The sequence below is a fragment of the Salmo salar genome, chromosome ssa01 (assembly GCF_905237065.1).
Source record: "Salmo salar chromosome ssa01, Ssal_v3.1, whole genome shotgun sequence".
NCBI lineage: Eukaryota > Metazoa > Chordata > Actinopteri > Salmoniformes > Salmonidae > Salmo > Salmo salar.
The window spans coordinates 10,924,768-11,068,946 of NC_059442.1; the positions used below are offsets into that span (position 1 = coordinate 10,924,768).

General features: G+C 42.3%; 3 protein-coding genes and 1 long non-coding RNA gene across 6 annotated transcripts; 2 read left to right on the forward strand and 2 right to left on the reverse strand.

Moving 5' to 3' along the window:
- Positions 1 to 30,595: 30,595 nt before the first annotated feature.
- On the reverse strand, positions 30,596 to 34,422 carry LOC123741482 (uncharacterized). The gene is made up of 2 exons (XR_006769017.1): positions 34,217 to 34,422; positions 30,596 to 31,438 (listed from the first exon to the last, which is right to left on the reverse strand). It is a non-coding gene; the product is annotated as an uncharacterized lncRNA (long non-coding RNA).
- Positions 34,423 to 43,791: 9,369 nt separating this feature from the next.
- On the reverse strand, positions 43,792 to 91,984 carry LOC106613427 (piggyBac transposable element-derived protein 3). 3 transcript variants are annotated; one of them, XM_014215865.2, is made up of 6 exons: positions 91,724 to 91,984; positions 66,379 to 66,438; positions 51,393 to 51,561; positions 51,172 to 51,271; positions 50,335 to 50,492; positions 43,792 to 45,926 (listed from the first exon to the last, which is right to left on the reverse strand). In XM_014215865.2, the coding sequence occupies exon 6, from the start codon at positions 45,226 to 45,228 to the stop codon at positions 44,203 to 44,205; it is 1,026 nt and encodes a 341-aa protein (XP_014071340.1). In that variant the 5' UTR covers positions 45,229 to 45,926; positions 50,335 to 50,492; positions 51,172 to 51,271; positions 51,393 to 51,561; positions 66,379 to 66,438; positions 91,724 to 91,984; the 3' UTR covers positions 43,792 to 44,202. The 3 variants fall into 3 exon arrangements, with proteins under 3 accessions (XP_014071340.1, XP_014071128.1, XP_014071669.1); XM_014215653.2 differs by having other exon boundaries at positions 91,207 to 91,984; XM_014216194.2 differs by lacking the exons at positions 66,379 to 66,438; positions 91,724 to 91,984 and having other exon boundaries at positions 51,393 to 51,815.
- On the forward strand, positions 63,367 to 87,730 carry LOC106613993 (heme-binding protein 1). Its single transcript, XM_014122844.2, has 5 exons — positions 63,367 to 64,015; positions 75,113 to 75,207; positions 83,028 to 83,169; positions 83,287 to 83,470; positions 84,024 to 87,730. The coding sequence occupies exons 1-5, from the start codon at positions 63,766 to 63,768 to the stop codon at positions 84,193 to 84,195; spliced, it is 843 nt and encodes a 280-aa protein (XP_013978319.1). The 5' UTR covers positions 63,367 to 63,765; the 3' UTR covers positions 84,196 to 87,730.
- A 5,638-nt stretch (positions 91,985 to 97,622) lies between the features above and the next one.
- Positions 97,623 to 117,194, forward strand: LOC106613317 (doublecortin domain-containing protein 2). The gene is made up of 14 exons (XM_014215451.2): positions 97,623 to 99,242; positions 101,271 to 101,325; positions 104,686 to 104,756; positions 104,839 to 104,970; positions 107,340 to 107,474; positions 108,778 to 108,817; positions 108,952 to 109,017; positions 109,141 to 109,309; positions 109,852 to 109,958; positions 110,746 to 110,817; positions 112,068 to 112,178; positions 115,653 to 115,760; positions 115,968 to 116,108; positions 116,738 to 117,194. Exons 1-13 carry the CDS (start codon positions 98,962 to 98,964, stop codon positions 116,088 to 116,090), a joined length of 1,470 nt encoding a protein of 489 aa, XP_014070926.2. The 5' UTR covers positions 97,623 to 98,961; the 3' UTR covers positions 116,091 to 116,108; positions 116,738 to 117,194.
- Positions 117,195 to 144,179: the final 26,985 nt, after the last annotated feature.

The following is a 144,179-nucleotide window of genomic DNA, read 5'->3' on the forward strand; positions in this document are numbered from 1 at the left end:
AACAGGTATCACTAAGGTCATACCAGAAAACACCAGACTGATACCTATCAGGATTATTTGTGAGGATAACATCAAGGAGAGTAGCCTTTTCTGGGTGTTTGGAGTCATACCTTGTGGGATTGTTAATACACTGAGAGAGATTTAGGGAGTCCCATTGTTTAAAGACTTGGTCAGGTGGTTTAAGCATGTCCCAGTTAAAGTCACCAAGCAGGACAAATTCAGACTTAGTGTAAGGGGCCAGTAGAGAGTTTAGAGCAGGTAGGGTACCGGCCGGTGCTGATGGAGGACGATAACACCCAGCAACAGTCAACAAAGAGCTATTTGAAATCTTAATGCTTAAAACCAGCTAATCAAATTGTTTGGGGACAGATTTGGTGGAGACAACCGTGCAATGAAGATGTTCCTTTGTAAAGATTGACATTCCACCACATTTGGAAGATCTGTCTTGCTGAAAAAGGGAATAAGCAGAAAGGTTAACATCAATGTTCAAAATACTCTTTCTTAATCACGTCTCAGTAATGACCAACACATTTGGATTGGAGCTGTGAACCCACACTTTCAATTGATCAAGTTTAGGTAATAAGCTTTTAGTTTTAACGTGCAGAAAACCCAGGCTTTTACGAGAGCAGAAATCCGTGAAGCAAATATCAGAGCACAAGTCAGAATTGGGGCTAGCAACAGTAGATGGGCCAGGGTGTACAGTTCCAGATATCATCAGCGGTAGTAGCCACCTCATGATGGGTACAGGGGAAATTAGAGTATCATGTAGTAGCCTAAAACTATCAATGTTACATTGAGCTGGATGAATGGAATATGAATGACAGTCATTCAATATGCTCTAATAGAAATAAGGCCATGCTCATTAAAAAAATAAAAATAATCCTCCCTCATCTTAAACGGCACCGACCGCCACTGGTGTGTATGTGTGTGTGTATGTGTGTTGGGGTATTGGGGTGTCAGTGTAAGTATGTGTGTGCATAGAGTCGAGAGGGTCAGCAGTATTATGTCTTGGGGTAGAAGCTATTCAGAGTCCTGTGTGTTCCAGACTTGGTGCACTGGAATAGCTTTACCATGAGATAGCAGAGAGAACAATCTATGTTGGGCCTTCCTCTGACACCGCCTGGTATAGAGGTCCAGGATAGCAGGGAGCTCGGTCCTAGTGATGTACTGGGCCGTACTCACCACCCTGTGTAGCGCCCTGTGGTCGGGTGCCTTGCAGATGCCGTACCAAGCGGTGACTGCCCCTTGTCTTCTGTTTCTAGGCCCATCCCTCCCCCCGTGTCATCGGCGGCCAGCCAGTGTACACGGTGAGATGCCTCCTGAGTGTTCGACTACGGGGCAGGGGTTTCCAGTACCTGGTTGACTGGGAGGGTTATGGCCCGGAGGAGAGGTGCTGGGTTCCCGCTAAAGACATCGTGGATCCGGCCCTCATCGCCGACTTTCACTCCCGGCAGGGGGGGGGGGGGTACTATCACGCCCTGATCTGTTTTACCTGTCCTTGTGCTTGTCTCCACCCCCCTCCAGGCGTCGCCCATCTTCCCTATTATCCCCTGTGTATTTAAACCTGTGTTCTCTGTCTGTTTGTTGCCAGTTCGTCTTGTTCATTCAAGCTAACCAGCGTTTTCCTGTCAGCTCCTATCATTTCCCAGCCTCTCTTTTCTCGTCCTCCTGGTTTTTGACCTTTGCCTGTCCTGACCCTGTACCCGCCCGCCTGACCTCTCTGCTTGACCCTGAGCCTGCCTGCCGCCCTGTACCTTTGCTCCACCTCTGGATTACTGAACTCTGCCTGTCCCTGACCCCGAGTCCGCCTGCCGTCCAGTACCTTTGCCATACACTGGGTTTTCGACCCATGCCTGCCTTGACCTGTCTTTGCCTGCCCCTGTTGCCACAATAAACATTGTTACTTTGACAGTCTGCATCTGGCTCTCACCTTGATTCCTGATAGTAATGTTTGGGAAAGATTTGGTGATGATTGTGAGGCGCTATAGAAATTCTAGTGTCACAAGACAGGGACTTCAAATAGGCCTATGGCACATCAAAGGAACTGTAGCTCACCGTTCAGATGGATTAAATGGAAACTGAAATCTGGACACTGACTGTAGATCTATAACCTCTCACATAGCCTTAATAATAACTCCTCTAGAATTAAGCATTTCTTGCAGTAAAATGATACACTAAATGTAGGCAACATTTTGACTTGGGAAAAGGAGTGGAGAATAGGCTTGGGCGATATACCGTTTATACCGTATACCGGTGGTATAATTTTCAATACCGTTTAAAAAAAGAAGAAATAAATATTTGTATAGTTTTTGTTGTTGTTTAAATAGCTCCCCTTGTGTGCACATTTGTTTATACTGTATAGCCTTGTATGGTACAGAAATGGTGTGACGGTATGAAAATCTGGATACAGCCCAACCCTAGTTGAAAAATATGATTTATTTCTTTCAGCATCTTGAGAGAATGTGAGGTGCTATATTTATCAGCATCATCACAACTGATAGTATTTCAACCACATAAAATATGCATTGAAGCCGAACTGAAATCTTATCAGAAATATGTTGGGTTGTTTTCACCAGTTTTCAATTTTGCATAGAAAATCTTTCTACTTTTTTTGAATTATTGAATTTTCTCCCCGGTCCCTAAACGCCTTTGCTCTGCAAAAGAAGCAGAGATGACAGAGAAAAGTTTACGATGTCAACTAGATTGAAGCATTCATTCAATAACTTTATGACATTATTCTGCAGTTTATTTCGTCTTCTAGGTCAACATACAGTGCCTTCGGAAAGTATTCAGCCCCTTGACTTTTTCCACATTTTGTTACATTACAGCCTTATTCTAAAATGGATTAAATAAAATAAATTCCTCAGCAATCTACACACAATACCCAATAATGACAAAGTGAAAATGTATTAAAAATAAAAAAGTATTCAGACACTTTGCCATGAGACTCGAAATTGAGCTCAGGTGCATCTTGTTTCCATTGATCATCCTTGAGATGTTGATTAGAGTCCCCATGTGGTAAATTCAATTGATTGGACATGATATGGAAAGACACACCTGTCTATATAAGGTCCCACAGTTGACAGTGCATGTCAGAGCAAAAACCAAGCCATGAGTTGTCCGTAGAGCGCCGTGATAAAAACCTGCTCCAGAGCACTCAGGACCTCAGACTGGGGTGAAAGTTCACCTTCCAACAGGACAATGACCCTAAGCACACAGCCAGGGAAAAGTCTCTGAATGTCCTTGAGTGGCCCATCTAGAGCCCAGACTTGAACCCGATCGAACATCTCTGGAGAGACCTGAAAATAGCTGTGCAGCAACGTTCCCCATCCAACCAGACAGCTTGAGAGGATTTGCAGAGAAGAATGGGAGAAACTCCCCAAATACAGGTGTGCCAAGCTTGTAGCATCATACCCAAGAAGACTCAAGGCTGTAATTGCTCCCAAACATGTTTCAACAAAGTACTGAGTAAAGGATCTGAATACTTATGTGTAATGTGATATATATTTTTTTTCTTTTTATAAATTAGCAAAAATGTCAACATTTTTTTTTTCTTCTTCATTATGGGGTATTGTGTGTAGATTTATGAAGAAAAAAAAAGATTTAACACATTTTAGAATAAGGCTGTAACCTAACAAAATGTGGAAAAAGTCAAGGCACTGTATAGTGAAAGAAGAGAAGTTGCATGTAAGTTGACTAACAAATAGCCTTACAAAATGTTGGAAATTATAAGCAGAAACATATCTAAATCAGGCAAAAAAAAGTCCTGTACCCCGTCAAAAAATCGTTCTGACATCTCGGACTGTAGCGTATAGCTCATTTTCTATATAAGTGGGTTAGGGTCGGTTGCGGGACTCAAATGATCACTTTTATAGTTGGGCGGTTGCGGATGGGTTATTAGCAATTGCAGGTGGGTGCAGGTGAAGAAACAGCTGACCCGCGTACTACTAATGTGGATGAGGAACTTGAAGCTCAATGTGAAAGGAGACATTTCTCGCCCCTCCGTTTCTTTGTGCATCTTTGATCAGCTCCATTGAAAGTGCATCTTAGTCAAGGACAAGTTTAACGTCTGTCCGGGAACCCGGCCCTAAGATTCATAGGAACCACTGAAATCCTGATAAACAACTTTACCTTAGAGAAGACGTCCATGTTGTGGTTTTGCTTGTAGACCGTTTTAAAATTGCCAGCCACAGCATGGCTTCTCACGACTTTAGGTAACCCCCTGCACCTCAGAACCTGTCACACAGGGAGATACAATGAGTGTGTGTGTGTGTGTGTCAGTTATGCCCAAGCCTCTTGATCCAGAAGTTGTCCCCTTTGACCAAATCAAAATGCTTAAGTGCTCGGTCAGGCACACCGAAACAAAACACGTCAACACGTTGTGCAACAGGAAATGAAGCTGAGCTTTCTTATTCAACAAGGTCAGATAGTATCTCCCTGTTCTAGAAATGCTTTTCCTCTGTTACGTGCCCAGTGAACACTATCCTAGTCATGTACTATATGACTACTTCTACAACTACCTGCTGTTGCCCGAACCCTCCGAAAGACAGACAGAGGTCAGAGAGGCTGGAGCAGAGGGTCACCATACTACGGCGTCAACAAACAGAGAAGGTTACCGAGCAGGGTCAGAGGTGTTCTAGAAGGCATCGTTGGACATCATCTGACTGGAACAGAGATTGGGAAGACATCGTCAAAGCCATATTAACTTTATTTTGACGGTCAGAAGAAACAGTGTTCAACAGTCATTGTAATGACTGTTTGATGCTTAGCTTGAACTGAAGTTAGTAAAAGAGAATTGAGGTATTAAAGTTCACACACCTTATTCGGAGGTGAAGAGAACCGCACACATACCATGATGATAGAGGTTACAGCAATTAACTAACAATGCGTGCCACTGCATGCTTTGGCTTCCTGGTAACTTGTTAATCGACATCACTGAGGAGCATTGACTGTGAGAGGAAATATAACTAACAATGAATCAACAGAATCATCATCATCATTTGAATAGATGTTTACCTTCGGTAACACGGGATGATCTCTCAAACTAATAAATACTTTTGCATTTGTATCATTGGTATTCTACATAAGTCTAAATCTTTAGTTAGAAGACCACAAGACCATTTTGAACCCTTAAGCACTTTCCACAAGTTTTCTTTGTCTTGGGCAAGGCCATGTATGCAATTGTGTGATGGATAGTCTTGTTTGTCAAAAATCAAACGCAGCTGGTTCAGACAGGAAACCTGAGTGATGCATCAGTTGATATTGCACCAGTTAGATCATCCCTCTATGTTACTATGGCGGTCTATTTAGTCCGCTAGGCTCTGCACACACTTCTCTGATGTCTGCCGTGAGCAACCTATGCCCTGGTGTTATTGATGACATGCTGTGGCTGTAATGTGTTACTCACAATGTAACCTTTATTTAACTAGGCAAGTCAGTTAAGAACAAATTCTTATTTACAATGACGGCCTACACCGGCCAAATGTGCGCCACCCTATGGGACTCCCAATCACGGCCGGTTGTGATACAGCCTGGATTCGAACCAGGGGGTCTGTAGTGACGCCTCTAGCACTGAGATGCAGTGCCTTTGACCGCTGCACCTCTAGGGAACCATTCATGTCTGTGTTTTCTGCTTTCCCATCAGCCACCTGTTTGGTTCTGTGTTTGGTTCCTACAGGGGGATTGGTATAACATACCTTGCTCTCTGCCTTTAATTATTATTATCTTTATTATTATCTTATCTTATGACGCATGCTCTGGCAGTGAGCTACGCCGAAGGAGCAGAGCCTAACTCCAAGACTAACATATATTGCATGTATTGTAATCTTTTCTAATAAGTGGTTCAACAAACACGTGGCTTTCCTGTCTGACCTGAGGTGTCTCAGAGAAAACAGGTGCTGTCCTAAAAGAGGCCAGTCTGAATGGGAAATGAAAATAAAATCGATATTATACAAGCAGTCTGCGAGCATGTTACCATACCGACAACAGGTAGCTAGGAGACAGACTATGGTTTCAGGCTTATATATGTAGATTATATTACACCTCTCAATATTCTGACTCAGTATGGTATCATTAAGCCACGAGGGGGTGTGTTATATGGCCAATATACCACGGCTATGGGCTGTTCTTAGGCACGACGCAACTGCTTTTTTCAGCTCTTGCCATAGGTTATGGATGTGATTCAGATCTGGACTCTTCACTGGCCACTCCAGAACACTCCAATGTTTCTTCTTGAACCATTCCAGGATGCTTTTGATGTGTTTGGAGTTGTTGTCCAACTAGATGACCCACAACCTTCAAAAGAGACACAGATTTTGGGTTGAACATTGCATTTCAAAACACCTTGATAATCTGTTGATTTCATGATTTCTTGCACACATTCAAGGCCCCAAGTACCAGAGGCAGCAATGCAACCCCACAACATGATTGATCCTCCCCCATAATTGATTGTAGGGAGGGTGTTATTTTCTTTTAACCCTTAATTTGACGATGGTTTGGGGCGATGGTTAAGAAGAGATGCTGGACTGTTCTGGAGTGGCCAGCAGAGTCCAGATCTGAATAACATCCAAAAACCTATGGCGACATCTGAAGACAGCAGTTGGTGGAGGGCACCCCTGAAATCTTGAAAAATTTGAGCAGTTTGCTGCTGAAAAGTGTCAGTACAAAGGTGCAGCAAGCTCATTGATGGCTACAAGAAGCGGTGTATGCAGTTATCTTGGCCAAAGGCTGTGCAACCAAGTACTAGCTCTGGGGTGACAATAATTGTGTCTTTATTTTCTAAATGGGAAACTAAAGTTTAAAAAAATAAAATTGGTTCTGTAATGCTGAAAACAAGGTGTTGTGACCAAAGTGTATCCAATTTCAACTTATTTTAGAAGTAATAGGAAATTATTTAAGAAAAGTGCCAATATATTTTGTCAGTACAAAGGTGTCTCAGCCTCCAGTATTTATGCTGCAGTAGTTTGTGTCGGGGGGCTAGGGTCAGTCTGTTATATCTGGAGTATTTCTCCTGTCTTATCCGGTGTCCTGTGTGAATTTAAGTATGCTCTCTCTAATTCTCTCTCTCGGAGGACCTGAGCCCTAGGACCATGCCTCAGGACTACCTGGCATGATGACTCCTTGTTGTCCTCAGTCCACCTGGCCGTGCTGCTGCTCCAGTTTCAACTGTTCTGCCTGCGGCTATGGAACCCTGACCTGTTCACAGTGATTACTATTATTTGACCATGCTGGTCATTTATGAACATTTGAACATCTTGGCCATGTTCTGTTATAATCTCCACCCGGCACAGCCAGAAGAGGACTGGCTGTGCCCCTCATAGCCTGGTTCCTCTCTAGGTTTCTTCCTAGGTTTTTTCCTTTCTAGGGAGTTTGGTAGTTTAATCTTCCACATAGGTCATTGATTTTATTTTCCAAAGATTGCATGTTTGCTAGCAGAAGGCAGTTGGGGCTTAATTCGATCTATGATTTCTCAGAAGGCAGCCCGCCCTCTGGCCCCTTTTCTCCGCCTTCTCTTCACGCAAATGACAGGGGATCTGGGCTTGTTCCCGGGAAAGCAGTATATCATTCACGTGGGGCTCATTGGACTCGTTAAAGGAAAAAAAAGATTCTGCCAGTCCTTGGTGATTAATCGCAGTTCTGATGTCCAGAAGTTCTTTCTGGTCATAAGAGACGGTAGCAGCAACATAATGTACAAAATAATTTTAAAAACAAGTTACAAACAATGCATAGAAACGAACAAAAAAACAAAATTGGTTAGAAATACGTAAAACGTCAGCCTTGTTCTCCAGCGCCATCTTGCTAGATGGATGGATGGATGCACTCTGTTCACAACGTTGACATCAGCAAACCACTCTACCACACGATGCCATACAAATGGTCTGCGGTTGTGAGGCCAGTTGGACGTACTGCCAAATTCTCTAAAACGGCATTGGAGGTGGCTTTTGGTAGAGTAATTAACATTCAATTCTCTGGCAACAGCTCTGGAGGACATTCCTGCAGTCAGCATGCCAATTGCATGCACCCTCAAAACTTGAAACATCTTTGGCATTGTGTTGTGTGACAAAACTGCACATTGTAGAGTGGCCATTTATTGTCCTCAGCAGGTGCACCTGTCAAATGATCATGCTGTTTAATCAGCTTCTTAATATGCCACCCCTGTCAGGTGGATGGACTATCTTGGAAAAGGAGAGATGCTCACTAACAGGGATGTAAACAAATTTGTGCACAACATTTGAGAGAAATAAGCTTTTTGTGCATATGGAACATTTCTGGGATCTTTTATTTCAGCTCATGAAACATGGGACCAACACTTTACATGTTGCGTTTATATTTTTTTCCAGTGTAGAAGAGATAATGGACCTATATATTTTTTTATAATATCTTTGAGAACTAACAATCACCTAAATAAAAGCTCGAAAATCAGGTAGATTTGAAAATTCCAAAAACAATGAATTTAGTAGCAGTGATTTTGTTATTAGGTTTAAGCAAAAGAACATTGCATATGTCGTGGCAAAATGCATATAATTGCAGGAAATTAGCATTAAAACTTAAGAAAAAAAATTGTCAGCTCCGAGGCAAAATGTGTAGAATTGCAGGAAATTTGCTTTTAAACTGCAAAAATGTCTCTAAGCCTTAGCAGAGTTGCCAACAACCGGATGTTCTGGTCTGCTATTTTTCAACCTGGCTTCCTTTTCAGCTGAAAACCGGATGTGGGAGCTCCGAACAGGTGTTTCTCTTACGCCTGCTACGTTAAATTACTCAGCTCCATGGAGAAATGTGTAGAATTGCAGAAAATGGTCTAAAAAAAAACACCAAGATGGGTGCCATTAAAATTTTCTCTAAAATTCAGCTGCGCCGCCATGCCCATTGCCACTCCCCCTGCCACACCCACCACCTAAGTCCCTTTTTGATCCAGAAAAAAACCCTGTAATGTGATGTTTTTAATCATTCTTATATGGTGATGCCATTCTTGGATGGACAAGAAAGTTTACATTTACATTTACATTTAAGTCATTTAGCAGACGCTCTTATCCAGAGCGACTTACAAATTGGTGCATTCACCTTATGATATCCAGTGGAACAACCACTTTACAATAGTGCATCTAAATCTTTTAAGGGGGGGTTAGAAGGATTACTTTATCCTATCCCAGGTATTCCTTAAAGAGGTGGGGTTTCAGGTGTCTCCGGAAGGTGGTGATTGACTCCGCTGTCCTGGCGTCGTGAGGGAGCTTGTTCCACCATTGGGGTGCCAGAGCAGCGAACAGTTTTGACTGGGCTGAGCGGGAACTGTGCTTCCTCAGAGGTAGGGAGGCGAGCAGGCCAGAGGTGGATGAACGCAGTGCCCTTGTTTGGGTGTAGGGCCTGATCAGAGCCTGAAGGTACGGAGGTGCCGTTCCCCTCACAGCTCCATAGGCAAGCACCATGGTCTTGTAGCGGATGCGAGCTTCGACTGGAAGCCAGTGGAGAGAGCGGAGGAGCGGGGTGACGTGAGAGAACTTGGGAAGGTTGAACACCAGACGGGCTGCGGCGTTCTGGATGAGTTGTAGGGGTTTAATGGCACAAGCAGGGAGCCCAGCAAACAACGTGTTGCAGTAATCCAGACGGGAGATGACAAGTGCCTGGATTAGGACCTGCGCCGCTTCCTGTGTGAGGCAGGGTCGTACTCTGCGAATGTTGTAGAGCATGAACCTACAGGATCGGGTCACCGCCTTGATGTTAGTGGAGAACGACAGGGTGTTGTCCAGGGTCACGCCGAGGCTCTTAGCACTCTGGGAGGAGGACACAAGGGAGTTGTCAACCGTGATGGCGAGATCATGGAACGGGCAGTCCTTCCCCGGGAGGAAGAGCAGCTCCGTCTTGCCGAGGTTCAGCTTGAAGTGGTGATCCGTCATCCACACTGATATGTCTGCCAGACATGCAGAGATGCGATTCGCCACCTGGTTGTCAGAAGGGGGAAAGGAGAAGATGAATTGTGTGTCATCAGCATAGCAATGATATGAGAGACCATGTGAGGATATGACAGAGCCAAGTGACTTGGTGTATAGCGAGAATAGGAGAGGGCCTAGAACAGAGCCCTGGGGGACACCAGTGGTGAGAGCATGTGGTGCGGAGACAGATTCTCGCCACGCCACCTGGTAGGAGCGACCTGTCAGGTAGGACGCAATCCAAGCGTGGGCCGCGCCAGAGATGCCCAGGTCGGAGAGGGTGGAGAGGAGGATCTGATGGTTCACAGTATCAAAGGCAGCAGATAGGTCTAGAAGGATGAGAGCAGAGGAGAGAGAGTTAGCTTTAGCAGTGCGGAGAGCCTCCGTGACACAGAGAAGAGCAGTCTCAGTTGAATGCCCAGTCTTGAAACCTGACTGATTAGGATCAAGAAGGTCATTCTGAGAGAGATAGCAAGAGAGCTGGCCAAGGACGGCACGTTCAAGAGTTTTGGAGAGAAAGGAAAGAAGGGATACTGGTCTGTAGTTGTTGACATCGGAGGGATCGAGTGTAGGTTTTTTCAGAAGGGGTGCAACTCTCGCTCTCTTGAAGACGGAAGGGACGTAGCCAGCGGTCAAGGATGAGTTGATGAGCGAGGTGAGGTAGGGGAGAAGGTCTCCGGAAATGGTCTGGAGAAGAGAGGAGGGGATAGGGTCAAGTGGGCAGGTTGTTGGGCGGCCGGCCGTCACAAGACGCGAGATTTCATCACTAGAGAGAGGGGAGAAAGAGGTCAAAGCACAGGGTAGGGCAGTGTGAGCAGGACCAGCGGTGTCGTTTGACTTAGCAAACGAGGATCGGATGTCGTCAACCTTCTTTTCAAAATGGTTGACGAAGTCATCCGCAGAGAGGGAGGAGGGGGGAGGGGGAGGAGGATTCAGGAGGGAGGAGAAGGTAGCGAAGAGCTTCCCTAGGGTTAGAGGCAGATGCTTGGAGTTTAGAGTGGTAGAAAGTGGCTTTAGCAGCAGAGACAGAAGAGGAAAATGTAGAGAGGAGGGAGTGAAAGGATGCCAGGTCCGCAGGGGAGGCGAGTTTTCCTCCATTTCCGCTCGGCTGCCCGGAGCCCTGTTCTGTGAGCTCGCAGTGAGTCGTCGAGCCACGGAGCAGGAGGGGGGGACCGAGCCGGCCTGGAGGATAGGGGACAGAGGAAATCAAAGGATGCAGAGAGGGAGGAGAGGAGGGTTGAGGAGGCAGAATCAGGAGATAGGTTGGAGAAGGTTTGAGCAGAGGGAAGAGATGATAGGATGGAAGAGGAGAGAGTAGCGGGAGAGAGAGAGCGAAGGTTGGGACGGCGCAATACCATCCGAGTAGGGGCAGAGTGAGAAGTGTTGGATGAGAGCGAGAGGGAAAAGGATACAAGTTAGTGGTCGGAGACTTGGAGGGGAGTTGCAATGAGATTAGTGGAAGAACAGCATCTAGTAAAGATGAGGTCAAGCGTATTGCCTGCCTTGTGAGTAGGGGGGGAAGGTGAGAGGGTGAGGTCAAAAGAGGAGAGGAGTGGAAAGAAGGAGGCAGAGAGGAATGAGTCAAAGGTAGACGTGGGGAGGTTAAAGTCACCCAGAACTGTGAGAGGTGAGCCATCCTCAGGAAAGGAACTTATCAAGGCGTCAAGCTCATTGATGAACTCTCCAAGGGAACCTGGAGGGCGATAAATGATAAGGATGTTAAGCTTGAAAGGGCTGGTAACTGTGACAGCATGGAATTCAAATGAGGAGATAGACAGATGGGTCAGGGGAGAAAGAGAGAATGTCCACTTGGGAGAGATGAGGATTCCAGTGCCACCACCCCGCTGGCTCGATGCTCTAGGGGTATGCGAGAACACGTAGGCAGACGAGGAGAGAGCAGTAGGAGTAGCAGTGTTCTCTGTGGTAATCCATGTTTCCGTCAGCGCCAGGAAGTCTAGGGACTGTAGGGTAGCATAGGCTGAGATGAACTCAGCCTTGTTGGCCGCAGACCGGCAGTTCCAGAGGCTGCCGGAGACCTGGAACTCCACGTGGGTCGTGCGCGCTGGGACCACCAGGTTAGAGTGGCAGCGGCCACGCGGTGTGGAGCGTTTGTATGGCCTGTGCAGAGGGGAGAGAACAGGGATAGACAGACACATAGTAGACAAGCTACAGAAGAGGCTACGCTAATGCAAAGGAGATTGGAATGACAAGTGGACTACACGTCTCGAATGTTCAGAAAGTTAAGCTTACGTTGCAAAAATCTTATTGACTAAAATGACGAAAATGATACAGTACTGCTGGCTGGTGGAGTAGGCTAGCTAGCAGTGGCTGCGTTGTTGACTTTGAACGTGTAGCTGGCTAGGTAACCTCGATAGTTTCAGTACTACCCCTTGTCATGATACAAAGCAACTTTGTAGCTAGCTAGCTAACATAACACTAATCAAGACGTTCCTTGTAATGTATTTAGTTTCTACAATGCTGCTCGTCGGTAATAGTTGGCTGGGTTAGGAAAAATGGCGTCGTGGGGGACGGAAATAGCTGGCTAGCTGACCTCGATGGCTGGCTAGCTAACCTCGGTAATTACTAAACTACACAATTATCAAGCTATGACAAAGACAACTAAGTAGCTAGCTAGCTAACACTGCACTAGTCAAATCGTTCCGTTGCAAAGTATTAGTATCTACAGCGCTGCTAGTCGGTAACGGTTGGCTAGCTAGCAGTGGGTTAATGATGACTAGGTGTGTTGACTAAGTCTGGTGCCGCGTCGCGGCTGGCTAGCTCACCTCGATAATTACTCAAACTACACAATTATCTTAGATACAGAGACAGCAAAGACAACTAAGTAGCTGGCTAACTAACACTAACACCACACTAATCAAGTCGTTACGTTGTAATGTAATAGTTTCTGCAGAGCTGCTAGTCGGTAGAAGTTGGCTAGCTAGCAGTGATGACTAGCTAGCTAGCAGCTAGCAGTGTTGACTTTGATGGAGAAAAATTGAGTAGCCAGCCAACACCGGTCCTTTAATCAACATGTCAACATCCATGTGATGGAGGATGGATAAGACAGCCAGGACAGTATCCCACTGTGGTGCCTCACTAATGGATCAAGAGCATTCACCTGATGCTTGGTAGAGCATAGCAGTAGTGGGAGTGTTGCCTCCCCTTCCACTCTAGTTAAAACAACCCGTATTAGTACAGCACACAGAGAGGGTCTCGAGCAGGGCTCCCCAATAGGCGGCCCACGGGTAATTTTATTTGGCTCCCCAAAGACTGTAAAAGTACAAGGAAATGAGCTCAAAGTAATCTTCATTTCGGGAATACTGCTCAAGTATTCCCACGCATAAATAGACAGGCATACTGTATGTGATCGTATCCCAATATTATCAAGGTTTGAAATTATTCTGTTTTTGTCAAATACTAAATCTGTTTGGGATTCTTTGCAGTGTACAAATTATCTATAACTATGTTCCTGCCCCCAGACCATCTGGTCAAGGAAAAATCTGCCCACTGTTGAATGTAATTGGGGACCCCTGGTATAGATTGAGCTCAATAGGGGAAGTGGCTTAGTTATGAGTCATCGTAGATCACCTCTTGGCAAACACATTTAATGATATAGTCGTGAACTACGCTAAGGGAGACACAAAACGCGGCTGTGGTTAGAGAACACAATATACAGGACATTTTAGTGTTTGTCAACATGAGGCCTTAATAAACTAGCCTTGTAAACCAGCCTGATTGATATGCTCACCATTCTGTTTTAATTGAAGTATGAGGCAACAGGTAGTTCAAACAACAAAGCCAGCACCACGCCACTGTTTTGGTAAACAGCTGAGGGATGGGGCTTGAGAAATGTAACCATTCTACATTTTATAGACAGAGCTATGGATGCAAGGACTGACCATCAATGAGTTTAACATGATAGTTTTAACCATGTTTTAAGGATATTTGGTGTTTACAAACAATGGAGCAAAACAAGCTTATATTTTTGGTTCTGATGGGGTAGGACAGCAGAACTAAGATCATACTATTATTCAATGAGTATACCAAACATCAGAAACACATTCCTAATGTTGAGTTGGATTTAACAAGTGACATCAATAAGGGATCATAGCTTTCACCTGGATTCACCTGGTCAGATGATGTCATGGAACAAGCAGGTGTTCCTAATGTTTCGTATACTCAGTGTATATGATTAATTAAAAATACAAAAAATGTATGTACCAATCCCAGATTGCCCCTTGAAGGACTGATTCAATCATAACAGGTAAATGCTTTGCCAGAATAAGTCATAAAGACCATTATTTTCTGTAAAATAATCATGAAATTCAGCTTAGTTTGTTTCTGTTTCACCCTTCAAATCTTTGTTTTGTTGGGGAAATTAATCATATTGTGCATTCATGCAGCACAATCAGACATTGTGTTTGACTGATTTAATAATATCCTAAGCAATTGCACTGCTTATTTACAGAAGGGGATAAAACAGGGGCAAACAAAGCTAAGCTAATCCACTAAACGGTTTGTTTACAACTGCCTGAAAGGGACATTATACACCAGAATTTCAATTTCTCAGAAATGTTCAAATCTCCAAAGTAGTCTAATGTCAATATGAGTCTATATCCCACTCCATCAATGGTGGAAAAAGTACCCAATTGTCATCCTTGATTAAAAGATAACTTAATAGAAAATGACTCAAATAAAAGTGAGTCACCCAATAAAATAAAACTTGAGTAAAATTCTAAAAGTATTTATTTTAAATATACTTTTAAATATACTTATACTTACTTATATAAGCATCAAAAGTAAATGTAATTGCAAAAATATACTTAAGTATCAAAAGAACAAGTATAAATAATTAAAAATTCCTTATATGAAGCAAACCAGATGGCACAATTTTCTAGTTTTTTAATTTATTTACGGATAGATAGGGGCACACTCCAACACTCATGTTTAGTGAGTCCTCCAGATCAGAGGCAGTAGTGTTGACCAGGGATGTTCTCTATAGTGTGTGAATTTGACCATTTTCCTGTCTTACTAAGTACTTTTGGGTGTTTATTTTATTTTATTTCACCTTTATTTAACCAGGTAGGCTAGTTGAGAACAAGTTCTCATTTGCAACTGCGACCTGGCCAAGATAAAGCATAGCAATTCGACACATACAACAACACAGAGTTACATATGGTATAAACAAAACATGCAGTCAATAATACAGTAGAAAAAAAGAAAACAAAAAAGTCTATATACAGTGAGTGGAAATGAGGCAATAAATAGGCCATGGTGGCGAAGTAATTCCAATATTAACCACTGGAATGGTAGATGTGCAGAAGATGGATGTGCAAGTAGAGATACTGGGGTGCGAAGGAGCAAGATAAATAGATAAATACAGTATGGGGATGACGTAGATAGATGGGCTGTTTACAGATGGGCTATGTACAGGTGCAGTGATCTGTGAGCTGCTCTGACAGCTGGTGCTTAAAGCTGGTGAGAGAGATATGAGTCTCCAGCTTCAGTGAGTTTTGCAGTTCGTTCCAGTCATTGGCAGCAGAGAACTGGAAGGAAAGGCGACCAAAGGAGGAATTGGCTTTGGGGGTGACCAGTGAGATATACCTGCTGGAGCGCGTGCTACGAGTGGGTGCTGCTATGGTGACCAGTGAGCTGAGATAAGGCGGGGCTTAACCTAGCAGAAACTTGTAGATAACCTGTAGCCAGTGGGTTTGGCGACGAGTATGAAGCGAGGGCCAACCAACGAGAGCGTAATGTGTAATGGAACAAGTATGGAATAAAAAGTACATTATTTTATTTAGGAATGTAGTGGAATAAAAGTAAAAGTAGTCAGAAATATAAATAGTAAAATACAGATAACCCCGACTTTAGTACTTTAAAATATTTTTACTTAAGTATTTACACCACTGCACTCAATTGGTCTAATGTCAATATGTGTTCATATCCCACTCCAGTAGTCTAGTGTCAATATGAGTCCATATTCTACCCCATTGGTCTAATGTCAATATGTGTTCATATCCCACTCCAGTAGTCTAGTGTCAATATGAGTCCATATCCCACCCCATTGGTCTAATGTCAATATGTGTTCATATCCCACTCCAGTAGTCTAGTGTCAATATGAGTCCATATTCTACCCCATTGGTCTAATGTCAATATGTGTTCATATCCCACTCCAGTAGTCTAGTGTCAATATGAGTCCATATCCCACCCCATTGGTCTAATGTCAATATGTGTTCATATCCCACTCCAGTAGTCTAGTGTCAATATGAGTCCATATTCTACCCCATTGGTCTAATGTCAATATGTGTTCATATCCCACTCCAGTAGTCTAGTGTCAATATGAGTCCATATTCTACCCCATTGGTCTAATGTCAATATGTGTTCATATCCCACTCCAGTAGTCTAGTGTCAATGTGTCCATATCCCACTCCAGTAGTCTAGTGTCAATATGAGTCCATATCCCACTCCAGTAGTCTAGTGTCAATATGTGTCCATATCCCACTCCAGTAGTCTAGTGTCAATATGAGTCCATATCCCACTCCAGTAGACTAGTGTCAATATGAGTCCATATCCCACTCCAGTAGTCTAGTGTCAATATGAGTCCATATCCCACTCCAGTAGTCTAGTGTCAATATGAGTCCATATCCCACTCTAGTAGTCTAGTGTCAATATGAGTCCATATCCCACTCTAGTAGTCTAGTGTCAATATGAGTCCATATCCCACTCTAGTAGTCTAGTGTCAATATGAGTCCATATCCCACTCTAGTAGTCTAGTGTCAATATGAGTCCATATCCCACTCTAGTAGTCTAGTGTCAATATGAGTCCATATCCCACTCTAGTAGTCTAGTGTCAATATGAGTCCATATCCCACTCTAGTAGTCTAGTGTCAATATGAGTCCATATCCCACTCTAGTAGTCTAGTGTCAATATGAGTCCATATCCCACTCTTTATGCCTTCACCCCAAATTCATGGAAAAGATAAGCACCGCAAATCTGGACATGTCATAGTGCCAATCTTTTCCATTGTTGATTTATCTGAGACGTGGACTCACCTTGACATCAAAATACTTTGAGGTCTGAAAACATCTGACAAAATTATATTTTGGAATTTAATGTCTCTTCAATGTCTTATTCCTATTTACCCCATATTTACTTGCGCAAAAGCTTAGTCAATCTGATTCTTAATTTCCCTTTAAATTCAAGTCCTACCTTGGATCTGCCTAACCTACTCAAATCTATAGGTCAATTAAAATGACAGACAGAAGCAGATGACGTGATAAAACTCGTAGGGGAAACAAAGATCTCTGGTGTTCATCGGTAAGAGGAAACAAAGGTCTCTGGTGTTCATCAGTAAGAGGAAACAAAGATCTCTGGTGTTCATCAGTAAGAGGAAACAAAGATCTCTGGTGTTCATCAGTTAGAGGAAACAAAGGTCTCTGGTGTTTATCAGTAAGAGGAAACAAAGATCTCTGGTGTTCATCGGTAAGAGGAAACAAAGATCTCTGGTGTTCATCGGTAAGAGGAAACAAAGGTCTCTGGTGTTCATCAGTAAGAGGAAACAAAGATCTCTGGTGTTCATCAGTAAGAGGAAACAAAGATCTCTGGTGTTTATCGGTAAGAGGAAACAAAGATCTCTGGTGTTCATCAGTAAGAGGAAACAAAGATCTCTGGTGTTCATCGGTAAGAGGAAACAAAGGTCTCTGGTGTTCATCAGTAAGAGGAAACAAAGGTCTCTGGTGTTCATCAGTAAGAGGAAACAAAGATCTCTGGTGTTCATCAGTAAGAGGAAACAAAGATCTCTGGTGTTCATCGGTAAGAGGAAACAAAGATCTCTGGTGTTCATCAGTAAGAGGAAACAAAGATCTCTGGTGTTCATCAGTAAGAGGAAACAAAGATCTCTGGTGTTCATCGGTAAGAGGAAACAAAGGTCTCTGGTGTTCATCGGTAAGAGGAAACAAAGATCTCTGGTGTTCATCGGTAAGAGGAAACAAAGATCTCTGGTGTTCATCGGTAAGAGGAAACAAAGGTCTCTGGTGTTCATCGGTAAGAGGAAACAAAGGTCTCTGGTGTTTATCGGTAAGAGGAAACAAAGATCTCTGGTGTTCATCAGTAAGAGGAAACAAAGATCTCTGGTGTTCATCGGTAAGAGGAAACAAAGGTCTCTGGTGTTCATCGGTAAGAGGAAACAAAGATCTCTGGTGTTCATCAGTAAGAGGAAACAAAGATCTCTGGTGTTCATCAGAAACAAAGATCTCTGGTGTTCATCAGTAAGAGGAAACAAAGGTCTCTGGTGTTCATCGGTAAGAGGAAACAAAGATCTCTGGTGTTCATCAGTAAGAGGAAACAAAGATCTCTGGTGTTCATCAGTAAGAGGAAACAAAGATCTCTGGTGTTCATCAGTAAGAGGAAACAAAGGTCTCTGGTGTTCATCAGTAAGAGGTAACAAAGATCTCTGGTGTTCATCAGTAAGAGGAAACAAAGATCTCTGGTGTTCATCAGTAAGAGGAAACAAAGATCTCTGGTGTTCATCGGTAAGAGGAAACAAAGGTCTCTGGTGTTCATCAGTAAGAGGAAACAAAGATCTCTGGTGTTTATCGGTAAGAGGAAACAAAGGTCTCTGGTGTTCATCAGTAAGAGGAAACAAAGATCTCTGGTGTTCATCAGTAAGAGGAAACAAAGATCTCTGGTGTTCATCAGTAAGAGGAAACAAAGGTCTCTGGTGTTTATCGGTAAGAGGAAACAAAGATCTCTGGTGTTCATCAGTAAGAGGAAACAAAGATCTCTGGTGTTCATCAGTAAGAGGAAACAAAGATCTCTGGTGTTCATCAGTAAGAGGAAACAAAGGTCTCTGGTGTTCATCAGTAAGAGGTAACAAAGATCTCTGGTGTTCATCAGTAAGAGGAAACAAAGATCTCTGGTGTTCATCGGTAAGAGGAAACAAAGATCTCTGCTGTTCATCGGTAAGAGGAAACAAAGGTCTCTGGTGTTTATCGGTAAGAGGAAACAAAGATCTCTGGTGTTCATCAGTAAGAGGAAACAAAGATCTCTGGTGTTCATCGGTAAGAGGAAACAAAGGTCTCTGGTGTTCATCGGTAAGAGGAAACAAAGATCTCTGCTGTTCATCGGTAAGAGGAAACAAAGATCTCTGGTGTTCATCAGTAAGAGGAAACAAAGGTCTCTGGTGTTCATCGGTAAGAGGAAACAAAGGTCTCTGGTGTTCATCAGTAAGAGGAAACAAAGATCTCTGGTGTTCATCAGTAAGAGGAAACAAAGATCTCTGGTGTTCATCAGTAAGAGGAAACAAAGATCTCTGGTGTTCATCAGTAAGAGGAAACAAAGATCTCTGGTGTTCATCAGTAAGAGGAAACAAAGGTCTCTGGTGTTCATCAGTAAGAGGAAACAAAGATCTCTGGTGTTCATCGGTAAGAGGAAACAAAGGTCTCTGCTGTTCATCAGTAAGAGGAAACAAAGATCTCTGGTGTTCATCGGTAAGAGGTAACAAAGATCTCTGGTGTTCATCAGTAAGAGGAAACAAAGATCTCTGGTGTTCATCAGTAAGAGGAAACAAAGATCTCTGGTGTTCATCAGTAAGAGGAAACAAAGATCTCTGGTGTTTATCGGTAAGAGGAAACAAAGGTCTCTGGTGTTGTCACGGATTCCCCCGGTACTGCCGCCCTTCGGTGTACCAGTTCCGGAGGTCTACGTCACCGGCCTCTAGGCATCACTGAACTGTTTCATTACGCACACCTGATTCCAATTCCCTGATTAGTAATTGTATATATGTGCCATCTGTTCACCATTGTCTTGTCGGTTATTGTTCCCATGTCCGTTGGACTGGTGAGTACCTGTGCTTTGTTGTTTTGGCTTTCTTGCTGCGTGTATTGTGTACTCGCTATTACGGGTCTCGTCCCGTGTAGTATTGTTAGTACGGGTCTCGTCCTGTGCATTAATAAATACACGGGATGAGACCCGTAATAACATTTACATTTTAGTCATTTAGCCGACGCTCTTATCCAGAGCGACTTACAGTAGTGAATGCATAGATTTCATAATTTTTTTTATTTTTTCCCGTACTGGTCCCCCGTGGGAATCGAACCCACAACCCTGGCGTTGCAAACACCATGCTCTACCAACTGAGCCACACAGGACCCATAACAGTGCACGGGACGAGACCCGTAAACAATGCACCGGACGAGACCCGTAGTAACAATTGCACAATACTACACGGGACGAGACCCGTAATAACAGAGGTTCAACCTCGCTCTTTTGTTTGGGTTACATCCCTGTATTTTTTGTATACGTGTTTGTTTTGGGTTTCGTGCCTGTACCTTTTCATGGCATGTTGTATTTTTGGGTGGAGTATTAAAAACCCCTTACTACGTATTCCTGCGCCTGTCTCCAATCATTTATACAACGTGACAGGTGTTCTTTGGCGAGGGGAAACAACGATCTCTGGCGTTCATTGCTAAGGGGAAACAAAGCAAACAGATCTTGTTTGGAGTAGAGGCCCTTCTATGCTCATCACAGATGCAACAGGGTGTCAGGCTCCCATCTCTTCCATTCTACTCTTCTCCTCTCCTCTCTCTAGCTCAGCCTGTTCGTGCATATCTAGGTCACCCAGGCCTAGCCTACTTAGCGCTTCCTAGACTTATGTAATAATTCGGAGAAACGTTACATAAGCGGGGGAGAGACAGCCTGCCTGCCTGCCCTGTGTGTGTGTCTCTCTCTTTCTCCATCATAAAAGAAAAGGGGGGGATGAAAAACGCAGTGTGTTTGTGCACCGAGCCACAGAGAGAGAGGGCTTCAAATGAAAATGGTTACATTGCCTTTGACATGTTGTGTTTTTTTTCTCCTTTCCCTCGTCATCGCATTTAATGGGGATATTCGCCTTGCCCTCGTCATTGGTTTTAAAGGAGAGGTTCACTTTGCCCTCGACATTGGTTTTAAAGGAGAGGTTCACTTTGCCCTCGTCATTGGTTTTAAAGGAGAGGTTCACTTTGCCCTCGACATTGGTTTTAAAGGAGAGGTTCACTTTGCCCTCATCATTGGTTTTAAAGGAGAGGTTCACTTTGCCCTCAACATTGGTTTTAAAGGAGAGGTTCACCTTGCCCTCGTCATTGGTTTTAATGGAGAGGTTCACCTTGCCCTCGTCATTGGTTTTAATGGAGAGGTTCACCTTGCCCTCGTCATTGGTTTAAAGGAGAAGTTCGCCTTGCCCTCGTCACTGGTTTTAAAGGAGAGGTTTGTCTTGCCCTCATCATTGGTTTTAATGGAGAGGTTCACCTTGCCCTCGTCATTGGTTTAAAGGAGAAGTTCGCCTTGCCCTCGTCACTGGTTTTAAAGGAGAGGTTTGTCTTGCCCTCATCATTGGTTTTAATGGAGAGGTTCACCTTGCCCTCGTCATTGGTTTAAAGGAGAAGTTCGCCTTGCCCTCGTCACTGGTTTTAAAGGAGAGGTTTGTCTTGCCCTCATCATTGGTTTTAATGGAGAGGTTCACCTTGCCCTCGTCATTGGTTTAAAGGAGAAGTTCGCCTTGCCCTCGTCACTGGTTTTAAAGGAGTGGTTTGTCTTACCCTCGTCACTGGTTTTAAAGGAGAGGTTCGCCTTGCCCTCATCATTAGTTTTAAAGGGGAGGTTTGCCTTGCCCTCGTCATTGGTATTAAAGGAGAGGTTCGCCCTGCCCTCATCATTGGTTTTAAAAGAGAGGTTCGCCCTGCCCTCGTCATAGTAAAAAAATGTTTTTACCCCTTTTTCTCCCCAATTTTGTGGTATCCAATTGGTAGTTACAGTCTTGTCTCATCGCTGCAACTCCTGAACAGACTGGGGAGAGGCGAAGGTCGAGAGCCAACCAAGCTGCACTGCTTCTTGACACAATACCCACTTAACCCAGAAGCCAGCCGCACCAATGTGTCGGAGGAAACACTGTACACCTGGCGACCATGTCAGCGTGCAATGCGCCCGGCCCGCCACAGGAGTCGCTAGTGCACGATGAGACAAGGACATCCATGCCAGCCAAACCCTCCCCTAACCCGGACGACGCTGGGCCAATTGTTCGCCGCCCCATGGGACTCCCGGGCGAGGCCTGCTGTGACAGAGCCTGGACCCGTACCCAGAATCTCTAGTGGCACAGCTAGACCACAGCCTTAGACCACTGCACCACTCGGGAGGCCCCTCGTCATTGGTTTTAAAGGTGAGGTTCGTCCTGCCCTCGTCATTGGTTTCAAAGGTAACGGCAGGAGGGGAGAAGAGCAGGGCAGGCGAACAAACGAACGCAAAGGCCTTTACGATTTAGGCCATGTAACTAAGCCCTGGATGTCATCGGACCTCTGAATGAGCTGAGAGTCAATCGGCCGAGAGAGAGAGAGAGAGAGAGAGAGAGAGAAAATAGGGCAGTCGAGCTCCTCTTATGAAAGCCCCCCGTTGGAAAAATTATTAAAAGGATAGCGGATTGGTCTAATGAGGGAAATATAAAAGGTGGTGAAAACAAGGTACCCTCCATTGAGATAATTTCCATTTCAAACTGTCAAACTGGCCACCCCTCATAGCCTGGTTCCTCTCTAGGTTTCTTCCTAGGTTTTTGGCCTTTCTAGGGAGTTTTTCCTAGGGAGTTTTTCCTAGCCACCGTGCTTCTTTCACATGCTTTGCTTGCTGTTTGGGGTTTTAGGCTGGGTTTCTGTACAGCACTTTGAGATATCAGCTGATGTACGAAGGGCTATATAAATAAATTTGATTTGAAATTTGATTTGAAAACAGCAGTTCATTGCAGGCTATAAACGCAAAGCCTATTGTGAAGTTGTTTGTGAATAACACTTTGGTGAGATGGATGACCACAAATAGAGCTTCTACACGTCCTTGTCTAAATGTATCTGTTTGTGATGTTGACAATGTGACGGGGAACAAGCCCACAGAACATGGGGGCTTATTTGTTGGGTTCAAATCTCCATGGTGATTCAGTATCAAACAAGAGAACCGTCTGGCACGACGTCCTGTTAACCTGTGGAGGAAAAGTTCTGAAATAGCTGTGACGTTTCGCATTAAATAGATCCCTAGCAACAACGGAAAACAACGTTTTCTACAACAATGTACCAACAATGTACCAACATCTATTTCCCCACCATGCTAAGGATCATTTTTATCATTAGTAAAATATGATAATCAGAGAGATAAGCATATGCTGACATTTACCTTCCATTCAAAGACAATAGCTGATATTCAGCCCTTGAGAGCGCTAGGTTTGTTTCAGCAGGTGGTCTAGTTCTTTCTTTATACAAGTACAGTCATCAGATCATGGCACTCTTATGTGCCGAAAACTGATCCAGTAGCCTAAGCACAGGACTTTACATCTTTCCACACTAATCTTCGACCCAATTCCCTGGATTTGGACAGTGTCAGGGGTGTTGAGCAAGTTAGCAAATGGTACAAATATGTTCCAGTTACCTTTTACTGAAATCAGTATTATAACATACTGCTGTACGGAATCAGATGTTTTGTGCTCTGTGTGAATTGGATCTTGCATTGGTAAACAAACTAGGCATCTCATGGGGACCTTAGTTGTCTCAAAGGGACATGACAAATTAAAACATGCTGGTGCCATTGAGAGTTTAGCACTTGATAATAGAGGAAGCAAGTGTACTAGTACACAGTGGGGCTTTCTAGGACACCAACCATCGCTACAGCTCTCTGTTCCTGCTCCATTCACAGTCTTATTCAATAGAGCACAGCGTAGCACAACATTTTGCAATGGAAAACGAAATTAGTATTTCTTACTGAACAAGTTCAAGTAGTCCCGCACCGAGCTCAAGTCAGTTTTGCTCCTAATGACTAGGCTACGACCCAGGTGTGTGACACACAAGGCTGACCCTCTGTGTACCTTTTGTACCTTCTGTCAATGAGGATCAGATCCCTTGGAAGAAGAGATACCCAATCCTTTTGAGCTGACAGAAAACACATTTCTTTATCACTGCACTGCCGACTAAGCCCACAAAAGCCATTTCTGCTAGGTCAGCAGAAAGATACACTATATCTCCAGCAGTATGTGGATAAGCCTTCAAATGAGTGCATTCAGCTATTTCAGCCACACCCGTTGCTGACAGGTAAATAAAATTGAGCATACAGCCATGCAATCTCCATAGACAGACATTGGCAGTATGAATGGTATGAAGACACGCCTTCAAATGAGTGCATTCAGCTATTTCAGCCACACCCGTTGCTGACAGGTAAATAAAATTGAGCACACAGCCATGCAATCTCCATTACAGACATTGGTAGTAGAATGGTATGTGGACACGCCTTCAAATGAGTGCATTCAGCTATTTCAGCCAGACCCATTGCTGACAGGTGAATAAAATCGAGCACATCTACATAGACAGACATTGGCAGTAGAATGGCCTTACTGAAGAGCTCAGTGACCTTCAGCGTGGCACCCTCATAGGATGCCACCTTTCCAACAAGTAAGTTCGTCAAATTTTTTCCCTGCTAGAGCTGTAAGTTCTGTGTTTGTGAAGTGGAAACGTCTAGGAGCAACAATGGCTCAGCCGCAAAGTGGTAGGCCACACAAGCTCACAAAACGAGATCGCCGAGTGCAGAAGCGCGTAGCGTGTAAAAAGGCTTCACCATCTGGCAGTCCGAATCTGGGTTTGGCGGATCCCAGGAGAACGCTACCTGCCTGAATGCATAGTGCCAACTGTTAAGTTTGGTAGAGGAGAAATAATGATCTGGAGATCACCAAAGGCGACGTTTTACGTGTTCCTAACCAATGATGTTTCTTTGTAACTTTTTTAAAAACGTATTCTGTACATAATGTTGCTGCTACCGTCTCTTATGACCGAAAATAACTTTTGGACATCAGAACTGCGATTACTCACCAACAACTGGCAGAATCCTTTTTTTTCCTTTAACGAGTCCAATGAGCCCCACGTGAATGATATACTGCTTTCCCGGGAACAGGCCCAGACCCCTGTCATGTGCGTGAAGAGAAGGCGGAGAAAAGGGGCCAGAGGGCGGTCTGCCTTCTGAGAATTCGTAGGCGATCGAATAAACCCCAACTGCCTTCCATTCTGCCAGCAAACATGCAATCTTTGGAAAATAAAATCAATGGCCTACGTGGAAAATGAAACTACCAACGAGACATTCAAATCTGTAAGATCTTATGCTTCACAGAGTCGTGGCTGAACGACAACATTATCAACATTCAGCTGGCTGGTTAAATGCTGTATCAGCAGGATAGAACAGCAGCCTCTGGTAAGACAAGGGGCGGCGGACTATGTATTTTTGTAAATAACAGCTGGTGCACGATATCTAAGGAAGACTCAAGGTTTTGCTCACCTGAGGTAGAGTATCTCATGATAAGCTGTAGACCTCTACCTAGAGAGTTTTGTATTTTTTTTTCATAGCTGTCTACATACCACCATAGACTGATGCTGGCACTAAGAACGCACTCAATGAGCTGTATTCCACCATAAGCAAACAGGAAACCGCTCACCCAGAGGCTGCGCTCCTAGTGGCCGGGGACTTTAATGCAGGGAACCTTAAACCCGTCTCACCAGATGCCTATCAGCATGATAACGGTGCAACCAAAGGGAAAAAACTGGACCACTTTCAGTCCACACATAGAGACGCATACAAAGCTCTCCCTCGCCCTCCATTTGGCAAATCTGACCATATTTATTAGGGTTGCACGATATATCAGATGAACATATCGGAATTGTCCGATATTAGCAAAAAATGCCATTATCGGTATCGGCCGATGTCTAGTTTAACGCCGATGTGCAAAACCGATGTCAAAGCTGACGTGCATACCTATATAACGTAGGTAATGACGCCATGTAAAATGTTGCGCTGTACGTGCAACACGGGATTCCTAAACTAGTGTGTGTGGATCGAGCAGTCAACAAGTGGAGCAGTCATTTGAAAGAATAACAACATTTCAACGAGACAACTTAAAGGCGAAATCCATTAAAGCCAAGATAATGGAATTCATTGCCCTTGACAATCAACCGTTCTCTGTCATGGGTGATGTTGGCTTTCGCTGAATGGTTGAGCACCGGTACACACTACCAAGTGCGCTATTTTTCAGATGTTGCCCTACCGGAGTTACACAGTAATAGCGTCACTGCTATTAGCTTCACGACATACATACTATGGAAAGCCGTTTGGGTCTTTGCGTGTCAAAAAATAAAATACAGTGGCACTGTCAAAGCTGTACAAAAAAAGTATGCTAACAAGCAAACACCGGCCATGAACGATGTGTTTACAATACCACATTGGTAATAAAGCATCATTTGTTCGACCGCAACTTCTGGGGTAGCTAGCTTTAGCTTGGTACCTAGCAAGCACCAATACAACCAGCCTGAAAATAATGACCAGTAGAAACCTCTGTCATTTTCATTATTCTTAGAAATGATTTAGGAATCCTTGTGAGTAAGTATTAGCTAGGTTGCCACTTATTGTTTGCCTATTGAAATTGAACTTCAGTTCATGAAAATAAATAACTATCCAGCTACTTAACGCTGTTGCCAAAAGCTAATGTTATAAGCACCCAGCTAGTTTCATCTGGCTAGTGAGGCTCGACCGGACCGGGTTATGTGTTGTGAAACTAGCCACAATAAGGATTAGGCACAATAGTGGAATTTGCGGTTTACCTTCAAAATAAAAGTATGTAATTGACAGTGATGCAAATGAATACAAATAGTAGAATTATACCATACTTATTTTGAAGGCTAACCGCAAAGTCCACTATTGTGGCTAATCCTTATTGTGGCTAACTTCACAGAAATGGGTCCGACTGTCACGAATCCCACCGAAGGTGGCTCCCCTGCCTGCTCGGGCGGCGCTCGGCGGTCGTCGTCACCGGCCTACTAGCCGCCGCTGATCCCTTTTTCCTTTTCGTTTGGTATGTCTTATTGTTTGCACCTGTTCCTCATTTGGGTCTCTTGATTTATGGTTATTTAAGCCTGTTTAGCCCGCCCAGGTTTGTGCGGGATTATTTTGCGTCAGAGTGTGTTTTTGTTATTGGATGTGCTGGCGATCGACAAGTGTTATTTTATATGCATGCTGTGTACCTGTTGTTCTGGGCACTTTGCATTTTTCACACCGGTTGTGTTGGCGTCGACCGTTTGGTGTTTTATGGAATAAACACAAATTTCCTTAACTCTGCTCTCTGCGCCTGACTCCTACCACCACTCCTAGCAGTTACTGACACCGACCATTAATCAAATAAGAACTAATAAACAGCCCGTCTGGTGTTCAACCTTCCCAAGTTCTCTCACGTCACCCCGCTCCTCCGCTCTCTCCACTGGCTTCCAGTTGAAGCTCGCATCCGCTACAAGACCATGGTGATTGCCTACGGAGCTGTGAAGGGAACGGCACCTACATACCTTCAGGCTCTGATCAGGCCCTACACCCAAACAAGGGCACTGCGTTCATCCACCACTGGCCTGCTGGCCCCCCTACCTCTGAGGAAGCACAGTTCCCGCTCAGCCCAGTCAAAACTGTTCGCTGCTCTGGCACCCCAATGGTGGAACAAGCTCCCTCACGACGCCAGGACAGCGGAGTCAATCACCACCTTCCGGAGACACCTGAAACCCCACCTCTTTAAGGAATACCTAGGATAGGATAAAGTAATCCTTCTAAAACCCCCCCCCCCCCTTAAAAGATTTAGATGCACTATTGTAAAGTGGTTGTTCCACTGGATATCATAAGGTGAATGCACCATTTTGTAAGTCGCTCTGGATAAGAGCGTCTGCTAAATGACTTAAATGTAAATGTAAAATGTAAGAACTGTCTTATAAATTAGGGTTATTTTAGATGATGACAGCTAGCTATATAGCTAACTATAGCAACTGAAACAGATATGTCATTTAGCTATGTTTTTGGGGAAGAACATTGTTTGCGTCCATGAGCTAGCTAGCTTTTTTTTTTTATGACCAGCACTGTAGGTGCGCGAGACAACTTTACCAGCATCATAGCATACGTATCGATGAATCGTTGTGAAATATGAAATACGAGGGATAGTGTAATCAATGTGTAATAACTATGCAAAAAATGTATGAACGCGTTAAATTATTATGTGACATGCAGTCATATTCAGGTCCTGATTGGTCAACAAGCTTATTTGACACGTCAAATAGTGTTATTTCAAACGGCGTTCCATAGTTATCCTGGTTGAGAATGAAATGACTGAACAAATGAACAACGAAACAGCACAGCAAGTAAGTGAAAGAAATAGGTTTTGAATATATTTTACTGATAATGGGGACATACGTAAATGCCAGCAAAATAACCTTTTGGTCAGTGTGGTGTGTGTGTGTGTGTGTGTGTAACCTTTATTTAACTAGGCAAGTCAGTTAAGAACAAATTCTTATTTACGGCCTACCCCGGCCAAACCCGGACGATGCTGGACCAATTGTGCGCCGCCCTATGGGACTCCCAATCACGACCGGATGTGATACAGCCTGGGTTCGAACCAGGGACTGTAGTGACGCCTCTTGCACTGAGATACAGTCCCTTAGACTGCTGCGTTTACTAGAATGCTTAAAAAGCCGCTAAAATTTCAAGTATTGGTCATCGGTATCATTTTCATTTGGGAAAAGAAAATATTGGATATCAGTATCAGCCAAAGATGTAATATCGGTGCATCACTAACGAGTATATTCTCCTGATTCCTGCTTACAAGCAACAATTAAAGTAGGAAGCACCAGTGACTCGATCAATAAAAAGTGGTCAGATGAAGCAGATGCTAAGCTACAGGACTGTTTTGCTAGCACAGACTGGAATACATTCTGGGATTCCTCATAAAGCATTGAGGAATACGCCACATCAGTCATTGGCTTCATCAATAAGTGCATCGATGACATCGTCCCAACAGTGACCATACGTACATACCCCAACCAGAAGCCATAGATTACAGGCAACATCCACACTGAGCTAAAGGCTAGAGCTGCCACTTTCAAGAAGAGGGACTCTAACCCGGAAGCTTATAAGAAATCCCGCTATGCCCTCCGACGAACCATCAAACAGGCAAATCCTCAATACAGGACTAAGATCGAACCGTACTACACCAGCTCTGACGCTCGTCGGATGTGGCAAGGCTTGAAAATCATTACAGACTACAAAGGGAAGCACAGCCGAGAGCTGCCCAGCGACACAATGCCCATGATTTTGGAATGAGATGCTCAACGAGCAGGCGTCCACACACTTTTGGTAATGTGGTGTATACAGTGCATTCGGAATGTATTCAGACCCCTTGACTTTTTCCACATTTTGTTACGTTACAGACCTATTCTAAAATGGATTAAAACAAAAAAGTCCAAAGCAATCTACACACAATAACCAATAATGTGAAAGTGAAAACAGGTTAAGAAATGTTTGCTAATTAATAAAACATTTAAAACAGAAATACCTTATTTAAATAAGTAATCAGACCCTATACTATGAGACTCGAAATTGAGCTCAGATGCATCCTGTTTCTATTGATCATCCTTTAGTTGTTTCTACAACTTGATTGGAGTCCACCTGTGGTAAATTCAATTGATTGGACATGATTTGGAAAGGCACACACCTGTCTAGATAAGGTGCCACAGTTGACAGTGCATGTCAGAGCAAAAACCAAGCCATGAGGTCGAAGGAATTGTCCGTCGAGCTCCGAGACAGGATTGTGTCGAGGCACCGATCTGGGGAAGGGTACGAAAACATTTCTGCAGCATTGAAGGTCCCCAAGAACACAGTGGCCTCCATCATTCTTAAATGGAAGAAGTTTGGAACCACCAAGACTCTTCCTAGAGCTGGCCGCTTGGTCAAACTGAGCAATCAGGGGAGAAGGGCCTTGGTCAGTGAGGTGACCAAGAACCTGATGTAAAAGGCACATGACAGCCCGCTTGGAGTTTGCCAAAAGGCACCTAAAGACCCTCAGACCATGAGAAACAAGATTCTATGGTCTGATGAAACCAGGATTCAACTCGTTGGCCTTAATGCCAAGTGTCACATCTGGAGGAAACCTGGCACCATCCCTACTGTGAAGCATGGTGGTGGCAGCATCATGCTGTCAGGTTGTTTTTCAGCGGCGGGGACTGGGAGGTTACTCAGGATTGAGGCAAAGATGAACGGAGCAAAGTACAGGGAGATCCTTGATGAAAATCTGCTCCACAGCGTTCAGGACCTCAGACCGGGGCAACGGTTTACCTTACAACAGGACAACGACCCTAAACACACAGCCAAGACAGCACAGGTGGGGCTTTGGGACAAGTCTCTGAATGTCCTTGAGTGGCCAATCCAGATTCCAGAGCTTGAGAGGGTCTGCAGAGAAGAAATGGAGAAACTACCCAAATACAGGTGTGCCAAACTTGTAGCGTATTACATACCCAAGAAGACTTGAGGCTGTAATTGCTGCCAAAGATGCTTCAACAAAAGTACTGAGTAAAGGGTCTGAGTACTTATGTAAATGTGATATTTCTGTTTTACTCTACCTGTTTTTGCTTTTTTAAATCAAATTTAATCAATTTTAGAATAAGGCTGTGACCTAACAAAATGTGGAAAAAGTCAAGGGGTCTGAATACTTTCCGAAAGCACTGTATATTAAAACCCCAGAGTCCTGTATAAGTTCTCCAGTCAATCATTAGAACATCAGTAGAACATGAGCTCATTTGACTACTGTTTCTTAGTAAACGCTATTAGGTTTGCTGGAGCACACTTACATATGTGTATTATTTGAGGAAAACAGTGAAAGTTAACTTCTGAAACTGATGTAGAACTGTCAACTAAAGTTAAATGTAATTAGATTGTATATTGTTAGATAAACTGTTCATATTTTCAAAGAAAACAGTGACATGAGCTGGCTACAGACTACTACATGGATGGTTGGATGAATGAACAGAAGAGTAGATGAATGGATGGATGGGTTGATGGCTGAATGGATGAATTATTGAATCAATCAATTAATCAATGAATAGATTAGTAAATAGATGGGTAGATGGATGAATGGATGAGCCCCTCCTGGAACACAAGGGGGAAGCCACCGTTATACTTAGATGATGTGCCTCTCTCAGGTTCAGTCTTTCAACTGCTACAAAAACTTACAACACAGATACATGGAGAGCCAATACACGTCAAAAGATACCTATCTAGGTCAAACCAAACATCGCTCTGCTCTAGACAAGATGCCCAAATACTTGGAGCACGGTGATAACAACACCCAGACAGTCAGGTTATCTATGAGGCTTTGTTGTCGTACAGTACATCTTCCAGAGCCCAGTCTCTCTTGCCTAAGCCATGAGGATGGATAAGGGCCTCACGATGGCCCTCAGAGGAGTGGGACCTGCTTCCCCTCATGTCCCCGGAGCGCCGCACTTCGTTTTCCCAGTGGTCAAACTGGCTGCAGGTTACGTGGATCTTGTTCAGGACGGTGCGCACCCGCACAGGCAGCATGCAGTGGCTGTGAGGGAACATGTGGAAGCTGTGGCTATTCCCCACGATGGACTTGTACACACTGTATTTGTTGCTCTGGCTCCTTATTGTAGGTCTGAGGAGAAAACAAAGATAGCCGACAAAAAGAGTTGGTGGTTGCAGAGACAACAAGTGTAGAGAAAATGTTTCATCAGGTGTGAGAAAACCGGGTAAGCCTGGATTGGAAACCTAAAGCAGTGCTTGTCAAATCTTAGCATATATACAGTGAGATCCATTAGTGCCTGGGAAAGAGCCAGACAGTGAACCCAGAGCATAAAGCCATCCGACACAACCACTCTGGATCCGGTCTGGGGGGTTGTGGAGTCTGTCAAGTGGCAACAAAACTGCCAACTCTGGAATGCAGTGTACCTCATCAGTCTCACAATCTCCTCCCATCTGTCTAAATAAATATTCCAAAATACTGTATATATATATATGGAAGGATAGTGGGACTCCATTGGCATGGTCCCAGATCTGTTTGTGCCATCTTGCTAACTCCTACACTATGTTAATTGTCATAAGAATGACTATAGTAGTTGGCCATACTGCACAGATGGGACCATTCCTATGATTCCAGGCAGGAGTTGTTGCTCACCCTCTCCTCTCGTCGCTCTCGACTGTGTCTGTATGTGAAGTCAATCACAAACATGTCTGTCCTTGTCATGTGGTTATAATAGGTTTAGTGGGTTAGAGGATGGTGCTAGCAACATCAGGGTTGTTTCATTTGATTCCAGCAACAGGCCCACATCTACTGAATGTGAGTCACTGAATGGTGCTGAATGAACACAATTGTAAAAAAATATATATTACCTACACACAGTAATATACACACTATGATTATGTACCGAACTTAGTTTGCGTCAATAAATGCCTCTACCGGTAAATGAATCCAGTGCAGTTCAGGATGGATTTGTCAAAGGGAAGTGTTCCTCTTATACAGCACCAGCAGCTGTCATGAACTTTGAGCCGATGCTGCAGTGCTACTGTACTCTGACATCATGGCAGTGCTACTGTACTCTGTGACATCACTGACATCATGGCAGTGCTACTGTACTCTGACATCATGGTAGTGCTATTGTACTCTGTGACATCACTGACATCATGGCAGTGCTACTGTACTCTGTGACATCATGGCAGTGCTACTGTACTCTGACATCATGGCAGTGCTACTGTACTCTGTGACATCACTGACATCATGGCAGTGCTACTGTACTCTGACATCATGGTAGTGCTATTGTACTCTGTGATACGACATCATGGCAGTGCTACTGTACTCTGTGACATCATGGTAGTGCTACTGTACTCTGACATCATGGCAGTGCTACTGTACTCTGACATCATGGCAGTGCTACTGTACTCTGTGACATCACTGACATCATGGCAGTGCTACTGTACTCTGTGACATCATGGTAGTGCTACTGTACTCTGTGACATCATGGCAGTGCTACTGTACTCTGTGACATCATGGCAGTGCTACTGTACTCTGTGACATCATGGCAGTGCTACTGTACTCTGTGACATCATGGCAGTGCTACTGTACTCTGTGACATCATGGCAGTGCTACTGTACTCTGACATCATGGCAGTGCTACTGTACTCTGTGGCATCACTGACATCATGGTAGTGCTACTGTACTCTGTGACATCATGGCAGTGCTACTGTACTCTGTGACATCACTCTCTGGCAGTGCTACTGTACTCTGTGACATCATGGCAGTGCTACTGTACTCTGTGACATCATGGTAGTGCTACTGTACTCTGTGACATCATGGCAGTGCTACTGTACTCTGTGACATCATGGCAGTGCTACTGTACTCTGTGACATCATGGCAGTGCTACTGTACTCTGACATCATGGCAGTGCTACTGTACTCTGTGGCATCACTGACATCATGGCAGTGCTACTGTACTCTGTGGCATCACTGACATCATGGCAGTGCTACTGTACTCTGTGACATCACTGCCATCATGGCAGTGCTACTGTACTCTGTGACATCACTGACATCATAGCAGTGCTACTGTATTCTGTGACATCACAGACATCATGGCAGTGCATCCCAAGTGGCACCCTATTCACTGTTTAGTTCACTACTATCATAGGACACTGTTCAAATGAAGTGTGCTATATAGGGAATAGGGCTCTGGTCAAAAGTAGTGCGCTATATAGGGAATAGGGCTCTGGTCAAAAGTAGTGCGCTATATAGGGAATAGGGCTCTGGTCAAAAGTAGTGCACTATATAGGGAATAGGGTGCCATTTAGGACGCAAGCCCATGTCCTCAGTGCCTCGAAAGAGTTGGAGAGGACCAGAACAGCCCTCTGCATTAACTGCAGGACTATGGACAAGCAGAAACCCCTAAATTATTCAGGACAAATGCATTTTATAGACGGTCTGTAGATAGATGACTGATCCTCATGAGCAGCAAACCAATAAAAAAACAGGGTGCCAAGTTACAATGGGAAAACCGACCTGCTGATTCTTCAAGTTATATGTTCCTTTGAGTTAAAGGTAGGTGCTACATTTAGCCTAGGGCTTAGGCTAACAATTGACCCATTACATTTATTTGCTGGGGTTTTGAAGAACATGGCTCATAAAATCAGTCATTCATACTTGAATTGGCTCAGTACTGCCTTCTTACTTAATCATAATTACCTTATATTTTCCATTTCATACAGGCCTACCTACAGTATGGAATACCTAATATTATCCATATCATACAGGCTACCTACAGTATGGAATACCTAATATTATCCATATCATACAGGCTACCTACAGTATGGAATACCTAACATTATCCATATCATACAGGCTACCTACAGTATGGACTACCTAATATTATCCATATCATACAGGCCTACCTGAGTTGGTGTGGAGAGTATCTATATCCACCAGCATGCCAACCTTGAGCCTGTCTATCTCCCTTAGCAACAACCTACAGTAACTATGGGTAGCTCACAGCAACAGACAGCAACACAAGACAGTGCAGGCATATGGGGGAGCAGTCTGTTAGACCGAACATGGTCGATGTTGTAGCCATCTCCAGGACACAAAACAACACCTTAGCTTCGGTAAGAGCCGCTAAGCAGCCAAATCTTCAGATAACATTGAACGTTTGTGCCGCTTAGCTTTGCTCAATACAGGTATTTGGGAGGCGCTTTCCAGTATGTTCTATTTGAGTGTAAATCAAAGCAGTGCCAATCAAATACTACCCTTTTTAATGACGTTTTCCTGACGTTACCTTGAGCTTGTGTTATCTCCTGGTGTAACAGTCGTCCATGCATGTTTTTTTTTTGTATTTATCAGACATTTTATTGAAGAGAGGAGGGAAGTGAGGAGAGGGTCCGTGACAAAGTATCGGTGAGTCTGGCATTCAAACCCACGTGGTCACAAGCATAAGCCCCCTTAAAAATTACATTTGTGGTATTAAACGTCCCGCAAGTTTGCGTCAAATTTGCTCAAACTAAATAGTGTGCCACAAAATGTTACCAGAAGTGTGCAAATGTTTGCCACTAGTGGTGAATCTGTGGCAAACCTTTGGGAACAATAATATTTATTGCCACTAGTGGCAAACAGTTCGCCAGAGGTTTTTTTCTGGCAAACAATTTTGCATAATTAATGTAATAGCTAGCTAGCTAACTAATGATTTGCCTAAACAATGACATTTTTAGGTGAATACGTTGCTGTCTTTTAATACAAATATGCATGTCAATATGCTAATATCTCTGTTCAGTAGCATGTTAGCTAGCACAACAGCTAAGGTAGTAGCAACAATATGAGATGACTTGACATCAAAGTGCGCTGAACAAAAATATAAACGCAACATGTAAAGTGTTGGTCCCATGTTTCATGAGCTGAAATAAAATATCCCGGAAATGTTCCATATGCACAAAAAGCTTATTTCTCTCAAATTTTGTGAGCATATTTGTTTACGTCCCTGTTAGTGAGCATTTCTCCTTTGCCAAGATAATCCATTCACCTGACAGGTGTGGCATATCAAGAAGCTGATTAAACAGCATGATCATTACACAGATGCACCTTGTGCTGGGGACAATAGAAGGACACCCTAAAATGTGGGGTTTTGTCACACAACATAATGCCACAGATGTCTCAAGTTTTCAGGGAGCGTGCAATTGGCATGCTGACTGCAGGAATGTTCACCAGAGCTGTTGCCAGAGAATTGAATGTTAATTTCTCTACCATTAGCGGCCTCCAAAGTCATTTTAGAAAATTTGGCAGTACGTCCAACCGGCCTCACAACCGCAGATCACTTGTAACCATGCCAGCCCAGGACCTCCACATCCAGCTTCTTCACCTGTGGGATCGTCTGAGACCCGCCACCCGGACAGCTGATGAAACTGCGGGTTTGCACAACCTAAGGATTTCTGCACAAGCTGTAAGAAACCGTTTCAAGGAAGAGCCTCTGCGTGATCATCATCCTCACCAGGGTCTTGACCTGACTGCAGTTCGGCGTCGTAACCGACTTCAGTGGGCAAATGCCCACTTTCAATAGCTCAAGGATGAATCCTGGGTTTCAACAGATGGCAGACAGCTATGGTGTCATGTGGGCAAGCGGTTTGCTGATGTCAACGTTGTGAACAGAGTGCCCCATATGGGGTTATGGTATGGGCAGGCATAAGCTACGGACAATGAACACAATTGCATTTTATTGATGGCAATTTGAATGCACAGAGATACTGTGACGAGATCCTAATGCCCATTTTCATGCCATTCTTCCGCCGCCATAACCTCATATTTCAGCATGATAATGCACGGCCCCATGTTGCAAGGATCTGCACACAATTCCTGAAAGCTAAAAATGTCCCAGTTCTTCCATGGCCTTCATACTCACCAGACATGTGAATATGCAGGCTCTTCAGGTCTGTTGCGTATAGAATATCCACATCTCAGCAAATCTTTTGTGAGCTATTGATGTTTGATTGCCCGAATATCTGGCGAATATAGAAACTCAAGCCAATTTTACCACGTTTTTTTTTAACAAGCTTTTCGCTATGGACGTTTTTATCTGCTCTACCACGCACCTGTCTGGTAAGGTTGAATGCCTCTTCTCCTACTCAGCCTCCCAAAAAAAGCTTCTCCCAAGCAGATGTGACACCTACTCCCGTTGTCTGCTGCTTGGATCCCACCTGGCGATCTGTTCCTCGTCTGCCCTGGCCTGTTTCCCCCTGTCTGGTACAGGTACCCCCACCCTACTCCCCCCTCTCTCCCAAGCTTTCCCTTGCCTCCAGCACACACCCACTTACACACACACTGCAGACTTTGGACTGATCTGAATTTTATGTAGGCTAATTAACTTGTGTCTATATATTGTCCTATATATGAAAGTACAATGTAATCTTGTTGCCATCTTATGCACATTCAAATGTCATAAAAAAATCAACACTGAAGTGATCTTTCTGTCCTCCGCTGCGCACTGATTATAATACTGCTGATGATATCTGGAACTGTGCATGTACACCCTGGCCCGTCTACTGTTCTTAGCCCCAATCCTGACTTGTTCGCTGATTTCTGCTTCACTGATTTCTGCTCTCGTAAAGGGCTGAGTTTTCTGCACGTTAACACTAGAAGCTTATTACCTAAAATGTATCAATTGAAAGTCTGGGTTCACAGCTCCAATCAAGATGTGTTGGTCATTACTGAGATGTGGTTAAGAAAGTGTTTTGAACACTGATGTTAACCTTTCTGGTTAATACCTTTTTATGCAAGACAGATCTTCCAAAGGTAGTGGAGCGGCAATGTTTACCAAGAAACATCTTCAGTGCTCTGTTGTCTCTATCAAGTCTGTCTCCAAACAATTTGATCTGCTGGTTTTGAGCATTAAGCTTTCAAATAGCTCTTTGTTGACTGCTCTGGGTGTTATCGTCAACCATCAGCACCAGCCTGTACCCTACCTGCCCTAAACTCTCTCCTGGCCCCTTACACTAAGTCTGAATTTGTCTTGCTAGGTGACCTAACCTGGGACATGCTTAATCCACCTGACCAAGTCTTTAAACAATGGGACTCCCTAAATCTCTCTCAGTTTATTACCAATCCCACAAGGCATGACTCCAAACACCCAGAAAAGGCTACTCTCCTTGATGTTATCCTCACAAATATTCCTGATAGGTCGTTGCAGAAAACACCAGACTGGTACCTTAGTGATCACTGTTTTACAGTCTGTGTTCGTAATGGCTGCTCAGTGAAACGACCTGTCCTGATTTGTCATAGACGCTTGCTAAAAAACTTTAATGAGCAAGACTTCCTTCATAAACTGGCCTCTGTAAAATTGGGATAGAATCAGCTTGATCCCCTCTGTCGAAGACGCTTGGACCTTCTTTTTTATATTTTCAGTGGTATTGTTAACAAACACGCCCCCATAAAGAAAATGAGAATTAAAAACAGGTTCAGCCTCTGGTTCGACCGTGAACTGGCCTCAAGAATTCTATTTTGCGAAAGGCTCGGCACACGCATACTCAGGCTGACTGGTTCTCGTTCAGGCAAATGAGAAATAAGGTTGCAGCCCCTATCATCGCCAAGACTATCTCCAACCTTTTTAACATGTCTCTCCTTCCTGGGGAGGTTCCCATTGCTTAGAAGGCAGCCATGTGCGTCCTTTATTTAAAGGGGGAGATTAAATTTACCTCATTTGCACACACTGTACATAGACTTTTCTATTGTGTTATTGACTGTATGTTTGTTTATTCCATGTATAACTCTGTGTTGTTGTTTGTGTTGCACTGCTTTGCTTCATCTTGGCCAGGTCGCAGTTGTAAATGAGAACTTGTTCTCAACTGGCCTACCTGGTTAAATAAAAAATAAAAAAGCTTATCCTAACTGTTATAGGCCAATTTCTATTTAACCCTGTTTATCAAAAGTGTTGGAAAAACTTGTCAATAATCAACTGGCTTTCTTGATGTCTATTGTATTCTCTCTGGTATGCAATCTAGTTTCCACTCAGATTATAGAAGTGTCACTGAAACTTCTTCGGGATTGGTGTCCCATCCACGGGACGGTTGAGCTAACGTAGGCTAATGCGATTAGCATAAGGTTGTAAGTAACAAGAACATTTCCCAGGACATAGACATATCTGGTATTGGCAGAAAGCTTAAATTCTTGTTAATCTAACTGCACTGTCCAATTTACAGTAGGTATTACAGTGAAAGAATACCATGCTCTTGAGAGTGAAAAGTTATTAATAAACAAAGTAGGCACATTTAGGCAGTCATGATACAACATTTTGAACAGAAATGCAATGGTTCATTGGATCAGTCTAAAACTTTGCACATACACTGTTGCCATCTAATGGCCAAAATCTAAATTGCACCTTGGCTGGAATAATACATTATGGCCTTTCTCTTGCATTTTAAAGATGGTACAAAAAAAATACAAAAGAACGGTTGTTTTTTTCTTTGTATTATCTTTTACCAGATCTATTGTGTTATATTCTCCTACATTTCTTTCACATTTCCAGAAACTCCAAAGTATTTCCTTTCAAATGATACCAAGAATATGCATATCCTTGCTTCAGGGCCTAAGCTACAGACAGTTAGATTTGGGTATATCATTTTAGGTGAAAATTTAAAAAAAGGTGCGGATCCTTAACCTGTTAGGGCTAGGGGGCAGTATTGACGCGGCTGGATAAAAAACGTACCCGATTTAATCTGGTTACTACTCCTGCCCAGTAACTAGAATATGCATATAATTATTGGCTTTGGATAGAAAACACCCTAAAGTTTCTAAAACTGTTTGAATGGTGTCTGTGAGTATAACAGAACTCATATGGCAGGCCAAAACCTGAGAAGATTCCTGTCTGAAAAGTTGTGTTTCATCTTGGCTCTTTTTATTGAAGACTGAGGATCTTTGCAATAACGTGACACTTCCTACGGCTCCCATAGGCTCTCAGAGCCCGGGAAAAAGCTGAACGATATCGAGGCAGGCTCTGGCTGAAACACTTTATTGCGTTTGGCAAGTGGCCGATCAGAGTACTATGGGCTTAGGCACGTTCCCGAGTCGACCGAATGCTTTATTTTCTTTCGTCTGTTTACCTAAACGCAGATTCCCGGTCGGAATATTATCGCTTTTTTATGAGAAAAATGGCATAAAAATTGATTTTAAACAGCGGTTGACATGCTTTGAGGTACGGTAATGGAATATTTAGAATTTTTTTGTCACGAATTGCGCCATGCTCGTCACCCTTATTTACCCTTTCGGATAGTGTCTTGAACGCACGAACAAAACGCCGCTGTTTGGATATAACTATGGATTATTTTGAAACAAACCAACATTTGTTATTGAAGTAGAAGTCCTGGGAGTGCATTCTGACGAAGACAGCAAAGGTAATAACATTTTTCTTACAGTAAATCGGACAGTGTGGTTAGATTAACCTCTTACATCTAGACGTTCCGCTAGTGGAACACCTGCTCCAATATCCAATGATGGGCGTGGCGCGAAATACAAACTTCTCTAAAATCCGAAAACTTCAATTTTTCAAACATATGACTATTTTACAGCATTTTAAAGACAAGACTCTCGTTAATCTAACCACACTGTCCGATTTCAAAAAGGCTTTACAATGAAAGCAAAACATTAGATTATGTCAGCAGAGTACCCAGCCAGAAATAATCAGACACCCATTTTTCAAGCTAGCATATAATGTCACAAAAAACCAAACCACAGCTAAATGCAGCACTAACCTTTGATGATCTTCATCAGATGACAACCCTAGGACATTATGTTATAGAATGCATGCATGTTTTGTTCAATCAAGTTCATATTTATATCAAAAACCAGCTTTTTCACATTAGCATGTGACGTTCAGAACTAGCATACCCCCCGCAAACATCCGGTGAATTTACTAAATTACTCACGATAAACGTTCACAAAAAACATAACAATTATTTTAAGAATTATAGATACAGAACTCCTCTATGCACTCGATATGTCCGATTTTAAAATAGCTTTTCGGTGAAAGCACATTTTGCAATATTCTCAGTAGATAGCCCAGCCATCACGGCTAGCCATTTAGACACCGACCAAGTTTAGCCCTGACCAAACTCCGATTTACTATTACAAAAGTTTGATTACCTTTGTTGTCTTCGTCAGAATGCACTCCCAGGACAGCTACTTCAATAACAAATGTTGGTTTGGTCCAAAATAATCCATCGTTATATCCAAATAGCGGCATTTTGTTCGTGCGTTCAAGACACTATCCGAAGTGTAAATAAGGGTCACGAGCATGGCGCAATTCGTGACAAAAGATTTGTAAATATTCCATTACCGTACTTCGAAGCATGTCAACCGCTGTTTAAAATCAATTTTTATGAAATTTTTCTCGTAAAAAAGCGATAATATTCCGACCGGGAATCTGCGTTTAGGTAAACAGACGAAAGAAAACAAAGCATTCTGTCGACGCGGGCACGCGCCTGAGTCTCACAGTACTGTAACCAGCCACTACCCAAACGCGCTACTTTTTTTCAACCAGAGCCTGCAAAGCCACGATTCAGCTTTTTGCCGCCTTCTGAGAGCCCATGGGAGCCGTAGGAAGTGTCACGTAACAGCAGTGATCCTCTGTAATGGATAGAGATAATCAAGAAGGGCAAGAAATTGTCAGACAGGCCACTTCCTGCATGGAATCTTCTCAGGTTTTGGCCTGCCAAATGAGTTCTGTTATACTCACAGACACCATTCAAACAGTTTTAGAAACTTTGGAGTGTTTTCTATCCAAAGCTAATAATTATATGCATATTCTAGTTTCTGGGCAGGAGTAATACTCAGATTAAATCGGGTACGTTTTTTATCCGGCTGTGAAAATACTGCCCCCTAGCCATAACAGGTTAACGAGAGTCTTGTCTTTAAAATGGTGTAAAATAGTCATATGTTTGAGAAATTTAAGTAATAGCATTTCTAAGGTATTTGAATATCGCGCCACGGGATTACACTGGCTGTTGAGTCCCACCTAGCCCATAGAGGTTAATTTACATCAACAACATAGCTCAGGCAGTAGGAAGCTCTTTCAACCACTTATGCAGATGATACAGTCTTATTCTCAGCTGGCCCCTCCCCGGATTTTGTGTTAAATGCTCTACAACAAAGCTTTCTTTGTGTCCAACAAGCTTTCTCTGCCCTTAACCTTGTTCTGAACAAGACAAAGGTAGTGTGGTTCGGTAAGAAGAATGCCCCTCTCCCCACTGGTGTGATTACTACCTCTGAAGGTTTAGAGCTTGAGTACTAGGGAGTATGGCTAGATGGTACACTGTCCTTCTCTCAGCACATATCCCTGGGTCACTTCTCTTTTCAGTTTGCTACAGCTAGCGACTGGAACGAGCTGCAAAAAACACTCAAACTGGACAGTTTTATCTCCATCTCTTCATTCAAAGACTCAGTCATGCACATTCCTACTGACACTTCTGGCTGCTTCGTGTGATGTATTGTTGTCTCTACCTTCTTGCCCTTTGTGCTGTTGTCTTTGCCCAATAATGTTTGTACCATGTTTTGTGCTGCTGCCATGATGTGTTGCTACCATGTTGTGTTGTCATGTGTTGCTGCCATGGTTGTGTTGTTGTCTTAGGTCTCTCTTTATGTAGTGTTGTGGTGTCTCTCTTGTAGTGATGTGTGATTTGTCCTGTATTTTTAATCCCAACCCCCGTCCCCGCAGGAGGCCTTTTGCATTTTGGTAGGCTGTCACTGTAAATAAGAATTTGTTCTTAACTGACTTGCCTAGTTAAATAAAGGTTAAATAACAATAAAATAAAACATGTCACCCATTGAGAATGTTTGGGATGCTCTGGATCGACATGCATGACAGAGGGTACCAGTTTCCCGCCAATATCCAGCAACTTCACACAGCCATTGAAGAGGAGTGTGACAACATTCCACAGCCCAATCAACAGCCCGATCAACTATATGCGAAGGAGATGTGTCGCGCTGCATGAGACAAATGGTCGTCACACCAGACACTGACTGGTTTTCTGATCCACGTCCCTACTTTGTTTTTAAGGTATCTGTGACCAACAGAAGCATATTTGTATTCCCAGTCATGTGAAATTCATGAATTAAGGATTCATTTATTTATTTTACTTGACTGATTTCCTTATATGAACTGTAACTTATATGAACTGTAACAAAAATCTTTGAAATTGTTGCATGTTGCGTTTATGTTTTTGTTCAGCGTAAAACTTTTACAGATGAATACCCTTTCCCTACAGATGAATACCCTTTCCCTACAGATGAATACCCTTTCCCTACAGATGTATACCCTTTCCCTACAGATGTATACCCTTTCCCTACAGATGAATACCCTTTCCCTACAGATGAATACCCTTTCCCTACAGATGAATACCCTTTCCCTACAGATGTATACCCTTTCCCTACAGATGTATACCCTTTCCCTACAGATGTATACCCTTTCCCTACAGATGAATACCCTTTCCCTACAGATGAATACCCTTTCCCTACAGATGAATACCCTTTCCCTACAGATGAATACCCTTTCCCTACCAGTGGTGTTGGAAGAGACTGTATTGGGAGGAGGATGCATCAACACCCTGGAAAGATGTTTGTGGTGACCTCACTCATAACACTTTTTTGGGAGTGAATCGTCTTGACAAGCTTGATAAGGTAAGCAAATGCATGTATTATTCATCCCATTCTTTGTAACAATTAGATCCTTCAGTGATTTAGCTAGGTCATCCTGATCATGTGTTGTTCCTCCTATCTTTCTAGAAGCAATCAGTAACAAGGAAAAAAGACAGAATGAGGCATTCGATTGAGGCCTTCAATCAAACTGAGGACTTGAATCAAACTGAGGACAGAGAAATATGTGTACACCAGGCCAAGTCTTCTTGCATGCATGAATTTGAGATGTAATTTAGCAATAATTAATTTTGGGAAAAGAATGTGAATTGCCATATTAGGCATTACTCCATTTAATGTAGCTTTTATTCTACCCAAGATGTATACACCTGGGTCAGGAAGAAGAGACAACTAGTAGACAACTGTCTCTCAATGATGAAGTCCCCAGTCTAGATTGAATATCGTGATTAGTTTGAATCAATTGTGTTGAGACTTGTGGCCCTCTAGGAAAAGTTGGCCACACATTTAAAGTCCCAGTTTATGCTAGATATATTGTTTGTTTATATAGCACTTATACAAGGCCTTCAGAAAGTATTCAGACACCTTGACTTTTTCTACATTTTGTTACATTACAGCCTTATTCTAAAATGGATTAACCTTTTTGGGCTACCCCCCCCCCCCTTCTCTCAATTTCCGCCTGAAGACATACCCAAATCTAACTGTCTGTAGCTCAGGCCCAGAAGCAAGGATATGCATTTTCTTGGTATCATTTGAAAGGAAACACTGAAGTTTGTGGAAATGTGAATTGAATGTAGGAGAATATAACACAATAGATCTGGTAGAAGAAAATACAAGGAAATAAACATACGTTTTCAGTTTTTTATTGTTGTTGCATCATCTTTCAACTGAACAGGAACAGCCAAACATTCAGATAGGATGCTGGGGATAATTTCTATGCAGAACATAAGAGGGCAACAGTATCTGAGAAAAGTTTCAGACACATATCTTCAGGAATGAGCGAGCTACATGACATTGAGCATGAAGTCACCCAGGTGTCCCACACAAATGTACCCAAATGTACCCAAGTGGCCAAATTGGTACAGTGATACATTTTGATGTAAAAAACTATATACAAAATACAAAAATTATATTCTAACACACCCCTAAAAAAAAAGTCCATTTTTTTTTTAAATATTACATTTTGAAAAAGATTTAAATAACAAGGGTAACTATTTACACACATACAATGTACAATATTGTGAAGACCCTCAGTCCTCTACACAATATTGTGGTGCTGGTGCCATGGACCATAGCAGTCTCTTTCTGCTGTAAAGCATAGAGTTACTGAGCAGGTGGTACATGTGATGGGGCATTTCCTGTGACAAAGGGCACAACGTCGCCTCCCCACTGTGCCCTTTTTGCCCTGAGGCACATTCATGCCTGCAGAGATGAATTTGGGCAGTTGAACACCACTGGTTGAAGGAGCAGAAGAGACCGAGGTAGAGGGGACAGAAGGTACTGCAGTGGACTTGATGTAGCCAGCAAGCTCCTGGATGAGCAGCTCTCGGAAGGCTAGCTGTGAGATGGGGGTCTTTCCACAGCTCTTGGCCATTTCCTTCTGGATGATGAAGGAATTCACCACAGCAATGTCAATGAAATGATAGAAAAAAGTATTGTACCATTTCATGGTCTTGTGGAGAACATTATAGTAGCCTATCAGCGCATCTGACAGGTCCACACCTCCCATGCTCTTGTTATAGTCCTTGATAGCTGCAGGAATGGGGCCATTTTTTGTGGTCCATGCCCCAGTAGCGCCCTTCACACACCTGACGACGTGATCTCCACTGAAGGACTTGTGGATACTGGAGCACATGACCACCTCTCTGGTATCCATCCACTTCACAAAGAGCAGGCCATATTGGCGAATCCATCTCATGCTACCCCGCTCAGCCCGCTTAGGCATGTCGTTCTCCTTTGTTTTTGGAAAGCCCACTCTGTTGGTCCGAATGGTGCCACAAGCCCACACATCCAGCCTCCTCAGGTCTGTGAACAGGGTAGGGCTTGTGTAGTTGTCGACAAGAAGTTTGTAGCCCTTCCCCAGCAGTTGAAAATCTAATAATTCCATGACGGAATCATAGCTGAGTCCCTTACCGGTCGCAAAACTGCTCTTCCCCTCATAAACAAAAAAATTGCACATGTATGCACACGCAGAATCAGCCAAAACAAACAGTTTGTAACCCCATTTAGTTGGTTTGTTACGCATGTATTGTTTTAGGCTGATTCTGGCCTTTGAGGCTACCATCCTCTCATCGATGGAAAGGATCTGGGCGGGCTGGAAATAGGTCTTTCAGGCCTCAACCACACTGTGGTAGAGAGGTTTTATTTTGCAGAGCCTATTATACCCTGCTGTGCCTCGCTTCTTCTCGTTGTCCTCATCAACTTCATCAACGTCACTGATATAAAGCGCCTGTGAGATTGTCAGAAACCTTTTGCATGACATGACAGTGGAGGGGAAAGGCAGTTGATAGAGGGGAGCAGTTTTCCAGTAGTGTTTCTGGGTTTTCAGCTTCACTAGACCCATGTAAATGACCATTGACAAATAACAAAAAATATCTGACATGGAAATGGGCTTCCATGACTCTTTCTTGCCTGCCTGCTTCTTAGCACCATACTTGTTAGTGTTCAAGACAAGGGAATCAATAACTGATGATGTAAAAAAACTGCTGAAAAAGTTGCATGGGGCTGTAATTGGAGGTCATGTCCAGCTGAGGTCCTGGTGGCCTTTTCGGTCTGAATATTGGAGGTGGTGGGCCCACATCCTCCTCCTCTCTGATTGCAGGTTTATCTTTTCCCCACCTCCGCTTCTTTGTCACAGACTTCACACCTGGCCGGGCGGGGGTAGGTGTGGAGCCGGAGACAGCAGGGGTCCGGCTAGATGAACCAGCTCCTGTGGGGGATGGGCACCTTGGCAGTGGGGGCTCCCAATCAGAATCGGAAGGACTGTGAAGACACAGACACACAGATTATATATAGAGTAGTGAACCTCAATCACTATGGTGAGGTGCTGTTCCATTCCATGTTTAGATAAAATACATGTAAAAAATATCTAATATATACAGACACACACTCATAATGTTTAGCCATGTGTACTTCACACATTTCGTTACTGATTATATATATATATATATATATATATAATGTATATATAATGTATATATGTCAAATAAAATATATAAAATACATTTAAAAAAAGATATATCTCCAAAACAACTCAAATGAATAATATTTGATATTATTAATTTCAAACAACGGCATGAGATGTACTTACCAGTCCAACACTGCATCCTCTCCATGCAAAAACATTTCCTCAAATTGGGAGTCCAAACTTGACTCACAATCCGACTCATCTTCAAGTAACTCTGTGTCACTATCTCTATCAATTTAATCAATAATGTCGTGTAGATCTTTATACCTGGACTTTGCCTTTGATTTTCCAGATTTACTCGCCATAATTCTATCGATAAAATAGCGGAAAATGATCTCGACTCAATACTGCTACGCGCAAACAATGTGGCTCCTTCAGGTAGAAATTTCAATGGCGAATGGCTGTGTTACGCTCGACTTTCGTTCAAGAGCTGGTCTTCCTGGATATAACCATTAGATATTGCCGTTTACCTCAGCTCATTGGCTATCTACCAAGCTAGATTTCAAGACGATCAGTGGTCATTGGGCCGAAATACAGTCAATCAACGAAGCAATGGTCATATCATTGACGCGCAATGAAGTCATTGTTTGGTGTGTTCAAATGAGTTCCTTTCGGTCAATACGTCCCGCAAAAAGAACAATCAAGTATGGTTGTGTTACTAACAAACAGAGGATTGCAATGAAACCAACCATGACTGGATAAACGTGTGTTTAGTGTGAGTAATTACATCGAATGTTTCGTCGAACGTTGAAGGAGACAGAATTCATGACACTAGCCGTTTACAAAATGTTTCGTGTTATGCTATAAAAATTTATTTTATTGAACAAAACGACCATTTATTGTGTAGATTGGGCCTTTTGTATCGCCAAAAGAAGAAGATCTTCAAAGGTAATTGATTATTTTATTGCTATTTCTGGCTTTAGTGATGCTAATGCTTGGTTGGAAAATGCTAGTAATGCTTGTGTTTGCGGGACGCTGTCCTCAGATTATTATAATGTATGCTTTCGCCGCAAAGCCTTTTTGAAATCTGACACAGAGGCTGGATTAACAAGATGTTAAGCTTTTAAATGATGTAAGATACATGTATTTACAAGAATGTTTAATATTACGAATGGTGTATTTAGAATTTTTGCTCTCTGCTATTTCACCGGATGTTAAGCAGGTGGGACGCTACCGTCCCACGTAGCCCAGACAAGTTAAATAAAAACATTTCCTCAGCAATATACTCACAATACCCCATAATGACAAAGCGAAAACAGATTCTTTCAAAATTTCAGTAAGTTAAAAAAAAAAACAGAAGTATTCAGACCCTTTACTATGAGACTCAAAATTGAGCTCAGGTGCATCCTGTTTCCATTGATCATCCTTTAGTTGTTTCTACAACTTGACTGGAGTCCACCTGTGGTAGTTCAATTGATTGGAAATGATTTGGAAAGGCACACACCTGTCTATATAAGGTCCCACAGTTGACAGCGCATTTGAGAGTAAAAACCAAGCCATGAGGTCGAAGGAATTGTCTGTAGAGCTCCGAGACAGGATTGTGTCGAGGCACCAATCTGGGTGAAGGGTACCAAAACATTTCTACAATATTGAAGGTCCCCAAGAACACAGTGACCTCCATCATTCTTAAATGGAAAAAGTTTAGAACCATCAAGACTCTTCCAAGAGCTGGCTGCCTGGCCAAACTGAGCAATTGAGGGAGAAGGGCCTTGGTCAGGGAGGTGACCAAGAACCTGATGGTCACTCTGACAGAGCTCCTCTGTAGAGATGGGAGAACCTTCCAGATGGACAACCATCTCTGCAGCACTCCACCAATCAGGCCTTTATGGTAGAGTGGCCAGAAGCCACTCCTCAGTAAGGCACATGACAGCCACTTTGAGTTTGCCAAAAGGCACCTAAAGACTCTCAGACCATGAGAAACAAGATTCTCTGGTCTGATGAAACCAAGATTGAACTCTTTGGCCTGAATGCCAAGCGTCACGTCTTGAGGAAACCTGGCACCATCCCTACGGTGCAGCATGGTGGTGGCAGCATCATGCTGTGGGGATGTTTTTCAGCAGCAGGGACTGAGAGACTAGTCAGGATTGAGGGAAAGATGAACGGAGCAAAGTTCAGAGAGATCCTTGATGAAAACCTGCTCCAGAGCGCTCAGGACCTCAGACTGGGTGAAGGTTCACCTTCCAATAGGACGACAACCCTAAGCAAACAGCCAAGACTACGCAGGAGTGGCTTCAGGTTAAGTCTCTGAATGTCCTGAGTGGCCCAGCCAAATCAAATGAAATTTTATTGGTCACATACACATGTTAGCAGATGTTAATGCAAGTGTAGCGAAATGCTTGTGCTTTCTAGTTCCAGCAGTGCAGTAATATCTAACAAGTAATCTAACAATTCCCAACAACTACCTAATACACAAAAATCTAAATGGGGTGAATGAGAATATGTACCTTTAATACCTTTAAGTATATGGATGAGCGATGGCTGAGCGGCATAGGCAAGGTGCAGTAGATGCTGTAAAATACAGTATATACATGTGATATGAGTAATGTAAGATATGTAAACATTATTAAAGTGTCATTATTTAAAGTGCCATTGTTTAAAGTGACTAGTGTCCAGTGATTTGGTCTCAATACAGTATATGCATGTGATAAGTAACGTAAGATATGTAGACATTATTAAAGTGGCATTATTTAGAGTGGTTGTTTAAAGAGCCCGGATTGGAACCCGATCGAACATCGCTGACTAGACTTGAAAATAGCTGTGCAGCGACGCTCCCCATCCAACCTGACAGAGCTTGAGAAGATCTTCAGAGAAGAATGGGAGAAACTCCAAATACAGGTGTGCCAAGCTTGTAGCATCATACCCAAGAAGACTCAGGGCTGTAATCGCTGTCAAAGCTGCTTCAACAAAGTAGTGAGTAAAGGGTCGGAATAATTATGTGAATGTGATATTTCAGTTTTGTATTTTTTATAAATTAGCAAAAATGTCTTAAAACATGTTTTTACTTTGTCATTATGGGGTATTGTGTGTAGATTGATGAGGGGAAAAACGATTTAATCAATTTTAGAATAAGGCTGTAACCTAACAAAATGTTGAAAAAGTCAAGGGGTCTGAATACTTTCCGAACGCACTGTATAGTGAGAAGCATAGCAACATCAAGGCAACTTTGTAACAGCTGACCCCTTTTTCCCAAAGCCAAACCCGCCCATTAAACCCTGAGTCTATCTTTTAAGATGCCAAAATTGAAAATATTTTCAGTACTTGTTTTTAGTATCCTAATTTAGTTTTTGTTGTCTGATAGTTTCAGTGCAACAAGCTTTAGACAAAGGACTTCCTCAGGGTTCACTTCTAAAAAGTTCACTCAAAAAGGCAAAAATTCTGACCTGGGTTTGATTTAGTTTTTGTTGTTTTAGTTATTAAAATGTTGTTAATTATCTTTTAAACTTCCATTGGTTGAAAGCTCATTGCTCAGTTAGAATTTATGTAAATTCTGTAGTTGCCCCTTTAAACATCCTAAGGTCAACATCTCCATGGTGTTCACATTTCTCTCATGTAAATGTTGTAGGAAGATAAAAATATATAATAAACTATTTATTTAGGAAAATTTCAGGTCTTTGCTCTTTTCTTCATTAGCATGCTGATGATTTTAAGGTGTATTGTGGCACTCTGCATAATGTTTTCATTGTGAGATGGATCAAAACATTGTATTGGATTTATTTTGATCTGTTAAGACATTGAATACATGTTGTTTAGTATATTTAATACATTTAGTATTAGTTCTCTGTGAGAAGCAAGTTATTTAAAGTTATATGTGATTTGATTTATGTATATACAACATTTCAATGTTAACACAGTATCCAAAAACCGGATCTAATTTGCATATTCATATTGAGTTTGCAGCAAACAGTAGAATGTTTGCCACAAGTTGCCCAGAATTGTTTGCCAGATATACAGAAGTCGCCGTAAATTTACCGCAATAGTTTGCCACAAAACTAATTTGCATGTGAAAATATTACTGGCAAATTGGCCAAAGGTTTGCCACAACTGTAGCAGTACACCACCCCAGGACCATAGACCTACATGTGCTGCTGGCGGTGCTGTTAACCAGTAGACCACCCCAGGACCATTTTATTTATTTTACCTTTATTTAACTAGGCAAGTCAGTTAAGAACAAATTCTTATTTTCCATAGATGTTGTATTTTTACCTCCAGCTGCTCCTTCTGGGTGTATCCTGCCGAGACCCATAAAGGTCATGAGCTTGACCAGGGCAGATGGTGGTTCAAAATGGTGGCGATCTCCTGCATGCTCTCGTGGAATGACGAAAATATCATCACATGCATGCTCACTTCCAGGGATCCAGAGCCTGGACCAATCAAAGAAGAGAGAGAAGGTACTTACAACTAATGAAAAAAGGCGACAAGCAGCACTCACTTCATATAGTTCCAAATTAAGTCAGTTTTCACTTTTGGCAACATGTCCTACTAAAAAAGACACCGCATACCTTTCTGTTTGCGCCTCCTTTGGTACATGTGTGTACTTACAACCAATCAACTGCTTATTAAATGCATCCACCACTACTCAAACAAATATGGAAAAACAAGATCTGGAGCACGCTGTGGCTTCAACTGTGCCATTCGCTGTTGTGTTGTCCTCAGCTTTAGTTAAATATCTTAAAAGGATTACTCATGGCTAAAGGACCGAGTGCAGTTAGCTGCTACTAATAAGATAGTGAATTACTGGTGCCAGGGCTCTCAGCCCATATTTTAAAATGTCCTAGCACCTCCTCCAGCTTCTGTAGATGAAGGGCTCCCTTGGGCCTGGAAGCAAAGGGCAATCAGGTCAATACAGGCCAATCAAGGGCCCAAGACACCCTTCATAATAAGCAGCATTCACAATTAGGAGAAGTGTTTGAAGATTTATTTTACAGCCCGCAGTTGAACAGGTAGTTTGAAAATGACTTGTTACAACGGTAATTTTCGTCGATATCTTTGAGATTCATTGACACAAGCATCACTATACACTATTTGGTACGAGGTAGTTACCAATCGTGGGAAATTCTTTGAGGTGCCCTCTTCGGTACACTCTTCAGTTTCCTGGAGCGTTTGTGAGATTCCTACAGAATACGTGTTGCTTTCTCAAGACCTGAAAATAACCGTTTAAGGGTGTGATTAGCAAGACACACATTCTACATGACGTTAGCGAGCTAACTTGTTTACAACGGGCAAAGAATTTCCACTCGACTCGTGCTGCCGCAGCACAATACCTGGTGCCCTGGTCCTGGATCTTCGACCCACCACTCACATAGGTCCAGGACTTGTTTCAGCCAGGGCCTTTGGTGCCCTGGAGGAAGATGAAGTGAAGGCCCATCTGAAGCAGCACCTTGTAGTCATGGTACAGGCTGGTACACAGGGAAATGTCCCGTGCTGAGACCCCTGTCAAAACCAAGGATCAACAAGACGGGCTCCTTGACATAATTTGACAGCATGACACATCATGACTTAACTTGCAATTTGACATTATATTTCCATGCAACGTGGTAATGTGTTGATTGATCACAGAACAAAATGAATAGGGGTTATCCTGAGGACATTTCTGCTCCGAAAAAGAGCATTAACTTCTCTGGGCTAGGTGGGACGTGACCGTCCCACACTATTCAACAGCCAGTGAAATAGCATGGCGCGAAATACAAAACAGCAAAAATATCATAATTTCAATTTCTCAAACATACGACTATTTTACACCATTTTAAAGATACACTTCTCCTTAATGTAACCACATTGTCCGATTTCAAAAAGGCTTTACAGCGAAAGCAAAACATTAGATTATGTTAGGAGAGTACATAGACAAAAATAATCACACAGCCATTTTCCAAGCAAGGAGATATGTCACAAAAACCCAAAACACAGCTAAATGAAGCACTAAACTTTGATGATCTTCATCAGATGACACTCCTAGGACATCATGTTACACAATACATGTATGTTTTCTTCGATAAAGTTCATATTTATATAAAAAAACAGAATTTTACATTGGCGCGTGATGTTCAGAAAATGTATTCCCACCAAAACTGAGTACATAGCTCACCATCAAAGCAAGCTATACAGACACCCGCCAAGTTCTGGGGTCACCTAAACTCAGAATTAGTATTATAAATATTCTCTTACCTTTGCTGATCTTCATCAGAATGCACTCCCAGGACTGCTACTTCCACAAGAAATGTTGTTTTAGTTCGAAATAATCCATATTTATGTCCAAATACCTCCGTTTTGTTCGTGCGTTCAGGTCACTATCCAAAGGCATAATGCGCGAGCGTAATTCGAGACACGAAAAGTCAAAATGTTCCATTACCGTTAGTAGAAGCATGTCAAACGTTGTTTACAATCAATCTTTATGGTGTTTTTAACGTAAAAATGCGATAATATTCCAACCGGACAATAGCGTATTCATTCCAGAAGAAAAAGAAGGAGGGGCGCGCTATCAGGCTCACGCATCACCAAGTCCTTTGTCCATAGGCAGTCCACTCATTGACTGAGCTCCTATTCTCTGCCCAGTTACAGGAGAATGATGAAAAAACTTTCTGAAGGCTTTTGACAGCCAATGGAAGCCTTAGGAAGTGCAACGTGACCCCACAGACACTGTAGTTTCGATAGGGATTCAAAAGAAGAACTACAATTCTCAGATCGCCCACTTCCTGGTTGGATTTGTCTCGGGTTTTTGCCTGCCATATGAGTTCTGTTATACTCACAGACATCATTCAAACAGTTTTCGAAACTTCAGAGTGTTTTCTATCCAAATCTACTAATAATATGCATATTCTAGTTTCTGGGCCAGAGTAGTAACCAGTTTAATTTGGGTACATTTTTCATCCGGCCATGAAAATACTGCCCCCTACACCTTGACAGGTTAATTGACTAAAGTACAAAATGGTCACATAGATATGAAATATATAGTGTAACAAGGCATACTTTTCCATCTGTGTGTGGTGGCAGTGTGTGTGTGTGTGTGTGTGTGTGCATGCGCAAGCGTGGTGGCAGTGTGTGTGTATGTGTGTACATGCATGCATGGTGGCAGTGTGTGTGTGTATGTGCATGTGCATGCGTGGTGGCAGTGTGTGTGTGTATGTGCATGTGCATGCGTGGTGGCAGTGTGTGTCTGTGTGTGTGTGTACGTGCGTGTGTCTGTGTGTATACCGCACTATGACTCGGGGGAGGAGGGTCGTTACTGAACTGTTCTCGGGCCAGGATGACCTGGTACTTGATGAGGGAGCACAGGTCACGTTGAGACATGGCCCTGTTCTAGATCAGACGACACGTGAACCGCTCCAGCACCTGGAACAACAATGGCCGACAAACAATAGGCCAACCCAGACAGGATAAGTGGAGCACTCTTCTATTTTCAGTTCTTCATTTCAGAGTGAGGAGGAAGACTAAATTCGAGTGGCCACAATATTCATATACAGTGAGCTCCAAAAGTATTGGGACAGCGACACATTTTTTGTTGTTTTGGCTCTGTACTCCGGCACTTTGGATTTGAAATGATACAACGATTGAGGTTAAAGTGCAGACTAGGGGGAATAAACACTGAATTATGATTTTGTTTTGAGAGGCATCTTAAGTGTCAGAAACCTGAGGAAACCCATGGGTTGTACAGAGCTGTCTACTGCTATAGACAATAGGAGAGGGTTCAATGAGAGAACAGCTAATCTCAGTGAACTTTTACTCAGCAAAAACATATTAGCTTGAATCATATAGATGTCCTCGCAGTTATGTGTCAGGATGTTATTAGTGCCAGCCAATCACATCCTACCACTCATAAGGCACTATGGCTGTCATGGTAGGGGTATGCAAAATGGGTAAACTTTGAGTACATCTATCTCCTGAATGTGTTGGTATTCAGGTCGAAAAAGTCATTTTCTGACCACTTCTACCATGGGCAAACATGGATGTAAGGTTTTGTTTAAATCGAAAGGGGTGCAATCAGACAGTCATTGAATTCATATAGAACGACCCAAAAGAGACTCGACCCACTTGTTCTTCCCAAATCCCAAAAGCAAAAAACTATTCTAAAGTGGACTGGTTGGATTTAGCCAAGCTGAATTCTCTGTAATGTAACCTTAAATCAAACAATCATTTGGATGCTTATGAATTATTTATGTAAGAAATATCACAGGTGTCAGAATTCACATTCAAAAGGCTCAATAATTTGACTAGAATTACTATTTAATGAGATATAGCAGGGGTGGTTGGGGTCCATTCGAATTGAAGGCATTCAATTCAGGAAATGATTTAAAATTGGAGAAAAAAATTACAACTTTGGAAATAAACATCTTCTACTTTTCAGTTTATGGAGAAGTCATTGAAAATAGATGCCCTTTTTTCCAATTGCTGAATTTGAATGACAATTTACTTCCTGAATTGACCACAACCCTGACAGGAACTAATGGCACACTAATGTACGGATGAGGTCTTATATCTGAGGGTGCCTAATTTAGCACTGGGCACTGTGGAGACGTGCGCCAGCTGCGACAGAAGCCTATTTGAATGCATCAAATATGCTTTTCCACAAATCATTACATAAAAGGATTAGGGGGTCAAATCAACCCTCCTGTAACAAACTCTCCCCTCGACCTTTCCAACAGGGTCAGGGTTAGATTTAGGGGGTGGGTAAAATCGTCTACTAGGCCTAACCCCCCATGGCTCTCATCTCTGACTCACACGCTAGCTGTTAGCACACTACACTACTCTGTTGATGTCTGACTAATCGGTGACTAATACTGAAAGCTAGCCTGTTTCATCCTGTTAGTAGTCTGTTTTATCCTGTTTATAGGCTGTTGAATCCTGTTTGTTGTCTGTTTTATCCTGTTTAATCCTGTTTGTAGCCTGTTTAATCCTGTTAGTAGCCTGTTTTATCTGCATGGTTGGGAAGGGCCCATAATTAAGCATTTCACTGTTTGATCCATACCATCTGCCTTACTGGCAACATGCTAACATCAACATGTTAACAATGATGAAAAACTGACCTGGGGAAGGTGAATCAAATGATGGGTTAAGAAGGTCCTTTATTGACAAAGATAGAGAGCCTAGTCACGTTAAAATAAAATAATACTAACTCTTCACAAGATAGGGCCTATTGTTATGCAGGTAAAAAACATTTCATTAGTTCTTTGACATCGACTCTGGAAACGGTCACATTTTCCTGCTTTGTTAAGCCAATAGCTAGATGAAGTGCAAGAGCCTTTTGCCTGTGCTCCTCCTTGAGATGCTACAAATAACTTGTGTCAAGACTACTCCAAGCAACCAAGTGAAAAAAAAGTAACATCCGCATGCTGTTGATCTTCCCTCTATTTGATGGGTCCTATTTTAAATCCTGCAGAAGTGGAACAGCTACAATCACAAAGACCACTGCCAATAGTATAACAATGTGTAGCCTAATCAACAAACAGCTATGGAGTTCTATGGAAAAGATCGCCAAAACAGGGATGTGTTCAGCCAAGACAAGGTATGCAGGCTGTATAGACTAGGGGAAATGTATTGTGTATACAATATACATACAATGTCTGTAGACAATAAACTTTATAATATTGAGTTGCACTTGCACCTCCCCTTGTCAGTCTATGTCATGGAAGGAGCAGGTATTCTTAATGTTTTGTCCACTCAGTGTAGCGTTACAATGAGACACAGTGGGGAAGGTCAAGAGACACATATCTCTTAATGTGAATCTGCTGGCGAAGGTGTTTTATAGGGCTGCGGCCACATTGTCCAGCAACGGAACAATAAAGATCGTCTGAATCTAAACCAGCTTCGTATTTAATCTGAGCGTTTACTCCTCCCGCGATGATGTCAGAACCAAACAGCTTATGTTTTTGTTTACATTTGTATTTTCTTCCAAACAGTCTGTGTTTATTTACAGCCAGCTTCGTCTCACCCGCTTCTCCACCAAAGTTTTGCACACAGCAGATATCAGGATGGTTGGAGCAGAGTAATGGACACAAGAAACACGGCAGACAGACAGACAATGAATGTTTACATTCCAAAGTCCATACACTCTTACTACTGCAATCTATGAAGCACGCTAGTAACCTGAAGAAAGCAGTATGGTCAGGTCACTGTGGCCTGCTGCTCGGTCATACTAGATTACGTGTCTGAGGCTTCCAATGGCCGAAAGACAGGTACATCACATCATCTAATGCGCCTTGGTTAAGTAGGACATGCTTTGAAAGGAAAAAGCTCGCTGTTCGCTATGACAACGTACTTAACAACAAGACCCAGCAGAATCTAATGGTGAAATAAATTGATGAACTGATCCTTTTTAGACTGAAATGTAAAAAATAAGATTCTCCAAAAACCATATGGTGTCAGTTTCTCTTTCGTAGCTAATAAAAATGGCATAGCCTAAATCTAAAACTAGTCGCAATAGCACACGACTCGACAGCATCCCCTTAATGAGGCGTAGTGCTGGACAGACGGAGAGCCACCAAGCCAAACGTGCCAGTCTAATGACAAGTGAATAAAGGGCTAAACAACAGGGTACGGTGAAATCAGATTACTACTGGGATTACAGGGGAAATGATTGGATGGGTTGGGGGCGGCTGGCTGGACAGAACCTATATTAGAGCTGACGGGCGGCTTGTTGTGTCTGTCAGTGTCCAGTGTTTAATTAAACAGCTGTAATACGATAATTGCTGAAAAAGGGGTTTTCGGATCTGGGGGGATAGAAAATGGGAGACGGGGGGAGGGGTTACGACAAGCAACCTTAGGTGACTGGGTAAGGGTGAAAAATATATATTTTTTAAACTTAAGTCACAAAAAAAAAAAAAAGGAAAAAAATTATAATAAGTGCTTTCATGTGCCGTAAGACAACAATAGTGCAAGCTTTCTCATTGGTCCAGTACTGATACTGGACTTTTGGATATGCATAGCCTAGCCATCTCACTCAGTGATTAGTGACATTCCATGTACCACGAAGGACACAAGGAACATATTCCTGAGCGGTTAATGATTGGAAATCTAAAATAAGATGAATACCTTAAAAACATAAGAAGGTGAATGACTCACCCTGTCAAAGGAATATGATTGTACAATGGGGGAAAAAAGTATTTGATCCCCTGCTGATTTTGTACAGTTACCCACTGACAAAGAAAGGATCAGTCTATAATTTTAATGGTAGGTTTATTTGAACAGTGAGACACAGAATAACAACAAAAATATCCAGAAAAACGCATGTCAGAAATTTTATAAATTGATTTGCATTTTAATGAGGGAAATAAGTATTTGGCCCCCTCTCAATCAGAAAGATTTCTGGCTCCCAGGTGTCTTTTATACAGGTAATGAGCTGAGATTAGGAGCACACTCTTAAAGGGAGTGCTCCTAACCGCAGCTTGTTACCTGTAAAAAGACACCTGTCCACAGAAGCAATCAATCAATCAGATTCCAAACTCTCCACCATGGCCAAGACCAAAGAGCTCTCCAAGGATGTCAGGGACAAGATTGTAGACCTACACAAGGCTGGAATGGGCTACAAGACCATCGCCAAGCAGCTTGGTGAGAAGGTGACAACATTTGGTGCGATTATTCGCAAATGGAAGAAACACAAAAGAACTGTCAATATCCCTCGACCTGGGGCTCCATGCAAGATCTCACCTCGTGGAGTTGCAATGATCATGAGAATGGTGAGGAATCAGCCCAGAACTACACGGGAGGATCTTGTCAATGATCTCAAGGCAGCTGGGACCATAATCACCAAGAAAACAATTGGTAACACACTACGCTGTGAAGGACTGAAATCCTGCAGCGCCCGCAGGGTCCCCCTGCTCAAGTATACATATACATGCCCGTCTGAAGTTTGCCAATGAACATCTGAATGACTCAGAGGACAACTGGTGAAAGTGTTGTGATCAGATGAGACCAAAATGGATCTCTTTGACATCAACTCAACTCGCTGTGTTTGGAGGAGGAGGAATGCTGCCTATGATCCCAAGAACACCATCTCCGTCAAACATGGAGGTGGAAACATTATGCTTTGGGGGTGTTTTTTCTGCTAAGGGGACAGGACAACTTCACCGCATCAAAGGGACAATGGACGGGGCCATGTACCGTCAAATCTTGGGTGAGAACCTCCTTCCCTCAGCCAGGGCATTGTGGATGGGTATTCCAGCATAACAATGACCCAAAACACACGGCCAAGGCAACAAAGGAGTGGCTCAAGGAGAAGCACATTTAGGTCCTGGAGTGGCCTAGCCAGTCTCCAGACCTTAATCCCATAGAAAATCTGTGGAGGGAGCTGAAGGTTCGAGTTGCCAAACGTCAGCCTCGAAACCTTAATGACCTGGAGAAGATCTGCAAAGAGGAGTGGGACAAAGTCCCTCCTGAGATGTGTGTAAACCTGGTGGCCAACTACAAGAAACGTCTGACCTCTGATTACCAACAAGGGTTTTGCCACCAAGTTCTAAGTCATGTTTTGCAGAGGGGTCAAAAACTTAACATTTTTGACATGCGTTTTTCTGGATTTTTTTGTTGTTACTCTGTCTTTCACTGTTCAAATAAACCTACTATTAAAATTATAGACTGATCATTCCTTTGTAAGTGGGGAAACGAACAAAATCAGCAGGGGATCAAATACTTTTTTCCCCCACTGTATGAGTGCAAACTGCAAGTGTGAAAACAAAGACAAGCAGTGGAGATTAGTAAATCATTCATTGATCTAGGGAAGTGTTGTGATACAAAAACAGCCATATAGAAAGGAAAAGAAATTAAGTAATTTATACTTGTCTGTCAGCTAATATCATGTAGGTCTTGGATAAAGAGACACCTCATAAAGGGGGATGCGTAAAGAAATAAATCACAACGATCACCTTCCATTTTATTGAAACACATTGCAAATGTATTTACATTATTCTAATTATAGCCTGTGTTATCCTTATAGCCTAACAAGCAGCTTTCTCATGAGTTCCGTTTCAGACGACCACCAGTTAGCAGACGGAAGTCATGAGGTGCAGGAACAGGAGGACGGTGAGCACTGCAACCCACAGCACCGAGGCTTACAGAGCAGGCTCAGTGAAGGAGCTCTTTCCTCATTGGCTGAACAAGCATCGAGTTAGGTGACGTGGGAGCCAATCGAGTGGCCTGTGGCTTCTTCTTCATAGCTATTAATATACAGGGGAGTCAGAGAGCCTACACACTCCGCCGGGTGTCTACAATGGAGGCTGATGCACAGGATCTGTGCCATGGCCTGGGGTAAAGGAGATGATCTCCGACGGTGACATCATTGCAGATTCTGCGAAAAGCAGAAACGAGCTCAATGGGCTTCACTTGAAAATAATAAATAAACTGTTTCAGGATTGCAGCCCTACTTGGGGCCAAGTTACCCTTGATGACCACTGTGACTGACCAGCTGGTTGACATACTGTAATTATCGTCTTTACGGAGAATCCCAAACAAAAGACAATTCAATGCCAATGTGTCTTTATATCTAGGATAAACAAACCGTTGCTTCATAAACAAAGATGGCATTTGAGGATTTTGGCCGATTTGACCGATTTCTAAACTACCACGAATCACAACAGGCAAATTGCTAGTGCTAAAACCAATGAGACAAACGTCACGTCTTGGCGACTGCAGGTCTGTTTTCAACCATAATGTTATCCCCCCTCTGTGATGAAGCATTGGCCCAGTTCTCTCTCATGCTCTGTGCACTGCGCTGAAGGGTGGACTCCAGCAAGGTGGCAGGCATGGGCCCTATTGAGTGTTCTCCATGTGTCACACTATAGAGCAGATGATTATATAATGTCCTCCTCCGTACGCTCCCCTACGTGCCTAATGGGGTCTGCAGCGTGTTGGCAGGCAAAGCAGCGACGGGTGCAAACCCTGCATTTTTTCGGTGCTATCTCGCTCATGACAGTGGCACGAATGAGCGATAGCACACAACACCCAAACACTGTCCTCCATTACAGTGACATTCTATCTCATGTCAGCATATTCTTCATCACTATAATAACCCTGTCCCTTCCGATCTCCCCTACTCAATGGATTTAATAGAATACCTTCTTGATAAGCATATTTAAGCATCAGCTGTCAGAGTAGCTTACCGATCACTGAGCCTGTACACAGCCAATCTGTAAATAGCCCACCCAACTACCTCATCCCCATATTGTTATTTATCCTCTTGCTCTTTTGCACCCCAGTATCTCTACTTGCACATCATCTGCACATCTATCACTCCAGTGTTAATGCTAAATTGTAATTATTTCGCCTCTATGGCCTATTTATTGCCATACTTCCCTACTCTTCTACATTTGCACACACTGTACATAGATTTTTTCTATTGTGCTATTGACTGTACGTTTCTTTATGTGTAACTCTGTGTTGTTGTTTTTGCCGCACTGCTTTGCTTTATCTTGGCCAAGTCACAGTTGTAAATGAAAACTTGTTCTCAACTGGCCTACCTGGTTAAATAAAGGTGAAATAAAAAATATATATTTATCTGTCATTAGATGTGCAAGATTATTTGGAGTGAATCTCTGCCTTTTATCTATGTTGAAAGTATATAATTTGTGAGTTAATTTTGAAACAGAAGTTATCCTTATATTACCATGAGAACATGGAAAATGTCATGATATTATCCACTATTAACAGTAACAATCAACAAAACAAGTAGGCCTAGTCTTTTACGAGTCAGGCGCTACTGGGTTGGAAAATCTGATATACACTAGGGGCTGCACTTCTCCCAGTTACTGAAAAGGTACACCATCCGGTTCTGATTAATGTGCAAAACATTTGTACCTCATTTTCTGTCTACCGGATTTAAAACAATAGAAATTGTTATTGACAAAAGGAAAGCAGAACGTTTGAATTCAGGCAAAGATGTTCCGGTGAATTCACTTCAGCATTTATCCCATCTGCGAAATTGCCTTTCGTGGGATAGCCAGAGGCAAAGTAACTCATATTCACCAGTTACGTCCGTGATTGATCAGGCTTGAGTGTGTGATGTAACACAGATGCGCTTATACCTTTCCACAAACTTTCTGTTGCTTGAAATGAGCAAATTGACCAAAATGTATAAAATATATAATAGTAAATCCACGATTGGCTAGCTAGATACATTTCAGTAATTTAGCTAGCCTCCTAAATGTAGTTGTCAGTGAATAAATTCAACATTTGTGTCTGAAAACGAACAGTTGCCGATGGTGTTATCATGTTTAACCAGTTGGCTATTGAAGCTCATGAGCTCCCGACTCCAGCTAGCTGCGTAGTTTAGCAACCACGATCAGCTAGCTAGCTGGCTACTGCCTGGCCAGTGGCAGTGTGAGCCAACGTGATACATTTCAGTCAGTAGCTATCCTTCACTGGATAAACTAGCTATGATTTGAACATATTTAGGTGAAAACGAACTAGTAGCCTGTGGAATCATATCTAACCAGCTGGCCCCCTGAAGCCTATATGATGCCCATGAGCTCCCAGATAGACGCGGTCTAGCAAACGGTAGTTTTATAAGAAAACGGTTGAGGTGACAAAACCATATGTAGTTAGCTAAAAAGCCCCTCATCGGCGACAATGTTATTGGGGTGCGGGAATATTAGATAGCTATGTATTTACATTTTAAGATAACTGTCATTGAAGTAAGTGGTTATACTGATTTTAAGGTTGTCACTAGTTACCATAGCCACAAAGTCAAGTTTTACATCCGAGGGAATAATTGTCTCCGAGACAATTAAGGAATATCGACATAACCGAATTTAGCTTCTAATGTTACAAGTTTTCATCAAAAATAATTTTTGCGATGTATGACATGATGTAATAAACTTATTTGTAACAAGAGAAAATAAAATGTGCCTTTATTAAATTTACCAGATAATTTACCATTAATGGATGTCGATTTAACTCGATTGACTGCTATGATTAAGCAATAAGGCACGAGATGGTATGGTATATGGCCAATATACCACGCAATGCAGAGTGCCTGGATACAGCAGTTAGCTGTGCTATATTGGCCATATATCACAAACACCTAGGGTGCCTTATTTCTATTAGAAACTGGGCACCAATGTAATTATAACAGTAAAAACATATTTTTTTGTCATACCATTGGTATGCAGTTGGATATACTGCATACTGGCGGCAGGTAGCCCAGTGGTTAGAGTGTTGGACTAGTAACCCAATGGTTGCAAGATCGAATGTATGTGTATGTGACCAATAAGTTTTGATTTGTTCAGCGATTTCGAGATCCTCTGTCCAACTTTCATCACCCAAAGTCTCCTATTGGATTTATCTATAGTTATTCACATGAGAAAATTGGATTTATTGTAAATGATAAACCAGGTTTGAGCCTTGAATGCTGAAAGCTGTGGCATTTTATTTTTACCTTTATTTAACTAGGCAAGTCAGTTAAAAACAAATTCTTGTTTACAATGACAGCCTAGGAATAGTGGGTTAACTGCCTTGTTCAGGGCAGAATGGCAGATTTTAAACCTGGCAGCTCAGGGAATCGATCTCGCAACCTTTCGTTACTGACCCAACGTTCTAAGTACTCATTTGCAATGACTCCAGTGATATAGTAATTTCAACATATTTATTGTATAAAATGGTAACCTACAATGACATATAAATGAATAGGCTACTTGATGGCCAACGAGGAAAATGCATAATTCTCAACATTTAATGTCAGTTTCATTGAGGACTTTTCCCTATAACAGAAGCATGCAGGGGAGTTCCATACCTTCCATTTCAAATGTCCACTCACGCGTAATGAGAAGTTAATTAGCCTACCTACAACTGGTAAAAAGTTCACGGCGTGTGCTGCTCTGTCTCCTCTCACTCATGTGAGTCAGCCAATAATAGACTAACCTGCATGCTGCAGTGCTCGCTCAACACACACATAACCCTCCCCACCACTCACTCAGCAACATCCTGCCTCACTGCCTGATAGTCAGCAGCAGGTCACAATAAAATATATATATTTTTTAAATACAAATGTCATGGGGGCCGCGCTAAGACTTAGAAGTAGCCGAAAAACCTGCAACCCGTGACCAATAAATACATTTTTCACCCGCGACATAGTTTTCAAAATAGGCATATTATAAGAAAACACGAACATAGCAACCCTGTCCCAGGAAGAGAAATGGTACGCCTTTGTTTTGGTAAACGCTAGTAGGGATGTCACGCCCCCAATAAGCCTCCACCAATCATCCGGCGGATAATAGCGACTTTCCCTCCGCTGTCCTACGAAAGGAAAGTTCGCATCCCGTATTGCGGTGGGAGGAGTGGCCCGGTGTCCGTCATGTCTTATAAACATCAACTTCATTACAGTCCATGCACCGCGTCGCGTATGGACATGTTAGGTATTTGTTTTGACGTATTCGACGAGTTAACAGTTATATAACAGGTTTGAAATGGTTTCTGTAAATATAATATAGGTTGCATATGGAAAACAACATGGCTTAATGCGTCGAAATAAACGTCAAGATTAGAGCAAAAAATGGCCCTAAAGTTTTCCTAATTCGAATTTTACCTGAGTCAGAATTTACCGCAACGCTCTCTGAACTACCACCAACAGCGGTCTTTATTTAGACACAACAGTAGTCCTACTGTACACATTTGCTTTGGAGTACTTTTATATCTAGATAGCTGTTCCAAGAGTGGAGAATGGAGCCAGGTAATTGTAGTATGAATGGCGGTGGTGGACTCGACGGTATCGGTGGAGGCGGCGACGATTCCTCAAATGGTATGATCACGCTAGAGGACCTGGAATCTTTTTCGGAAGACCAGCTGTCAGATTCGGGCAATGGGAGTCTGGAAGAGGCGGGTGAGATGATCGAGGACGAAGAGCAACAAGACAGATTGCTGCGCTACTGGCAGGACGCCGCACGGGGACACCAAGTGGAAGTGCCTCGAGGTAAAGCATTTGGTATTAAGCGTAAACACACTCACTGTACATTTCATATTGAGAAAGTAATACGGGTTTTAAATGGGCAATTCGCTTGTGTCGTTGTATGGACAGTATAAACAAAACGGTTCACACTGGTTGTGACAACAAAGTGCAATCTTGGCTACTTTTGTTTTTAATTTCCCGTTTCATCGAGGGAGATCAGATCAGCCAACCAGGTCGAACTAGAACTATTCAGGTAGTCGGCGTCTTCAGGGTGCCAGACATTGTCATTCGATCACACAAATAAAGTATACTTGTTTCACAAGTAGGCATCCTGTGACAATAAATCATTGTCGACACCACTGTTTTGACAGCCGTCAACATTGACCGGCAAACGGTTACAGTGCATTGTAGGTAATTGCTGTACACCAGCCAAGAAACTGGATACATCGTATCACACAGAGCGCAAATATTAGACACTTTCACATCAAGAGTGCAAATATTAGACACTTTCACATCAAGAGTGAAAACATGCACTTATACAGTGACTCGGATACGGTACTATTGTAACTTGGTTAGTCACAATGTGTACTCCAATTGATTTAACAGAATGTACTTAATTTAATGGAAATCCTAGGCTGCGAATAATGGTCTTAGTGACTGACGTGAGAATTAGGGGCTTCATGTATTCGTAGCCTCCTAAGATACAAGTGCTGCTTGTAGCAGTAACATGACCGTGATGTCACTTTGTTTTTGGGTGACCCGACCAAATTCACATAAAAATGTGAGTTAGATCTGTCATTTTCATTGAAAGCCAGTCAAAGAAGCAGTAGATCTGTTCTATGTGCTCTATTCTATTTGATAGTTCCTGTTAAGTTTAGTTTTTGTGTCTTTTACTTTCGGTTTTGTACACCAGCTGAAAATACAATATTTCTGGTTACTGAAAATATTTCACAGTGGTTTAGATGGTACAATGATTGCTTGTTTTGTCACTTATGAAATTAGGTGAACTATTACAATTTTAGTAACTGGGAAATGGCAGAGCGATTTCTTCATATTGCACCTTTACAGCCCCGTTTACACCTCTGTTTATTTTTCTCCCTGTGGCTAGTAAAGGTAGCCTGTGTACCAGTCTGTTTAGCTAACATTCCACTCTGTCAAAAAAAAAAGGAATACAAAGACTGGATGCTAACACCTGGGAAATTGTGACTTGTCAAAATGAGGAAAAATCTGCACATCGGAATCAAAGTTGTCATTCGCATCCGTCTGTTGACCGATGCCAGTTATGTTACGTAGGGGCTCCCGAGTGACGCAGCAATCTAAGGCACTGCATGTCACTACAGACCCTGGTTCGATCCTGGGCTGTATCACAACCATCGCATAGGGCGGCGAACAATTGACCGAGCGTCTTCCGGGTTAGGGCAGGGTTATGCCGGGGTAGGTAGTCATTGTAAAATGAGAATTTCTTCTTAACTGACTTGTCTAGTTAAATTTAAAAAATTAAGTTGTCCACGAGAGATTAGAGGAAAACCAATGAAACTACAATGTAAGGGTAGTTTTGGACCCGTTTCCCATTACATGAGGAGCCTTGGTTACTATAAATGAACAGTGGTTATTTTAGAATGTACATTTTGGTGGGGCAAACAATATAAAAAGTGGGATGAATGCCAGCAAAGTCACTACACAACACTAAACTAAACAATGCATTAATTGCTCCATAACGGTGACAAACGGTGCCCACAAATGGTTAGGGCCTACATAAAGCTGTCCCAACAGCATTCCCAACATCTTACCACTACTACACCTGGCTATCAGCGAAGATTTGTCTGGTAGCGAAACAGTTCAATCAGCCTCATTTACTACCTTTAAAAAAAAACATAGCTGATATGGCTGACTTGCTTAAACAAATGTGGTTTCTGACAATTGAGATATACAAACTATGGCATAAGGGGCCGACAAGTGGTTAAAAGGCAATCCGTAATTTTGATAGACATTAATGAGCGAGCCAGGACGGATGTAGTCAATATAACTATTTGTTCAGCATTTTTTAAATGAACAGAATTCAGAACATGGGCCATTCTTAGTGCTTTTTACCTGTACACCAAGTCAGAACTGTAGGATAAATAAAGGGGGCATATAAGCAGACAATGAAAGCTCTTACAATATTCAATGATTACATTTCTCAAAAAGAGGTTAAAGGCTACATGTGCACCACAGAGTCAGAACAGTAACATGAGGTGAAAATAGACAAAAGTATTAGGGTGAGGCACATGGGCTACTAACAGCTTACTACACAACATACACTTATTACTTTCTTAGCTACATTATACATATCTCCCTGGCATATTACATAATTTATGCAGCAGCATATAAGACATTTTTAGACTTACCTTGTTCTGATGTGCTCAGTTGAACAGGAAGGTGGTGCCGTGGTCCTTCGTGGGCAAATTCTGTCATGAAAGAAAGAAAGAAAGAAAGAAAGAAAGAAAGAAAGAAAGAAAGAAAGAAAGAGGACTTATAATTCTGATTTGGATGACCGTTCAAAACATTTTTTTTTTCTTCTCAGTCTGAGCTCGTTTATTCCCGACTTCCCAGTTGCAATGCTTGCAGTTAGCCACTGTCACTGATTCCTTTACAACTTGTTGTGTAATGTTTATGTCCAATGGTCGATGAACACCGATACGTTTTATCTACAATTTCTCTTCATATGACAACGATTAAAAAGGATTTGCCAGTAGATTGTCGAATTGATTCATGATGATGACTGCTAGCTAAGATTTTGAAAGTAAAATGTTGATGTGATCTGTCCAATCAAAGCTACTGTACATATAACGTCATTTGATGTCATTTTATCTGTGGCCAATGACCTTGAGCCCTCTTGGAAGGGCACTACTAATGTAATTCTGTGGCAGGAGCCAAAGGGCTTGAATTTTCAATGTCTACCCTTACTACATGGCTGTGATGTAGTGTCACCATGAGTGACAGAACACTGAGCCAATCACGGAGCAACGCTCCTATTTTCTGCTGGCTTGCCCCATAAACCACTGAGCTAGGCTGAAACATCTGCATTTTGGAGCTGCCTTACAAACATGGTCTCTTTTGTTTTCTTGTGTATGTGGCTTTATTAACTCCATTATATATATATTTTTTACTTTGTTTGCAAACTGATATGTGACTTGTATTAATGCCAAAATAACAGGCAAGCCCCACCTGCCCTGAATAACTGGTCGCCACTGTAAATAAATGAATGGATTATGGTACTTACAACTAGGACCGGAATGATACTCGTTAGTATTGTGGCAAAATAACCAAACGAGCAGATTTGACTTCTTTAGGAAAACTGCCATAATGTTGGAAAAAAACAATTATGTTGTCATCCAGTCACATGTATTTATTTTCCAAGCTTTAGCACACAATATTTTACATGCTGTAGGTTTTGAAAGGACAAAAAACATTTTTTTGCGATACTGGCATTGCCACAGCCCTACTTTAAACACTAACTGAAAGCATAAACAATTGAAATGTTGAACTTACTCCCTTGTTAAAGAAAAAAAAATATTGAAAGCAATGTTTCAGGCTCTGTAAATAGCTTAACTGTTTCCTACCCTACCTCTGAGGAAAAAAATATAACCTATACATTCCAGAATACAGGAATGGCTGAAAAATGACACGCGTTCAAAACCCCCAGGTTAAAATAAGACACTTTGTTTACAATTTTACCATGGAGAATGTGAATATTTTGGCCTGAATTTAAAGCCCCTGCCCGAGGCTAACATGAGGCAACACTGAGTGCCCCAAATAACCCCAAGGCTAGAATGCAGATTGCAGCGGACTGAATGTACGTGCAGTCAAGTGATAGAGCTCCTGTTGCTCACAGTCAGGCTGGCTGGCTGGCTGGCTGAACTGCGACCAGATTTGCACCCAGAATGCCTCTGCCCGGTGCAGAGTGGAAACGGAGGCAAGTTGTACCTGACCTACTTCTAGGGCCTCTGGAATGCAGACTGGGTGTGCATCAGGCGGCCAGCCGCAGCAGAGAACTGAAAAAGGTACACCCAGACTATGTTGTCTATGCAGCTGTCCCTAGAGTAAAGTCTCAACCTCTGGGCCTGACCAGTACTAATGGTGTTCAAGATAAACTGAACAAAAATATAAAACGCAACATGTAAAGTGTTGGTCCCATGTTTCATGAGCTGAAATAAAAGATCCCCAAATTTTCCAAATGCACAAAAAGCTTATTTCTCTCAAATGTTGGCCACAAATTTGTTTACATCCCTGATAGTGAGCATTTTTCCTTTGCCAAAATAATCCATCCACCTAACAGGTGTGGCATATCAAAAGCTGATTAAACAGCATGATCATTGTCCCCAGCCCCTTGTGCTGGGGACAATAGAAGGACTCTAAAATGTGCAGTTTTGTCACAACACAATGCCACAGATGTCTGAAGTTGAGGCAGCATGCAATTGGCATGCTGACTGCAGGAATGTCCACCAGAGCTGTTGCCAGAGAATTTAATGTTAATTTCTCTACCATAAGCTGCCTCCGTTGTTTTAGAGAATTTGCCAGTACGTCCAACCAGCCTCACAACCGCAGACCACTTGTAACTGCACCAGCCCAGTACCTTGACATCCAGCATCTTCACCTATGGGATCGTCTGAGACCAGCCACCCAGACAGCTGATGAAACTGCAGGTTTGCAAAACTTAAGAATGTCTGCACAAACTGTCAGAAACCATCACCGGGAAGATCATCTGCGTGCTCGTCGTCCACACCAGGGTCTTGACCTGACTGCAGTTCGTTGTCATAACCGACTTCAGTGGGCAAATGCTCACCTTCGATGGCCACTGGAGAAGTGTGCTCTTCACGGATTAATCTTGGTTTCAACTGTACCTGGCAGACGGCGTATATGGCATTGTGTGGGTGAAGGGTTTGCTGTTCACAACTTTGACATCAGAGTGCCCCATTGTGGTGGTGGGATTTTGGTATGGGTAGGCATAAGCTACGGACAACTAACAATTTGCATTTACCGTGATGAGATCCTGAGGCCCATTGTCGTACCAATCATCTGCTCCATCACCTCATGTTTCAGCATGATAATGCACAGACCTATGTCACAAGGATCTGTACACAATTCCTGGAAGATGAAAATGTCCCAATGAGTATCGCGATACTGGTTTCGTCCCGGCCCTAGTTCTAAGCACCATAATTTATTTACAGTAACCCATGTAATGGGAAATGAATGTCACCCATTGAGCATGTTTGGAATGCTCTGGATTGAGTTCCCACCAATATTCAGCAACTTCATGCAGCTATTGAAGAAAAGTGGGACAACAATTTGCAGGCCACAATGAACAGTCAGATCAACTCTATGCGACGGAGATGTGTATGAGGCAAATGGTCACAACAGATACTGACAGGTTTCTGATCCACACCCCCTACCTGTTATTGTTTATTTTTTTTTAAGTATGTGACCAACGGATGCATGTCTGTATTCCCAGTGATGTGAAATTCATAGATTAGGGCCTAATTTATTTAAATTGACTGATTTCCTTATGAACTGTAACTCAGTGAAATATTTGAAATTGTTGCGTTTATATTTGTTCAGTGTAGATACTAGGTTTTCACTGGAGTCCAGTATGTTCAGCAGGACACACTAGTAAAACATATGGTTGTTATTGGGCAAATCCAAAGCCCCTCCCAAGTTGAGTTGAAGTAGGCTAGTGTCAGAGCCACAGGGTAGAAATGCATGCTATTTTGGTTGGTGTAAGCTGCTGAACATCGAGTGATGAGGACTGATAAATTATGTTCTAGGGTATGCTGCTTAATGAGTTCTGGTTAGACTGGGTCTGGGGCTCCCACCTGTTCCCTCTCTCTTCTCAGACTAACTAATTGGAGACTTAGCATGGAGCCATCGTTGGGACATTCTGACTCAACGGATTAGCTATAGCTTAGCCTGCTCTGTTTGAGGGAAAGCTTGGGCTAATAAATCCTGTCCTAAAATACTGTGTGGGTTAACCTCTGCTCACCCCCCCCCCCCTCTCGTGGGCTGTGAAGCACGTTCAAGGTTTAGTTAATTTAGTACCATCGCCTTGTGTCCATTGTCACTACCGCCCTAGTGAAACACTGACTGCATTTGGATTTGCTCAACTTTATACCAACAAAGTGAAATATTATGCTTATTGACCTTTCTGATAAAAGGTTAGGCTATATACTGTTGTAGGCTATAGCCTAGCACTAGTATGTCATCAATCCCTCTTCATACATTTCCATGGTAACAGAGTGACAATGACTCAGATTTTTCGCTTTAAAATATACACTACCGGCCAAAAGTTTTACAACACCTACTCATTCAAGGGTTTTTCTTTATTTTTACTATTTTCTACATTGTAAAATAATAGTGAAGACATCAAAACTATGAAATTACATATGGAATCATGTAGTAACCAAAAAAGTGTTAACCTCTCTGGGGCAGGCGGGACGAATTCGTCCCACCTACGTAACAGCCAGTTGAATCCTGTGGCGCGATTTTCAAAACCTTTGAAATGCTATTACTTCAATTTCTCAAACATATGACTATTTTACAGCTATTTAAAGACAAGACTCTCGTTAATCTAACCACACTGTCCGATTTCAAAAAGGCTTTACAACGAAAGCAAAACATTAGATTATGTCAGCAGAGTACCAAGCCAGAAATAATCAGACACCCATTTTTCAAGCTAGCATATAATGTCACAAAAACCCAGAAGACAGCTAAATGCAGCACTAACCTTTGATCTTCATCAGATGACAACCCTAGGACATTATGTTATACAATACATGCATGTTTTGTTCAATCAAGTTCATATTTATATCAAAAACCAGCTTTTTACATTAGCATGTGACTAGCATTCCCACCGAACACTTCCGGTGAATTTACTAAATTACTCAAAGATAAACGTTCACAAAAAACATAATTATTTTAAGAATTATAGATACAGAACTCCTCTATGCACTCGCTATGTCCGATTTTAAAATAGCTTTTCGGTGAAAGCACATTTTGCAATATTCTAAGTTGATAGCCCAGCCATCACAGGCTAGCTATTTTGACACCAACCAAGTTTGGTACTCACCAAACTCCGATTTACTATTAGAAAAGTTTGATTACCTTTGGTGTTCTTCGTCAGAATGCACTCCCAGGACTTCTACTTCAATAACAAATGTTGGTTTGGTCCCAAATAATCCATAGTTATATCCAAATAGCGGCGTTTTGTTCGTGCGTTCAAGACACTATCTGAAGGGTAAATAAGGGTCACGCACCCGACGCGTTTCATGACAAAAAAATTCTAAATATTCCATTACCGTACTTCGAAGCATGTCAACCGCTGTTTAAAATCTATTTTTATGCCATTTTTCTCGTAAAAAAGCGATAATATTCCGACCGGGAAAGCGTGTTTACGTTCAAAGAGAGAGAAAATAAAAACATCTCGTGCCCTCGTGCACGAGCCCAAGTCTGATGGTCCTCTGACCGGCCACTATCCAAACGCGCTAATGTGTTTCAGCCAGGGGCTGCCTCGATATCATTCAGCTTTTTCCCGGGTTCTGAGAGCCTATGGGAGCCGTAGGAAGTGTCACGTTACAGCAAAGATCCTCAGTCTTCAATAAACAGAGCCAAGAAGAACAACAACTTGTCAGACAGGCCACTTCCTGTAAGGAATCTTCTCAGGTTTTTGCCTGCCATATGAGTTCTGTTATACACAGACACCATTCAAACAGTTTTAGAAACTTTAGGGTGTTTTCTATCCAAAGCCAATAATTATATGCATATTCTAGTTACTGGGCAGGAGTAGTAACCAGATTAAATCGGGTACGTTTTTTTATCCGGCCGTGCAAATACTGCCCCCTATCCCCAACAGGTTAAACAAATCAAAATATATTTGAGGTTCTTCAAATAGACACCATTTGCCTTGTTGAAAGCTTTGCACACTCTTGGCATTCTTTCAACCAGCTTCATGAGGAATGCTTTCCCAACAGTCTTGAAGGAGTTCCTACATATGCTGAGCACTTGTTGGCAGCTTTTCCTTCACTCTGCGGTCCGACTCATCCTAAACCATCTCAATTTGGTTGGGGGATTGTGGAGGCCAGTTCATCTGATGCAGCACTCCATCCCTCTCCTTGGTCAAATAGCCCGTACACAGCCTGGAGGTGTGTTGGGTCATTGTCCTGTTGAAAAACAAATGATAGTGGGACTAAGCCCAAACCAGATGAGCTGGCGTATCGCTGCAGAATGCTGTGGTAGCCATGCTGGAATAAGTGTACCTTGAATTCTAAATAAATTCCAGACGGTGTCACCAGCAAAGCACCCCCACACCATAACACCACCTCCTCTGTACTTCACTGTGGGAAATACACATGCGGAGAGCATCTGTTCACCCACACCGCGTCTCACAAAGACACGGCGGTTGGAACCAAAAATCTCAAATTTGGACTCCAGACCGAAGGACACTTTTCCACTAGTCTAATGTTCATTGGTGTCCTTTTAGTAGTGGTTTCTTTGCAGCAATTCGACCATGAAGGCCTCTGAACAGTTGATGTTGAGATGTGTTTGTTACTTGAACTCTGAAGCATTTATTTGGGCTGAAATTTTGATGCTGGTAACTTACCTCTGCAGCAGAGGTAACTCTGGGTCTTCCATTCCTGTGGCGGTCCTCATGAGAACCAGTTTCATCATAGCGCTTGATGGTTTTTGCGACTGCACTGAAATGTTCCATATTGACTGACCTTCATGTCTTAAGGTAATGATGGATTGTCGGTTCTCTTTTCTTATTTGAGCTGTTCTTGCCCTGATATGGGCTTGGTCTTTTACCAAAAAGGGCTATATTCTGTATACCACCCCTAACTTGTCACAACACAACTGATTGGCTCAAATGCATTAAGGAAAGACATTTCTCAAATTAAGGCACACCTGTTAATTGAAATGCAATCCAGGTGACTACCTCATTAAGCTGGTTGAGAGAATACCAAGAGTTTGCAAAGCTGTCATCAAGGCAAAGAGTGGCTATTGGAAGAATCTCAAATATAACATTTTGATTTTTGTTTAACACTTTTTTTTTTTTTTTGTTGGTTACTACATGTTTCCACATGTGTTATGTCTTCACTATTATTCTACAATGTAGAAAATAGTAAAAATACATTCTTGAATGAGTAGGTTTCCAAACTTTTGATCAAAAACCAATGATTGCAAAGTCAAACAAACCATACAAATCTATGCACAAGGACTACTTGTAACAATTTCCACTGAAAAGTTTACAAGAACAACATTTACTTGAACCGTAACGGCAAAAAACCTCACTCTTACCCCAACTTTGTATCGGAGTCTGTCACTCTGTTATTGTGGAATTGCCCTAATCTGACAGTGTGAATGATCCCTCTAAATCCCTATTGTGCTGCTTTCAATTAGGCTGGTTACAATTATTACAGTAAATAAGAAGCATTTTTAAATAGCCCTGCTAGAATATTCAGGTGTCGATGGTACTGGCTCTCGGAGCTGACGGTGCCAAAGGGTGCGTGTAGCATACCTCAACTTCAGGCTCCATAAACAGACAAACGTCAGCCATAATAAAAATTGGCCATCTAGATGTGGATTTCTCTAGAGCCATTGTTGCCATGTTGACATTCCGAGCTGATCCCAAGAACTTAGTACGACTCAGACAAACAATGCATCAACAAATTCACAAAACAGCACTTGAATCATTTGTCCAGACATTTAGCAATGGCGCTAATCCCCAGATATGTCTGGTATGCTCGTCTTCTGTTTTGAAAGAATGTTCTGACTGCCCTAAAACGTCTAAATAATAATCTCAGATTTTTAGTATTTAAAAAAAAAAAAAAAAAGTATATTGAGTTAGTCTCTTACCCCCTCATGGGCTGGAGGTTTGACACCTTGTGGGCCGTGTGTTCAACACCCCTGCCCTAGATCCTGGCTAGTGAGACTGAGTCAGATACTGATGGTAGTATAGTGCAGGAATACTCCAGTACTATTTGAGAAGGTCCAGATGGATAATGCAAGTTATCAGCCTAGTAACAAACCTCCCTACCTCACAACCCATGTTTCTGTTTTAAAGTTGGAAGAATGCATAGAACTGCAGGAAATTGTCTTATGTGTGTTTATATGATACCAGGGCTTGAAACTTGACAGAATTAATAAGATTTAAAAAATAAATGGTACTATGGTTGCCCATCCTTGGATTCCAGGGTATTTTTAATAACTATTATTCATACATTCAAGATGGCTCTGTTTGGTATCAGCGTGGGTAATGCCTGCTGCAGCCAGAAACGGACATGGTGTGACCGACTAAATAGCAGGGCCAGAGAGAACCGATACTTGTCCAGCCACGGTTGGTATTCAATGCCAAGGAAGGATAGCCTACATTCATTAGTAGTCCTGCTGAATGGGAGAGGTGGTTAGCCAGAGAACACAGCCCCTTGACGACAGATATAACGGGGAGGAAAGTCGTTGGAATTTGTCATTATTAACATTGAAGAGGTGAAGTTGTTGCTTGCTGTGTATACAGAGAAATAGTGCAGTAGAGTAATTTCATGGCATACTGTTGCCTGTGTGTGTCTACCTTGGGCAGCTTGGCATCCCTCCCCTCTACCAGAGTGACATTTATGAGCACTGACAAACTGGCACTGTGCCCTGGCTGACATGAAAGCCTTTCTCACGCCATCGCCAGGAGAAGCTGGCTAGTCATGAGTTATTGGAGAAGCTGTAACACTATGTATGGTCTTTAGACTGAACATTGTCGTCTATAGACTGCAAGAGGAAACCGAGACTTCTAATACTTCAGTCATGCCACAGGGTCTACATTTGTCTTGAATAGTTTGACCTCTATTAGGCAGGTTGGCAGATAATACCAGTTTTTCTGAATCTATAGAGCCCAAGTCAGGAAATGTAAGAACATATTGTTTAGTTAGTAGGACTATAGCATTGTCAACAAGCATACAACCCCTGACATATTGTTGTACTTGAAGGTAGGGTTGCAAAATTACCAAAACTTGAAGTTTCCAGACTATGGCGACCCTACTTGAACCTCTTGATTTAACTCAATAGAAATTAACCAAGTCTTTTTGTTTTTCCTCACCAAAACAGACATGGCTGAGCCCATCCAGCAGATTACCAGCAACAACAACGGCCAACACGACCGGGAGCACGTGCCCTTCACCCTCATCACGCGTAAGGAGAAGGCAAGTCTATGATTGACTCATTCACCAACGAACCAATGTCTACTCTGCCGGCCAAGCAACAAGACTACATTTGGGCGGAATACCGTATACCGGGGTATTTTGAAATACCAACGTAATGATTTTTAATATCTAGGATGTGCCAAGTAAATGCATATGGTTTACTAACTTGCTAGCTTGCAAGATAAAGCTTCTTGGTTACAGCAGAGACAGATCAATCCTCTCCTGTATCAAGATTCCTACTGTCTAATATTTGTTTTGTGCGTGCAGAAAACTGAGTAACCTTTTGAGAAAGTTGTCAAACTTTATGAGCTGGGTTGTCTGGCCTTGCAATTTGTTTGTTCGCTTGTTAGCATTTAGCTAGCATCTTCTATGGGAATTCCTTAGTACTTTCTTAGCATAATTGTTTGTTTTTAGATTGGAACAAAATGGCACCCTCTACGTTATACCATATATATAAAAAAAAAAATTAAAGAAGAAATCTGCATACCACCCAACCCTTACTAAGACTCATTGTAAAATGTGTGTTCCTACTCGCTTAATTTACACACCACGTCACTTCCGGCTGCACTAAAATGAGGCCAGAGTGGGAAACCGAGACCAGAAACCAAGGCAACGCAGTCAAACTTGTCATACTGCTGCGTCCCTGGATGTAACTCCTACAAAGGAGGGAGTCATGTTGAATGAGCTTTTCACTGTTTCCCCAAAGACCCTGCACTACGACGCCAATGGGTGGTCAAAAATAAAATTGATGTCTGGACACATTTTGAAGGTAAGATTGTTATCGTTGCTGCTTAGCTAGCTAGCCAGCTAGGCTAACACTGCCACCAGTTAGCTGATAATGGCTAACGATGGCCAACTTAGTAGCTAGCTTTGCATCTTACCAATATAGCTAGTTCTGAAGCTTGACGACTACAGTGGATGAATATTTCCCTCTACTGATAAAGTGTTCAAAACACTTTGGACTAATTTTTAAAATACAATATGTGGGAAACTGATTCCAAGGGAGCAGGTTGTGCAGACTGTGTTAACCTGGACGTCCACTCCAAAGCCTGGTAGGAGGACCATCATCAGAAAAGCTGCAGGGTAGGCCTATCTAGTGTATGTTTACCCCGAAACTAGGTAGACTCCTTAATCAACCGTAATGTATTTTTCTGTGTTGCCTGTCATGGAGAGGCAGAAGAGCTAAGGTAGTTGTCTATTATGACATGCATCTTTTCGATAGTTCATTGTCGATTTATGTAACCTAACCTTATATATATGCATTGACTCTATGGATGAGGGCCCGGCTTGCCAAATCATGCTCAGGTATAGACTTGCTATCTGAACTTCATTAGTGTTTTTTGTGGGTTTGAGGTATTTGGTTTATCCTGTCAATAGTTCCCAATTACAATCTTTCACAATTAACTCAGTTTCTGCCCCGTCTACTCTATTAACTTGCATGGCCTGTACGTAGAGTTTCTGTCAGAGTTTCACTAACAGAAAAGGAACTCCCAAGTATTAACTTGCATGGCCTGTATTTGGAATAGAAGCTGTAGAGCTGGTAATATTCATTTTAAAAGCATTTTTTGCCTTTTCACCTTGCAGTTCTGGCAATGAGGTGGAGGCAAGCGTACCCTGACCATCCGTTATGATCAGAATCCTCTGCCTGTGGTGGAGCCGCAGGAAAACCAGTTCCTCCTGCAACTCTTCTAGTGTGACAACAAGAAAGTAATGTTTTACCCTGGATTTAGGGACTACCGTACTCTAAAAGCAGAAACGGATTAACACACACTTAGACTTGACTTTTGAGCTTGATCTTAATGGATCAGTGCTTCCTCTTTCTGTGCTGTGTTAAACTGGGCTTCCTTAAACTGGAGTTAGCTGTTTGTTTCAATGCATCACAGTCTACGCTCAGCAGGAAGTGTGTGTCATTTTAGGATCCCTTTCGGTTTGGCCCTCCAAGGGGAACTGTTCATGAGCTGATGTCCCTTTGTTTCAGGAACACATTTCCATGTACCAGAGTAATACTGGACTGAAATGCATGTGTAAAGGCCTAGCTCAAACACTAACTATACTGAACAAAAATATAAAACGCAACATGCAACAATTTCATAGATTTTTACTGAGTTACAGTTCATAAGGAAATTGGTCAATTAAAATAAAATCATAGGCCCGAATCTATGAATTTCCCATGATCTCTATGCAGCTGTTGGTCACATACCAAAAAAAGAAATGGGCCTCAGGATCTCGTCACGGTATTTTTGTGCATTCAAATTGCCATCGATAAAATGCATTAGTGTTCGTTGTCTGTAGCTTATGCCTCCCCATACCATAACCCTCACCCACACGACGCCATACACGTGGTCTGTGGTTGTGAAGCCGGTTGGACATGCTGGCAAATTCTCTAAAACGATGGAGGCGGCTTATGGAAGAGAAATGTAACATTCAATTCTCTGGCAACAGCTCTGGCGGACATTCCTGCAGTCAGCATGCCAATTGCACGCTCCCTCAACTTGACATCTGTGGCATTGTGTTGTGACAAAAATGCACATTTTAGAGTGGCCTTTTATTCTCTATAGCACAAGATGCACCTGTGTAAAGATCATGCTGTTTAGCTTGTTAGCAACCTGTAAACAGGTTCAAAATCAGACAAGGACATCACTAGACAGTCAGGGATTCTTCCTCTTCTGGAGGAGGGAGATGAGGTGATGGCCAATAAACGCTTCCTTATTAAGGACCTTCTGTTGAGTATTAAGGCGTCTTTGTTAATTCCACCATTTTTAGGCCCAAACTGGGCATTTTAGCCAAGGTGATAATCTAGCCCTGGATCATGACTCCGATTCATTACATTGGACGAAGGCGTCTTCTGTACAGGGGTGTTTTATATATATTGTAATGGTAGGCTCCTTGAGAGTACATCTTGGGCTAGGGATAATCTAGAAAATGTGCATTTTATAAAATGTACTTTGTTTAGTTGTAAAACCTATTCATGAATTTCTTTTTGTATGAGTTAATGTTTGTACTCTATGATAAATTCATCCTGTGTAGCTGTTCTTTTTACTTGCATATAGCTAGTATGAAATGCTGGAAAAATCGCCCAACTCCCGCTTCATCTTTCCCCACTTGTCTGGATTTTAAAGTTTCTCTCCAGCTGATAGTTGTTGTTGCACATCACAAAAAAGTCACACAATTTGGTTCCTGTGGTAATTGTGATTTCTGTTTCAAGGAGAAAGCACCATCTGCATTTGAAGTGAGGTATGGACAACCCTTGTAGCCGTTCTGATCTGGCCATTTAAAAAAAAAAAGAAGACATGAGAAGGAGTCTCAGATGGAGTCTGATAAGTCAACACAGAGTCCCAAGAACAAGAATGGTTTCCCCCACCGCCTATACATAAAGGTTGATGGGGATGAATGGCAACTTAATATTGTCGTCTGAGAACTGATTACGCTCCGTATGTTCCCCAAGGACTGAATACCACTTTTGTGGCTTAAAATCCTGATTGCAGCACCAACGCATTTCTACTATTACAGTCAATGACAACCACATGTTTCTGTTGAGACGTGACACCAAGGCTGACTAGGTGTGTTTACAATATGATGAAAGCTGATATGACTGGGATTGCCATTTTATTTTTGGATGGGGAAGAGGCAATCCCCCTCAGCCAATTCAATAAGCCTCCTAGTCACTTGGGGAAAGTATAAATAAAATGGTCTGATTGGCTTTCCTCAAGTTAGTGTTTGGCTGGAGTGTAGGGATAAATAAAGGAGAGATGTTATCTTTTAATGTCTGCGTCAATCAACACTGTAGTCTTTTTGTGTCAATCGACACATCCCATACTAAGAGGATGATCTCCTGCTGGCTCCTAACGGTACATCTGTTGGTATACAGTTACCAAATCTTGTCAGTGGCCACTTTTCTATCATCAGTACTCATGCGAGTAAAGTCATACTGTAAAAAAATAAAATCACGACAGCTGTGATGTAAACAGGAAGTTTCAGTACAATTGCATATATGCCGACAATTTGCTCATTCGACATGGTGGGATATTTTTGTCTAAAATGTATTATGCGAGAAATGGCGGCGGAAACGCCTTTTATGCGCAAATACTGATGAAGTAACATGTTAAAAGTAAACTTGGAGTCACGTGATATGGTGTGTGTGGTCCTCCCACTACGACTCGGAAGCATGGAGTTTATTAGGCTACTGATTAAATAAATGATGAACTTCACAGTTCATCATGGTGAGACTGCATGGTGATGAGCTTGATGCTCCTTTCCAATAAATATTGAGGGTCTTATTCTGGTGACATGATGATCGATGCTTGTCTGCTGTTTTGACAAATATAAGATCAATCAAATTGTATTTATAAAACCCTCTTTACATCAGCCGATGTCACAAAGTGCTATACAGAAACCCAGCCTACAACCCCAAACGGCAAGCAATGCAGAAGCATGGTGGCTAGGAAAAACTCCCTAGAAAGACTGGAAACTAGGGAGGAACCAGGCTCTGAGGGGTGGCCAGTCCTCTTCTGGCTGTGCCGGGTTGAAATTATAACAGTACATGGCCAAGATGTTCATAGATGACCAGCAGGGTCAAATAATAATCAGTGGTTGTAGATAGAGAGAGACCCATCAGTAGAATTAAATGTGATGGAAACCCATTTAACTTGTAGGTTTTTTTTCAATTCGGTACATGGGAATTTAAGTGTTTATTTTGTTGGTTTTTTTTGTGTGTGTTTTTTATGTGCACTGTCATCACACAGCCTTATCTGCAAAAAAAGAATGTTTGATGGAAACATCATTTTATTTTACTTCACCTTTATTTAACCAGGTAGGCTAGTTGAGAACAAGTTCTCATTTACAACTGTGACCTGGCCAAGATAAAGCAAAGCAGTGTGACAGAAACAACAACACAGAGTTACACATGGAATAAACAAGCGTACAGTCAATAACACAATAGGAAAAAAGAGTCTATATACAGTGTGTGCAAATGGCGTGAGGAGGTAAGGCAATAAATAGGCCATAGTAGCAAAGAAATTACAATCTAGCAGATTAACACTGGAGTGATAAATGAGCAGATGATGGTGTGTAAGTAGTGATACTGGTGTGCAAAAGAGCAGCAAAGTAAATAAAAACAATATGGGGATGAGGTAGGTAGATTGGGTGGGCTATTTACAGATGGACTATGTACAGCTGCAGCGATCGGTTAGCTGCTGAGATAGCTGATGTTTAAACTTAGTGAGAGAAATGCAAGTCTCCAGCTTCAGCAATTTTTTTCAATTTGTTCCAGTCACTGGCAGCAGAGAACTGGAAGGAAAGGCAGCCAAAGGTGGTGTTGGCTTTGGGGATGACCAGTGAGATATACCTGCTGGAGCTCGTGCTACGAGTGGTTGTTGTTATCGTGACCAGTGAGCTGAGATCAGGCGGGGCTTTACCTAGCATAGACTTAGATGACCTGGAGCCAGTGGGTCTGGCGACAAATATGTAGCGAGGGCCAGCCGACTAGAGCATACAGGTTGCAGATGTGGGTGGTATAAGGCGCTTTGGTAACAGAACTGATGGCACTGTGATAGACTACATCCAATTTGCTGAGTAGAGTATTGGAAGCTATTTTGTATCGGTAGGGTAAGTTTGGTGGCGTGAATGAAGGAAGCTTTGTTGCGAAATAGAAAGCCGATTCTAGATTTGATTTTGGATTGGAGATGTTTGATATGAGTCTGGAAGGAGAGTTTACGGTCTAGCCAGACACCTAGGTATTTGTAGTTATCCACGTATTCTAGGTCAGAACCGTCCAGAGTAGTGATGCTAGTCGGGCGGGTGCGGGCAGCGAACGGTTGAAAAGCATGCATTTGGGTTTACTAGCGTTTTAAGAGCAGTTAGAGGCCACGGAAGGAGTGTTGTATGGCATTGAAGTTCGTTTGGAGGTTAGTTAACACCGTGTCCAAAGAAGGGCCAGATGTATACAGAATGGTGTCGTCTGTGTAGAGGTGGATCAGGGAATCACCCGCAGCAAGAGCGACATCGTTGATATATACAGAGAAAAGAGTCGGCCCGAGAATTGAACCCTGTGGTACCCCCAGAGACTGCCAGAGGTCCGGACAACAGGCCCTCCATCTGAGAAGTAGTTGGTGAACCAGTTGAGGCAGTCATTTGAGAAACCAAGGCTATTGAGTCTGCCGATAAGAATACGATGATTGACAGAGTCAAAAGCCTTGGCCAGGTCGATGAAGACGGCTGCACAGTACTGTCTTTTATCGATGGCGGTTATGATATCGTTTAGTACCTTGAGCGTAGCTGAGGTGCACCCATGACCAGCTCAGAAACCGGATTGCACAGTGGAGAAGGTACGGTGGGATTCGAAATGGTCAGTGATCTGTTTATTAACTTGGCTTTCAAAGACTTTAGAAAGGCAGGGCAGGATGGATATAGGTTTATAACAGTTTGGGTCTAGAGTGTCACCCCCTTTGACGAGGGGGATGACCGTGGCGGCTTTCCAATCTTTAGGGATCTCAGACGATACGAAAGAGGTTGAACAGACTGGTAATAGGGGTTGTAACAATGGCAGCGGATAATGGGTCCAGATTGTCTAGCCCAGCTGATTTGTACGGGTCCAGGTTTTGCAGCTCTTTCAGAACATCTGGATTTGGGTGAAGGAGAAGCTGGGGAAGCTCGGGCAAGTAGCTGCGGGGGGGTGCAGCGCTGTTGGCCGGGGTTGGGGTAGCCAGGAGGAAAGCATGGCCAGCCGTAGAGAAATGCTTATTGAAATTTGATTATCATGGATTTATCGGCGGTGACCGTGTTACCTAGCCTCAGTGCAGTGGGCAGCTGGGAGGAGGTGCTCTTGTTCCCCATGTACTTTAGTGTCCCAAAACTTTTTGGAGTTAGAGCTACAGGATGCAAATTTCTGTTTGAAAAAGATAGCCTTTGCTTTCCTGACTGACTGTGTGTATTGGTTCCTGACTTCCCTGAAAAGTTGCATATTGCGGGGACTATTCGATGCTATTGCAGTCCGCCACAGGATGTTTTTGTGCTGGTCATGGGCAGTCAGGTCTGGAGTGAACCAAGGGCTATATCTGTTCTTAGTTCTACATTTTTTTTTTAAAGGGGCATGCTTATTTAAGATGGTGAGGAAATTACTTTTAAAGAACAACCAGGCATCCTCGACTGACGGGATGAGGTCAATATCCTTCCAGGATACCCAGGCCAGTTCGATTAGAAAGGCCTGCTTGCAGAAGTGTTTTAGGGAGCGTTTGACAGTGATGAGGGGTGGTCGTTTGACCACGGACCCATAGCGGATGCAGGCAGTGATCGCTGAGATCCTGATTGAAAACAGCAGAGGTGTATTTGGAGGGCAAGTTGGTCAGGATAATATCGATGAGGGTGCCCATGTTTTAGGGATTTAGGGTTGTACCTGGTGGTTTCCTTGATAATTTGTGTGAGATTGAGGGCATCTATCTTAGATTGTAGGACTGCTGGGGTGTTAAGCATATCCCAGTTTAGGTCACCTAACAGAACGAACTCTGAAGATAGATGGGGGGAAATCAATTCACATATGGTGTCCAGGGCACAGCTGGGAGCTGAGGGGAGGGTCTATAACAGGCGGCAACAGTGAGAGACTTATTTCTGGAGAGATTCATTTTTAAAATTAGAAGCTCGAACTGTTTGGGCATAGACCTGGATTCTGTCGCAAATTGAATGTAAACCTAGCTACTGACAACTGACTCTTAACATGCTGAAACAAAGTGTTGCTGTGACACTGCATTAGACTTTATTAAATGCATAGGTAGTGACCCAGTGCTCTCTCTGTCTGTGTGTGTGTGTGTGTGTGTGTGTGTACACAGTGTGGAGACGTGCTCTATGAGAAGAGACACTATGAGAAGGCCCACTGGGCGTGTATCACGGTTCATGAGGACACCTACGAGCAGAGCATCTGTTACGGCTTCATGAAGCTCATGAGATACATCTGCCAGCAGAACTCCTCAGGTGAGTCCAAAACTGCCTTCATAGGAGTCATTGGGCCTATATTCTTCTAACATTATCCTTGTTTAGCCAAGTCTAGTTCAGACTCCTGACTCTTGGTTGTCCATGTCCTGTCCTTAGGTAGCTATCTGGGTATGACCATCCCTATCCTGACTGTGATCCGTACGGACGAGAACCACTCTGTCTTGTCCAGGGACGTCACTGTGGCCTACTACCTGCCCACAGAATACCAAGCCCAGCCACCCCTTCCTTCTGACATTGAAATAAGCATTGAGGAATGGCCTGCCACCATTGTATACACAAGGTAGGAGTTTGGAATTATTTTGCTCTGCTTGGTCAATACAATATGAAAGTAGATGAATTATAAACTTTTTAAATTGTAATCATTACTGGAACCATTGTCAGTTTGAGGCATAAACAAGTTTACAGTTTCTAGCAAAACGAGTGAATTTCAAATTTTTTCAGCCTACAGTTAGTCAAGAAGTTAGCTTGCTGGTTTTCAGGAACCCAGAACCAAATCTCATGTACGTAACTAGCTAGCTACTCGATTGGACACAAACATTAAGTCAGTCACATGAGGCTATTTAGCTAAAGTTAATGACTTTATTTCAGTCAGTTAGCCACCAATACTTTTATGCTAGCCACCATGTTGTTGCATCCTTCCAAAAATGACAGTGGCTGCAGTTTTGTTTTAATTTAGCATATTGTTTTGGACAATCTCAAAGCAGAGTCTATTCAAAAGCCTCGTGAATTTACACAGCAGAATGAGAGTAAGGAAGTTATAATGACTCCAGTGCACCTCACTTACTTGAATCAAATCTCATTCGATTCCTATGTGCCCCTTTTCTAACCTCCAGGTCCTTCACTGGCGCCACAAACGAGGTGACCATCATTAATGAGATCAGCACCATGGCGGAAATGCTCGACTCCCCCGCCACGCATGTGAATGACTCGTTCATCGTGGCCGGCTACACCAACCCTGCGGTGGCGAACCGACAGAACGAGATTTGGTTCCTGGAGCGGCCTTGAGGGTCAGCCTAACCTTGGCCCATCCTCCTAAACTTGACCCACCCAACACCCCCTTATCCCATCCTACTGATTCACCCCTTCCTGTTCTAGTGTGAAGAGACTTAGGGACTTTGCTGCAAGGGCCCTTATTAGGACTAGTCCTGTGCGAGGCTGCATCCTTTGGGTCCATGAACACCTTTACGATAGGGCATCTAGTCTAGATATTTTACTCTGCTGTTTTCCTCACATAGTCAGGGCTTGACATTCACTTTTTTAGTCACTTGTCATTCGGACAAGTAAGACAGATTTTTTTTTTTTACTTGTTGAAAAAAAAAAAAATGGCCTGCAACACCATTTTTTACATCAAGGTATGATGCAAGGAACCACTTTACAAAATAAAATAGAGAATCAGACAAATGTAGAATACCATCTGCCTATTGGCTTCTTTGCCTGTCTCAAAATACAACATTGCCCCTTTAAGGCTCTCCTGGAAGATGGTTGGCCACCCTTAGCCTATAAAATATTTCAACGTTACAACTACAACCAAATACTGTCTTAATTTAAAATAATTTCCTTATTCAATTAAATCAGGGAACAAATGGCTAAGGTAGACTACTTCAAAGCAAGGTAACTAACAAATACACGTTTATCTAATATATTCCGATTTCATGGGATATCTTTTGACCGCGTGTGAGTTATTTGTCAATGAGGCTATTCTAATAATATTTTGAACGTTGTCAGAATGACATGGCCAATGTTTAATAGAGGGGAATCCCAGCTCACCAACTGTCAGATGTATTTCTCAACTCCCAATGTTGAGCGCTTGATAGGAGGTTTTACAACAGGGCTACGTAGCATTGCTTTAATAATGCACCCGTTCATCAATGTCGTACTAGAGTGCCGGTGACAAGACAATGACATTAATGCATGCTAAAAGCTGAATAGTTAGCTACAGAGAACTAGCCAGGCTAAACAAGATGTTTTGAATTGGCTATGTAGTTAGTCTGTCAATATTACAGGTTACCTCACTGCTACAATGTCTGTCCATGGGCCTGCTCACCCATGCAGGTGATTCAAACACCATGACTTTTCCAGGATTTGAATGACCGTACCCTGTTTGCTGACCAAAAATGAGCTATAACTGGGTAAAAAAAATTAAAATAGAAAGGAATATCAACAAATGTGCACACGCTCGTGCCTGTCAATGCAATACAATTCTACTCCGATGCGAACAGTGTGCAAAACATCGCATACGGAAGACACTTGTGATTATTTTTTTACTTGTCCATTTGGACAACTTAAATCTATATTCTGCTTGCCCAACTTTTGTTTTTTTACTTGTCCCGAACAAGCGTTAATGTTGAGCCCTGATGGCTTGACGACCTCCGAAGGGTGAGGAGTCGTGACGTTTACTTGATGTTTTGTGAAAAGTGGATGGATATCAGAGCCATGCCTTTAGAGAGTTGGGACAAATTTAGGTTGTAAAATATCATTCTAATTCTAGACATTCAGTGACATGGCGTTGTTTAAATATTCCCCATGTCATGTTAATGGACAGCTAACATGGCTGCCATAGAATGTTAGTGTCATGTAAATGCATCATAACGCAGAAACCTCAATGTCCCATCTCTCTAAATACATGGTTCTGGTGGATCCTAATTATTGCGCCAGTCACACTGTAAACCTTGAAGAACTGGAATCCTTACCAGGTAATTAACAATCCTGAACGATGACTGCTATTCCAGTCTGCTTTAGGGGGGATAAGTGCAGTCTTCCCCATGGTAACAACCTTTTAGACAATTTAATGCTATAGGAGGGTGGATTTATTAGTTGTGAAATGTAAGTAAATCGTGTCATTCTCTTTCTGTCAATGAAACACTGAGCATGACACAGACAAACACCGGATACATTTTACAGCCAACAGTCTGAATGTATAAGCACGGCGAGGCAGAGAAAATACGTATTACTACAAACCAAAATCACTGACCTTTGTTGTATGACAATCGAGCATGCTGTCTGCTGCGTACTACACTTTCCTATGCTCTTTGAGAGCCAATGCATTCCTCATTCTTAAAGCCATGATGTTCACAAACGACCTATTTCTGTCTCGCTCTCTCTATTTAACTAATGTTCCAATCCAGACATTGCTTTGTGTGTGTGTGTGCACTATTTGCAAGTTACTTGACACTGCTGACGAAAAAGGAGTAACATTGAAAACAGAGTAAATGCATGGAGTAGTTAAATGGAGCTGCCTATCATATACAGTTATATTTGTTTATCTGAGTAAGAAAAGTTTTGTTTTTAGTCCACAGCATTAGAGTTCTATACCCCATTAACGAAAATCCATTAAAGCTCAAAATAACAATTCAAAAGGTATTTTCTATCTTCCAAATATTTTGTAATGAAACCAATTACTAAGAGGATGAATTTAACATAAAGTGATGTGTATCATAATATCTATTTTGTTGACTCAACAATACATAGGAAAGTTCTAGATCTATCAGTTGTTTTAAAGGAGAATAGGCCATTATTGCTCAACACTGGGCTGTATATTGAAGTAGCTGTGACAACACTAGTCACAGTATGTCAGGTAACTGTACTTTGCCAAATCATCACTGTGTAAAGTCTTGTTCAGGAGATCATCTTTCTCACTGCGGGTTAATGACCAGTCATAACCATTATTTTACCATGTACCGCATTCAGCAGCATGTATACAAACTGCATCTCAATCACTTCAATCGCCAAGTCCAGTCTGAAAGTAGTTCAAAGAAACTGTCGTCCCCATGACTTCATGATCAGTGTAGTGATATTATAACGCGCGCCTTTAACCAAGTTGTTTCAGTGGTGGTTAGTCTTAACTGTTTGGCCTCTGCAGCTTTTTACACTTTAGGTTAGTTGTTTTCCTGCCCGTAATCAGAGCTAATGTAGGATGTAGCGTTAAAGTTCTAAATGTGATGTAGACACCACGTAGGATGTAACGTTAAAGTTCTAAATGTGATGTAGACACCACGTAGGATGTAACGTTAAAGTTCTAAATGTGATGTAGACACCACGTAGGATGTAACGTTAAAGTTCTAAATGTGATGTAGACACCACGTAGGATGTAACGTTAAAGTTCTAAATGTGATGTAGACACCACGTAGGATGTAACGTTAAAGTTCTAAATGTGATGTAGACACCACGTAGGATGTAACGTTAAAGTTCTAAATGTGATGTAGACACCACGTAGGATGTAACGTTAAAGTTCTAAATGTGATGTAGACACCACGTAGGATGTAGAGTTAAAGTTTGAAATGTGTAGGAATTGGAGCATGCAGAATGATTTGAACTGGGTGTCCGCCATGACTCCAACACGTCTAACTAACAGACTGGTCCTTCGGGAACAGTTGGAGCGAAGGCAGATCGGTGGATTTTTGCAAACATTTTTCAGTGTTTTTCGTAAAAGTGTGCTGTACAGAAAAACATTTGAAATGCAATGACGAAAGCTACTATGGATTTCTTGATTGTTTTTGTTAAAATGTTTTATTTTCTTTAAGAAATAAAAATATTAAATCTGTGGGCCTTTGTGTGATTCTAGCAAAGATGGTGGGGATAGATATTTCCCTATAAAATATACAATCCTAATAACCTAGACTACCATTTATACCAAAAAAGTTTCATTAGTCAAGTCCAAACATACGAAAACAGATAAGCATCTGTAAAGTTTGGCTTCAAACTGATCTGATGCCAGTGAGCACAGAAATGGCACCATACTAGAAATGAGGCTATTGAAACCTGAATGTTTGATGGAGGCATGAGGTTACTAGGCCCCAGCTCAATGCTGTGCCTGAGGGAGCAGGAATCACCAGACACGTATTGAAAAATGACCTGATTCACACTCACACAAGTGTGTACATTTCTTTTATGAGATCAAAATGCATAGTCTACAAAAGATGGCAAGGGGCAGACCCTTTTTCTTGAAAAAAAATGATTCCCCCATGACAAGGGAGCAATTGGGGGCTCAGCTACACAATCAGTTACACAAACCCTAACAAAAGGGAACCATGCATCACCATACCATATCAGGCTGTCACATGGATATTATGCAATGCCCAGGGAGAGGCAAACCTATGTCAGTTAGACCAGTTGCCCTCAACATTGAGTAAGACAATGAAGGAGATGCTTGCTGAGGCAAACCTATGTTGTGGCCATGGCATCTTGTCTGGACCATAATCCAAGAGACTTCCTTACAGGGAAACTAAACCGGCTACGCTCAAATAGATCTTGCATCTATTTGAGAAGCTAGATGTCCTGCCTATCCCATCTCATTGGTTTTCACGAGCATACAAACTCAGGAGAGATTCATCAAAGATAACTAACTAGGTTTCCCCTTTTATCTCTGGATTAATCATTGGAGTAGAGAAACACACAATTTTGTATGACTTCGGGTCAACATTCTGCAAAGAACCAGGAAAAATATATAGACCATAGCAGTGGAGGCTGGTGGGAGGAGCTATACGAGGACAGGCTCATTGTAATGGCTGGAATGGAATAAATGTAACGGTATCAAACATACGGAAACATGTTTGACTCTGTTTCATATTCCATTTCAGCCATTACAATGAGCCCGTCGTATAATACCTCCCACCAGCCTCCACTGGACCATAGGCGTGTCAGGTTAAATAACAACCCAACATTCATCTCCCATGTCAAACTTAGCTAGCTAGCTAAATGTCCATTGAATGTTTCATGTGTGTTTCGACCCTCCCCCAAAGGAATATAATTAATTCATGGTTGGTTTTGGTATTTCAACCTGCGTGTCATGATCACATCTAGTGTAGATGTACAAAATCAACATGCGCATGATGGCGCATGCACCTGCGTGGCCGGTTTGGTCAGGGTGTTAAGAAATTCAGCACATCAGACTAGAGTTCGTGCACTAACTAGGGCATGTTGTTCAGCAGCACCACAAGGGTCCAGTCTCCTCCTGGCTATCTGAGAATTCATTTCTCTGATTCCCCTAGCAACCAGTCTCTTCAGCTCCAGTGGCTTGATGGCTGTTGACAGTGGTTGAGGAGTAGTTTATAGCCCTATAACATTTTCTCCATTTTAGTTTAAGGTTTCACCGTGAGGCCGATACTCAAGCTTATTAAATATCAGTGATACTATCAAGAGTAGTGTGTGGTTTCCTTTTTCCTTCATCCAGTTTAAGGTTTCACTTGAAATACCACTTTTTTTTTTGTGTGTTTTTTTTTACTGAAAAACAACCAAATTGGACATTCTAAATCCACAATGCTTAAACCACATCGGGAGACCACTTTTGAGGTCTGGGAAAAATCAAACGTCATTTTTGGTTGTAAATACCCTTTAATTAAACTGTGCACCAGTCAAACACTTGTTTGGTTAGTGGTGTTTCTGTAGCAAACGTGATTGCAGAGCTTGCTAAACAAATCGCCACTGAATTTATGCAAATAATCATGATATCATTGATTTGATGTATTGATTGTTGCAAATAATCATGATATTATTCTGCCCGGTAGGCTATGCTTGTAGTTAGCATTTAACCGAGAAAAGCCTTTCCATCTACCAGAAGACGATTAGCATTATTAGCATCATCGCTAACTGCTACACAAAACGCACAAACACCGGCAATACGAATCACTGATGCATTTTGTTAATGTCTTACGATAATCTTGGACAAATTAATACATTTAGTTGAATTCAATACAATTTTGAATATTGTTGAATTATGTTTTAATGTCTTGATTCCGTGAATCCATCCAAGTTCTCCACATCACGGATTTTATTGGACACTTGTAGTTGCTGGATTGGGCCTTTGCTCTAGAGCCACAGCATTCCACTACTCCAGCCAGTTGAGACAGAATAGTGAGATGGGTGCTGCAGTACAGAGGCTTCCACTCCTGGGATTAGTCTCTAATGAGTAAGCACTCAGCGCACCGTGAACTCATTTGCACTGACAAGCAATTGTTTTAATTTATTTAACTAGGCAAGTCAGTTGAGAACAAATTCTTATTTACAATGATGGCCTGCCAAAAGGCCTCTTTTGCAGGGACAGGGGCTGGGATAAAAACTTTATGACAAAACACATCACGACAAGAGGGACACCACAACACTACATAAAGAGAGACCTAAGACAACAACATAGCATGGCAGCAACACATGACATCACAGCACGCTAGCAACACCACATGACAACAACATGGAAGCAACACAACATGGCAGCAGCACAAAACATGGTACAAACATTATAGGGCACAGACAACCGCACAAAGGCGAAGCAGCCACAACTGTCAGTAAGAGTGTCCAGTGCACCCTGGGATGCAGATTTGTTATCTTTAGAATTAATTAATTATAATGAATTAAGTCATATCACAGAGAGGGAAAACATACTTCCAAGTAGCGAAGAATAAAAATTTAAAAAACATCCTGCAATGACAAATCTCAGCCACAAGATGGAGGCATACCAAAACAAATGTCCCAGGGTCAAAAGGGAGGCCACTCCTTTAATGCAGGGTTCCTTTAATACAAGCATTCAAACCCAGGAGAGATTCATCAAAGATAACTAAAAACTAACTAGATTTCCCCTTTTATCTCTGGATTAATCGTTGGAGTTGGAGAAACACAATTTTGTATGGTCCTGTGTGGCTCAGTTGGTAGAGCATGGTGTTTGCAACGCCAGGGTTGTGGGTTTGATTCCCACGGGGGACCAGTACGAGAAAAAAAAAAAAAAAATGTATGCATTCACTACTTTAAGTCACTCTGGATAAGAGCGTCTGCTAAATGACTAAAATGTAATGTAAATGTATGACTTCGGGTCAACATTCTGCAAAGAACCAGGAAAAATATATAAGACCATAGCAGTGGAGGCTGGTGGGAGGAGCTATACAGGTATGGGCTCATTGTAAAGGCAGAATTAGAATTCATGGAAACAACATGTTTGACTTCATTCCATGAATTCCATTCCAGCCATTACAATGAGCCTGTCCTCCTATAGCTCCTCCCACCAGCCTCCACTGGTGCTAGGATAGATACCTGGCAATAGGCGTGACTCCCTAGCCTCGTCAATCTCCACACATTTGACCAGCAGTGTGGGGTAGGTGTCTCGAGACAGGTCGTTCACCAACACCTGAGGAGTGAGGAAGAAGGTGCCTGGACCTCCATAGTGCCCGCCTCTGCAGTGACTGAACACTCCGTGGTGGACAAGGAATGGAAATGTCAGAGAGGACCCTGTTCAAACATGTCTTATATCCTTACCTCGGCCCTGTTCAAACATGTCTTATATCCTTACCTCGGCCCTGTTCAAACATGTCTTATATCCTTACCTCGGCCCTGTTCAAACATGTCTTATATCCTTACCTCGGCCCTGTTCAAACATGTCTTATATCCTTACCTCGGCCCTGTTCAAACATGTCTTATATCCTTACCGTGGCCCTGTTCAAACACTTAAGATATGTGTTGCAATTTACCTGTCAACTCATTCTGGTTTTATAGACTAGACATAACATAGTAAATGTAAATTCGGGACACTCAAATTAGTATGATATGTTACCTTTGCTGAGGAGCTGTCAAGGCTTGGGAAGTCGTTGTAATATGTTGTTCTACTTGAGGTTGTCCCTGTGAGGCTATTAGTGTTCTCAATATTTGGTATATGTTGTTGTCCATAGCTTACTTATCAGCCTAATAAACAGGAACTACCATTAAAACATAATGATCTTCCTCAATATGTCTCAGCTCACTGTCAGCTGTGGAGCCCTGACCAAATTCACCCCGCAGAGAGTTACGGGGCATAGGGGGTGGCAAAGTTAAGTCATTCACCCTCCGACTCTTGCCTGTGAATGCTGCGGTTTGAGGTCGTTTTTGACTAACCTTTTGCGGTACTGATGCACCCCAAGTCATTTGGTTTGTACCGCTCATTTTCACTTGTGGTGTTGATTTCTAGCAAGAAGCCGCGCGGTTGCATTACGAAAATTGTAAACAATTACATATATAAATAAGTACTTCCGGGGTCGCAGGTAGCCCAAATAATAGCTTTAAATAGTTTATGAAAAATATTTAGGTTTTCATGTCTTGCTAATACAGACGCATTTCCAACTTTTAATCGTTTTTACAAATTTCACTAGGGACTTTTGTTTTTCAGTTCATGTGAGCTGGGACACTGGAAAAGAAAGAAAAAGTTGGTTCATTTCCCGCAAATGTTGCTATGTTACCATGGCAATTAAGGGACTCAAATGGCAAATGTTGACGTTCACACGTTTTCAGGTAAAAGCAGCTAGCTAATCTAGATGTTTAACCAGCTGGCTAGATAAATCACAACGTTTCCAAAAATGTTGTTCCTCTGCTTATTGTTTGTGTTGTCTTGCTGTGCATATTGCTGTAAAGCAGCTTCAAAGCTACTGTTGTTAGTTAGCATTGCCAGCAGGGACTGTGTGGGGAGGGGGTGGTGTCCACCCACTGCTCAATGGGTGAAAACCATTTGATGATGAAATGTAACTTCCTTGTGTTATAAAATACATTTTACCAAGACAAATATGATTATTCATGTTCTTAATCGTTCAGAGGCGTCTTTCTCTAACATAGCATATGTAATTATTTTATGATGGTCATGATGGTCAGGGATCATTTAGCTATTTGATTTAGAATTTTAGGACCCCTGTAGGTATCACATTTTAAAGTATTACATTTGGACTGTAGTACTATAGTTCATAGAAACAAATTCAAAAACACATTAATTAAATGGCAAAACAGACAGCCCCAAAAAAATCATAAGGAGTAAGGTTTTGAAGTCTCTGTCCTATATCTAGGAGATATAACAAAGCTCAGGAAATTTTTTTGTTTTTTGGACACATATTTAACAAAAATGTTTTTTTTGTTTGTTACAAAACTACCTCTGTACTTCCATCATTTATTTATACCTAGTATGACACTTGTGATTGTCGTAGAGCAAAACGGAGAACACCATCATGTTCGTGAGAATAGTGGGGTCATATTAGTTTGTAGCCCAAATGGTTCAGGCACTACAGACAGAAGTTGGCACATTGGCGGTATCATTTTAAGATGAGTCCCGTGGGGGTAGGAAAGCAAAACTGGCGTTTTTGTGAGAAGACCGATTTTCGGGATGTCTCCTCTGACAAACAGCGCTGTAGCTCTGCCACTTTCCACGCAGATGCGGAAGGCCAACATAAAAATAGCGGAACAGTGGATCAACATACTCTTTTAAGCACCGAGCTCTGTAGTTTTCTCAACACTTTTGAGGGTTTTACATTTTGTGGTCATCGTCTTCAAAGTTGTTTACACGGGTCGCAAAAAGGAGCTGAATTAGGATGAGCTGAATTAGGAACATGAGCTGAATTAGGAACAAAAATATAAACGAAACTTGCAACAATTTCAAAGATTTTACTGAGTTACAGTTCATATAAGGAAATCAATCAATTTATATAAACTCATTAGGCCCTAATCTATGGATTTCACATGACTGGGAATACAAATATGCATCTGTTGGTCAGAGATTCATAAAAAAAAAAAATGTAGGGGCGTGGATCAGAAAACCAGTCAGTATCTGGTGTGACCACCATTTGCATCATGCAGCACGACACATCTCCTTCGCATAGAGTTGATTAGGTTGTTATTTGTGGCCTGTAGAATGTTGTCCCACTCCTCTTCAATGGCTGTGCGAATTTTCTGGATATTGGCGGGAACTGGAACACGCTGTCGTACACATCGATCCAGAGCATCCCAAACGTGCTCAATTGGTGACATGTCTGGTGAGTATGCAGGCCATGGAAGAACTGGGACATTTTCAGGATTAGGTACAGATCGTTGCGCCATGGAGCCGTGCATTATCATGCTGAAACATGAGGTGATGGCGGCGGATGAATGGCATGACAATGGGTCTCTGGATCTCATCACGGTATCTCTGCATTCAAATTGCCATCGATAAAATGCAATTGTGTTCATTGTCCGTATCTTATGCCTAACCATATCTTAACCCCACAGCCACCATGGGGCACTGTGTTCACAACGTTGACATCAGCAAACCGCTTGCCTACAAGACTCCATACACGTGGTCTGCGGTTGTGAGGCTGGTTGGACGTACTGCCAAATTCTCAAAAACGATGTTGGAGGCGGCTTATGGTAGAGAAATGAACATTACATTCTCTGGTAACAGCTCTGGTGGAGATTCCTGCAGTCAGCATGACAATTGCACACTCCCTCAAAACCTGAGACATCTGTGGTATTGTGTGTGACAAAACTGCAGATTTTAGAGTGGCATTTTATTGTGCCCAGCACAAGGTGCACCTGTGTAATGATCCTGCTGTTTAATCAGCTTCTTGATATGCCACACCTGTTAGTTGGATGGATTATCTTGACAAAGGAGAAATGCTCACTAATAGGGATGTAAACACATTTGTGGCCAACATTTGAGAGAAATAAGCTTTTAGTGCACATGGAAAATTCCTTGGATCCTTTATTTCAGCTCATGAAACATGGGACTAACACTTTACATGTTGCGTTTATATTTTTGTTCAGTTTAAAAGGCTTTGAAAATTAAAGGCTGGTATAAGCTCATTGCTCCATGTGCTTGTTTTTGTGAGAAATCTTAGAAAAAATAACAATAATTTTTTATTAATATGAGAAGTGTATACTAAAATATGAAAATACTACATGTTATGTCTCATAATCTAGATTGTTTTTTGTCCTGCGGATTCGAGAAGACAAGTTCATTGGGAAAGTGAGCCTGTCAGGTAGCCGGTATCGTTAGTTCTTGCACAGAATCCAGCCTAGTTAGATGCAATTCTCCAGATTTTTGAACACGTTCTTTCTCTGGCCTCTTGATTTAGTCACCCTAATTCTGGCCTCCTACAAATGTAAAAACTCCAATAACCTTTGAATGGATTATGATAGAGACATGAGGTTTGAACCATTGACCAATTATCCATTGGTCAAAAGATGCATTTTTGATTGGACACCCTACACCTAGCTAATTGTGTTTAAGCTAAAGAGAATGACATTACAATGTTGTAGGCAGCAAACCTGTTATGAATGAATGCTCTGCCTAAAAGGTGTGGAGCATTAATGGCACAGACATGCACAACATGTTACTGGAACAACCGAGTTGCAGGTTCAAGACCTGTTCCCCTCTAACGTTACAGTGGTTATTTTCCCAGCATTCCTTTTTTGGATGGAATCGTTCCCATTTCTATTGGGGTTTGTGAGGGAGGTGGCCATCCTGTATGACTGTACTACAGCCTCTGAACCGTCATGGCACAGCAGGTAGTTAGCTAACGTTCCTGCAATGCAAGGTTTCTGATTCAAGGTTTCTGTTTCCTCCTCAATTGCCTCATTACCGACAAGTTGTATTACACCTGGTTCTGTATTTAAGTGTTTCAGTGTTTACTTGATCCCACAGGCACACACTCGTGAATATTTGGTGAGATAAGAGATCAACTGTTTGAAGTTTGAAGACTCTGTGAGAGATATCGACGAAGACGTAAACCATTTAGATTGGGGGAATATTATTCCCATACCTCATTTCAAAGACTTTGTAAGTAGGGTTTGCCCTTCTCCCGAAGAGCATGAGTTCCGCTGGTCATTTCTGCTCAGTTAGTATCTCTAACCAATGTTATTGTACTCTACCAGCAGGATGGCACATCTTCACCAAAAAAACAAGTGAAAGAGGCACCAGACAGGAGAAGCCAGGAGCAGTCTGGTTTTAGATGTGAGCTATATTACAGCCATTTTCAGAAAGGTTAAATGTGTGTGTGTGGGGAAACTCAAATGTTTGAGAGATGTCTCTCTCTCTCTCTCTCTCATCCTTGTTTTATTGAATTTATGCTCATTGTTTTTAAGTTATGTAAGTTAATGAGTTGCTTCTCAATGTATCTGCCTTCTCCCATGTTCCCAGCAGTGGTGTAGCCTGGCCATGGAGATGCTGTGGCTTCAGCATAATTCTCATTCAGGAAGGAGAAGATAAATATTGAATAGAAAGGAAACAATAACATTCTCTCTCTCTCTCTCTCTCTCACACTCACACTCACACTCGCAGTACCTGTCACTGAAAGAGAGACTGAATATCTCCTATTTGCAGAAGACCAAGGAGAGGCTTTTGCTCTAAACTGAACATTCATTTCTCATACTGACATTTTCCCTGTTTGGATAAATCCCTTTACTTTGTTTGAAATTATGTAATTGAGTTAAGAACGTACCATAAGTTTAGTCCACAGCTAGTTTGAAATGGAACTGATGTAGCTATCCAATTAGTAGGGGAGAGTGGGGTAAGTTGAACCAAAGCCACCCCTGTTTCTAGGAAACCATACACAGTATTAATCATGTAACCAAGTATTTAGAAAGAGGTCATCATTTCATGGAGTCTGTGAAGGAAGAAACCACAAGGGAAAAGTGGTAAGTAATTTAGACCCAAAAAACAGACTTTCACCAAGTCAAATTAATTGATTGAATTATAGGTTTCATGATGCTTTTATCTAAATCAAAGTAGATCATTTTTAAATAGTTTTGTACATCAGTTGGGTTTTCTATAAGCTACAATATAAGGTCCTAAAACTAGCATGAAAGAGCATCCTTGTAGCTGTGTGGCTAATATAGTCAAGATGTTTGTCCTTGGGTAAGTTGAGACAATGGCCACCATACAGCATACAAATTATGATTTCATTTAGTCAGTTTATGCATAACATGTATAGTATTTTTGCAACGTGTCATGCATATGAACTACAGATTTTTGTTACAGAGCAGACATCATCATGTCCCATGTATACAAACATAAAACAAGCAGGGTTCTAGCCCCTCTTGAGGTTCTTGAGAGAGCAGCCAAGGAAGTGAGAGAAGGGAAGAAGTCCATTCGAGCAGCAGCAAGGGATGTATAAATAGACAGAATGACACTGAAGAGGGACATTGACAAAAAGAAAACAAACATGTACCTGTGTGAAAGAGTGGCTATGACAGAGTAGCAGAGGAACACAAGGTCTTATCTGATGACATGGAGTCTGAGCTTGATAAACATATAAAGAATCTCGCGGACCAGTTGCCTACGAATTGGCACAGCGAAACAACATCCCTGTCCCGGACAACTGGTTAAGAACTGGAAGGGTAAGTGATATTGAACAGAGAGATCTATATCTGAATGTAAGCATGCATTTAAGATATACAATACACCACACCCCCATTTCATGAATTAAACTTGGACCTACCATCAGCATCACCCACTGTCACAGGACACCATCACCCATTTACCACAAGGCATATCAACTTATCCTGTCCCTTTGCTCAACTTACCCCGTAGATTATATCAAGAGACCAAATTTTTTTCACAAGCTATGTTTTCAAAACTGTTATGTTTACATATTTCCAGGGATACACGACATCCTGAAATATATGTAGATATCATTGGTACATATTTCCCTTGAGGTAGTGATGCTGAATGTAAAAAACGTCTCAACATACCCCACTCTCCCCTACCTTTTGTATATCTCAAACAGTCCGTATGTTGTCCAGGAGGGCAGCCACGTGTGTTTAGAAGCAGAGGATCACTGATTTGAACCTAGTATGGGGCAGTTGGAGAGTAGAGGAAATTAATCTGTTAGCAGCACACTCACCCCCGTTACAGTGGTGCCTGTGGCCCGGATCGGCAGCTGGGCTCAGCTCAACGGCCGGGGTAGCGAGTTTAAAAGGGGTGAGTGTAATAGAGTTAATATGAATTTACCGTAAGCTCACTCCACAGCTAGTTTGAAATGTTGCCGATGTAGCTAACCAATTGGTACCTTTTGTTTAGCTCAAACGGTTGGTACGTTGTCAAATACACATTGTCAAATTAAATATCAATTTAATAAAGTTTATTTTTGTAAGTGTCCATTGACAAAATTTGCTATAGTTTTTTTTTACTACTAATACTGTTGTTACTACCGTTGCTACAGTACATGTGATGTTCCTTTACGTCACTACAATTGTTGTCTGCATAACTGCATTTAACCATGATGATCTCCATTGTTTTCAAAGAAGTTATGGGAAAGATTCAAGGGAACTCCTTGCCATAACCAGTTTATCTCAGGTGATTCACACAAATGTTTCGCATTGAGAGCACACACTCAACACAATCATTAAAAAAAGTGCAGTTATATTAAACAACATACTGGTCCTGTCTATGTGGATATCAAAATAAACACAAAAGCTGCATGTGCTTTCCTGACAGCCCATACAAGGTCAAGGGAGACTGTTTGAAATGGATGTATGGAAATGGTATTCCTAGACCCTCTTGTCCCCTCCCAGAGCATTAACTTCTATTGTAGAAGGGTTATCCCTGAGATTTTACTGTAAATACTACAGAACTAGCAGCCATTAGGCTACACGTTGTGAATTCAACAGGTTTTCGAATAGTTAAAAAAATATATATAAAGATGAGTTTTATGGTTTATCTTATTTATTCAGCGTACAACACTTGCATCATCTGTCTCTCGCTCTCCCTCTTTTGTTGTCGTTCGTTGCTACTAATGGTTTGGCCCACAAAGCCAGTCATTGCTGGCTCTGCTGCCATGGCTACCAGGAAATACTCTCGGTCGCCAGAGAGTAGTGTGTGTGTGTGTGTGAGAGAGAGGGAGAGAGAGAGAACGTGACAGTCCAGAGCTGTGAGAGACCACCACACAGAACACAACAACAGATTAATTAGAACAGGTTTGAGTGGTAGTGGTAGTACCCAGAGCAGACAGAGACCGGAGACGGCAGACAGGGACCGGAGACGGCAGACAGGGACCGGAGACGGCAGACAGGGTATCTGGAAAAATGGCTTCCTGTGGGTCAGCAACCCTCCTGCCTCCGGTCAAGAGTGTGATGGTCTACAGGAACGGGGACCCCTTCTACTCCGGCAGGAGGTTTGTAGTCAACCATCGACAGGTGTCCACCATGGAGGCGTTTCTCAATGACGTGACCCACTGCATTCAGGCGCCGCTGGCCGTGAGGACCCTGTACACCCCCCGGCAGGGTCACCGGGTCAGGGAGCTGCATGACCTCCAGACCGGGGCCCAGTACGTGGCCGCAGGCTTCGAGAGGTTCAAGAAGCTTGAGTGAGTAGACTATCAGGCAGAATTGTCTAGATTAGAAAGGACAATTAAAGGGCAATTCCACCAATTTTCGACATTTTCATTATCTCCAGCACAATGCCAGTGTCTACATAAGTGAAAACGCGATGACATCATCAACATGTAAAACATTTTTAAAACAGTGACTTTCAAACACTATGAGATTCGCGGTGATGTGAGTAGCAAGAAAATACCCTCCCTCTGGTTAGAAACTGGCAAAAAAATCACAGTTTTTCTACTTTTAATCCTACCCTATCATATCACAGATCGTTCTTTTTTAGGACCTTCTCATCTTTTTCACCATATATCATAGAAACGCACCATTTTCACATAGACACTGCTACAGTGATGGAGTTAATGAATCTGAGGTTGAAATGTGGCGGAATTTCCCTTTAAGGTACTTTTAAGTTGTTCACTGGCATTGCTCCCAGGCAGTTGGTCCAGATATTGTCCTATGTATCCAGGTCTACCATGTTTGTGTAAATGTCTAGATATGATGTTATCAAAATGTTTTCTTTGATATTTATTGTTGTGTGCAGTAGATAAATGTAGATAGTAACCATTATATAAATACATACAGTAATACAGTCAGAAATGCATACAATAATACAGTCAGTAATGCATACAATAATACAGGCAGTAATACAGCCAGTAATACAGTCAGTAAAACATGCAGTAATGCATACAATAATACAGTCAGTAATACATACAGTAATACAGTCAGTAATGCATACAATAATACAGTCAGTAATGCATACAATAATACAGTCAGTAATACTGTCAGTAAAACATACAGTAATACAGGCAGTAATACATACAATAATACAGTCAGTAATACAGGCAGTATTACAGTCAGTAAAACATACTGTAATACAGGCAGTAATGCATACAATAATACAGTCAGTAATACAGGCAGTAATACAGGCAGTAAAACATGCAGTAATGCACACAATAATACAGTCAGTAATGCATACAATAATACAGTCAGTAAAACATACAGTAATACAGGGAGTAATACAGTCAGTAAAACATACAGTAATACACGGAGTAATACAGTCAGTAATACATATAATAATACAGTCAGTAATGCATACAATAATACAGTCAGTAATACAGTCAGTAAAACATACAGTAATACATACAATAATACAGTCAGTAATGCATACAGGAATACAGTCAGTAATACAGTCGGTTATACAGTCAGTAATTTATACAGTAATATAGTGAGTAATACAGTCAGTAATGCATACAATAATACAGTCAGTAATGCAGTCAGTAATGCAGCCGGTTATACAGTCAGTAATACAGTCAGTAATACAGTCAGTAATACAGCTGGTTATACAGTCAGTAATACAGTCAGTAATGCAGTCAGTAATACAGTCAGTAATACAGTCAGTAATACAGTCAGTAATACAGTCAGTAATGCAGCCGGTTATACAGTCAGTAATACAGCTGGTTATACAGTCAGTAATACAGTCAGTAATACAGTCAGTAATACAGCTGGTTATTCAGTCAGTAATACAGCAGTAATACAGCTGGTTATAGTCAGTAATACAGCCAGTAATACAGCAGTAATACAGCTGGTTATAGTCAGTAATACAGCCAGTAATACAGTCAGTAATACAGCTGGTTATAGTCAGTAATACAGCCAGTAATACAGTCAGTAATACAGCTGGTTATAGTCAGTAATACAGCCTGTAATACAGTCAGTAATACAGCTGGTTATAGTCAGTAATACAGCCAGTAATACAGTCAGTAATACAGCTGGTTATAGTCAGTAATACAGCCTGTAATACAGTCAGTAATACAGCTGGTTATAGTCAGTAATACAGCCAGTAATACAGCAGTAATACAGCTGGTTATAGTCAGTAATACAGCCAGTAATACAGTCAGTAATACAGCTGGTTATAGTCAGTAATACAGCCAGTAATACAGTCATGTGTTAAGCTGTGTCTCACTGAGGATGACATGTGAACCTTTATCATGTCTCTTGTTTTTTTTTCTTTCATGCAGTTATTTGAACACAGGGCTGAAGAAGCAGCCTGTACCCATGGGAGAAGGAGCTCGGGTAAGCTTCAATATGGTTTTCTGTCTCTGTCAGCGGTACAGTCCGTTACTCATTAATCTAACCTAACCTATCTGGGGTAGGTCATGCTGACACACACACCCTCAAAATCAGCTAGATCTGACCTGGTACCAGTTGTAACAGAGAACTGATTTTCTTCCACTGAGCAATGGTCATAATTGAGTATTTATTTGATCACACTTCATATTCATTGTGTTTAAATTTGGTTTTGGATGTGCTTTGCATGTCATAATACCGGACACTGTGGTAGACCAAAGCATATAGCATAGTATTGATTTTTGGATACATGTAATCTGTAAATAATGGTCCTCAGCACCAACACAAACTCACAGAGCATGTAGACCACACATCAATAACAAATCAATGTTCTGTACCATATTTAGTCTTCCAGTGTCTCGGGTCATTCTTGGCCCATTTCAATAGATCTCTGTTCATCATCGGATACATTCATATAAGGAACATAGATCTTGTGTTAATGAGATCATATTATTTTCAGGGGCGTCAGGACACATATAAACCCATTTCAAGCGTAGCATCTCAATAGCCGTTCGCACAATGGAAAGTGCTTGCTTTGTATTCATCCCAAATGGCTGGCTGGATGGATAGAGATTCATGTATTTCATTTTCCATTGTGGAGCGTGTTGTGATTCAGAGCAATATCATAGTCCTACCTTTTACAGCAGTGGGCTAAATCAGGGTTAGGGTAGTCTTAAAACAAATCTACTTTGAAACGAAAGTATACACCTCATACACATGGTTATGGGCTTAAAAAGAAGACACCTGTACCATGTCAGATATAGAGTTGAAATGTATTACATTTGGAGTTTACATCCCAATATTACACTATACATCACAGTTGACTGAAATATAACAAAACCGTTTGACATAGAAACACAGGATTTTCAGCGGGAAAAATAAGGTGTTAATTTGGAAATTATGAAAAATATGAATAATATTCCACCCATGAGGCCACTACAGGGCGATTTTGTCATTTGACTGCAGGAAAGCTGTGAACAATCATTCTCCATTGTCTGACTGGGACCAGAAGGGCCACCATAACTAACCCATCAACATTAAAATGAAACAGTAGAAAGGCAAAGAAACGTTCTCCAAAAATGGTTTAATCAATAAACATCACCCCTTATACTGTGGCCGAGCCCATCATGACTCTGATTGGTGAACCACTGATCCATTCACAGCTCTTTGTTGGCAAGGTTAGGGACACTCACACAAACAATTCTTTTAACATACAGTGTTTTCAACTTAGATATTTGACACACTTTGACATAACACGATTATACTGTGCATGTTCATTTATACAGTGATTATTATTCAACATGTCCGCCCCTTGGATTTGAAATCACAACCTCTTGGTTCACAGTATTTCAATCTTCCTGCTGCGCCACATCTGTGTCAGTTATCCGTTATTTAATCAGACTATTCTCTCATCATTGATTTGACTGACTTATTTCAGCAATTTTAGGGCTTTTTGTTTAGTTGTCTAATGTTGGTGGGGCATATAACCCTGTTTTAATGTTAAATTGTTTTTCTTGAGTGTACTTTTAACAGAGGTGAGATTTATCTAATGTCAAAACATGCTAAATTGGTTCTCAGGAGGTTTTTGTTAACATACATAAAATGTTCCCTTAACTAACATAAACTGGACACTCAAACATCTGGGGAACACTACAGGTAACAATACAAAAACATTCTGTCTCACTAGAATTGTTAGCTTGGTAACTCTGTTTAGAGAACTAAGCCATACAGTGGCCTCATCCTGTGTTATCAGGGCTCTGAACAAGCCTGGGCAGGTCTGATTCCCAGCCTACCCAGCCATTTGCTGGCAGCCCCATGCCTACCACTCTGTTTAAATACAAAAACAACCTTGAATAGTGCCACTTCAAAGTGGAAACATTGTAGAAACATTTATTTTCTAGCTGTGGTTGGGTTTTGTTTGAAGTATTGATTTATTGTTATATTATGTGGTCAGACACAATGAGTGATTCATAGGGCTTGACTCCATAGGGCTTGACTCCATAGGGCTTGACTTAATAGGGCTTGACTTCATAGGGCCTGACTTCATAGGGCTTGACTTCATAGGGCCTGACTTCATAGGGCTTGACTTCATAGGGCCTGACTTCATAGGGCCTGACTTCATAGGGCCTGACTTCATAGGGCCTGACTTCATAGGGCTTGACTCCATAGGGCTTGACTTCATAGGGCCTGACTTCATAGGGCCTGACTTCATAGGGCCTGACTTCATAGGGCTTGACTCCATAGGGCTTGACTTCATAGGGCCTGACTTCATAGGGCTTGACTTCATAGGGCCTGACTTCATAGGGCCTGACTTCATAGGGCCTGACTTCATAGGGCTTGACTCCATAGGGCTTGACTTAATAGGGCTTGTCTTAATAGGGCTTGACTTCATAGACTCTGGACATAATAGAAAGGTCAGGGGAAGTTTTGTGGACAGAGTGGCTATATATAGTTTAGGTATTCAATGAAGTGGAGCACTCAGTCTGTCTTTGTAGATGTGTTATGTAGATACAGTATGTTTTTGGCCAAGATGATGATGTGTGTTGCCATGGACACAGCCCTCTGACTGACAAGCTATATGTAACGGTTGTCGTCGGGAATGGAGGACCAAAACGCAGCAGGAATGTGGATGCTCATCTTGTATTTATTTTAAAACAAAGTGAACACCAAAATAACAAAGAACTCACGAACAACAAAAACAGTCTTGTCAGGCTCACACATGCAAAACAAGAAACAATCTCCCACAACACCAAACCAAACAATTACCCATATATAGGACTGTCAATCAGAGGCAACGAGAAAGCACCTGCCTCCAATTGAGAGTCCAACCCCCCATCAACCTAAACATAGACATACAACAAACCAGAAAGAACATAGAATACAAACCTAGAACATAACCCCAAAAACCCGGAAATTATAAATCAAACACCCTACTACATAAAACACCACCCCGAACCACATAAACAAAATACCCTCTGCCACGTCCTGACCAAACTACAATAACAAATAACCCTTATACTGGTCAGGACGTGACAGTATAATAATAAAAATAATAATAGATCATAACCGCTTATTGTGAAATGTCTGTGGATGTTCTGTTCCGAAATTAATACAATTGGAATTTACTTTGTTTTAGTAAATTATATCAAATGGCACACTTGATGTCAATGTTTCATCACATGGTTTAATTTGGCCTTCACTGATCAGAGGAAGTGGTATTTCTTTCTTGTATTTGATTCTGACCGACAAATCTATCTGAAACTACAGTGCAGTATTCTTTTGTAATGTCCTGTCTTTCTTTCCTAGGCAAGATTACTTCACAGACCGAATGTGTCAGCAAAATGGAGAAAGTATATTCCTCTACCCTGTATCATACAGTAAGTTTCCCTGTTAACACACTCCCATTCTCAAATACTACACACATAGAAACACACTACTTATTTGCGTGCTCCTTTACAGTGTTTTCCGCAACGAAGATCTTCGCTGCTTGCCATTCCGTTTCATAATTCCCAGGACCTGGCAGCACGACCTGGATCAGATCCTCGGTCTAGTCACAGAGAAGGCCAGTTTACGTACTGGAGCCGTGCGCAGGTCAGATACGTACACACACACACCCTCACACACGCATATATACTGTACAAACACACACACACACACACACACACACACCCTCACACACGCATATATACTGTACATACACACACACACCCTCACACACACATATATACTGTACATACACACACACACACCCTCACACACGCATATATACTGTACATACACACACACACACACACACACACCCTCACACACGCATATATACTGTACATACACACACACACACACACACCCTCACACACGCATATATACTGTACATACACACACACACACACACACACACCCTCACACACGCATATATACTGTACATACACACACACACACACACACACACAACCCTCACACACGCATATATACTGTACATACACACACACACACACACACACCCTCACACACGCATATATACTGTACACACACACACACACACCCTCACACACGCATATATACTGTACATACACACACACACACACACACACCCTCACACACACATATATACTGTACATACGCACACACTGACACAGACACACACACACCCTCACACACGCATATATACTGTACACACACTGACACAGACACACACACACCCTCACACATGCATATATACTGTACATACACACACACACACACACACACACCCTCACACACGCATATATACTGTACATACACACACACACACACACACCCTCACACACGCATATATACTGTACACACACACACACACCCTCACACACGCATATATACTGTACATACACACACACACACACACACACCCTCACACACGCATATATACTGTACACACACACACACGCACACCCTCACACACGCATATATACTGTACATACACACCCTCACACACGCATATATACTGTACATACACACACACACACACACACACACCCTCACACACACATATATACTGTACATACGCACACACTGACACAGACACACACACACCCTCACACACGCATATATACTGTACACACACTGACACAGACACACACACACCCTCACACATGCATATATACTGTACATACACACACACACACACACACACCCTCACACACGCATATATACTGTACATACACACACACACACACACACCCTCACACACGCATATATACTGTACACACACACACACACCCTCACACACGCATATATACTGTACATACACACACACACACACACACACCCTCACACACGCATATATACTGTACATACACACACACCGACACAGACACACACACACACCCTCACACACACATATATACTGTACATACACACACACACCCACACACACGCATATATACTGTACATACGCACACACACACACACACCCTCACACACACATATATACTGTACATACGCACACACTGACACAGACACACACACACCCTCACACACGCATATATACTGTACACACACTGACACAGACACACACACACCCTCACACATGCATATATACTGTACATACGCACACACTGACACAGACACACACACACCCTCACACACGCATATATACTGTACATACGCACACACTGACACAGACACACACACACCCTCACACATGCATATATACTGTACATACACACACACACACACACACACACACACCCTCACACACGCATATATACTGTACATACACACACAGACACACACACCCTCACACACGCATATATACTGTACACACACACACACACCCTCACACACGCATATATACTGTACATACACACACACACACACACACACCCTCACACACGCATATATACTGTACACACACACACACACACACCCTCACACACGCATATATACTGTACATACACACCCTCACACACGCATATATACTGTACATACACACACACACACACACACACCCTCACACACGCATATATACTGTACATACACACACACCGACACAGACACACACACACACACCTCACACACACATATATACTGTACATACACACACCCACACACACGCATATATACTGTACATACGCACACACACACACACACCCTCACACACACATATATACTGTACATACGCACACACTGACACAGACACACACACACCCTCACACACGCATATATACTGTACACACACTGACACAGACACACACACACCCTCACACATGCATATATACTGTACATACGCACACACTGACACAGACACACACACACCCTCACACACGCATATATACTGTACATACGCACACACTGACACAGACACACACACACACCCTGACACAGCATGTTTGACCTATTAATGGCAGCCCAACGACCCTTCAGGTACACAGATGACCGTCTCTCTGACCCCATTGGTGAACCCTGACCCTGTGACCCCTCAGGTTGTGCACTCTAGAGGGTGTAACTGTGTCCAGTGCAGACGAGCTGGTGAGTGGCCAGTTCTACGTGGCTGTGGGAGCAGAGAGGTTCAAGAAGCTTCCCTACGTGGAGCTGTTGGTTCCTAAAGCCTCTGAGAGGTATGGATGGAATTATCATAGTACAGAGATTGTTAGATAATATGTTAGATAATATGAAAATAGAACAAGCAGCTTTTAGGCAGCCAAGACAAAAAATACTTTTGTGAACTCACTTGACTTTTTCTCCCCTTTTACTAACTCAGACATTGAAGATAGCTATTTTAGTGAAGAACAATTTACTTACTATGACTGAGATATGTGGTTGTCCCACCTAGCTATATTAAGATCAATGCACTAACTGTAATTCGCTCTGGATAAGAGTGTCTGCTAAATGACTAAAAGGTCAAATGTAAGACTGTGTGGGTATTCTATTCTAAAGATATATTGGTCTCAATGGGACTCCCTACTAAAATAAAGGTAAAATAAATATATTCAATAATATTATATAATATAATAAATATAATATGATATAATAAATATAATATAATATGATATATTTTAATATAATATGATATAATATGATAAAATAAATATAATATGATATAATATGATAAAATAAATATAATATGATATAATATAATAAATGTATTATAATATATGATATAATAAATATAATATCATATAATATCATATATTTTAATATAATATGATACAATATGATAAAATAAATATAATATGATATAATATAATAAATATATTATAATATAATATGATATAATAAATATAATATGATATGAAATAATATAACAATGAATATAATATGATATATATTTTAATGTAATATGATATAATATTATATAATAAATATTATATGATATAATATATTAGAATATAATATAATATGATATAATAAATAAATATAATATGATATCATATATTTTAATATAATATGATATAATATAATATGATATAATAAATATGATATGATATAATACATCTGATTATATAATACATTGATATGATATAACATATGATATGATATAATATAATATGATATAATGTAATATGATATAATATAATACATCTGATATGATATAATACATCTGATATGATATAATATAATATGATATAATATAATACATCTGATATGATATAATATAATAAATATAATATGATATAGTATAATATTATATAATAAATATATGATATGAAATGATATAATATAGTATGATATAATATAATGTTATATAATGAATTGAATATGAAATTATATAATATAATAAATATAATATGATATAATATATTATAATATGATATAATAATATTATAAATATAATATATAATATGATATAGTATAGTATAATATAATACATTTGATATAATATGGATTTCTATATCATATGAGTTTCATATTATTTTCCAGAAATGACCCTGGAAATAGAAGGCTGTCAAGGAGATATAAGGTAAGCTACTGTCTGTCTAACACCTACTGTATGTCTAACACTTCATAGTCTAATATTTTGTATATTTATTTTGGTCTGTAGGACAATTGAGCTGGGTTATAAAGGTACACGTTGTCTCCCTTTGTCTTGCTCAGGGCAGGAAGGCAGCCAGTGGCCCTGAGGACAGCTACAGTGACTCTGCTCTCCTGGACTCTCCAGAGGTACTGTCAAAAAACTGTAGTGGAAAATAAAGTTTCTTATTGTATAAAGTAGTCCAGCCCGGTTTCAGTCTGTTTTCTTCCATTTGGTGCCTAATGAACACAACCCTGGTGTTGTGGTCCCAGTTGGATGGGCGGAGTGTGAAGTCCACTGGGGATGAGGTGGGGGAGACGGCTCTCCCATCCATCCAGAGGAGTCCAGTGAAGGAGGAGAGCTCTATCTTCTACGCCAAACCAGTGAAAGTCCGAGTGAGGAACAGAGGCCATCCCAGGCCTCCACCAAGGACTGGACCAGGTAGGAGCACACAGACACACACTCCAATTACCTGGGGGCCAGTGTCAGGCTTGCTGTTCTCACTGAGGACCTGGTTTTAATAGGAATTAGATACCAGAAGGGGAGCCACGAGAAAACAGCTTGTGGGTCTGGTGTGGCCCCTGACATATGGTCTGGTGTGGCCCCTGGCATATGGTCTGGTGGGGCCCCTGGCATATGGTCTGGTGTGGCCCCTGGCATATGGTCTGGTGTGGCCCCTGGCATATGGTCTGGAGTGGCCCCTGGCATATGGTCTGGTGTGGCCCCTGGCATATGATCTGGTGTGGCCCCTGGCATATGGTCTGGAGTGGCCCCTGGCATATGGTCTGGTGTGGCCCCTGGCATATGATCTGGTGTGGCCCCTGGCATATGGTCTGGAGTGGCCCTTGGCATATGGTCTGGTGTGGCCCCTGGCAAATGGTCTGGTGTGGCCCTTGGCATAGTGTGAAATATTGCATTCATGATTGTGTCAATGCACATTTACAATGATTGATCATTCATGTTCATGTTGATGTGTGTTGTAGCCCAGGCCAGTGTGTTCAGAGCTGTACGGAGGAAGAGAGAGGAGGTGCAGGGGGCTGAGGAGGTGCTGGAGGATGAGAACACGGCAGTAGATGTTCCCGTTGACCAGGTAGGCCGACACCTCATTCTTTTCTCTCTCCTCCACTCTTTTATTGTCCTCTTACCCAAAGCTCTCCGTTCCATGACAGTGACCAAGCCCTCCACTCTGAGATCCAGCTCCTACCCTCAGGTTCCAGATACAACTCCCCGGACTAAAAAGCAACAGATACGAGCACTCCTTTGTACCCACCACCATGAACATGTTAAACACTGGGCCCTGGTATGGAAAGGGAATCAAATGATCCTAATTTGGACATGCACTCTATTGCCTAAAATTGCATATAAGCAGGGGCGCAACTTTCACTGGGGACGGGAGGGACATGTCCCCCCCACATTCTGAAATAGCATTTTTGTCACCCCCCAGTTTTATCATTGGAATGTGATACAAAACGAGGCAACGGTTTGCTTTAGGACCATGCGGACGCCTCCAAGCAGTCGGTTGGGCTGTTTAGAGTGTTTATCCCCGGGATAAACAAAGAAACAGTACTAATAATAATTATGCCCCCCCCACCCCTTCATATAATGATGTTTCTGTGTACTTTGTGGGGTGTTGTTGTTTTTTTAACTCTTTTGTATGTGCTCTAAGTTTTTTCATCATATTACCCCTGCCTATAACCAAATGTCCTTCTGGGTTACAATCAAGTTTAAACTGTCCTTTCTTCCCTTACCAGTGCAATGGGACCATTTTCCATTTCTCTCTTTGAAATAATGTATATGAGGGTTATATGTAATGTGTTGAGGTGTGGATTATAGTTAAGCAAACTGTAGTATTGTGGTGTTGTATCTTTATCTTTTAGAGAGTGGCAGAGACAGTAGAGGACGAGGACCTTATTGGGAGAAATCCTACTCATTCCAACAGCCAAGATCAGGTGTGTATCTGTCTGGGATAGTCTCATTCCTTGAGTGACATGAGGTTTAGTAGAAGTCGCAGATTGTTTATCATACATGTTTATCCAGGTTGTATGGTTGGTAGTGTGAAGCTACGAGAGCTTCTTTGTATTGTTCTCCTCTAGATTTTGATCAAGGCTACATAAGATCCCCTTCCTCACCCAGAACACCCAGACAATGATTTGCCAAATCATTCTCAACATGAGATATGCTGTTACATTTATTTTGTACATTTCAGTCTGCTGTTAGATGTCTGCTGTTAGATGGACATTTCAGTCTGCTGTTAGATGTCTGCTGTTAGATGTACATTTCAGTCTGCTGTTAGATGTACATTTCAGTCTGCTGTTAGATGTCTGCTGTTAGATGTCTGCTGTTAGATGGACATTTCAGTCTGCTGTTAGATGGACATTTCAGTCTGCTGTTAGATGGACATTTCAGTCTGCTGTTAGATGTACATTTCAGTCTGCTGTTAGATGGACATTTCAGTCTGCTGTTAGATGTACATTTCAGTCTGCTGTTAGATGGACATTTCAGTCTGCTTGTTAGATGTACATTTCAGTCTGCTGTTAGATGGACATTTCAGTCTGCTGTTAGATGGACATTTCAGTCTGCTTGTTAGATGTACATTTCAGTCTGCTGTTAGATGGACATTTCAGTCTGCTGTTAGATGTACATTTCAGTCTGCTGTTAGATGGACACTTTGGTCTGCTGTTAGATGTACATTTCAGTCTGCTGTTAGATGGACATTTCAGTCTGCTGTTAGATGTACATTTCAGTCTGCTGTTAGATGGACATTTTAGTCTGCTGTTAGATGGACATTTCAGTCTGCTGTTAGATGGACATTTCAGTCTGCTGTTAGATGTACATTTCAGTCTGCTGTTAGATGGACACTTTAGTCTGCTGTTAGATGTACATTTCAGTCTGCTGTTAGATGTACATTTCAGTCTGCTGTTAGATGGACATTTCAGTCTGCTGTTAGATGGACATTTCAGTCTGCTGTTAGATGGACATTTCAGTCTGCTGTTAGATGTACATTTCAGTCTGCTGTTAGATGGACATTTCAGTCTGCTGTTAGATGTACATTTCAGTCTGCTGTTAGATGGACATTTCAGTCTGCTGTTAGATGGACATTTCAGTCTGCTGTTAGATGTCTGCTGTTAGATGGACACTTTAGTCTGCTGTTACATGATAGAACCACTCAGATAATTGTGATTTTCGTCCAATCACAAAGTTGGAATCATCGACTGAGAAAGACAGGAACTCACCTGAAAATACCAGCTCTTCAATCTGCAAAGAGGATGTTATCGGTGGGAGCCCTACGCTTGATACAGAAATGCCACAGGTACAGAAGGCTTTCATTCATTAAGTACAGTGCAATTATAAAAATAGCTCATACCTTTCACTACTTTGGGGCTCACCTGTCTGTCTGTAGTTAGAGACTGAGGAAAAGGTGTGTGTGTGTGCTTGCTTGCTTGCTTGCTTGCATGAGAGAGTGAGATGAGCCAGATAACACAGACAACAGTGATCATACTGTATACATACTGTATACACTGAGTGTACAAAACATTAAGAACATCTTCCTAATATTGGGTTGTACCTCCTTTTGCCCTCAGAACAGCCTGAATTCGTTGGGGCATGGATTCTACAAGGTGTCAAAAGCGTTCCACAGGGATGCTGGCCCATGTTAATTCCAGTGCTTCCCAAAGTTGTGTCAAGTTGGCTGGATGTCCTTTGGGTGGTGGACCATTCTTGATACACACGGGAAACTGTTGAGCGTGAAAAAGCCAGCAGCGTTGCAGTCATTGACACAAACCGGTGCGCCTGATCCCTACTCCCACACCCTGTTCAAAGGACCTTAAATCTTTTGTCTTTCTCATTCACCTACTGAATGGCACACATACACAATCCATGTCTCAAAGCGTAAAAATTATTTAACCTGTCTCCTCCCCTTCATCTACACTGATTGAAGTGGATCAATAAGGGATCACAGCTTTCACCTGGACACTCTAAAGCTTTGTTCACACCGCAGTCCTTAATGTTCAAATTAATTTTGTTTTGTTCCAAATCCGTTTTGAACTACTGACTGTCTAAACAGCAAGTTACAAGTGACCAAATCAGATGTGTGTTCAGACAGCAGTCATTTGACCAAATCAGATGTGTGTTCAGACAGCAGTCATTTGACCAAATCAGATGTGTGTTCAGACAGCAGTCATTTGACCAAATCAGATGTGTGTTCAGACAGCAGTCTTTTGACCAAATCAGATGTGTGTTCAGACAGCAGTCATTTGACCAAATCCGATGTGTGTTCAGACAGCAGTCATTTGACCAAATCAGATGTGTGTGTTCAGACAGCAGTCATTTGACCAAATCAGATGTGTGTTCAGACAGCAGTCATTTGACCAAATCAGATGTGTGTTCAGACAGCAGTCATTTGACCAAATCAGATGTGTGCTCAGACAGCAGTCATTTGACCAAATCAGATGTGTGTTCAGACAGCAGTCATTTGACCAAATCAGATGTGTGCTCAGACAGCAGTCATTTGACCAAATCAGATGTTTTCAGACAGCAGTCATTTGACCAAATCAGACAGCAGTCATTTGCTGACAAGGCTACCCTAGTTGTCATAGTAACAACGGGTATGTGTGCAGTGGTGTAAGCTGATTGGTCGTGGTGCTCGTGCTTCCTGTCACTCAGAAGTTATGTAGCAAGTTAAGGTGACAACAACGTTGTCATGGACGTTTCCCTGTTGCTTTGAATGTTTAAAATCAGTGTAAGAACACTTATAACGCCTCAAACGATGAGATCCAACTTTCAAAACGAGTCCTTTTTGGCTAGCCACAGCAGTTAACTAGCTACAGTGAGGGAAAAAAGTATTTGATCCCCTGCTGATTTTGTACGTTTGCCCACTGACAAAGAAAGGATCAGTCTATAATTTTAATGGTAGGTTTATTTGAACAGTGAGACACAGAATAACAACAAAAATATCCAGAAAAACGCATGTCAGAAATGTTATAAATTGATTTGCATTTTAATGAGGGAAATAAGTATTTGACACCCTCTCAATCAGAAAGATTTCTGGCTCCCAGGTGTCTTTTATACAGGTAACACTCTTGAAGGGAGTGCTCCTAATCTCAGCTTGTTACCTGTAGAAAAGACACCTGTCCACAGAAGCAATCAATAAATCAGATTCCAAACTCTCCACCATGGCCAAGACCAAAGAGCTCTCCTAGGATGTCAGGGACAAGATGGTAGACCTACACAAGGCTGGAATGGGCTACAAGACCATCGCCAAGCAGCTTGGTGAGAAGGTGACAACATTTGTTGCGATTATTCACAAATGGAAGAAACACAAAACAACTGTTAATATCCCTCGACCTGGGGCTCCATGCAAGATCTCACCTCGTGGAGTTGCAATGATCATGAGAATGGTGAGGAATCAGCCCAGAACTACACGGGAGGATCTTGTCAATGATCTCAAGGCAGCTGGGACCATAGTCACCAAGAAAACAATTGGTAACACACTACGCCGTGAAGGACTGAAATCCTGCAGCGCCCGCAAGGTCCCCCTGCTCAAGAATACATATACAGGCTCGTCTGAAGTCTGCCAATGAACATCTGAATGACTCAGAGGACAACTGGTGAAAGTGTTGTGGTCAGATGAGACCAAAATGGAGCTCTTTGACATCAACTCAACTCGCCGTGTTTGGAGGAGGAGGAATGCTGCCTATGACCCCAAGAACACCATCTCCACCGTCAAACATGGAGGTGGAAACATTATGCTTTGGGGGTGTTTTTCTGCTAGGGGGACAGGACAACTTCACCGCATCAAAGGGACGATGGACGGGGCCATGTACCGTCAAATCTTGGGTGAGAACCTCCTTCCCTCAGCCAGGGAATTGAAAATGGGTCGTGGATGGGTATTCCAGCATGACAATGACCCAAAACACACGGCCAAGGCAACAAAGGAGTGGCTCAAGAAGAAGCACATTAAGGCCCTGGAGTGGCCTAGCCAGTCTCCAGACCTTAATCCCATAGAAAATCTGTGGAGGGAGCTGAAGGTTCGAGTTGCCAAACGTCAGCCTCGAAACCTTAATGACTTGGAGAAGATCTGCAAAGAGGACTGGGACAAAATCCCTCCTGAGATGTGTGCAAACCTGGTGGCCAACTACAAGAAACATCTGACCTCTGTGATTGCCAACAAGGGTTTTGCCACCACGTACTAAGTCATGTTTTGCAGAAGGGTCAAATACTTATTTCCCTCATTAAAATGCAAATCATTTTAGAACATTTTTGACATGTGTTTTTCTGGATTTTTTTTGTTGTTATTCTGTCTCTCACTGTTCAAATAAACCTACTATTAAAATTATAGACTGATCATTTCTTTGTAAGTGGGCAAATGTACAAAATCAGCAGGGGATCAAATACTTTTCCCCCCCACTGTAGTTAGCTGTTTAGCTTTCTAGCAAATAAATCAGATTTGACCGTTCAGACACAAGTCACATGGCCAGGAATCAGATTTGTATCTGACTTCAAACCACCGACAAATGTGGCATGAAATATCCGATTCCATGTGCTTTTTGGCTGTTCAGAATGCAGGAAAAAGAACAGATTTGAATCGGATATGCCAATAAATAGAATTTGAAACTGCCAATGTGAACACGGCTTATGTCATGGAAAGAGCAGGTGTTCATAATGTTTTGTGCACTGATGGTATGTGTTCTTGTGCGATATACTCATTCACTGATATAGTCATGCTCTACCACACTGAAGATGTTGGATACATTTTCATGGTTTACATGTTCTTCGTCTAACAAAGGCAAACACATCCCTGGAGCATGAGATGAACTCTACTGCAGATCCATCTGTCCACAAAAATGAAGGCGCTGCCTTAGAGAGTTGTGTGTCTGCTACTGATTCGCCAGAGGTACACACACACACACACACACACACACACACACACACACACACACACACACACACACACACACACACACACACACACACACACACACACACACACACACACACACACACACACACACTGTTATTCAGTACAGCATGAATACACATACAGACGAACACACTCAATGTCTAGAAATGAATTCTGTCTGTACACTCACCCCTATTCAAGGAGCTGAAGACGGAGCCAAAGCCAACCACTCCACACCCAAGGGCTTCTTCGTCATCAACATCCTCCGCATCTCAAAGTTCTCCGAAAAGCGGGGGTATCCAAGGAAACCGTTCGAGTATTTGATCAGGCTCGATTGAATAGGTGAATTTAAACATGGGCGCAGCTTTGATTTTAGAAGTGGGGGGGGCAAATTATTATTATTTTCTTTATCCAGTCGGATAAACACTCCAAACAGGAGGCGTCCGCATGGTCCTAAAGCACACCGTTGCCAGTGAAAGTTGCGCCCCTGGATTTAAATGATCATCCTAGAGTGGTTTAAATACATGCTCTGGTACTTTGACCACTAATAAGTATTTTTTTAAACCTCCAACTTTGGTCTGGATGTGTCAATTTTAGTTCATACATGCATAATCTATGAGCAGAATTACTCTCAAAGTGCCACAAAATCCCTAGTTTGAAAGCGACAGTTTTCTGGAAACTGTGCAGCACCATTTTCCCTACATTTACCCCCATGTGGGCCAGCACCCTAGCAATTAGAGTTTCAACTAATGAGCTTCAGCCCATCCCCATTTGAGTGACAGCTAGCAAGACGCACACACACAGCGTGAACATATCTGCAGGTGACGTAGTACGCAATTTTCGGGGACCACTTTTTGGCTTGTGGGTGCAACTTTCAGAACTACTGGCTAAAAAGTATACAAAAGTACCAGAGAATATCCTTAAAAGATAATATATTTTGGCCCTGTCTGATTGTTTTTTTTTCTTTTAAGGGAGTCCTCATACCCTCCACCGGACACCTTAATGAAGCAGTCCGGTCCCTCCAACAAGCACCTTAATGAAGCAGTCCGGTCCCTCCAACAAGCACCTTAATGAAGCAGTCCGGTCCCTCCAACAACCACCTTAATGAAGCAGTCCGGTCCCTCCAACAAGCACCTTAATGAAGCAGTCCGGTCCCTCCAACAAGCACCTTAATGAAGCAGTCCGGTCCCTCCAACAAGCACCTTAATGAAGCAGTCCGGTCCCTCCAACAAGCACCTTAATGAAGCAGTCCGGTCCCTCCAACAAGCACCTTAATGAAGCAGTCCGGTCCCTCCAACAAGCACCTTAATGAAGCAGTCCGGTCCCTCCAACAAGCACCTTAATGAAGCAGTCCGGTCCCTCCAACAAGCACCTTAATGAAGCAGTCCGGTCCCTCCAACAAGCACCTTAATGAAGCAGTCCGGTCCCAAGCACCTTAATGAAGCAGTCCGGTCCCTCCAACAAGCACCTTAATGAAGCAGTCCGGTCCCTCCAACAACCACCTTAATGAAGCAGTCCGGTCCCTCCAACAAGCACCTTAATGAAGCAGTCCGGTCCCTCCAACAAGCACCTTAATGAAGCAGTCCGGTCCCTCCAACAAGCACCTTAATGAAGCAGTCCGGTCCCTCCAACAAGCACCTTAATGAAGCAGTCCGGTCCCTCCAACAACCACCTTAATGAAGCAGTCCGGTCCCTCCAACAAGCACCTTAATGAAGCAGTCCGGTCCCTCCAACAAGCACCTTAATGAAGCAGTCCGGTCCCTCCAACAAGCACCTTAATGAAGCAGTCCGGTTCTCAAAATGGGCCTGTGGCTTATGAGGAGAGTGGAGGAGAGTAACAAGATCATTGTTTCTATAATCTACCATCTATTGTTTTCATTATTAAACTGAGAATCCAAAATGCGAATGTATTCTGCAGGAAATACTGTGGTACAGTAATCAGGTAATCTATGTAATATTTCTTTAAAAATAATACTAATGACACACAATGCTTTTACTTTGATGGAAAGCGGCAACATATTGTAAACAGGAAAAAGTATTTTTGAGACAATAAGAGAACAAGTAGGACAGGGTTCTGTATTATTCAGTTATAGAACATATACAATGAATGTAAAGTATTGTGTTTTATCAAAATATACTTTAATATCTAATGGAAATATACAATATAAAATATTTCATATCTTACAAAAAACAACTGCAATGTCCTCTGTGGTTGTACAGTACAAGCATTTTGGTTGACTCAAAGAATTCATATGCTATTATTTCTGAATAAAACGCGCAATACAACAGTAAACAGTTTTTCCCACAAAATATACACTACCAACATATCACTTTGCACCTAACACTTTGCAGTTTCATATCAAAATAATATCTTTACATACATAAAAAAAATTACGATGTAATGTTAGTGATCTAGATGCACATTAGCAGCATCATTGATTAAAACAACTGAACTCTGGATGGTCCGTTTTCCAAACCAACACAGTGACTGTGGTCTTCTGCAGTCCTATAGTGTTTCTATGGGCATTCACACAGCATGGCATCAGAATGACTAGAATAGCTGGCTGGAATGAACCCTAAATGAACTCACAGTAGTTATAAGGTATGGGATTAGCCACAGCACTGTGCATGCTGAGTTCTCGCTAAGTTAATTTACATACTCATTCACACAATGTACAATCCCTACTGCCTGGCTGGCAGAGGTCAGGATTGTGGTAGAGGTCAGGGTTGGGGCAGAGGTCAGGGTTGTGGCAGAGGTCAGGGTTGTGGTAGAGGTCAGGGTTGGGGCAGAGGTCAGGATTGTGGCAGAGGTCAGGGTTGTGGTAGAGGTCAGGGTTGGGGTAGAGGTCAGGGTTGTGGTAGAGGTCAGGGTTGGGGCAGAGGTCAGGGTTGGGGCAGAGGTCAGGGTTGGGGCAGAGGTCAGGGTTGTGGTAGAGGTCAGGGTTGGGGCAGAGGTCAGGGTTGTGGTAGAGGTCAGGGTTGGGGCAGAGGTCAGGGTTGGGGCAGAGGTCAGGGTTGTGGTAGAGGTCAGGGTTGGGGCAGAGGTCAGGGTTGGGGCAGAGGTCAGGGTTGTGGTAGAGGTCAGGGTTGGGGCAGAGGTCAGGGTTGTGGTAGAGGTCAGGGTTGGGGCAGAGGTCAGGGTTGGGGCAGAGGTCAGGGTTGGGGCAGAGGTCAGGGTTGTGGTAGAGGTCAGGGTTGGGGCAGAGGTCAGGGTTGGGGCAGAGGTCAGGGTTGTGGTAGAGGTCAGGGTTGGGGCAGAGGTCAGGGTTGGGGCAGAGGTCAGGGTTGGGGCAGAGATCAGGGTTGTGGTAGAGGTCAGGGTTGGGGCAGAGGTCAGGGTTGGGGCAGAGGTCAGGGTTGTGGTAGAGGTCAGGGTTGGGGCAGAGGTCAGGGTTGTGGTAGAGGTGAGGGTTGTGGCAGAGGTCAGGGTTGTGGCAGAGGTCAGGGTTGTGGTAGAGGTCAGGGTTGTGTTTACAGCAGGATTAGAACCTGTGGAAACGGGGAGGGAGTCTACTACCCGAACAGTCTAACAAGAAGAGTTTGTTTTCATTCTCCGTTACAAAATGTTGTGAAACGTTTTGGACCCTACGGACAACCTAAACACTACTGTAGTTGAAGAAGTATGTTTGGTAGAATGAAGCCTCATCTATTGATGACATAACTAAGCCTATGGAAAGTACCTTAGACTAGAAACAATACCTTGAACTAGGTTGTAGGAGATTTAACCTGTTAAAATGTGTCCAGTCCTTTCTTTGTTTATTTTTGTTGTTGTTGTCGTGCAAGACATATACAAATAGATGCAATAGAGTGCTGCTACATATACTGTTTCTATTTTTATGGTGAGACCTGTGTACCATTCTGCTGTCCCGTGCTTTCAGGCTCAGTGATGGGGCTCACTATGCAGAGAGTGATGCCTACCATGGTGAGGACCATTCCTCCAACAGCTCCTGCATCAATAAACAAACACACACATGGCATGTGAAAAATATGATGACCAAAACAAACACAGGCCAGCACTGTATACCAAATAACCAATCATTCTCAATGCAATGTGTACTAAAGCTAGCCAAACTGCCCAGAGAGCAACAGCAATGTTGTGTCATTATGTTTGGAAAGTGGTGACATCATAACAACATGTCCCTCCACCTCCTCCCCACTTCCCAGTGAGCAGGGTGAACAGGAAGGGGAGGGAGTTGGCCACAGGCACAACCAGAGACAGTTTTGTATGAGGGGAGGAGGAGGAGAAAGAAAGAAAAGGGTGAGGAAGAGGAGAGATGAACACACTGAATCATTACAACAGAGCTAGAACACACTCCTGGGTGAAGTTTCCCCAGATCTAGGATCAGCTTCCCTCCCCCAATCCTAACTGTTAGTGGGGGAAAGGCAATAGTGACCCAAGATCAGCATCTAGGGGCAACTTCACCCTACACCCCAGAACACAGGGTAACTGGCATCAATAGGGCTGTGTCATGACGTGGCCCTCTTTGGGTATAGCGAGTGCCCTCTCTCTCCCTCTTACACCCAGGCTCTGTTATCTCAGGTCGTAAATTCCTAGAGGAGACTCTCCTCAGGGCCAGGCAGTATAGCAAGCAGAAAGAGACACATAGAGAGAACAAATGAACTTCTACATCACAGAACTTGAGAACTCAACAATGTCCATGTTTTGGAGAATGTGTAAATGGTCGGTGGAGAATCCAGCTACGACCGGTTCATTTTCTTTAATGTTTGTGACCTCATTGAAAGACAATACAGCCACATTACCATAACTCTGTTTAACCAGGAGCCTCCATTATGAATTTTGCATCTAATTATTGTATAACATGAATGAGTAAAGATGAAACTATTAGTGAAATTATGTAATGTGATTTTAAACTGTTTAATGAAAGAGAATCCAATTCCCTTCAAAGTTTAACTAAGTCATAGGCCCGCCCCATGAGCACAGACATTGATTTGGCGTCATGGGACAGCCCTTTTCCACAGTTACGAATATAACCCCCACCTGAAGAAATTCCCTTCAGACCATGCGATCACATAGGGGGCGAAGGTTTGAGTAGAGACCATAAAACCCTCAGTATAAGCTAAGGTTGTAATGGTTGTTGAAACACTGAGACTATCGATTCCGACAGAATAAGAGCAAATCTTCTATATGAATTACTAGTCTGCAGCTAGAAGTTATGTCGACCTGAAATGCGAAGACCGACAAACGCCGAAACATCTATTCTATAAGAACATTTCTGAATGGGACTCTGAAGTATCCATTCTAACCACGAAAGACTCCAGGGACGCAAAGAGAAGTTCAGATGAACTTTCCAACAGAAAGACGGACGATTCCAACAGAGATCATGACGACACACTGAGCGTAAATATATATATTGATTGGAATTATTCCCGAATGAGTGAGCGTTCATGTGCAAAGGATTAGTATTTCTATCAATATAATTATCAACTGTGTAGTGTCATGTCTTTCGCGCCCTTCTCAGTCCCTTTGTCTACCAAGCCGCCATACCGATTTAGCCCACTAGGGAACATACATCCCCTATCATTTCCTTGTAAACATATCTACTGTTTGTTTGTTTGTTATGCATTTCTGTGATTATTTAGTTAGTAAATAAATGATTAAGACAGTTGATGTATGGATGATTCATAGTAAAGGCTGGGTTCATGCAGATAACCAACAACTTATGACCTTTGGAATGAGACTAACGTGAGGTAAAGAATAATCCATTAATTAGAAGACTAATTGATCAGATTTTAAAATATCTGAAAAGTTATATTAGGAAAATTATAACTTTGTAATCTGAAGATTCTCCTTGGTGCCCCGACTTCCTAGTTAATTACATTTACATTTAGTTTAATCACGTAATAATAATTACAGAGAATTGATTTGACAAAATAACAGTCTTCAATTTAATGATGCCGAAGACACGACAGCTGTCAATCATGTGATTTTGAGATCAAAGAACCCTAGATGCCATTATGAGCAGTTGCTGTGTAAAACAGTCATACTGTAGTCCAACATGTCATATTAGTTAGATGTAGCTCACCTGTGGTGGTAAGAGTGAAGTGGTACACCAAGGATCCACTCTGATTCAGTAGGAATGCAATCAGGTACAGCAAATGTAAAGGGACATGTTGTTATAGGCTGCATCTGCTACAAAGAACAGGATAAGCATGGAAAGTGAGGTCTTCAATTAACAAGTACATACACTGCATTCGGAAAGTATTCAGACCCGTTCCTTTTCCCACATTTTGTTACCTTACAGCCTTATTCTTAAATGGATTAAATAAAATCATTTCCTCATCAATCTACACACAATACCCCAGAATGACAAAGCAAAAACAGGTTTTTAGACATTTTGGCAAATGTATACGAAATAAATAAACAGAAATACTTTATTTACATAAGTATTCAGACCCTTTGCTATGTGACTTCAAATTGAGCTCAGGTGCATCCTGTTTCCATTGATAATCCTTGAGATGTTTCTACAACTTGACCTGTGGTAAATTCAATTGATTGAACATGATTTGGAAAGGCACACACCTGTCTATATAAGGTCCCACAGTTGACAGTGCATGTCAGAGCAAAAACCAAGCCATGAGGTCGAAAGAATTGTCCGTAGAGCTCCGAGACAGGATTGTGTCGAGGCGCAGCTCTGGGGAAGGGTACCAAACCATTTCTGCAGCATTAAAGGTCGCGAAGAACACAGTGGCCTTCTTCATTCTTAAATGGAAGAAGTTTGGAACCACCAAGACTCTTCCTAGAGCTGGCCGCCCGGCCAAACTGAGCAATCACGGGAGAAAGGCCTTGGTCAGGGAGGTGACCAAGAACCCGATGGTCACTCTGACAGAGCTCCAGAGTACCTCTGTGGAGATGGGAGAACCTTCCAGAAGGACAACCATCTCTGCAGCACTCCACCAATCAGGCCTTTATGGTAGAGTGGCCAGACGGAAGCCACTCCTCAATAAAGGGCACATGACAATCCGCTTGGAGTTTGCCAAAAGGCACCTAAAGGACTCTTAGACCATGAGAAACAAGATTCTCTGGTCTGTTGAAACCAAGATTGAACTCTTTGACCTGAATGCCAAGCATCATGTCTGGAGGAAACCTGGCATAATCCCGACGGTGAAGCATGATGGTGGCAGCATCATGATGTGGGGATGTTTTCACCCAGACGCAGGGTTTTCACCCAGCCGCAGGGACTGGGTGACTAGTCAGGATCCGGGGAAAGAGGAACGGAGCAAAGTTCAGAGAGATCCTTGATGGAGTGCTCCCCGCTCCAGAGTGCTCAAGACCTCAGACTGGGGCGAAGGTTCACCATCCAAGAGGACAATGACCCTAAGCACCCAGTCAAGACAATGCAGGAGTGGCTTCGGGACAAGTCTCGGAATGTCCTTGGGTGGCCCAGCCAGAGCCCGGACTTGAACCCGATCGAACATCTCTGGAGAGACCTGAAAATAGCTGTGCAGCAACGCTCCCCATCCAACCTGACAGAGCTTGAAAGGATCTGCAGAGAAGAATGGGAGAAACTCCCCAAATACAGGTCTGCCAAGCTTGTAGCTCATACCCAATAAGACCCGAGGCTGTAATTGCTGCAAAAGGTGTTTCAACAAAGTACTGAGTAAAGGATCTGAATACTTATGTAAATGTGATATTGGCTTTTTTATTTTTATTTTATACATTTTCAAAAATTCCTGCAAATTTGTTTTTGCTTTGTCATAATTGGGTATTGTGTGTAGACTGATGAGGGGGGGAAAAAAACTATTTAATCCATTTTAGAACAAGGCTGTAATGTAACAAAATGTGGAAAAAGTCAAGGGGTCTGAATACTTTCCGAAAGCACTGTAGAAGAATAAATGAAACTGTTTCAGTCTCTCTCCAAATACAGGTGTGAATTTACTTTCATGTTTAAAAACAGGAACTTGACCTCAGCCAGGAATTGAAGAAACGTGTTCTACTTTTTAACATGTTCAATCCCCTCTGTGCCTCTCTTCAGATATGGGTTGGTGCAGCCCCACAGCACAGCTACTGTACCAGCAGGAGGCAAAGTACCTGTCTGTCAATCACCTGTCGGTCAACCATCTTTCTTAACTAGCCTAAATATGATTCAAACTGTTAATTATAAGTCTATGACAAACACAATTCCAGTTGAAATGGGTACTCATATTGGACAGACAACACTGCTGGTGGTGTATAATGTAAAAAGAAGTGTTAAACGTGTTCCCACATTCCATATGAAAACACTAGCCTGCCTTATCTAAGGTCTGTTGAACTGTTAAAAACGTGCGAGTTGAACAATCATGTAAATATATTCCAAGTATTATAAATTGCTTGAAAGCTAGTGTTATTAAAAAAAAAAGTGAATACATTTTGACTTCCATTTGCTAGCTAAGTTAATAAATAAATCCAGACTGCTCTGTTTCTTTGTGAGACATAAAATATTTGAGGATCGATAGAGAGCAATCAGGATATACGGTAGTCTACCAGACATGCTAGCTAGCTAGCTACGTACCCACGGACACCACCGTGTAAACAAAAGTACTGAGTAGCATTCAAGTCATCTACAGTATGATAAACAGTTCTGCAACGTTGGCTGGAGACTCCTTCAAAGCTAGTAATTATATCTGATAGTTTCATTTCAGAAGCTAACTGCGGCTTCATAGAGCATACAACTAAAATATCTATGTTGTTCAGGTGTGATGGTCTTAATCAATTTAATATAACATTGTAAACGACGCCCAAATGCATTGCAATTGCAGCTCATTAAGATCTGTAATGTAGACTCAAAATTGCGTCAATGTCTACTTTCCATCAGATGAGGGCGCCAAATCTTTCAGTTGCCAGTCATCCAGGAAAAAATATTCTCTAACTCCTGTTGACATTGTTGTGCCGTTTAAAGTAAATAAATATTGTCTACTATTCTATTGTTTAATGTGTGCATCTTATCATTAATCAAGTGTTATCTTTGCTTTCAGTCTGGGGTTTTAGGCTGGGTTTCTGTATAGCACTTTGTGACATCGGCTGATGTGAAAAGGGCATTTTAAATACGTTTGATTGATTGATCTTGTCATCGATGTTTTCATCAAAACTGATGTTGTTCTCAGGCTTGACAGAGGCTCCAGCCATTTCGCTATTGTCGGATATAGATTTACTACATCCAAGGGAATCAGTTCATTTTCTAACATATTTAGGCAGTGATATAAAAAGTAAATATGAAGTGAAAAATGTCACCAACTCACCAAGTTGTTCTATACAACTGTCCGCTAAATAATGAAATGCAGATTTAATCATGTTCAAGCTGAAATATCAACATTTATTTTCAATGAAAGAACAAACCAAACAATCACAGGAGAGGGTAGGTGTAAAGTGCAAAATTCTTTGGTGTCAAACTAGTTAGGACTTCCTATTTTCATAATTTTCTGCTATCTAGAGCTCCACTGGGTTCAAACTATTATTGACTTCTCACAGAAACATTCTGATGGTTTTCGCCTGTATGGTGACAACCATAACAACATTATTGTTACAAAACACACTCACATCAGAGTAATCTGAATCAATTCAAAACCCCTGTCAACAACTCCCTCCCATAGAACTTTACACACATAGAATAACTAGCCATGTCTTGAATCTTGTAGACATCTCTCCTCCAACGCTTATCCTCATGGTTGTTGGAAGCACAGCTATAAACGCACAGACAGCAGGATAATTGCTTCCATGTTCTGAACACTGTAGTCAAGAAAGCAGTCGTTTATGTCCACAGGAGTGTCCACAGATGTCCATTGCTTCCCTATGGCACCACTTTGTTCATCATTTGTTTTCAAGCATGATATGCTGACTTGTCACCTGCCCAATAAATGAAAGGCCTGCTATGTATTTCCCAGTGATGGAGTATCATGTATGGTGACCACTGTCGAATTGCTCCCCGTACTCAGCTGCTCCAAGTTGTTTTGGTCCAGGCTACTTAATTCCACTTGGGGTAGCTGGAATCCATTTTCTGACATATTACTTGACAGAGCAAAGCTGCCAGACAGATAGCTGACTCCTTGATTTCCCAAGGGTATGCTAGCCTGCGCTGTAGAGGAAGACATCTTCTGACGAGCGGGACCTTTGGAGCCCTTACCCAGCACTCTGGAAGCATGTGTCCGCCTGGTGAAAGGGAAAGACGTTTGAATATGTTACAATTTTTTTAATTCAAATGCCTTAAAAATAATTGTCCTACATTTTTCTATTCTATTCTAAAAGTCAACTTTAGGACCCTGAGATTTCCCTGACCTTGTCACCTGACCAGGAAAAACTCTAGGCCCAAATACTGTAGTTATAAATTGCAATTTTAAATGTTAGTTCATTTCTAATGAATAATCAGGAAAAGTCAGCAACATCTGCATTAGGACAACATATACAGTCAATACCATCTGCATTAGGACAATATATACAGTCAATACCATCTGGATTAGGACAACATATACAGTCAAAACCATCTCATTAGGACAATATATACAGTCAATCTCTTTCTAACCATCTTTATCAGTCAAACCATCTATAGATTAGGACAATATATACAGTCAATACCATCTGGATTAGGACAACATATACAGTCAATACCATCTGGATTAGGACATATATACAGTCAATACCATCTGGAATAGGACAATATATACAGTCAATACCATCTGGAATAGGACAATATATACAGTCAATACCATCTGGAATAGGACAATATATACAATTCAATAGTAAATGTGCTAAAATGTTATTTCTTATAGCACAGATATTTTCTGAGACCCATGAAATATTCAGAAGCATCAACATCACCATGTGCTGGAGTTTTATGTCAGGGGAAACGGTGTTACAGTAGCCTAGTGTGAAGGGTTATGTCAGTAGCCTAGTGTGAGGGGTTATGTCAGTAGTCTAGTGTGAGGGGTTATGTCAGTAGTCTAGTGTGAGGGGTTATGTCAGTAGCCTAGTGTGAGGGGTTATGTCAGTAGTCTAGTGTGAGGGGTTATGTCAGTAGTCTAGTGTGAGGGGTTATGTCAGTACTCTAGTGTGAGGGGTTATGTCAGTACTCTAGTGTGAGGGGTTATGTCAGTAGTCTAGTGTGAGGGGTTATGGCAGTAGTCTAGTGTGAGGGGTTATGTCAGTAGTCTAGTATGAGGGGTTATGTCAGTAGTCTAGTGTGAGGGGTTATCGCAGTAGTCTAGTGTGAGGGGTTATGTCAGTAGTCTAGTGTGAGGGGTTATGTCAGTAGTCTAGTGTGAGGGGTTATGTCAGTAGTCTAGTGTGAGGGGTTATGTCAGTAGTCTAGTGTGAGGGGTTATGTCAGTAGTCTAGTGTGAGGGGTTATGGCAGTAGTCTAGTGTGAGGGGTTATGTCAGTAGTCTAGTGTGAGGGGTTATGTCAGTAGTCTAGTGTGAGGGGTTATGTCACTAGTATAGTGTGAGGGGTTATGTAAGTAGTCTAGTGTGAGGGGTTATGTCAGTAGTCTAGTGTGAGGGGTTATGGCAGAAGTCTAGTGTGAGGGGTTATGTCAGTAGTCTAGTGTGAGGGGTTATGGCAGGGGAAACAGTGTTACAGTAGTCTAGTGTGAGGGGTTATGTCAGTAGTCTAGTGTGAGGGGTTATGTCAGTAGTCTAGTGTGAGGGGTTATGTCAGTAGTCTAGTGTGAGGGGTTATGTCAGTAGTCTAGTGTGAGGGGTTATGGCAGGGGAAACGATGTTACAGTAGTCTAGTGTGAGGGGTTATGTCAGTAGTCTAGTGTGAGGGGTTATGTCAGTAGTCTAGTGTGAGGGGTTATGTCAGTAGTCTAGTGTGAGGGGTTATGTCAGTAGTCTAGTGTGAGGGGTTATGTCAGTAGTCTAGTGTGAGGGGTTATGTCAGTAGTCTAGTGTGAGGGGTTCTGTCAGTAGTCTAGTGTGAGGGATTATGTCAGTAGTCTAGTGTGAGGGGTTATGGCAGTAGTCTAGTGTGAGGGGTTATGTCAGTAGTCTAGTCTGAGGGGTTATGTCAGTAGTCTAGTGTGAGGGGTTATGTCAGTAGTCTAGTGTGAGGGGTTATGGCAGTAGTCTAGTGTGAGGGGTTATGTCAGTAGTCTAGTCTGAGGGGTTATGTCAGTAGTCTAGTGTGAGGGGTTATGTCAGTAGTCTAGTGTGAGGGGTTATGTCAGTAGTCTAGTGTGAGGGGTTATGTCAGTAGTCTAGTGTGAAGGGTTATGTCAGTAGTCTAGTCTGAGGGGTTATGTCAGTAGTCTAGTGTGAGGGGTTATGTCAGTAGTCTAGTCTGAGGGGTTATGGCAGTAGTCTAGTGTGAGGGGTTATGTCAGTAGTCTAGTGTGAGGGGTTATGGCAGTAGTCTAGTGTGAGGGGTTATGTCAGTAGTCTAGTGTGAGGGGTTATGGCAGGGGAAACAGTGTTGCAGTAGTCTAGTGTGAGGGGTTATGTCAGTAGTCTAGTGTGAGGGGTTATGTCAGTAGTCTAGTGTGAGGGGTTATGTCAGTAGTCTAGTGTGAGGGGTTATGGCAGGGGAAACAGTGTTGCAGTAGTCTAGTGTGAGGGGTTATGTCAGTAGTCTAGTGTGAGGGGTTATGTCAGTAGTCTAGTGTGAGGGGTTATGTCAGTAGTCTAGTGTGAGGGGTTATGTCAGTAGTCTAGTGTGTGGTGCGGGAATAATGACAAGCGAACCTGGGGAGGTTTGTGTTCATATTGCCCTAAAAAAGGGACCCGGATCGCGAAATTCAAGCGAACCGAACTCAGACCAACTCCAGAGATAGTTTCAGTTCAGTTTGCTTATTATTATTTTATTTTTTTGAGGGGTCTGAGTTCATTTGGAATGTTGACGCTGAACAAAAAAGTGTGAAAACACCCTGAGAATGTCATTGCGGCCTATCTATCTGGAATGCAGCCTGACCTGTTGTATGTCTTCAGGATGACGAGCAGTATAGTTAGGAGGATAATTATACCAATGACGATGACAGCAATCATAGCCCCTGAACCTGGAAGAAATGAGCAGAGAGGTAACATGTTATTTATTAGTGAGAGTGATTGGTAATTTAGTACACTGTCATGAATATTTCTTCGTCAGCCATCTTGCATACTGTGCTGAGCCTCTCATTGTTGATAGGTAGCATAGTTATGAGGGATTGTAGATGTATCCTCTAGTGAAAGGGTTAAGTATCCGTTGTTGCCCGTCCCTTACAGTACATCATGATTAGATGGTGTGACGCACTGGGATGTTATTTATCAGCACATGCTTATCTTAACTTAGGCCATACTATCCAATTGATTTGAACTTCCATAGGGGAAGTGTTTTGTTTTGACGATAACCACTTGGTGGAATTGAGAAAATATTCTGAATAGTTTATTATTAACTACTGAATCTTTTTTAATTTGAACTCAAAATAAAATGACGTGGAAAAAACACACACACACTAACTTACAGTACGCACGTCTCACACACACACACACACACAGTACACATACACACACACACACACACACACGCACTCACAGTACACATGTCTCACACACACACACGCACTCACACACACACACACACACACACACACACACACACACACACACACACACACACACACACACACACACACACACACACACACACACACACACACACACATTAACTTACAGTACGCACGTCTCACACACACACGCACTCACAGTACACATGTCACACACACACACACACACACACACACACACACCCAATGGAGGCCATTGAGGGGAGGACGGCTCATTATAATGGCTAGAACTGAACGAATGGAATGGCATCAAACCATGTGTTTGATGTATTTGACAGCATTCCACCGATTCCCCTCCAGCTATTATAATGAGCCTGTCCTCCCCATTGAAGGTGCCACCAACGTCCTGTGAGACCCTCTCCCACTTACTCTGGGTGAGTATTTGTTCTTTGGACTTGGTGGTGGTTGTGGTATTTGAGACGACTGTAGTGAAGTTGGTCTGAGGTGAGACAGTTGAAGTCATCTTCAACAATATCCTGTGCAGAGAGAGAAAACACGCAGTCATATGACACATTCACAACCTGCAGTAAACCTTCACAATGAGCACGATGTTGATTTCTTCTATTTTATTTTTTATTTCATCTTTATTTAACTAGGCAAGCCAGTTAAGAACAAATTCTTGTTTACAATGACGGGCTACCAAAATGCTAAAGGCATCCTGTGGGGACGGGGGCTGGGATTAACAGAATATATATATAGGACAAAACACACATCACGACAAGAGAGACACCACAACACTACACAAATAGAGACCTAAGACATCAACATAGCATGGCAGCAACACATCGCAACACAGCACGGTAGCAACACAACATGACAACTATATGGTAGCAACACAACATGGCAGAAGCATCACATGATAGCAGCACAAAACATGGTACAAACATTATTGGGCACAGACAACAGCACAAAGGGCAAGAAGGTAGAGACAACAATACATCACGCAAAGCAGCCACAACTGTCAGTAAGTGTCTGTGATTTTGGGGTGGCAGGTAGCCTAGTGGTTAGAGCATTGCGGCTGTAACCAAAAGGTTGCTAGATCGAATCTCTGAGCTGACAAGGTAAAAATCTGTCATTCTACCCCTGAACAAGGCAGTTAACCTACTGTTCCTAGGCTGTCATTGTAAATAAGAATTTGTTCTTAACTGACTTGCCTAGTTAAATTAAAAAATAGAGATAAAACTGTCTAGTTTGAGTCTTTTTTGCAGCTCTTCCAGTAGTGAGCTGCAGCGAACTGAAAAGAGGAGCAATCCAGGGATGTGTGTGCTTTGGGGACCTTTAACAAAATGTAACTGACAGAATGGGTGTTGTATGTGGAGGATGAAGGCTGCAGTAGGTATCTCAGATAGGGGGGAGTGAGGCCTAAGAGGGTTTTTTATAAATAAGCAGTACACAGAGATGAGTATACAGAGATGACCCGTTTACAGAGGAGTATAGAGTGCAGTGATGTGTCCTACAAGGAGCATTGGTGGCAAATCTGATGGCCGAATGGTAAAGAACATCTAGCAGCTCGAGAGCACCTTTACCTGCCAATCTATAAATTATGTCTCCGTAATCTAGCATGGGTAGGATGTCATCTGAATCAGGGTTAGTTTGGCAGCTGGGGTGAAAGAGGAGAGACTACGATAGAGGAAACTAGATTTAACCTTAATCTGTAGCTTTGATATGTGCTGAGAGAAGGACAGTGTACCATCTAGCCATAATCCCAAGTACTTGTATGAGGTGACTGCCTCAAGCTCTAAATCCTCAGAGGTAGTAATCACACCAGTGGGGAGAGGGGCATTCTTCTTATCAAACCACATGAGCTTTGTTTTGGAGGTGTTCAGAACAAGGTTAAGGGCAGAGAAAGCTTGTTGGACACCAAGAAAGCTTTGTGGTAGAGAGTTTAAAACAAAATCCGGGGAGGGATCAGCTGAGAATAAGACTGTATCATCTGTATATAAATGGATGAGAGAAATACCTTCTGCCTGATCTATGTTTTTGAAGTAAATTGAGAAGAGCGTGGGGCCTAGGATCGAGCCTTGGGGTACTCCCTTGGTGACAGGCAGTGGCTGAGACAGCAGATATTCTGACTTTATACACTGCACTCTTTGAGTGAGGTAGTTAGCAAACCAGGCCAAAGACCCCTCAGAGACACTAATACTCCTTAGCCGGCCCACAAGAATGGAATGGTCTACCATATCAAAAGCGTTGGCCAAGTCAATAAAAATCAAGAAAGTCAGTCAGTTGATTATTGAGTGTGTTTTTCCGACACTTTTGATAAACAGGGCAAAATAGAAATTGGCCTATAACAGTTAGGATCAGCTTGATCTCCCCTTTTAAATAAAGGGCGCACCGTGGTTGTCTTCCAAGCACCTCAGACTCAGTGACCGCTTGCAGGGAGAAACTTTGTAGTGGGGCAGGAGAAAAAGAGGGAGGAGCATCGGGGCTAGTCGCATTAGATGGGCTGGGAGATGAGGAAATGTTGGACGGGCAAGGATGCATTGCTGAGTCAAATAGAAATCCTGACTTAATGAAGTGATGATTAAAGAGTTCCGCCATGTGCTCCTTGTCAGTAACCACATCATCAACATTAAGTAACATGGGCAAGTGTGAAGAGGAGGGTTTATTTTCCAGCTTTTCAAACGTTTTCCAAAACTTCTTGGGGTTAGACCCACAAAGAGAGAACTTCTCCTTAAAGTAAATACCTTTGGCCTTCCGGATAGCCTGAGTGCACATATTTCAAATTTGCCTGAACGAGAGCCAGTTAGCCTGAGTGTGCATGTGCCAAGCCTTTCGCCAAATGGAATTCTTGAGGTGGAGTAACTTTGCCAGATCACGATCGGACCAGGGGCTGAACCTGTTTTTAATTGTCATTTTCTTTATGGGGGTGTGTTTGTTAACAATTTCACTGAAAATATCAAAAAAGAAGGTCCAAGCATCTTCGACAGAGGGGATCAAGCTGATTCTATACCAATTTACAGAGACCAGGTCATGAAGGAAGCCTTGCTCATTAAAGTTTTTTAGCAAGCGTCTATGACAAATCAGGACAGGTCGTTTCACTGAGCAGCCATTACGAACACAGGCTGTAAAACAGTGATCACTAAGGTCATTACAGAAAACACCGGACTGATATCTATCAGGATTATTTGTCAGGATAACATCAAGGAGAGTAGCCTTTTCTGGGTGTTTGGAGTCATACCTTGTGGGATTGGTAATACTCTGAGAAAAATGTAGGGAGTCCCATTGCTTTAGGACTCGGTCAGGTGGTTTAAGCATGTCCCAGTTTAGGTCACTTAGCAGGACAAATTCAGTGTAAGGGGCCAGGAGAGAGCTTAGGGCAGGTAGGGTACAGGCTGGTGCTGCTGGTGGACAATAACACCCAGGAACAGTCAACAAAGAGCTATTTGAAAGTGTAATGCTTAAAACCAGCAAATCTAATTGTTTGGGGACAGACTTGGTGGAGACAACCGAGCACTGAAGATGTTCCTTGATTGCCACTGCACCACCTTTGGAAGATCTGTCTTGCCAAAAAAGGTTATAACCAGAAAGGTTAACATCAGTGTTCAAAACACTCTTTCTTACCACGTCTCAGTAATGACCAACACATCTGGATTGGAGCTGTGAACCCACACTTTCAATTGATCAATTTTAGGTAACAAGCAGAAAGTCCAGGCTTTTACTAGAGCAGAACTCAGTGAAGCAGAAATCAGAGCACAAGTCAGAATTGGGACTAGCAACAGTAGATGGGCCAGTATGTACGTGCACATTTCCAGATATCATCAGCAGTAATACAATCAGGGCACGGCAGAGGACAGGGAGAGCTCTGCAGTGTTGATTTTCTATGACATTTGAATGTGCATCAAATGGCAACAAGATCATATTGTACAGCAATTTCACCAGGTAACATGAATACAAAGCCAGCGAGAGGTGGTTAGAATAGGATGGGAGGCCAAGAGTCCGTGTAACCAATAGAGAGTCAGAGTCCTGAGTGTGGGAACAAATATAGTCTGTCCCATGGTCGGGTAAACAAGCAAGTTCATAGTCACCAAAGCATGCAGGAGTCATGAGGTAAATAACAACTTGGGGCTAGCCATTGTAAGTTCAAAGAGTCACTCGCCCCAACAGTGCGTATGTGCTGGAGGCGAGCGAAAGCTCGGGAGAGAGGGGGGAGTGTGGCAGGGTTTCCTGTACCAGACAGGGGGAGACAGGCCAGGGCAGACAGTGAACGGATCGCAAGGTGGAATCCAAGCAGCAGTGCAGCAGGCAACGGGAGTAGGTGTCACACCCACTTGGGAGAAGCTTTTTTCAGGAGGCAGATTCCTTATAGAAAATCCCAGTTAGCTAGCTAACATAGCTAGCAAGTCTCTGTCCACTGTTTTTTTCCACGTAGAAAAGGAAGTCGTTAGCTAGCTATATCGCTTCAGTTTCGGCGAATGGTCCTTTACGACGTCCAAACAAAGTTGTCCTGTGGCTGTTGTATTTTTGGAGATTGCAAGGAGGATATCTTCTGATGTGATCAAAGCAACAATATTGTTTCCTAATGAGGTAATTTACAATTGAAGTGGCCTGGCTGCATATCAGTTCAAAATAGAGATGACTCCAGGGGGTACTGTATTGTAATGACCTCTGCACAGAGGGAAGGGGCTTCAAAGGCCTCTGCATTTGGGTGGGGGAGGCTGTGAAACTCTCCTGCCATAGTTGGCCTCAATGGCTTTGACGTCTCTCACTTCACACCTCAGTACTAATTGAAGTTGCAGCCGGATCTGTTCTGTCCTATAGCAAGCTTGGTAGCCTTAACTTAGCATTCAGTCCTTATAAAATAAAATATATCATTTTTATTTATTTTTCTTCTTGGCTTTAAAAGTAAACTCAGCAACAAAAAAAAAGAAACATCCTCTCACTGTTAATTGCGTTTATTTTCCGCAAACTTAACATGTGTAAATATTTGTATGAACATAGCAAGATTCAACAACTGAGACATAAACTGAACAAGACATGTGACTAACAGAAATGGAATAATGTGTCCCTGAACAAAAGGGGGGTCAAAATCAAAAGTAACAGTCAGTATCTGGTGTGGCCACCAGCTGCATTAAGTACTGCAGTGCATCTCCTCCTCATGGACTGCACCAGATTTGCCAGTTCTTGCTGTGAGATGTTACCCCACTCTTCCACCAGGGCACCTGCAAGTTCCGGACATTTCTGTGGGGAATGGCCCTAGCCCTCACCCTCTGATCCAACAGGTCCCATACGTGCTCAATAGGATTGAGATCCGGGCTCTTCGCTGGCCATGGCAGAACACTGACATTCCTGTCTTGCAAGAAATCACGCACAGAACGAGCAGTATGGCTGGTGGCATTGTCATGCTGGAGGGTCATGTCAGGATGAGCCTGCAGGAGGGTACCACATGAGGGAGGAGGATGTCTTCCCTGTAACGCACAGCGTTGAGATTGCCTGCAATGACAACAAGCTCAGTCCGATGATGCTGTGACACACCGCCCCAGACCATGATGGACCCTCCACCTCCAAATCGATCCCGCTCCAGAGTACAGGCCTCGGCGTAACGCTCATTCCTTCGACGATAAACACGAATCCGACCATCACCCCTGGTGAGACAAAACCGCGACTCGTCAGTGAAGAGCACTTTTTGCCAGTCCTATCTGGTCAGCGACGATGGGTTTGTTGCCAGTGATGTCTGGTGAGGACCTGCCTTACAACAAGCCTACAAGCCCTCAGTCCAGCCTCTCTCAGCCTATTGCAGACAGTCTGAGCACTGATGGAGGGATTGTGCATTCCTGGTGTAACTCGGACAGTTGTTGTTGCCATCCTGTACCTTTCCCGCAGGTGTGATGTTCAGATGTACCGATCCTGTGCAGGTGTTGTTACAAGTGGTCTGCCACTGTGAGGACGATCAGCTGTCCGTCCTGTCTCCCTGTAGCTCTGTCTTAGGCGTCTCACAGTACGGACATTGCAATTTATTGCCCTGGCCACATCTGCAGTCCTCATGCCTCCTTGCAGCATTCCTAAGGCACATTCACACAGATGAGCAGGAACCCTGGCCTCTTTCTTTTGGTGTTTTAAAGAGTCAGTAGAAAGGCCTCTTTAGCGTCCTAAGTTTTCATAACTGTGGCCTTAATTGCCTACCGTCTGTAAGCTGTTAGTGTCCTAACGACCGTTCCACAGGTGCATGTTCATTAATTGTTTATGGTTTATTGAACAAGCATGGGAAACAGTGTTTAAACCCTTTACAATGAAGATCTGTGAAGTTATTTTGATTTGTACGAGTTATCTTTGAAAGACAGGGTCCTGAAAAAGGGACGTTTTTTTGTTGTTGCTGAGTTTAGCTTTAGACTAAACATTACTCACTCAGTTCCAGGTTGGATGGTGTTTTCAGGTTTCTGTTGTGTTTATTTTGCTGGTCGTTGCTGTATATTTGCATAGAGCATTTGCTGTATAGACCTTGGAAATAAGAATCATTGGTAGTAGGACTACAGTTTGGCCCATTAAAAAGGTAAAAACATGTCCTACAAAGTGGCTATATGTTGATTTTATTACCTAGGATATTGTAAGATGATTGCTAATGAAGTCTGTCATATTAACGATGTACCTGCTGCACAGGCATTTTGAAATCTTAGCATGGAGGCTATTCAGTCATAGGAATGAAATGAAACTTCACTTGAGTCAGAGTCATTCAATTGACATTAGTCAGAGTCTGGTGGAAATCAGACTGATCCAGGATTTACTCTACAATTTTGCCTGTGCTTAGCTCCATTCCGTTTCTTTTTTATCCTGAGAAGCTCCTCAGTCCTTAACAATTACATGCATACCCATAACATGATGCAGCCACCACTATGTTTGAAAATATGGACATTGGTACTCAGTAATGTGTTATATTGGATTTGGCCCAAACATAACACTTTGTATTCAGGACAAAAAGTGAATTGCTTGCCACATTTTTTTAGGCATTACTTTAGTGCCTTGTTGCAAACAGGATGCATGTTTTGGAACATTTGTATTCTGTACAGGATTCTTTCTTTTCACTCTGTCAATTAGGTTAGTATTGTGGAGTAACTACAATGTTGTTGATCCATCCTCAGTTTTCTCCTATCACAACCATTCAATTCTGTAACTGTTTTAAAGTCACCATTGGCCTCATGATGAAATCCCTGAGAAGTTTCCTTCCTCTTCGGCAACTGAGTTAGTAAGGATGCCTGTATCTTTGTAGTGACTTGGTGTATTGATGCACCACCCAAAGTGTAATTAATAACTTCACCATGCTCAAAGGGATATGTAATGTCTGCTGTATGTATGGGGTACAGAGATTAGGTAGCCATTAAAAAAGAATGTTAAACACTATTATTGCACAAATAGTGAGTCCATGCAACCTTTTATGTGATTTGTTAGCCACATTTTTACTCATCAACTTATTTAGGCTTGCCATAACAAAGGGGTTAAATACTCATTGACTCAAGACATTTCAGCTTTTCATTTTTAATTAATTTGTAAAGATTTTGAGAAAAAGAATTCCACTTTGACATTATGAGGTATTTTGGCATTATGGGGTGTGTAGGCCAAATCTAAATTTGATCCATTTAAAATTCAGTCTGTAACATAACAAAATGTGGAAAAAGTCAAGGGGTGTGAATACTTTCAGAAGGCACTGTATACAATATTAGGGAGAACAAGTTAATAGTAAACATATCATGCTTAAGTTGGGTGGTTGAACTAGCGCCCAATTGACTCCTTAAAGGAGTGCTCTCCTTGACCCAGAATGCACTGCGTGGTCTATTGAAAATAAACGGTTAGTATTCTCACTGGCGTTACGGCTAATGCTAATAGGTTTAGCATCTCCCCCTTTCTTAGAATATTAGTAGACCACTGACTTACTCCTAGTGCTCAAAGGTATAGCTTACTTTTTTTGGAAGTTTTTGTGTATTTTCAACGCTCCAAAAATGCTTGCCAGCTAAATACCAAAACTAAAAATGACTTGGATGAAATTACAACACCCTAAGTTAAGCTAACACTTCTTAAATGTGAACTTAAAAGTGAACTAATCAAACAGTAAGTGTGTTTTGGGTAACAGCTTCCTCCAGTAACCTGGCTTCTGGGTTATTGTGTGGCGGCTACTAAGAGTTCAATACAATATAATTCAATCTGAACGGGGTGCTTCAAAAGATAACAACATTTGCATCGGCTATAAAAAGCTGAAAACCCTGGAACACGGAAGAGCAGCTTTTGTACCATTACATGCAGCTAGTACTACACCCGCACACTCTCTCGCACACACACACGGAAGCTTGCACACACGTTAAGGGAGAGGTTATTTTCCTGGCACCATTCCACCAGGGGCCCTCACCTCCAAATCGACGAAACAGCCTACAAGGAGGAAGTGAGGACCCTGGTGGAGTGGTGCCAGGAAAATAACCTCTCCTTCAACGTCAACAAAACGAAGGAGCTGATCGTGGACTTCAGGAGACAGCAGACGGAGCACGTCCCCATCCAAATTGACAGGGCTGCAGTCGAGAAGGTGAAAAGCTTCAAGTTCCTCAGCGTGCACATCACTGACAATCTGAAATGGTCCACCCACACAGAAAGTGTGGTGAAGAAGGCGCAACAGTGCCTCTTCAACCTCAGGAGGCTGAATAAATGTGGCAGGGCCCTTATGATCCTCACAAACTTCTAGAGATGCACAATTGAGAGCATCCTGTCTGGCTGTATCACCACCTGGTATGGCAACTGCACCATCCGCAACCGCAGGGCTCTCCAGAGGGCGGTGCGGTCAGCCCAACGCATCATCGGGGGTACACTGCCTTCCCTCCAGGACATCTACAGCACCTGACATCACAGGAAGATCATCAAGGACCTCAGCCACCCGAGTCACTGCCTGTTCACCACGCTATCATCCAGAAGGTGAAGTCAGTACAGGTGCATCAAAGCTGGGACTGAGAGACTGAAAAACAGCTTCTATCTCAAGGCCATCAGACTGTTAAATAGTCATCACTAACTGGCCTCCACCCAGTACCCTGCCCCAAACTTAGTCACTGTCACTAGCCAGATACCACACGGTTACTCTACCATGCATCTTAGAGGCTGCTGCCATATGTACATTCATGCAACAATGGTCACTTTAATAATGGAACACTGGTCACTTTAAGAGTGGTTGCTGCCCTATGTATAATGAACAAAAATCTAAACACAACATATAAAGTGTTGGTCCCATGTTTCATGAGCTGAAATAAAATATGTTCATTATGCACAAACAGCTTATTTCTTTCAAATTTTGGCCACAAATTTGTTTACATCCCTGTTAGTGAGCATTTCTCCTTTGCCAAGATAATCCATCCACCTGACAGGTGTGGCATATCAAGAAGCTGATTAAACAGCGTGATCATTACACAGGTGCAGCTTGTGCTGGGGACAATAAAAGGCAACTCTAAAATGTGAAGTTTTGTCACACAACACAATGTCACAGAAGTATCAGGTTTTAAGGGAGTGTGCAATTAGCATCCTGATTGCAGGAATGTCCACCAGAGCTGTTGCCAGAGAATTTAATGTTAATTTCTCGACCATAAGCTGCCTCCAATGTTGTTTTAGAGAATTTAGCAGTACGCCCAACCGGCCTCACAACCACAGACCACTCCACATCCGGCTTCTTCACCTGCGGCATGGTCTGAGACCAGCCACCCAGCCATCTGATGTAACTGTGGGTTTACACAACCGAAGAATTTCAGCACAAACAGTCAGAAACCGTCTCAGGGAAGTTCATCTGCCTGCTTGTTGTCCACACCAAGGTCTTGACCTGACTGCAGTTCAGCATCGTAACCAACTTCAGTGGGCCACTGGCATGCTGGAGAAGTGTGCTCTTCACAGATTTCAACTGTACCGGGCAGATGGCAGACAGCGTGTATGGCGTCGTGTAGGTGAGCGGTTTGCTGATGTCAACATTGTGAACAGAGTGCCCCGTGGTGGCGGTGGGGTTATGGTATGGGCAGGCATAAGCTACGGACAACAAACACAATTGCATTTTAGCTATGGCAATTTGAATGCACAGAGATACCTTGACGAGATCCTGACGCCATTGTCGTGCCATTCATGCGCCGCCATCACCTCATGTTTCAGCATGATAATGCACAGCTTCATGCCATAAGGATCTGCACACAATTCCTGGAAGCTGAATATGTCCCAGTTCTTCCATGGTCTGTAAACTAACCAGATCATTGAGCATGTTTGGGTATTCTGGATCAACGTGTACGACAGCGTCTTCCAGTTCCCGCCAATATCCAGAAACTTCACACAGCCATTGAAGAGGAGAGGGACAAAATTCCACAGGCCACAATCAACAGCCTGATCAACTCTAAGCAAAGGAGATGCGTCGCGCTGCATGAGGAAAATGGTCGTCACACTGGATACTGACTGGTTTTCTGATCCACACCCCTACCTTTTTTTTTAAGGTATCTGTGACCAATAGACGCATATCTGTATTCCCAGTTATGTGAAATCCATATATTAGGGCCTAATGAATTTATTTAAATTGACTGATTTCCTTTTATGACCGTAATTCCATTATTTTACTTATAGATTTGTGTGTATTGTTGTGAATTGTTAGATACTACTGCACTGTTGGAGCTAGGAACACAAGCATTTTGCTACACCAGCAATAACATCTGCTAAATATGTGTATGTGACCAATAACATTTGATTTGATTTGACACACACACAGACACACACACACACACACACACACACACACACACACACACACACACACACACACACACACACACACACACACACACACACACACACACACACACACACACACAGACAGACAGACAGACAGACAGACAGACAGACAGACAGACAGACAGACAGACAGACAGACAGACAGACAGACAGACAGACAGACAGACAGACAGACAGACAGACAGACAGACAGACAGACAGACAGACAGACAGACAGACAGACAGACAGACAGACAGACAGAGAAAAAAAGTCTGCCCCATTCCTAACTGATTACATTCAAATGGCTTCACCACCACAAAACATGCAAAACACAATTTCATAACAGCAAGAATATTTTCCACGCTGGGGGCGTAGATAGCTACCTCCTCTCCTAATGCAAGGAACTGAGCAGGGCAGAACCCGGGAGGCCCCACATCTGTTTTCCATAAATCCAAACTTCTGTCCAAAGTGATCAACATGTTGGAAGTCAATGTACATGCAGACACTGTGTCTCTGCTCCACAATTATCAGTACAACAACCTCATAGCAACTCCCTCCCAAAATAGTAACAGCCAATAAAGTACAGTATATAAATTCATCATCCAATCAATTGGCCAGTTATAATAAGCCATCCATTGGTTGATAAAGTCAATCACCACCTAAGGCCATAAAAATGTTATTAAATGTTTAACAGCTTACTTTTTTTCAAATGAGGGGAGGAATTAAAATGGTAATAAAAAAAGTAAACCTTGTTAAAATTCATTTTCAACCTTAGTTCAGCACCTATAAAAATCTCTAGAACCTGAAAGGTTTCTTCAGCTGTCCCAATAGGAGAACCCTTTCGGAACCCTTTTTTCTAAGAGTGGTGACCTAATCAAGATATTTTAGCCTGAAAGGGGCATAGTTCATCCATAATCCGAGAGGAAGTTGTGTATCTCTTTCCTGGAAGACATGCTCTACTAGTACAACATTTCACATTTTCGGATTTTATTGTTGAGAAAAGTAAAGGGTGGCATCCGTTAGATATTTTATTAAATTTGCAGTATTATAAACTCAGCAAAAAAAGAAACGTCCTTTTACTGTCAACTGCGTTTATTTTCATCAAACTTAACATGTGTAAATATTTGTATGAACATAACAAGGTTCAACAACTAAGAAATAAACTGAACAAGTTCCACAGACATGTGACTAACAGAAATGGAATAATGTGTCCCTGAACAAAGGGGGGGTCAAAATCAAAAGTAACAGTCAGTATCTGGTGTGGCCACCAGTTGCATTAAGTACTATAGTGCATCTCCTCCTCATGGACTGCACCAGATTTGCCGTTCTTGCTGTGAGATGTTACCCCACAATTCCACCAAGGCACCTGCAAGTTCCCGGACATTTCTGTGGGGAATGGCCCTAGCCCTCACCCTCCGATCCAACAGGTCCCACACGTGCTCAATGGGATTGAGATCCGGGCTCTTCGCTGGCCATGGCAGAACACTGACATTCCTGTCTTGCAGGAAATCACGCACAGAACGAGCAGTATGGCTGGTGGCATTGTCATGCTGGAGGGTCATGTCAGGATGAGCCTGCAGGAAGGGTACCACATGAGGGAGGAGGATGTCTTCCCTGTAACGCACAGTGTTGAGATTGCCTGCAATGACATCAAGCTCAGTCCGATGACACTGTGACACACCGCCCCAGACCATGACGGACCCTCCACCTCCAAATTGATCCCGTTCCAGAGTACAGGCCTCGGCGTAACGCTCATTCCTTCGACGATAAACACGAATCCGGCCATCACCCCTGGTGAGACAAAACCGCAAATCCTCAGTTAGGAGCACTTTTTGCCAGTCCTATCTGGTCCAGCGACGGTGGGTTTGTGCCTATAGGCGACGTTGTTGCCGATGATGTCTGGTGAGGGCCTGCCTTACAACAGGCCTACAAGCCCTCAGTCCAGCCTCTCTCAGCCTATTGCGGACAGTCTGAGCACCGATGGAGGAATTGTTCGTTCCTGGTGTAACTCGGGCAGTTGTTGTTGCCATCCTGTACCTGTCCCGCAGGTGTGATGTTCGGATGTACCGATCCTGTGCAGGTGTTGTTACAAGTGGTCTGCCACTGCGAGGATGATCAGCTGTCCGTCCTGTCTCCCTGTAGCGCTGTCTTAGGCGTCTCACAGTACAGACATTGCAATTTATTGCCCTGGCCACATCTGCAGTCCTCATGCCTCCTTGCAGCATGCCTAAGGCACATTCATGCAGATGAGCAGGGACCATGAGCCTCTTTCTTTTGGTGTTTTTCAGAGTCAATAGAAAGGCCTCTTTAGTGTCCTAAGTTTTCATAACTGTGGCCTTAATTGCCTACTGTCTATAAGCTGTTAGTGTCTTAACGACCGTTCCACAGGTGCATGTTCATTAATTGTTTATGGTTCATTGAACAAGCATGGGAAACAGTGTTTAAACCCTTTACAATGAAGATCTGTGAAGTTATTTTCATTTTTACGAATTGTCTTTGAAAGACAGGGTCCTGAAAAAGGGACGTTTATTTTTTTGCTGAGTTTAGATAGGCACTAATCTGAGGGAAAAGTACACAGCACATTTCCTAAAACACAAGCCAGTCGTGTATTGCCCCCATTTTTTCAGACCATGGCCTCCATGCAGTCTGTTCTCTAGCTCGGGAGATCATGTTAGATTTAACACACAGATCTGAAGTCTTTATAAAGTCAGTCACTATGTAGACTTTGACTGTAAAACGATCAGAAATGAATATTATCGCGTCATCATGTTAGCCCTAATTACATAGATATTTACAGTTGGGAAGAAAGGAAGAACAACGGTTCTATGATGCCAGATCCTACTCCGTCTCAAGATCTTTCATTCTTGGTAATACACCCTTGTTCAAATCAAAACTCAATAACATAATAGAAAAGTTAGTCTAAGGATCAGTGCGGAACCTCCTTGGTCAACCATTCTCTATATTGTTGTCATTTCATGCCAACTTAGTGGTCAGGGGTTAGCATTAACAGCAGCCAGATAAACAATAACAAAGCATGGATTGTGTCTCTCAGCCATTTTCTGTGTTGCCCATGGTTATGACAGAATCAAGTCAGTATTGCTGTCTCAGCCAGTATCTGAGATTTATTTAGAACCTCTCAGGTTAACAGAGTCCAATGCCCACCACTATCCTCACTACCTCTGTGACAGCGCATACCATATCCTAATAAGCAAGCTACCTATATTGATCTGATCCTGGACCTGCCTTACCAACCACAACACTAACTAAAACCAACAAGATTTAAAAAGCTGGCTTCCGGGTACTTTTTGCCAGGCAACACCCACTGCCAGGTTCACCCACAGGTCAGCCAGCTGGATTCCACTTCCAGGGCCACTTCCTATTGGATAAGATCCACTTTTGAGCTGGTCAATGAGGATACTAGGTGAGATGCTGTTTACGACCCCCACACATGGCTTTCCCATGAAATCCAACTGACGGTGGAGACAGAGATGTGACCTTTCTCAGTGTTTGGGATGTACAGCTGGAATTAGCTAATATATTGGAAGACGTTTAGTTGGTATAATCAAAACGGATGAGGATGTGCTTTGTACTAAGACTATGAAGTGCTCCAAAGGGGGTTCCCTCCATTGACACATTGTTCAAGGTTTCGACCGAGCACGTGCAAGAGGTTTAAACAAAATTACAACAATTTGACTCTCAACTGTTTGAAACAATATCTCAAGCAATAGTCAATTAGTCTTATTTTCAGGCAGTCAAAATAGAGAATAATGGACCTCAACTAACGCTTCCAATTCCAATTTCACCATTCTTTATCTGTCTGCTCTAGTCTGCAGCAAGTATTACACAACTAGATCTCTGTTGGTGACTCAACATTAAATCATGGGCGAAGCAGGGCGATTACTAATTACATATTCATCAGCTTGGCTATTTACTGAGGTGACAGCCATTAATAACTAACGATCGTATAGATTAGTCATGGACGTTGTAGAGATGTTCTCTGGACGTTTGGAGATCAATAAGCGACCATATGACATCAAAATTGAAAGATTTTCTGTTTCAGTAGTACATTACACAATTAGCTCAGGAAAGGAAGTAGGCCGATACAACAATGCCCTACCAATCATCTGCATTTATTCAACAACCAATAGTCTACTGAACATAAAGCTGACTATAAACTCTGAC

What these genes read in the sequence shown, in the direction of transcription:
- LOC106613427 (XM_014215865.2), bottom strand. Translation starts at nt 45,228, where the DNA reads ATGGTAGCCTCAAAGGCCAGAATCAGCCTAAAACAATACATGCGTAAC.
- LOC106613993 (XM_014122844.2), top strand. Translation starts at nt 63,766, where the DNA reads ATGGAGCCAGGTAATTGTAGTATGAATGGCGGTGGTGGACTCGACGGT. An exon ending in CCAAGTGGAAGTGCCTCGAG is followed by an intron (nt 64,016 to 75,112) that starts GTAAAGCATTTG and finishes TCACCAAAACAG; the next exon opens with ACATGGCTGAGCCCATCCAG. An exon ending in GCCACCATTGTATACACAAG is followed by an intron (nt 83,471 to 84,023) that starts GTAGGAGTTTGG and finishes TCTAACCTCCAG; the next exon opens with GTCCTTCACTGGCGCCACAA.
- LOC106613317 (XM_014215451.2), top strand. Translation starts at nt 98,962, where the DNA reads ATGGCTTCCTGTGGGTCAGCAACCCTCCTGCCTCCGGTCAAGAGTGTG. An exon ending in CGTACTGGAGCCGTGCGCAG is followed by an intron (nt 104,971 to 107,339) that starts GTCAGATACGTA and finishes GTGACCCCTCAG; the next exon opens with GTTGTGCACTCTAGAGGGTG. An exon ending in CTCTCCTGGACTCTCCAGAG is followed by an intron (nt 109,018 to 109,140) that starts GTACTGTCAAAA and finishes TTGTGGTCCCAG; the next exon opens with TTGGATGGGCGGAGTGTGAA.